The sequence below is a fragment of the Misgurnus anguillicaudatus genome, chromosome 12, assembly GCF_027580225.2.
Source record: "Misgurnus anguillicaudatus chromosome 12, ASM2758022v2, whole genome shotgun sequence".
Classification (NCBI taxonomy): Eukaryota; Metazoa; Chordata; class Actinopteri; order Cypriniformes; family Cobitidae; genus Misgurnus; species Misgurnus anguillicaudatus.
The window spans coordinates 33,609,442-33,753,620 of NC_073348.2; the positions used below are offsets into that span (position 1 = coordinate 33,609,442).

Here is a 144,179-nt window from a genome sequence, read left to right on the forward strand (position 1 = left end):
ATGCATTATGCACTGTAACTGTGGGTTCACACCAGTCGCGTTTGAGGCGTCAAATTCAATGTCAAATTCTTGTTTGCCGCTTGAACATTTTGAGTTTACTCGCTTTAATCACGCATGAAATTCTAGTCATCGAGACATTCACGCGGAAATTTGCGTCATGGGAGGGGCTTCTGCGACTCGGCTCGCTTTCTGTAATCACGTCACTACCAGAGCAAGCTCCTGATTGGTTAACGCGGTGCGTTTTTCTGCCGAAGTTCAACATTTTTCTAGACGCGCGAATGAGGCAAAATCACGTCTATCTCGAAGCGTTAAATGCCTCATTCACGCCACGAGACCTCCAGACGCGCGTCAACGCATCTTCACATTAACTTAACATTGAAATTAGGTCTGCACGAAAAATCTCATTCGATATCATGCACATCTTGTCAGTAACGCCAGTTCCTTGATTAGTAGTAAATCGCAGTCAGCTGCTTTCAGATGGAGCGGTATTAACTGCACAGAGCCGTAGTTCCCTAACAAGCTGGCCATATCGCAGGCGATACGTTCGCGATAATTAATGTGAAATTGTCCCCCGATTGTCAGTGAACTACGGCTCTGTGTAGTAAATGCTGCTCCATCTGAAAGCAGCTGATGGCGATTTACTACTAATCAAGGAACCGGCATTACTGACAAGATGCGCGTTGCAATCACATGCGATTTATTGTGCAGCCCTAATTGAAATCACTTGCGCTTGACGCCTCTACCGCAGCTGGTCTGAACGCAGCATTATGGTGCATTAACATCAGCCGCGATAGAGGTGGCAAAAACTCTGTATTTGCGCGTAGTTGAACATTTGAGTTTACTCAATTCGCGCGTGATTGCCGCTCGTGAAATTCCAGTCATTCGAGACATTCACGTGGAAATTTGCGTCATGGGAGGGGCTTCTGCGACTCCGGTGAGACTCCGCTTGCTTCATGTAATTACGTCACTACTACAGCAAGGTCCTGATTGGTTAAAGCAGCGCTGAATGCGCCATTCGCGCCGTGCGTACCGCGCTGCAGGATGCCTAATCGCGTCTTTGCATTGACTTAACATGTAAATCACTCGCGATTGCTGCCTCTACCGCGTCTGGTGTGAACCCTGTATAAGAAAAATAATTCCAAGCTGTTACTCGGGGAGTACCATTAAACAAGTTCCTAATATGTACCATTTAGGTACAGATATGTATACATTTTGTGCTAATGCTGTATGTTCCTCGGGGGGACTACTATGAGCTCTTTAGGTGCAAAGTGTGACAGCTAGGAACCAGTGTATTTATTACAAAATATTTTTCTTCCATCTGAACAAGCAGCTCATCTATCCAGCCCTTTACAGTGGCATACTCTAGATTGCTGTAGAAACTGAATCTTTATATAGAGTAACCGCTTCTAGGCCAATCCCAAATATGTCATGTTTTTTCTGTACTCTGAGTGAGAATGGTTTAAAGTGGGGCAGTCCCTGGTGGGACTCCTGACCACCAGACACTGGGTAGCAACTCACAAAGGATGCAGTTCATTAGAGAGCTACCACCCTGATGACATCATCAACTGAGACCGATTATCAGAAAAGCCGGAAATAAAGCGAATTACTGGTGTTTCATAGCAGGTACTAAAAGAAACTAAGAGACAACTTGGCATTTGTAATTTGTCCCAGATTCTCATTTCCTCATATGACTGAAGTGATCTAATTTTTCGATGTGAGAGAATCTAGGGTGCGTAAATGCCTCTGCCTACAGGCAACTATATGATTTAGCAACTATATGAAAACTAAGGGACAGTCCCACATAGGTGATGACATTCTAAAATAAAACACACAATTTTCTCTGGTTATTTATTAGCAGAAAGTATGTAAAGGGCCGAGATCTCTCCACACACACACCCATTCAAACATGGGCAAACCACTATTACAACAGGTTTAGCTGGAGCGATCACTGACTCAGACCAGCACATGGGGTCATGTGACTCATTTGATTGGCTTGACCAAAACCACCTCTTCAAACATCAGTGACTTTTCATAATGTAGTTTTGGTTTTATGCTGAGCTCGATGAGATTAACATGTTGGGTTTAGACATCACCCTGAACTATTTGAGATCATTATACTGTAGTTCAATAAATCACCAATCGTCGGGACATCATTAAAGGAACAGTTCACCCAAAAATGAACATTTAGTCATCATTTCTCATCAGTCATCATGTTGTTCTTAATCTGTATGAATTAAATTTTTTTGGATGAAAATAAGATATTTGATAAATGATGGTAAGCACACAGCTGATTGTAACCTTTGACTTCCATACTAGGAAAAACAAATAAGTGGAATTCAATGGGTACCATCAACTGTGTGCTTACCCTCATTTATCAAAACGCCTTATTCATCATTTATCACAATACGTCCATAATATTTGTTTACCTACTATGGAAGTCAATAGTTACAGCAACTGTGTGCTTACCATCATTTATCAAAATATCTTCTTTTGGGTTCATCAAAATAAAAAAAAACTCATATATGTTTAGAACAACATTAGGGTGACTAAATGAAGACAGAATTTTCATTTTTGGGTGAACTATCCCTTTAAATCAGCATACATAACATTTGGTTTAAACAAATTCACAAATTTGTGCTGAGAAAAATATTATTTAAATTATATTCCGATCCTCATTTTCTTAATAGTAGGTTTCTTTATACAAAGTTTAATAAATTATATGTTTATTAGATGGCACAGTTTGTGTCCAACATAACATCATGACTCTATAAGTTAATTTAACAAAGTTGATTTTTAATTATATGCTCAGATTATAGGGCTGCATAATTATTAATCGTGACTTATTGTTTGCAGAATGAAAGTTTTTGCTTACATCATATATGTGTGTATACTGTGTAAAATAATTATGTATTTATAACATGCATGAATAATTTTAAGAAAAAATATATATATATATATATTATAAATTTATATACACCTGTAAATACATCTTAAATATCTACATGCGTGTGTATTTATATAATTATTATACACAGTACACACAAATATTTGATAGCCTGGCTAACACCAGACCAGTCTCATAGAGAATGAGACGTGGTCTGGGAACCACATATTCATTTTCTCATATTTCAGGCGTGATTTAACGAATGCCCAGAGCCGTTTATTGGGCGCTACGAATTTCTATCAAATGCGTCTGTATGTAGCTCATAGCCAATCGGTGTGTCGCATAGACATCATCATCGTCTTGCTGCCCCTCCCGTTCTGTGATTGGTTCCCTATTTCAGGCAAAAATTTGGGCCATGGTTTCCATGCTAGACTTGCAGCGTGAATAAATTTGCACGCAAGGCAGCATGGGGAAACCCAGGCTACATATTTGATGTAAACAAATTTTTTTATTTTGCAAACCTATCAAATTAACTCTAATAAAAATCATTGTGACGTTCTACGTGCTTGCAAATCATACAAAATGTATGAGACCATGTCAGATGAAGTCTTGAAATATCATAGGAATCATGATGACAGACAATAACATGAACAAACACAGCTGTCATTAAACCAAATCATCTGACCTTCAACAGCTCCAATATTACTTATCAAAAGATCAATCAATGCTTTACAACACAGGTACGGTGCTCATATTAGGACATCTTTGCTTATATTCTAAACAGGGACGTTCACTCAGCTGTGCCTGTATGCAAACCAAAATGTGTAAAACTATAACCAGGGATTATAGCAAAGAAAACAGACCAGTTTTAAAGCCGGTGTAGTCTACAACAAAAAAAATTACTATTCTAGGAGATGCTCCTATTCTGCACAACAGTATTGAAATTTGCTATCTAGTTATTCTCTCTTTAGTTCAGCTCAGTTTTGGCTTTACCATCTTCCATAAAGGGACTTTACACAGACACAGATGCATTATGGGTACAATCCAAGCCCCAAGCCATCTCAGTGAAACTCTGCACTGATGACATCATCAACAGCAGCCTTTTTAGTTTCAACAGGAACGCAATATATTACACTCAATTCACAGAATACCTCAAGGCTGTAACCGATCTTCCACCTGAAAGTTGCTGATCCAATCAAAAACATGCAGAATGTACCCATAAACTGTATCTGGTTACCTTAGAGCGTTTGTTCAGTCAGACTAACAAACAATAGTCAACTGTAAAGGTCATGACATGGCTTCGACCTCATTGTGTTGTGTGACACATGCTTCAGGTACAAACTTGTTTCGTTACATTTATGCATTCTGCAGACATCCAGTGTTATCTGCATATTAGGATCAAACCCAAAACCTTTTGCAATGCTAATGCTACAAGAACACTCACCTCGCAAACTTCCCGGTACGGACTTCTGGAGTTCCTCAACCAACAGCGGCTTAGCTCACTTAACTCCACGATCGGTTGAACCTTCAGACGTACCGTCTCTCCAGACTGCCTGATCATCTCCACAATCTCATCTCTGTTTTTATTTTCCACATTCTGTCCATTGATCTCTACGAGACGGTCACCTGGCACCAACCCCAAAGTGGGGTCCTTTTTCCCAGTTCCAGGCTCGGCAAAGTGGACCACCCTTCGATACAGCGACCCATCGGGCTGCTGGTCCACCACAGTGGTGCGGCGAAGAGAAAAGCCGAAATCGCCCGTGTTGCGGCGTTGAAGCTCCAACTCTCTGGGTGTGGGCACCTGTCGGGCCGCCAAAGCGGGCAGGCGAAGGTCTGCTGGGAATGTTTTCTCCACTATCTCAGGAATCTGGATCTTTTTAGTAGGAGGAGTTGGGTTGTATGTATTTAGGAGCTGTGTATTAAATACTTTGACCTCAACGTGAGGTGAAGGATTGGCTGAGTTTTGAGGTGACGGTGCAGGAGATCCTGATGGACTTGCGTCTTTGCTCTTTTGGGTGAAAGAAAGACGCTTTAGGATTTGGCCGACCTGGGAATTTTGCTTCGTTGGGGTTCCGCGCCTGGCCAAATTTTCTGTGATGGATGATGGTTGCCTGTCTTGCTCCAACTTAATGTCATTGGTGGAACTTGCGGCACTCATGTTACCCTGACTGACCTTCCCAAAGTCACCATCTGTCAGGGTGAGCTCTGCGCTTTTGACTACTACGATTGGAATAGGGCTGGATATCTCCATCTTTCCTTTTGATTCCCGTTTAGAACTACTACGATGTAAGTTGAAGAAACCTCTCCTTACACTTATTTCCTCTAAATTTTTCAGCTCATCCTGAGACATGCGTTCTTTCTTATCCTTCTTCTTCTCCTTTTTCGCTCCATCCTTGTCTTTGTCTTTTTTTGTCTTTTTTAAATTAAACATGGTTTGGCCCAGATGAAGAATCCACAAATTAAATGTTGTTATTATCACACCATACAGATGCAGATCAATGCTGGTTTTCAGTCATTCCCAGCACCAATTTCATAGCACCAAGAATACACCAAGAGTCCACCTATAAATAAAAAACCTGACTGTTTAATAAAATGTTACATTTAATAAAATTATGAAAATACATATACATAATAAAATATTTATATTAATAACCATAAGCATAAATTATCATTTTCCAATGTATGCAAATCATTTGTACATGACATGTTTTTATAGGCTATACACTAAAAAAGTGATAGGTTAAAAAACCAAGCATTTTGGGTTCAAACAACCCCAGCATAGGTTAAATGACAACCCAATGGGCTCGGTTTGTCTTATTTTGACCCAATGCTGGGTTAAAACTTACCCATCATTTTTTGTGTAAATATTTTGAACTTCACATATAAACATCTGCTTTACTAATAAAACAAAATCAATTAGATCACCTAATCATCCTAATATTTGTTTTTGTGTGATTCTGAGGGAGTTTTGTTTGGCTTAGTAAACAATATTTAATTAATCAAATACTATCAACGTAAACGTGACGAAAGACACCTGCGTGACGTCACACGCTCTCATTGGCTGTTCTTACATTTACTAGCAGGTATACAAAGTATGACAGTCGCAAAGCTGTTTCTAAGAACAATAATCAAATTTAATACAACCATGACAACATACTGTTACATAAAAACAGTGTTATCAACGTTTGTCTTAAGTCGTTTTATTGATTATTTAAACACGAGCGAATACAATAAGTCACTTCCTGAAACTCATCTCAAAACAAATTCCGAAACGCGCTGCGTCTTCCTCTTTCAATAAAATCAAACTCTCTTTTGGGAACAGAAAGCGAATTTAACACTGTATTTGTACATCTGTGGTGCAAGTCAGTTGACCTCACCTGTAAAACCTCATCTGTCATTGGAGTGTCACTTCATATTAAAACTACATGCAAAACTGACGTAGCTTTCATTTTAAATCTCTAAGTAACTCATACAAATACATGTCAATAATATTTTATCCCAAATAATGCATTAAATAGGCCATACATATCTGTCATTTATCATGTCTTTGATCTTGTTTAAAATGCATGGCATCATTTGGCTTTGAATGTTCTGCTGAGTGTAATGCGCTTCTCTAAGCTTCTTTATTCCGCATTCACGCGACAGACCGACTGTTTACATAAACAAAGAAATAAAAACAACTGCTGGTAAAGAGAAATAAACTTACCCTTGAAACAGTGCTGGCATAGTGTGGAGATGTCCGATGCGCACTGAACTGCCGCACCGGTCCGATGGAAACGCTTCTGGAGCAGTGGGGCGCGCATATCGGCTGAGTCGAGCGCGCCCGCGCACTGACCCCTGCTGGATATGATCATTGCGCTTCCGCAAGACTTTGGGAAATAAGAATACTTTTTGTTGACATACTACAAGCCAAAGTCCGTTAAATTTATTTTTAAATAGGTACAACAGCTTTGAACAAAATGTTATTCTGCAAGCTCAACAAAATAAACAGAAAAAATGTAGGTAAAAAAACATCAACCATTAAATATGAACTAGACTAAACAAAAAGAAAAGCAGCATAAAATGTTAAATTTGTAAAAACGTACATTTTAAGTGAAAAAGTAGGCTAATAAATAAACTAAAAATGCATTATCGTTAAATTGTTTTAATAAAATATTCAAAATCAATTACAAGAGAAACTGAATTATGTGCATTAGTCACATTGAATAAATGAGAACAAATATAAAAGTCCAAACATTTTTTAAACATATTTTTTTGAAGGGGCTCTGTTGGGTTCCGTGTCATTTCCTAGTGCATAGCGCCCTCTTCTGGACAACAAACTTGCGTTTGTCGTGTTTTGCAAAAATCTTTTTAAAAATCCTACGTGTTTTGTCTGTGATGTTTTATTAATAAACAACAATTCAACAAAACATCTTAAAACGTCTTTAAAATATTTAAGATTTTTTAAAAATGTTTTCTTAAACGTAAGATTATAAAAATGGTGGAATAAAATTGTTCTTTTAAGACGTTAGATTATAAATCCACATACCACACCTTGCTTTCAGTCAGCAAACAATGCAGGCCATTGTTTAAGGTAGCAGAATAACCAAACATAAACTCTTCAAAAAGATGGGCAGAATGGCAACAGACTTATTCTGTAATCTTAAAAACACAGTTGGACAAAAGTGTCTTCGTAATTTCTTGACACTATGGGGGTCTTGGAATAGCCCATGTGGGTTTTATGCTATTCATTTCACATTCAAGAACCAGCACATTACTTTCACCTATCTGCCTACATGGGATATGAGAGTGTGTTTATACATACACAAACAAGGAGAAAGATAGATAGAGAGATAAAGGCCTTGAACAAAAGTACATTGCTTTTAGACTGCATGTATGTGTTATGATTGTAATAGAAGAAAAGTCTTAGAACTTGTACTATCTGTAAAAATAAATAAAAAACTCAAAACCATTGAATCTGTTATTAAACCAATACTAAAGGAAAACATGGTGATAAGGTAACAAAAGGTTCAGTTTGGTAGCCAGGAAACAACAAGCCCATTTTAGATCTAAACATCATCCAAGCAAGACTATTTAATCGCTCTTCCTGGGAGGGAACTCTGCCGACAATAAATCTTTTTTTTTATAGTTAATTTAGTCCACGATTCTTAAGTAGTCGACACTGTCTCTGAGACTTTATACAAATACTCGTGTGTCTAATAGTAAACTTTATATTAAGCTGATAATCTCGTGAGCAAAACTATCCTATGCAGCGTTGCTTTTTCTCGCTGGGATTCCGCAATACGCTGGTTTGAGCGTCATACAGCGATTACTATTCAGATACGTAATTAAAGATAACTGTTCGTACTGATATGAATGATGATGTACATTTAAAAGCGCGTCCCTACAGATATTATATATTCAAGCATAATAATCACGCAAATAAATCCCGCAGTTGCTCTCGTCTCGTGTTGCAAGAGTAATCATGATGAGTCTCGCGACAGTTCCGCGCTATTCATCAACTTCACTCCTGTTTTTCGAGCGTCCCGAGAGTCTAGCAATCACGAAACGACAAATAGGGGTGTTTTGAAAACAAACAAACTCGAGAATTAACGACACACATAGCAGTATTATTTATAAACTGCACCACTTAAAAAAGCAGCGTATCTTAGTTTGTATACAAACTTTTTTTCATATAGCACTAAGCGGAGTTTTAGTCAGTAAATCACGCCGACCGCTAGCGCCCTCCCCCTTCTTGCGCGTGGTGCGGTCCGCGGGGTAGCGGAAGTCTCGCTCTGCCATGTTGAGCGCTTTGTTTCTGTAAGTGAGACGCGATGATGGAGCAGAGCTGGAGCTCTTTCTTATTCCAGGTGAGAAATTCTCTCTCATATTCACACACCCGGTGTCCCGCGCGCGCACTCCACGTGTCGCTCAGCTCGTGCTGGCGGCGTGTCTACTTTAGACTTCTTTATGAACACAGATAGTTGAAATTGAGCAGTTGGGGCAAAACAATAGTAGATGAGTTCCTGGCGCCCAGCTGCGCTCCCTCCGGCATGTAACGTTACTAAACCTCTATTTGTGTGTTTACCGCTCTATCGCTTCTTGTGTAAATCTAGCCCCATATCAAGCTATCTCTCGGTCGCTTTATCTATTGCATCAACGTTAACTCTTTATCTCAATCGATCCCTCTAGATTTTAATTTACCCCTCTTTTTCTCCCTCTCTGTAGATCTCTGTCCCTATTTGTCTATCATATGTTACTCCATGTCTACCTTTTCGTCATCTGTTTATCCCCCCTCTTCCTCAGTACACCAGCCCCTCCTATGTGTTTTCTTACTTTAAATGTTTCTATCTATCTATCGTTTTTGGGAGTTTGGGAAAAGATCAAGTCTGGTATAGTGATTCAAGCCCTGAGGATTAGTTCACATGTAAAGTAAATTCATGAGGTATTTGTGGGGGCTTCTCACTTAATCACCTACATCCTCCAGGATTTACAATGTGCGCTTTAACTTTTGCTAAACTATTTGTTCTGGTTTCTCTGTGATTTTCTTGAGTTCACTCGAGTTTGTTAAAGATAATATTTATATGTTAAAGGGATAGTTCACAAAAAATAAAAATTCTGTCATCATTTGCTCACCTATATGTTGTTACAAACCTGTATATTTTGTTTTGCTAAACACAAAGGAAGGTATTCGTAATCAAGCAGGAAACAGAAGCACCGTTGACTTCCATAGTAGGAAAAATACTGCTATGGAAGTCAATGGTGCTCGGAAATTGTTTTGGTTGCAAACATTGCTCAAAATATCTTCCTTTGTATGCAGCAGAACAAGAAATTAATACAGGTTTGTAAGAACATGATGATGAGTAAATAATGACAAAATTAAAATTTTGGGGTTAACTTTCCCTTTAAGTTCGCTTATGTTTTACAGAGACAGTTTTTAGTATCAGTGACCACTGTGTTCTTGTTTGTTTGTACAAGCTTTAGTTACTCATATTGGTGTATACATTTTTGCTTGAGTTGATTTTCTGAATAGTTATCTCACAACTATTTGTTTTTTGTTTCTGCAACTCCGTAATAAACTGTAATCATACTTCAATATATGAAAATATCCAGAGAAATATACAGTTTATTTAGTGCTGCCTCACGATTAGTCGCGACTAATCGTTTGCAGAATAAAAGTTTTTGTTTACATTATATATGTGTGTGTACTGTGTATTATAATTATGTATATATAAATACACACACATACATGTATAATTTTAAGAAAAAAAATATTTATATAATAAATATTTATATTTTTATATAATATAAATTATATATAATATAAACATGTATATACACATGCAAGTGTTTCTTAATTAACAACATCAGGGCTCCAGACTAACTTTTTTTACTAGGAGCACAGTGGCCCCAACTGAAAATTTTAGGGGCGCAACCAGAAAATTTAGGGGCACTCACTGTAAATCAACATGCTAACCAAATATTCACATTTCTACTAATTTCCACTGTAATACTAATAAATACTTTAATGATAGATGCAGAAAGTAGTGTGCTGTTTCAAATGCAGTGTCACATCACAAAAAAAAGTGGTCAAATTTACTGGTCGCACATGTGCGACTTAATGTAAAATTCAGTGGCACACTCTCAAATTTTGGTGGCAGTCTGGAGCCCTGAACATGCATGTTTGTGTGTGTATATTCAAACATAATTATTATACACAGTACACTCACACATATTATGTAAACAAAACCTTTTATCCTGGAAATGATTAGTCGCGACTAATCGTCAGGCAGCACTGGTTTTAATGAGATAAGTTCAGGTCTACAAACCTAGTCTTGATTTGTACGATTTTAGATTTTCAGAAATTTCTAAGCATTATTGGATACGTTACATAGTATATAATGAATTATTTTGCCTATAAAATATTTTTCAATCAAGTTACTTTACATTCAGTCCTTAAAAGTGAAAAGGAGACAAGTTTGATCCTTTAAATATGACACATGCAATCCCACACTTTTCCTACACCTATTCTTTAGTAGGGTTGCACTGATATAAAATCTGGTTGCCGATAGTAATATTTGTTTATTTAGATTGATGTCTACCGATGCTGATAGTTTTGCTCTTTACTCCTTGTTTCAATAATTCCACACTCCATGATTTCTGATTCGTTTTTCTGATTCGTTATTTGGATATAATCTGCCCCGATCATCGTTTTTTTTAACAATCAGCCGATTCTTAAAATTGTTTTATCTGCCAATACAGATTATAGGCCGATATATCGGTGCGTCCCTATTCTATAGTTCTCTGTTATTTTCTGTACCTCTCTCAGCTCTTGTGAATGTACAGTACAGTTTTGTGAATGTAGTGATGTACAAGTTCTTGTGAACATGCAGTTACTCTTGTGAATATTTAGTGCAGTAGTTTACTTTTATATCCAGCCAAGATCTTTGTGATTCATTGTGCTCGGAGCATATGATGTGGCCCTTTAAACTCTTCAGTCAAACTTTCATAAGCAGGTTGAGCGAGTGAGGGACATTCTGTGGTCCTTACTCACTTTGAGGGGTTTATGTAGACCAGAGATGGTGTAAGTTCCCGTAATCCTTTTATCACAGAGCTCAGGGCAAGTTTATGACTCACTGACTCATGAAAAATGTCCTCCGTTTGTTCACATCAAACGAACGGCAGACCGTCTGAATTTTTCTGTTTTCTCAGAGGGCCTGTCCATAAATTTGTTTTTGGAACAGACTTGGATTTTAATTCCCATTTCCTTCTCGTGTAAGAAGGAACTTTTTATGAAGAATGAAAGTGGTGACGTCTTGACTGTCTGAGACAGTCATTTGGCGGTGACTGGAAATGTTTTCTAGGAGATGCTTGCATGGCAGGATGAAGTCTGTATGGATTCGCAAAACTACATATTTATTTAAAAACGCTTGTTTTACTTTTTTCTGTAGTGGAAATGGGTTTAAAGACGAAGCTTTTCTGGTTTTAGCATGTAAACTTATTTTTGCTAAAATACAAGACAAATCCAGATAATCTGGTCTACTTCACTAATGAACAACTCGTCTATAATGACCCATCTCTCCAAGTCAGAGTTAGGAATGCATAACGATTAATCGTGATTAATCTATAGCAAAAAAGTTTTTGTTTACGTATGTGTGTGAACTGTGAATAATAATAATAATGTATATTAATATGCACACATGCATGTATAATTTAAAAAAGTATATATATATATATATACAAAAAACAAATGTATATACAAAAACTTTTATTTTGCTATAGATTAATCGCGATTAATCGTTATGCATTCCTAGTCAGAGTACATGGAGAAAATGTTTGAAGTGCAGGAGAGATTATGTGCTAGGTTTTGTCCTTTAAGATCTAATAGTTGTAAACGTCTGGGTTGTGTGCTGTTGCAAGCTGTTGTCCTTGCGCCCCGTTTCTTTTGTCGTGTTTTTTAATACTGTCGTCTTTGCTGTTTCTTTTCAAATTCAAATTTAAGAAAGATTTAGTAGAAGATGAATTACCATGTGTTTCAGCATTCAGCTCGAGCCCGGCGCAGATCTCCATTGTGCAACCGCTGGCTTTTCAAAAACTCCTTATTCTCTCGCCGCACTCGATTTCTGTGTTATTTACGTTACACTGACCTCAGCCATCAGAGCCGATTTGTATCAAAATTGAGTGGCGTGAAAATGTGGCAGGACTACAGTAATTCAGTGAGACACATTTGCAAGTTGCAAACACTAACAAACTCACACTACTGTGGTCTAGTCTAGATTCACAACTCCAGACTTAGCCATAGACGTACACAGAAACGTGATGACTGGGATGATATTGGAAATAAACCAGCAGGTGTATGCGTGGAGATATGCGGTGCTCCTTATGAATAGAGGAACCAAATCAGACGAGACTCTCGCACAAAGACTCCCCGCGGCTCTGCGAGGGCATCCCTGCTCCGTCACAATAGAGCAGATGAAATAAGGAGCGTTCATTTTTCTTTTCCTGTGTCCGCCTGCATGGCGGTCAGACCCGCGAGATGGATGGATGACGCTGAATGCGAGAGGTCAGGTATTTAACCTCGTCCTCTGTGTGATTGCATGAGAGCGTGCGCATCTTAATTGCAGCGCCCTTGTTTTTTTCTTTTGCGACTGCTGGAGAGAAAAACAGCATCATTACTTTTTAATTATTGAAATTTGCGCAATTACATATTGACTTTGCAAAAGAAACCCAGTATATTAGAGTATCAAAAAAGTGAAAGAGCATTTTGGACAGTTTGTTCGTTTTTAACAATATGTTTTTAATTAAGTTTAACTGTGTTCCTGTAGCTCTAATCATTGCGTTAGCATCGCAAAGGTCATGGGTTAGATTCCTAGAAATAGGGTTGTGCTGATAGACGATAGTATCGTGTATCAACGATCATCAGACATATCGCCAATAGCGGGCTTTTATGACGATAGCTGGCGATGGTTATTATTATCATCATAATTTCACATTAACATTCGCATTGCGTGCTTTTCCTCGCATAAGAGGGTTTGTGGGTTTCGCTTTGCGAGAGAGAGTTTGTAACACGCACGGATTCCTTCTCGCATGCACCTGGATTTAATGTGCGCGTCTTGGACTCCTGCTCGGACCTGAATGCGTGCGGCATGGACTCTTTCTGCAATGTCCTCGCACATGAGCTTGTAATACGCGCGGCTCTGACATTTCCTTGCACTAGAGAGGTTTTTAGCGCGCAGAGGGTTAAAGCCAGCAAGTGTGTTGTTCCCGCTCCCTGGTACGCAGGAGCGCCTGGACTTTAGTGATGCGCTTGGATTAATGGCATTGGTTTTAAAAAGGTTGCGTTGCGTTCATGACAGTGTTGCCCTTGCTTATTTTTTGTCCACCAATAAAGTGTCATAAATGAGTAAAAAATGAACAAATAAATAAATGAGTAAACTACCCCCCCCCCATACTATCGTGTATCGCGATCTCACATGCTGATGATAGGACGGTCTCAAAATAGGGGAACATCGCCCAACACTACCTAGAAACAAATTTTTTTAATGATAAAATGTACACTGTAAAAAATACAGTAAAAAATACAATACTTGTAAATCCGAGTTGATTCAACAAAAAATGTTAAGGCAGCAAAGTATTTTTTACAGTGTATAGATACCATAATCTATCACATGCATAAAGTTAAATGCTAACAATTTTAACACCAATGTCTAAATGACAACATTTTTGGCACACAAATATATTGTTTGGCCACATATAATGCCAAAAAAATCCAATAAGCTTAGTGGTTGGGTGTGTAGTCAACCATCCCATCCTTTCATTCTGGTGCGTGTGACATGTCTTGATGTTTTAGTGGGGCACAGGAAGATATGCACCTCTAGGGTCAAGCCCTAATAACACTGCCTTGACCTCTCGTCGACTTCGTTCCGGATTGAAATCTATGTAGGATTCTTGCTCATTAGTTGTGTGTAGTGGTTGAAGGTTTTACAGAGCTGGTCTGGGGTTTGTGGGGGCTGTGCGTGTTTTGGATGCTCCATTGAACACCAATAGTCTGTGAATAGTTTGCTGCACTTGTTGGTTCTCTTAAGGGGCTCGGACGCAAGCGGACGAGTGTTTCTGGCAGTGTTGGGAAGTCTGTTTTGTTCAAGCAGATTTGTGATCACTGTATACTCGGTCTCCTTTAATTTTGTCTTGACACGATGCCATGTTTGTTTTAGTAGGATGTAAAAGGCCTGTTCACTCCAACAATGACAGATATATTAGCTTCCACACCAGTGTATGATAAAGTTTGTTTTAAGCGTGTCCGCTGCATTTTCATTTTTCGTACGCGTGACCCCTTTAAATTTAAATGGATTTTGATTTTTGATTGCGAACGATATGTGACCCTGTCTGTGAAATTGAAATCAAAGCTAAGTCTCATAATCTATTTATAAGATTAGGAGGAGCCAAGTTTGATTTCAATCATTGATTTCACATTGATTTTAATCTTTGACATGGTTAAGAAGATATCAAGGTTATATTTTCACAGACTGGGTCACATATTTTAAACTTTATAGTTATCATCCTTGGTGTAAACTGGCCTCAGGTCTTAGAGCATTCGCTCTGTTGGTGCAGGTGGTACTGCTGGAGGGTAGCTGTGCAAACAAATTCCTAACACTTCTTTGGATGTAAGAGAGAACCGAACCAGCCGTCCAGCCTCCCAATATCTTTGGTAAACAAACAAACAAACACCAACATCTATTTCTAAGAGCTTGTTTACATCTGGTAATAAATGTGGCAAAGAATGCATTAAGTACATTTGTTAAATTGTTGTCTGATATCTACATACGGGTATGTGACAAAAATTATCCAGAGTTTTACATGTCTAAAACCCTAGGATTTGCCTTTAGAATTAAATGGTCTATTATTACCTTATTTATAAGACTTCTGAATAATAATGTTGAGCTCTGCTCTGATTGGCTTCACAGAGCAGTTTAGTTTAGTAGCTCTGTGTTTGTCTGTGTAAACAGACCTGATGTTTGAGCTTGTATCAGCTGAAGATACAAGTGGTAAGTTAATGGGGGTTTTTTTTCAGTATGGACCTGCAAAACGTAACTGTAACGTCCATTGTAGAACTTTAGGCTAACGTTAGCAGTAGTGTTGGGCGATATGCCCTATTTTAAAGGAATAGTCTACTCATTTTCAATATTAAACTATGTTATTACCTTAACTGAGAAGAGTTGATACATCCCTCTATCATCTGTGTGCGTGCACGTAAGCGCTGGAACGCGCTGCGACACTTCGATAGCATTTAGCTTAGCCCCATTCATTCAATGGTACCAATTAGGGTTGCCGCGGTGACAGAATTTTCCCACCGGTTAATCGGCGCGTCACAAACCCGGTAATCCCGGTTTCACCGTGTGGGAGGGGCTTATAAATGCGCATGCAGACGTGCACATTTTACTTTCACTTTTGAATTACGCAACTGTTTAAATGCAGTGCCTGCGTACGCTGCGTTAAATCGCGTATGAATTTGCGTGCAATGCGAGCGCAACAGCTGGTTTAATTAAGTGCTTGAGTCAATGTGTGCAGGTAATTCTCACAGAACCCGCCAGTCCCAAGCAGAGCAACCGGCTACTTCGCCATATAGCGCTGCTTGAATGATGGGTTTATTATTTTTCTTGATGAAAAACACAAGAACAAAACGATCTCGGTTATATTAAACATCATATATGTATATTATAACAACAACGAGTAAGCACGCGGCTTCTGTCATCATCTAGTCAGTCAGCTTGCCTCGCACACTCTGACAGGAATAAATGAAATCTGACACCTGCGGCTCTGTGACGTGACGCGCGTTCAGCTCCGCTGTCAGCATACACACTCAGTTGTAAGCGTTTGCTCTCTCTAACGAAACTAAATGATTTAATTACACGAAAATATCAAAACGACGGTGAAAGACGGTGTCGCGGTGGGCAAGTGATCTAACCGGTTAGAGGCTGAAGCACCGGTTATCACCGTTTCACCGACCATCGCGGCAGGCCTGGTACCAGTCAGAGGTGGAGTTAGAGGTGACCAAACACTAGGGATGCTCCGATCAATGCCGATCTCCACTAATAATACGTGGCCGATCACTATTCTGAATCGGACAGCCGATCTTATTACAGCTATTTCCTGTACTACGGCTTTCGATCAGTAAGTCCTTATCGATCAAAAATCACTGTTAGTTTGAGTCGTTTATAACATGCATTTGAAAAAGCAACACTCATCAAACATAATTATTAAACATATGCTTTATTATCATGAAAATACCTGAAAAGGTTTGAAGAACAGCAATATAAATATATCCTTCAGCCATTTCATGGAGCTACGTGTCATCACAGTTGCGTGTGTATTGTTCTTCGTCTACAGCGCATTTTGAGTTTCTGCACGTGAGCGCCCCCTGGCTTTTGGATGTAGCGACATTTCACCGTAATTCATTGAGAAACATAGCAAGCATTATCGGCCGATCGATTGGAGCATCCCTACCAAACACATCAACGTTTTTCCTATTTAAGACGAGTAGTTATACGAGCAAGTTTGGTGGTACAAAATAAAACATAGCGCTTTTCTAAGCGGATTTAAAAGAGGAACTATATTGTATGGCGTAATAGCACTTTTGGGAGTACTTCGGCGCAGTAACACCCTCCATCTCCCATTATGAGAGGGAGAAGGGGAGCGGACTTTTCAGGTGAGTCGAAGTACTCCCAAAAGTGCTATTACGCCATAAAATATAGTTACTCTTTTAAATCCGCTTAGAAAAGCGCTACGTTTTATTTTGTACCACCAAACTTGCTTGTATAACTACTCGTCTTAAATAGGAAAAACGTTGATGTGTTTGGTCACTTCTAACTTTATCTCTGATTGGTACCATTGAATGAATGGGGCTAAGCTAAATGCTATCGAAGTGTCGCAGCGCGCTCCAGCGCTTACGTGCACGCACACAGATGATAGAGGGATGTATCAACAATTCTTAGTTAAGGTAATTACATAGTTTAATATTGAAAATGAGTAGACTATTCCTTTAAGATCGTACTATTGTCAGCATGTGAGATCGCGATACACGATAGTATCGGGAGGCGGGGCAGTATATATTTATTATTTTTAAGTCACTTGATTGGTGGATAAAAAAGAAGCAAAGGCAACACTGTCATGACTGCAACCTTCTTAAAACTGATGCCATTAATCCGAGCGCGTCATTAAAATCCTGCGTGCCAGAAAGCAGGAAAAACACACTCGCTAATTTTAACTCACTAACAAATGCAAGGAAATGTCAGAGCTTCACGTATTACAAGCGCATGTGCAAATCATGCGCAATACAAGTTCAGGTGCTAGAAGGATTGCATGCCGTGCATTCAGGTCCAAGGCGCGCGCAAGTTCAGATGCGTCCGAAAAGGAATCTTCGCGTGTTACAATCTCTCTCTTGTGCAAGGTGAAGCCCACAAACCCTCTCATGCGAGAAAAAGCATGCAATGCGCATGTTAATGTGAAACTATGATGATGATGATAAATAATAACCATCGCCAACTAGCGTCATAAAAGCCCGCTATTGGCCATGTGTCTGGCGATCGTCGATACACCATGCTATCTTCTGTCGGCACAACCCTAGTTAGCATATAGCATGCTGTAATGATTAATCACGTTTTACATTAAAAATGCCTGTCTGAAATTGATTATGAATCGCAAGGCTGCGATTTTGTGTTTCATGCACAGCTTTGCATGTATTACAGCGTTTTGGTCAAGAAGTCCTTATCAATCAAAAATCATTATGAGTCGAAGTCGTTTATAACGTAAAACAACACTCGTTAAACAAAATGCACAAATGGAGTTTCTGCATGAGAGCGCCCTCTGGGTTTTGGATGTGTGCCGGGTTTTCTTGTAATTCATTCAAATTAATTTATTGCGAAAACACACATTTGCACGATTAATCATCACAGCTGTATGCTGTATCCACAGATCGGTATTGGCCGATAACAGCATTAAATGACTCGATCGGTACTCGCTAAAATTGCTGATCTCATGAACCGATCTTTCTGTTTACTTTTGTCATCATACGGCTCCTAAATGTGGTTGCAATTAAAGACCATTTTTACGCAGTGCGAGCATTTTTATAACCCGTTGCTCATGGGAGCATCCCTAGTCACAGCCCTAGCATTAACTAGCATATAGAGCTAAGTCAGAAGTCACAACTTTGTTTTTTAGCATTGTATGTGTAATTTAATGTTGGGCTGTATATCTTGACTGTAACGTCACAATCAGTGTAATGTTGAAATTGACCTGTTTTCCGAACTTTTGCATGCACAAGGTTTACATAAGGAGGAGGAAACAATCGTGTTTGAGGCTCACAATATGTCATTACCACATACAGAGCCATGTCTTTTTTTCATCTATGTCTATAGGTAATACAGTTTTCGACACCTTCAAGATACATTTGGTCAACCGTGTCAAAAAGACACGGTCCTATTCACACCTAGTTTTTATCTTCTCTTTGTCCACTTTTAACCGCTTCTGTCCTGATTACTTTGCTGGGATGGACTATGGGCGAGTCGTTAAAACATAAGTGGGAGAAATTACGGATTTATTGACATGCACTTCTGCTATGTCATAGTACCGCTATTTGTGTTTTTAGTAAACATGCTGCATTTTGTATATGCTTGTTTAGATATTATAAAACCAGCTGTTAACAGGGCCTAAGACTGTGTGAGGCAATTGTACAATTACACTATGACATAAGCATCTGCTGAGACCCTCAGACAGGTGCATTCAGTTTCCGTTTCAGAAATGCAGTTCGCCACATTCTTGACCCACACTGTAAAATGCTCGTATGACAAATACATAAAATGTTTTGCTCTAGTATGTACCGTTCTCTCTCTCTCATCTGCTTTCTGTGGAAGTCCATGTTGTCTCATTCAAAGGTTTAGATGAGCTCATTCCTGTCCTGCTGAATCATCTCTTTTCAGCTACAATTAATTTTGCAGTCACATGACGAACCCGGGCCGGAGCGTGCCGGAAGATCGGTTTACACCGGACAGATTTAGATTCTTCAGCAGCGTTTTGGAGCAAACAGACTGTGCTCTGTACTCGTATACAGTGTCAGCGTGTACTTTATCATGACTGCAGCGTAATCTCTAGATCTGTCTCATTGGTTTGGGCTCCAAATGACACTTTTAATAACTATGTGCGTCATTGTGAATCATGTTGAATGAGTTCTGAATCTAATCATTAACCCAGTGTGAAGATTTGTGGTTGGAGAGGGGAAGCCTGACTCATTTGATTTAATGAGATGGTTTTCTCTGTGTTTGAATGGAGTGCCTCTTCTTCTTGCCAGCTGTCCTGTGTGTGTGTGTGTGTGTGTGTGTGTGTGTGTGTGTGTGTGTGTGTGCGCCTGCGCGCCTGCATGTATGTAACGTGCGTGTTTGTTCATTCCTGAACTTCTGCTCATTGTTAGTCATCCCACAGGCTGGCGGAAATGCTCTTCGGGAACGTAAAACACACACATGTTTTAACACAATAACTCACATGGGTTACTATAGAGCAGTGTTGTATCACTGGTCAGAGTTGTTATTGTACATTAGTGTAAATCTCACTGCCATTGACCTGCTGTGTGTAGGGATGTCCATGAATGTCTCAATAATGTGAGGTGTGTTCGACTTCACAGCGTTGCGCGGGTCAGCAGGTTGCTGTGGTGTGAATGCGCATTGTAAGCTTTAAAATCATGCATGGTACTGATATCATACGCCGGTCTGCGCAGCTTACGACGACGTCAAAGACGCGCCCAGTCTTTACTACCACAGACGCTTGTAACGCTAACCAGATATCCACATGCCGCCACAACCACAAAAAATGAAAACAAATAAATCCGTGTAAACATCGATGCCACTTTCAAGTACTCGAGCAATCCCTAATATGATATAGGCCTGTTACGATAGCTACTCTCGGTTAATTGCCCCAGAAATAATGGTGATGGTCGATAGTATTGTCTAGTATTAAATATTAATATAAAATTGGAATGTACGAAAAAAAATCTAAATATTATAAAATATGCATTTCAATTTTAAATGGCTAAAAGTCATTCTTCAGTGTAAATCCCAGCTTACAGGGTTCATTGTTTTGGTCTAGTGTTACTCTGATCGCATATGTGAGTATGCACCATTACGCGCTGTCACGTTATAAAAGCTACACCTCAGATCTGAACACTAGATGTTATGATTATGTTTCAGATGACTTTTTATTTTAATAGCTCTTTTGTTTTTGAACAAAGTATAGACGGTTTCAGCAGTAACAACGTAAACAAGCGGCTTTCGTGGTCAGCACGTAACTTCGGTAAACTCAGCTAAGAATAAAAAACAACTAAGTACTTTAAACTTAGTTTATTTATATACCAAGCTACATAAACAACACGTATATTACCTAGGAAAGCAAAACATTTGTTATTTTCGACTAGGGCTGGGTATCGATTCAGATGTTCCAGAACGATTCGATTTCGGTTCACCAGCTATCCGATCGATTCGATATCGATTCACGTTTCGCTTGCGATACTCTGCTTGATTTTTATACTCAATTCAACTCAATGAATATAGATTATATAGAATATTATATTATATTCTAGAATATAAACTCAATTTGTGGCCTGTGAGAATCGATTTTGAATCAACCACGGAAAATAAACGATTAATCAAAAAATCGATTTTTTTTTTTTGCCCAGCCCTATTTGTGACAAGGTATTTGTTCAAGAGTTCAGTTTGGCAACTACCGTATTTTCCGGACTATGAGTCGCTCCGGAGTATAAGTCGCATCAGTCAAAAAATGCATCATGAAGAGGAAAAAAACATATATAAGTTGCACTGGACTATAAGTCGCATTTATTTAAAAAAATTATTATTCTTTTGGGGGACATTTTGTTTGTTAAGTCTTTCTCTGTTGTCTTTAAGTTTGTTTCAGTTAACAGTTTTTTTACAGGTGTAGGCTACATGAGCAACATATAGCTCTCTCATGGATGTAGACAGTAATGTGTTCCTTTGGTTCATGTTAGGCAGTATGAATTAATTTTGACATATAAGTCGCACCTGACTATAAGTCGCACCTGACTATAAGTCGCACCTGACTATAAGTCGCACCTGACTATAAGTCGCACCTGACTATAAGTCGCACCTGACTATAAGTCGCAGGTAAGGGTGTCACGATTTCGATTTTAAATCGAAATCGATCGAAATTAAGTTACAACCTCGAACTTCGAATTAAAAAATGGGATCGTCGATGCTGCCACGCCCCATGTCACGTCCGGTCGGCTTGCCAAGCGGGAAAATAAACCTCTCAGAAGTGCCTTTAAAAACATCCATCCAGCGGAACGCGATTTATATTTTAAACACGAGGGATGTATTGCTACAACTCCTTGAAATGCATATTATAAACAGGATTACTACCTAGTGATCTGCCTTCGGACAGAGCGCAGCTCTCTGCACGTGCACAAGAGAGCCGTCAAGATGCAGCGGGTTATATTTTAAACAAAAGGTATAGTTTGCCTCAGCTCGCATGAAACGCATAAAACTGAACAAATACGTAAGGATTATTACTTTAGTTTATGTTTAGACTTTGGACAGATGTGAGAGCACGTGCACGTGAGACAGAGAGAAGCGCAGCTGCTTATGACGCACCGGTTTTATTTCAGATAATAGGAGTCCAAGACGCGCGCATTAAGTCTATCTGCGTGCAAGAAGGAATTCTCTCTCTACAAGCTCTCTCGCGTAAAGTAAAGCCCACAAACCCCCATGCGAGGAAAAGCACGCAATGTGCATGTTAATGTAAAACTATAATAATAATAAAGGCATATAATTTTTTGTCTTAAAAAAAATCTTTTAAAAATCGAGAATCGAATTGAATCGTGACATCAGAATCGAAAATGTAATCGAATCGAGGATTTGGAGAATCGTGACACCCCTAGTCGCAGGACCAACCAAACTATGAAAAAAAGGAAAATACGGTAGTCAGACCATTAAAAAAAACTGAAACCAGAAATAAAGTTCAGACCAGACGCATATCGCGTCACCGCACGTGCGTCCGATGAAACGGTCTATATGTGCCGGTTCTTTTACTTTAATTTCCTCTTCTCGCGTCTCGTTCATGTCGGAGATACGGGTTGTAGCTTTAAAACCAATTCCAGTCGGATTTATTATTTTAAACTATGTATTCACAAGAAAAACACAGCTTGTATTTCACCTTGAGTAATGCTCTCTTCACCTGTCACTGTTTATGTACAGAACCTGTTATGTAAAACATAGGCGATGCAAAGTACGATGAGCACAAATCTATTTGGGGTGGTTGATTTTTATTTTTGCATGGGTTGCCACAAATGCATGAATGTATAGGAAACACTGTAGTAACACATGTTTAATTTATTAGTTGATGTATTTGTTTTAACATGATCTTTGTCATCATCTTGCAGCAGGCTAATGAAGCCCTTCACCACCAGCACCATGTGGCCCCGAACAGCCTGCTGCCTCTTCTAAACTCTGACCCACCCGACCAAAAACCTGTGATGCCCATACCACTGGACCACAAGCCTCCGGTCAGCGCCGCCGAGCTCCTCAAGGACAACGTAGCCAGCGGGACGGGCGGTGGGGGCGGGAACCCCGGTGGAGGTGGCCCGATGCCCACGATCAAAAAGGAGCACAAGAGCAAAACGCCATTCATCTGCGGCTACTGCAACAAAGCTTTCCGGGACAGCTACCACCTCCGGCGCCACGAGTCCTGCCACACCGGCATCAAGATGGTGTCCAGACCCAAAAAGACTGCGCAAGCGGCACCCACCATGGTTTCGCTCATCTCCTCGATGCCCCGCGAGACCACAGGTGACCCCTCTTACATCTCCACCATCGCTGGGATCTTTTCCACGGCGACCACTTCTACGTCCTCCGCGTCCACCATCATGTCCCCGACGTCCATGTCCAACGTGACCCAGCATAGCGTCCCTAAAAAGCCCCCCAAGCCTGTAAAAAAGAACCACGGGTGCGACATGTGCGGGAAAGCCTTCCGGGACGTTTATCACCTGAACCGCCACAAGCTGTCACACTCGGATGAAAAGCCGTTCGAGTGTCCCATATGCCAGCAGCGTTTTAAGAGAAAAGATCGTATGACGTACCACGTACGCTCGCACGACGGTGGTGTACACAAACCCTACGTCTGTTCGGTGTGCGGAAAGGGTTTCTCAAGGTACGTGAAGAATTTGCTCTTCAAAACAAACCATGAGCTCATCACTTTTAATCAATTTATTCAAAATTGCTCATAAAAACGGTAAAAGTCTCATAAAAATGGTAAAACCAAACATATAAAAAAAAAATTGAACTGGTTCTGATAATAACCAATTCTTGTTTCACAAGTCTTTAAACGTGCTAAAAATAACGCCAAGTGTTTGTGATCGTTTTTCTTTCAGCATAAAGGACTGGCTTATTGTGATGATGTCAGCGTGTTTAATACTGTCTCATAAAATATGTGTTCAAAGCTCGAGCCGAGTCCACCATCTGCTGTTCTGATGATGTTAATGTCGTCTCGTTCCTATTGGCCGCCATTGGCTGATTTATAGTTGCTGTGAATGGATCTGACTGGCTGCCTTTGTAGATCCCAGCATGCCGAGGGTCTTCGTGAACAGAGGGGGGCCTTGCTCCGCTGTTATTCCCTTCTTCCCTCTGTTTGTCCTGAGGATCAGCATTGGGGTTTCCTTTGAGTCACTCAGGGGCCGGCTGCTTTGGGACATCTTTCTGGGCTCAGTTATAGACGAAGAGCTGCGTCTGAGAGGCGTCCTGTCCTATCTGCATCCTATTTCTGCTTCTGCCAATGCGTGACTAATAATCTAAGGATTAATTTCAGTGCTAGCGACACGAGTTGGAGCAGAAAGATGAAAGAGCTGTATTTAGAGTTGTGACGGTTTCTGTAAATACCGCCTGAGCACAAAATGTAGGTAGTCGTGTCAAATTCACATTTTGTACATTTACGTACCCCTCTCCCGCTGGTCTGTTTCGTTGCTCCGAATTGTGGTATTTTTGCACTTTCATCAAAAAATTTAAATTCCACCTTTCCAGGGTAACAAAACTTTTGGCGCTTTTGAATTGGTGTGACTAGCAAACTTTTGTGAAAATATTTCCGCAAACTAAATGTAACCATTATCAACCATTAAGTTCACCTTGAACAATATAGTGATCCAATATTAAACCACTATTGTGCCATCTGGATCAGTTTGTGTTGGCAATTGGTAGAGCATTCTGTTAGCAAAGCAAAGGTCATGGGTTCGATACCCAAGAAGCACACGTACTGATAAAATTAATACACTTTAACACACTGTAATGGCACTTTTCCAATGCATAGTACCTCATGGTTTGGTTTGGGTCAGGTCGGGTCAGCTCACCTCATTTTGGCTTGATTAGCTTTTCCTTTGAGTTTAGTAACACTTCGGAGTGGGAAGGATTAAAGGCGTGTCGTTATATTTGCGCTGCCTACTGCTGTGACATCATACAAGTGAGAGCGTTTTTGGAATAAATCCTTATTCATTCATTTAATGTTATTTCTCACTTAAAATTGGCCATTACAAGTAGATGTTTACACATCGCGTTTATCACTACCTCTGTCTCGCATGACAGTTTCTGTACAAACACCAGTGGCGTTAGTCGATGTGCTCCACTGAGCCTCATTTAAGTTGCATTTAAGCATATATGACGACATGCACGTCGCGAATGTGCCGCCACAAACTGCAAGTCTGAAAAAAAACTGATATGGTGTTCCTGATTCTTTCATCGCTAAAAGGGTGTTTGGAAACTTATAGCAGAGCACAGGTGACAACATGTTTGCTCAAGACAGCGCAAGCTAGCATGAAGGTAAAGCTAATCTTTTACATTATAGCGATGACGCTGGAAGTGACGATTCTCAAAGACCAATCAGTGATCTACAGTTTTTGCCACACGTTTTGGTATCAGCTTGGGTCGCTTGGAACCCCAACTGAGGTGGTACTAATAAAAGTATCAGGTACTATGTACTGCATCCAGTGTAAAAGCCCCCAAAAGTAAACGGCCCCAAACCAAACCGTGGGGTACTATGCAATGGAAAAGCGCCACAAGTCACTTTGGATAAAAGGGTCTGCCAAATGTTAACATAAAATGTAAATGAGTATGTTGATCCTCTCACCCGCTTCTTATTGAACAAGATGGCAAGGTGTACCTGCTCGGGACAATAATAATGAATGTGTTTTTTCTGTAATGTAGCCTTTCTTGCAAATGCAACTCAAGTAGCTTTGTTACAGTGCTGACGTGTCTTCACCCATGTCATGTTCTTTAACTTTTATCTCTTCTCAGGCCAGACCATCTCAGCTGTCATGTGAAGCATGTTCATTCCTCAGAGAGACCTTTTAAATGCCAAGTAACGGTAAGAACCAGAACCTGTTTATTTGAAACCAGTTTGAGCCTTCATAGCGATTTAGATTTCGAACTGGGATGTCAAGTATAGACCTGGTGTGGGTTTGTGGTTGATGATAATTCAAAGGTGGTGGGTTCAAACCTTATTCATAAAGTACCACCATTTAGGAAAGCACCCAGAGTTTGAACTGGGATACTTCCGGGCTTTTGAAAGGTTGTGTAAGAGCACCCCTGGTGGATAGTAGCGGAAATGTGGATTGCCGGAAAAACTTGGCAGGGAAGCGGTATCTCTTAATTGACAAGTTAATATAACAGTCCAAATAAATTTTTTTTACAGTTATTGTCTAATATGTAAGGGATAATGTAGAGGCAGCCGGTAGTTATCGGGAAATAAGCCCCGAGAGTGTGATCAGGACCCGAAGCAAAGCGGAGGGTCTTGTATCACACTGAAGGTGCTTATTTTCCCGATAACTACCGGCTGCCTCTACATTATTCCGCTTATTACACGGCTACTTGTCACATAAGAAAAAAAACGGACATGAGTATGAATTTGAAACATTTTATTGGCATATTTGTTTTAAATTAACATTTTTATCCTTCCGCGAAACTTTGCGCAGATGCATAAAATTATCGTAATACCTTATTAAGATCCTCTGCTTCATACTTGTCTGTCTCCATTTTTTCTGTTTTAGCCAGTCTTTGAGAAGTTTTAATGCCCATTCTGTATTTTTTTGTATGTTGGCTTCGTAGCTGTCATGCTCTATTTTGTCAAGTTCAGTCTCAGTAAGCTCTCTGTGTCTTGTCGTTGTTCTTTCTTCTATCCGCTGTTTAAATGTTTTGTTTTTTCCATAAATGTTAAAATTAATGTCAAAATTTTCCATTCTTAATTGTGGTTGTCCAGTGTTTGTCACAAGATGGCGCCAAACAGTAATCTTTATTGGTCTTTATTGGCGCGGAGCGATTTTAATCGTACAAGTAGTACCGGCTATGCGTTATTACTTTGGAGCGGTTATTATTTGAAAAGAACGAGCCTGCAATTGTCTCAACTGACCAATCAGAATCAAGCATTCCAGAGAGCCGTGTAATAAATTAGCTTATATACATCTTATGAAAATTTTGCAGTAATACTGTGTTCAAAATATCGATACAGCAATATATCATCAAGAACTCCTAATGATGCGCGTGTCGATACAGCTGCTTTCGTATCTATTCTGACTAATCATAGCTAATTATTATGCGATATGTATTTTTTGTCTTTCTCGATGAGTTATGCATGAGAACACATTATTTTGCAAATTTTGTAACTTTTAGCACGAGTCATGAATTTCAAGTAGTGTTGCACGGAAAAGACTCTACGTCTCCTCATAAGCAATCCACAATAAAACTATTGCACGTGTTTAAAATCAACTAAGTCGCTCATTTATCTTTGGGAAGAAAGGCAAAAAAGAGCTGCAGCTGTAAAGTTTCTCTTTATTAGTTTGGTTTGAAACAACATGTTTTGCAAAAAACTGTATACAAGTTAGGTTTAGGTACTGTAGCTCTGACAGAGATAGTTTTTGTGTTTTTCCTACAAGTTCCAACAAAATCTAATAAACGAAAACTGTTGTTAATTTCTGAATAAAAATTCAATATGGACCTGTATTGTAATTCGCGTCGTATAGTGGACATGGTATCGGGATACGTATTGTGTCGTGAAGTTGTTTTTGATATACAGGCCTTATACCATGTATTGATTTCTGTTTTTTTTTACTTTATCCACCTGTCATTTCTTTATTCTACAGCTCTACTGTCTGTTCTAAAATGTATTTTCTGTAAGCGCAATTAAAAGTTAAAATTGAATATAAAAAATATCTTGTCAAATTAATCTGCTTGTGTTGATGTTTAGCATTTCTCTTTCGTCTACTGCAGGCCTGTACATCAGCCTTTGCCACCAAAGACAGACTTCGGTCACACATGATACGACACGAAGGCAAAGTCACCTGCAACGTTTGCGGAAAGATGCTGAGTGCTGCCTACATCACCAGCCACTTAAAAACACACGGCCAGAGCAACTTCAACAACACCTGTAACAAAGGTAAGTGCACTGTGATGGGGTGCCCCAGTGCCAAGTACCTTCTAGTCCGATGATGACTCTTCACCCCTTCCTCATGTAGATCTGCTACTGACATCATTAGACTAATACTCTGTTCATTCTCTCCTCTTTGCTGTCTCATTAGCTCCCAAATTCTCTGGTTTATTAGAGGTGACTCTGTCCTCAGGCTGTTCCACTTACTAGATTGTTGCAGAGCCCCACTTCAGAGTTTTTGTTTCTTTTTAAGTATTACAAATCAGTTTCCCCAGACTTACTGACCCAGAAGCACTTGCCCACTTGAGATTGTAGTCATATTTTTGTTATATCACCTTGTTTGGCTGCAGCTTTAGCACGTTAACCAACCACAGCGTCCCCAAATGTGGTCTCAACTTATCTCAGATTTCTCAAATCATGTACTTGCCCTGAATACATTTTTAAATGAATAAATGCCCTGATTGAGTTCACCTCTAAAAAAGTTAGGATCTGTTTCTGACATGTAGTTTAGTCTTGTAGCTATCACACTATCCTTCTCTTTTAAAGGGACACTCCACTTTTTTGAAAATATGCTCATTTTCCAGCTCCCCTAGAGTTAGAGTTTTATTATTTTGGAATCCATTCAGCTTATCTCGGGGTCTGGGGGTACCACTTTTAGCATAGCTTAGCATAATCCATTGAATCTGATTTGACCATTGGCATCGCGCTGATGAATGACCAAGGAGTTTCGCTGTTTTTCCTATTTGGAACTTGACTCTTCTGTGGTTGCATCGTGTACTAGGACAGACGGGAAATTAAAAGTTGCGATTTTCTAGACAGATATGGCTAGGACCTAGACAAGGACTTTGCTGCTGTAGCATGGCTGCGGGAGGCGTAGTGGTATGATGCAGCAGCCGAAAATGGTCCCCTCAGTAATTTTCAATAGCAGGGGACTATTTTCGGCGGTGCTTAGTATCATTGCGCCTTCTGCAGCTATGGTACGGCCACAAAGTTGTAGATTATTACGCCAGAATGAGAGTATGGTTCCTAGCCATGTCTGCCTAGAATATCGAAACTTTTTTTTAAAAAATTTTGTGTGTTCTTGGTGCACGATGTAGCTACAGAGGTGTCAGGTTTTAAGTGGGAGAAATTATCGAAGCTTTTTTGTCGTTTTTAAGTGCGGTGCTAAGTGGTCTAGTCGGATTCGGTGGATTATGCTAAGCTATGCTGGGAGGGGTGGCGCCAGACCCGGAGATCGGCTGAATGGATTTCAAAACTGTAAAAATCACATGTTTAACTCTAGAGGAGCTGGAAAATGAGAATATTTTCAAAAAAAGTGTAGTGTCCCTTTAACTTATTAGCTCAGTCTTTTATGTTTGTTGTATTTACAAAGCTAAACTCTCTATTTCTAAATTCTATTAATTCTTTAAATTGGCAAAAAAGGTTGAATCTGTTTATGATGACGATTCGATTTCAAAATTATAGTCATGTCTATTGCCGCATCACATAATACATCACTGCAGGCAGCTGCCTGCCCATCATAACCCTCTATCTGTTTCTAAATAGGAGACTGGCAGTGGAACCACTCAGGGCTCCGAAAAGGTAAAAATGAAACAAAACAAACCCAGGTGGAAATGTCGATACACACATGATAACACCTTTGTCTATTTCCTCTATACAGTTAGATGATACAGGGCAGTTCAATCGCATCTATATGATATCATGAACATATTTGGCCGCCCCAACAGCCGATGATTTAAACAATTCGTTTAATTTTTTTTACAAATAAATGTGACACACCAGTCTAGACACCCAGAGAGTTTGGGAGCGCAATACATGCGTATCCTTAAGACACTTGTTGACACCTCCCCTCTCTGTCTCTTTCTTTTTCCCTACACAACAGACAACAATGAAATCTGCAACTCTGCCTCGACCACACCAGTCACATCCGCAGCCCCCATCACCTCGGCAATGAACCGTTGCCACACCAGCAACCCTGTTACCATAGCAGCCCAGATGAACATCTCCACCAACACCATTAACATCACATCTCCCATCAACCTTCAGCACCCGGTCACCATCACCGGGCCCGTGAACATCGCCTCCGTCAACATCCCGTCAACTGCGCCCATGAACATCGCTCATCCCGTTGCCATCACCACGCCCATGTCCATGAACATCGGCACCCCGCTCAACATCGCCATGAGATCGATGGACAGCATGTCCTTCCTGTCTCAGGTCTTGCCGTCTTCTCCGCCCTGGTAGAACCGGGGTGTGATCTGACTCTTCTGACCAGCCTTCTGCCCTGACCTCCATTTGAATCCTGTGTGGTGTGAGGATTCACATCATATGGCCACATCGCAACACTAGAAGATTTGCCTGGGTTGATTTGCCCATTGATGGATTTTTTTGAACGTATGCCATTGCACATGGATGAGCAGCTCCATAGCCGGGCATTTCACAAGTTTTTAAAAGACAAATGCAATAATTGATGTGCATTTTTTTGTTTGTTTTTAAGTAAGCAGAGTGCCGTGGATTACTCTACGTTTTGGATGGCGTTACCTGCAAATCAGTATTTAAGGAAATTAGGGACAATTGCTTCCATTGGGAGAACGTTTTTTTTTTTTTTCGTAAATGGGTGTATTATCCAGATTTTACGCAGGTGTGTGCGTGTCTACATGTTGGACATCTGAAGAGGTACAGTTGTGTATGCCGGCTGATACTTTCTCACCAACAGTTTTGAACGGTTTTCATTTTTTAATAGTGTTTGTCAGGACACTGTTTACAACTGTTATTATTTTATTCTGTGAGTTGAGGGCATCTTTGTTCTCGTATTGTTTACGTAGTCATTGTTTCGGTGTCATAGGTTTTATTTTTCTACAGAATGGAAAAAGTCTTGCACTGAACGCGTATCCCTAATTTAAAGAGGCAGTATTATATAATGATCAAATATTTTGATATGCTGACCTGTGAAGTATACACGCATATCTGCCAAGTCTACAAGGTTTTGGTCATAGGAATTGTGCTCAAGAGCGCCCCCCTTTGTGGCTGTTATGTGCCGTTAATTAACCTTTTTGCCAAGTGTGGACTTAATAGCAGGATAGTCTAAGTAACATTACATCACAAGGGCACCTTTTGGAGCCTTACTGTGTGTTCACACCAGACGTGGTAGAGGCGGCAAAAACGTCCTATTTGCGCATAGTTGAACATTTTAAGTTTACTCGCTTTATTCGCGTGTGAATTTCTACTCATTCAAGACATCCACGCGGAAATTCGCATCATGCGACTCCGCTCGCTTCATGTAATTACGTCACTACTAGAGCAAGCTCCTGATTGAGTACTGCGGAACGATTTTCCGCAAAAGTTCAGATTTTTCAACTTGCGCGTTTCACACTCAATTCGCATCATTCGCGCGAACTAGATACATGAATGCGGCGGATTTGCGTCTGCCACGCTAAACGCCTCATTCGCGCCGCAAGACCTCCAGACACACGTAAACGCGTCTTTACATTGACTTAACATTGAAATCACTCACGCTTGACGTCTCTACCGCGGCTGGTGTGAACGCAGCATAATAGTGTAAAGGATTCACCAATACACCTTACTGGTGTAAGGGACTTTGTGCCTGACAAGCTGAGTGCGACCTACCGCTAACCTAAACAATATTGAGCCTGTAAAGCCCTGGATAAACGTTTTATCTGTACGTAAGGGTCATCGTACATGACGGCATTTTCGTCATCAGAATACGGCTGGATTTTTGTAGTATTAAGGCCTGTAGTGGTATTATAATTTGTCGCGATGCGCATGCCTTGAAGTACTGTGTATTCTTACGAGTCGAATGAAGTATACTTTGCAAGGCCGTGCATTCGACTGTGCGGGTACACCCGCGTACTCGTAAAAAAGAAATATACTTAGGCCTTAAAGCTAGCCTAGAAGTGAAGAGTTTCGTTGCAAAACGAGATAAATCCATTTTTTTACATTTTTGACAAAACATTTTTATTATTATGTTATTATTTTGTTTTATTGTGCTACTTAGCTGTATTTTTTACGTTATGAAGGTTTAAATCAAAACAAACCAACTGCAGTTGCATTGAAATTAATTGGAATGCACAACCAAAAAACGAGATTTCTGAACAATTAAAAAAACGGTGGTTATCTCGTTTTGCAACGAAACTCTTCAAGTATAGTTTTTATGAATGCACGTGGGTCTGGACGGATTTTTGTAACTACTTTGTAGGCCAGGAGATGCATTGTATTTTGTCGCAATGTGCATGCGTTGAACGTCACGTTCGAGTTCAAAAACTAGCTTTGCTAGGCTCTGTTCGCATAAAAAACTGTAAAAATCAGACTATACTTCGAAGTTAAGGCTGATCGACCTGTCAGGCACAAAGCATGCGGCAACTTTTTATAATTTAGTGTTCTGCATTGATGAGTTTTCAGTTAAGAGTGTGCAGAGTGTAGTCCAATAAAAAGGTATGTATTTCATTCTTTTTATTTTTTGAAAAACTGCGTGTGGAACCCACAACATGACTTTCGATGATTTCATATCCGTGTGTAAATATTTTATCTTTTCTTTAGTGTTTTTTGTTTGTTTGTCGAGTTAAAGTAGAAGGACATCTCAGTTGGTACGTCCTGACCAACGTCATGGTTCGTTTTTACCGTACTGATATTATCATGTAGTTTCAATCATTAACGTTGATCTGCTATATAGGAAAGTCCAGTAGTATTCTCCTGTAGCTAAAGCCCGCAGACGTAGCGTACAAATCAGTTCCTCTGCTTTAAATAATGAAGAATGTTTACAGGCCAATTCTGGAAATTTCTACACTGTGTCATTAGGTGCTCACATGCTGCTCTGTTTTGGCTAAAGAAGAGTGTAAAAATTGTGAGATGTAGGTCAAAACAAGCATATGGAGCTCATCCAAGTGATGTTAGGTACGTTACATCAGTCACTTTCTCTCATGAGAAGAGAGTGCGGTATTGAAAACACTAATTATTTGATTTAATTGTATGCAATTTTATGGGTAGATTCCCACCACAGGCTGTGACGCGTGAGGCGGTCATGGGTGTCTGTATGAATGCCGTCCATGCCCGCATTAAGACTCAGGAATTAGTTTTTCCTGATCAGACACGAATGAACCAGCGATCAGTGTGTGTTTGTGAGTTTGCATGAATCATTTCAGTCTCCCGTCATGCTGGAACGAAGCATCTTTAAATAGTTTAGTTTGTGGGAGATTGTGAATGCGTGTTGATGCATTTGTTGTTTTTGCCAAATTCAAACCAATTAATGAAATCCAATGAAGTGAACATTTTGTAATTGAATCTAATGTCGTTTTTAATTCAGTTGTTAAACTGGATGAACTTCAGAGCCCCTGTGAAAGCGGTTGAATGTATATGTTTGTACAGAACTGTTTAGCTGCAAGAGTCATAGAGTACAGATAGACACGAGTGAAGAAGAGCAGAATAACCTTTTATAAAACTTTTGTATTAGTACATTAACAATGGTAATTTTGTATATATGAAGACTAGGCTTTCTGAGTAGCAGAAAGGAAAAACATTCCTACATTTTTTTTAAATGTAAGTTTGTCAGAAATAATTATGTAAACATTTGCAATGTTTTATGTGCCTTTTATTTGGGTTGTCTAAATAAAAGTAAACTGTAAAACATGATTGCTGTGAATGTGTATGACAGATCTAGCTATTGGGGACACAATAACAAACTGTTTTGCATGTTGACTATGTATTTAAGGCACAACGGACTTGCATGGTTTTTTTACGAAGAAGGATTAGGGCCAAGCTAAAATAAAATAAAACATTAGGATATTAAAGGGACACTCCCCTTTTTTTGAAAATAGGCTCATTTTCCAGCTCCCCTAGAGTGAAACATTTGATTTTTACCGTCTTGGAATCCATTCAGCTAATCTCGGGGTCTGGCGGTACCATTTTAGCATATCTTATCATAATCCATTGAATCGGATTAGACCATTAGCATCGCGCTAAAAATAACCAAAAAGTTTTCAATATTTTTCCTATTTAAAACTTGACTCTTCTGTAGTTACATGGCTGCAGCACGCACAATGATTTTACGCAGCGCCTGAAAATAGACCCGTGCTATTGAAAGTAACCAAGGGGACTATTTTCGGGCACTGTGTAATATCACTACACCTGCTGCAGCAATGTTACGGCAGCAAAGTCCTTGATTATTACGGCAGAATGGAATTATAGTCCTATATATGCCTAGAAAATTGCAACTTTTAATTTTCCTTCGATCTTAGTTCACAACGTAACTACAGAAGAGTCAAGTTTAAAATAGGAAAAATATCAAAACTCTTTGGTTATTTTTTTGCGTGATGCTAATGGTCTATTCAGATTCAATGGATTATGCTAAGCTATGCTAAAAGTGGTACCGCCAGACCCCGAGATGAGCTGAATGGATTCCAAGATGGTGGGAATCGGGTGTTTACCTCTAGGCGAGCTGGAAAATGAGCATTTTTCAAAAAAAGTGGAATGTCCCTTTAAAGTCGTCATAATGCGAGATTTAACTAAGTCAAAATAGATAAATTATGGGTATAAAGCCATAATATTTTGAGAATAAAGTCCTAAATATTCTCACTATATTGAATTTATTCTCGTAATTTTATTTATTTTTTTCTTTTTATCGAAAAACTAAATCTCTTATAATGACTTTAATCTTGACGTTTTTATATTTTAATTTTAGCTTGGCCCTAATCCTCCTTCATAGTTTTTCGAGAAAAAAGTCAATATAAAAAGAATAAAATCGTATTTTTTTTAAGAATAAGGTCAAGACTATGAGAATAAAGTCCTAAATATTCTCGTTATATTGACTTTATTGTCGTAATTTTATTTATTTTGACATTTTCTCGAAAAACTACTAGTAAAATCTCGCATTATGACGACTTTAATCTTGAGATTATTTTATCTTCACCCTAATTCTTCTTTGTAGTTTTTGCATTATAAAGCTGATAGATAGAACTTTTATTTCAGCTGTATTTTGTTATGGACAACTTTTTGGATTGTGTTTAAACAGATCCGACCTGGTTTTAATAATGGAACAAATTAAAAACACCACAAATCTTCTCAAGACAAACACATCAGCACAACACCAAATATTACACAAAATAAAGGGTTTCTCAATGTGCATGATCCTCACCCAAAAAATCCTCTTTCTTTCATCTCTAATTCATGGCTTTCCATCTGGTCCTGTTCAAATCTCCCCTTCCCCCACCCCAGTTCTTAATCTTATGTGCTGCCTTTATTTCTTCGAGGAATCTCATATTGGTCGTTAGGACTCATTTCCATGTGCATTGGCTCCATTGGTGCGCGTTCACGGCCTCACGCTTGCCGCATCATTTGATCAGGCGTGACGCGCCCCCGGGATCCCAATACAATCAGCCCGGGGTTTAATCTCGTGTCCGTGAGCAGGTGCTCCGGGTTCAAGTTCTTTTGTTTCACCCCTCACTGTCGCCTCACAACGGGGATAAAAGACAATGAGCCCCATTGAGGGAACAATTGCGCTTTTTTCCAACTCGCCGCTGTTCACCATCTGCCCGTGTCTGTAAGTACAGACAGCTGTATTAGTTGAGGCGCGTTTCTCTTTTATTTACATTCATGAAAAACATCTAGCTACATTGTGTTGAATTATATTGATATTCGAATAAAAATAATAGACGCCCCATATTAGATGTCATGGACATTTCTGTGAGGAAAATTATTATGTACATCATTTATTTACATACTGCGTTTATATTTAAATTGTGTATAAAATATTAAAACAGTAAAAATATGTATTTACATTTTAATATTTTAAATTGTTTAAAAATATAATATGAAATAGTTTTTCTCTAAGTTGTGGAATAATTCGTTGTAAAATACTCGCTATATCTATACACAAAGTTGCGCCGTTGCTTGGCAACCGTTCACTGCCTAAAGTTACACTAATGGCGGAATTTTGACGTTACAACTTTTTATAACAGAACTACGCTCGAAGCGATTAATAAGTTATGTTTACCATAGTTATAACTTTAAAATATGCTATTATATTTGTACAATATAACGTGATAATATAACAATATGTTAAAATAAAAAGAGGTAGGCCTGTATAATGCGACCTATGTGATTATCTATACTATTATCTTTATGCACTAAAAGCCTTGGGTGACTTACTCATTCTTGACGTTTTACACATTTTAAATTAATACTACTTAATTTTTCATTTATTCTGGGCAATTATTTGCTTTTATTCAGTAAAAGTGATTCATAATAATTCTAAAAATGTTTTTTTAAATGCATCTATATTACATTTAAACAAGAAAAATGTATGTTGCCACAATGTAATTTACAAAAAAGATCATCAGAAATATTTTTGTGAATATATATATCTATATTTTATGTCATAATACTATGTTTATTCCTCTATGCTGAATGGCATAATAATAATAAGTCTATACCTACCTACACTAAACATATAGGGGCAGTTTCCCGGACAAGGATTAGCTTAATCCAGGACTAGGCCTTAGTTTAATAAGGAAATAACTAGTTTTAACAAACATGCCTTACTAAAAACATTACCTGTGTGCATTTTGAGGTAAAACAAAGGCACTGATGTATTTTAAGATATGTAAGTGCAAGTTGTTTTACAGTTTGGAGAGCTCTTAAAAGTGTTTAAGTCTAGGACTAGTCTAATCCCTGTCTGGGAAACCACCCCATAATGTGTCTATGCATATACAGTACTGTGCAAAAGTCTTAGGCCACCACCACCACCAGACTTGTTGTTTTAGAAGTTTTAATGTCCATCCATTTATTTTATAATCTATTTTATTAAGATACAAACACAAAATACAGGCGATGAGTTGGCACTAAACACATCATGAGTGTTTTTGAGCAGAATGAATTAAAACGACAAATTTCTTTAAAATTAGAAATTGGCATTACGTTTTATTTCGGTTTAAGAGATCCTGCAGTTTCCTGCTATTGCTCAAGTGGAAGGGGAGTTTACCCTAAAAACTTGACACATCAGTTAAAATTTTTATACAGTTTTTAATACTACATACATGTTTCCTGTATTTTCTGGATGTATTTCACTATAACATTGCAAAAACAACAAATCTAATTGTGGCATGGTGGCCTAAGACTTTTGCACAGTACTGTACATATGCCATAATGTTTAAATCTACTCTACAAAACATATGTCATAATAGGATAATTTTTTTTTTAAATCAAACAAGTTAAATGTAAATTAATGGATAAGTATAAACACAAAATGCTATATAATTATTTGTTTTCAGGGGGTTATAACATTATTCAAATAAGTGATGCTTTACTCATCTGTTTCCACTAGGAGGATGATAATCTACCCATAGCTCAAGAGCCCATAATGTCTCTGAGCACACAAGAATTACACCCTACTGTTACTGCTGTTGATCAATGTCACTATTTATTTACATCATGAGGGAATATAGCGTCAATGAATCTGTTAAGAGAGATGCATGCTTTTTTACTTTTAGGCATTCATTCAGAACATCTTACAGTGCATTCAAGCTATATTTTTATCAATATATGTGGTCCATGGGATCAAACCCATGACATTTAAGCTGCTAACACAATTTGAACACTACAGACAAGCGCATCCATATTTTGATGTGAGATGTTTTAAGCAGATGACATTACATATTTACTATCATCCAATGGCATAAACTGACTCTTATCCTCACAGAGGCATCCGACATGAACTGTTTCCTCCTATTTGGAAATAGTGTGTCAGTGAATAGTGTGTAGTGTTGTGATTGATTTTAGTATTGTTATTAGTTCATTGCCATTAAAGGATGCAGAACGTTTAATCATCACAGCACTCTTGTCCTCTGCTTGCTCTTTTTAACTCAGCTGAACCAGGTCATCATGAAAACAAGGCCATTATTCAAAGCCTCTGAGTTGTTCGAGTTGTTCCCCTTTTATTTGGACTAAACTCAAAATGCCTTGTATAATATAAGTGAAAATCCTCATGGTAATGTGTGGGCCATTTTATAGGCATCAAGTCTTTATATCTATACAATTACATTATAAACTGCATCATTTCAATCAATTCTGCAACTTTTTAGAAAATGTATCATTTTCTTGCTGGAAATAGCATTTTACTCTAGCGGTTTGACCCATCTCCTATATTAGAGCTAATGATAGCATAGTGTCGAGAGGTGCCAGTAAATTGTGCCGCTACTCTTATACAGAGACAGGAGGCGTGTGTTATGACATTATCACTAACCCACAGAAAGCTCCTGTAGTGATAACAGTTCTCCTTGTCAGACGCCACAGTCTGCCACAATTGGATTTCACTTTCCTCTTGGCGCCTGAATCGGCCAGAAACGGATCAGAATTTGGCACATTTATACAGTAAAGGAACATCTGATGGTTTTGGCTGGAACAACTTTGAGATTTTATTTAAAAAATGCTTATTGGTGTTTGTTATAAACGACAGGGCTGTTGTGTGTGTGCCAGCTTGATGCTTATGCATTGTGCCAATACGAGTCGAAGACAATTGTTTTTTTTTTACATAATGCACTGAAGTGTGAAAGGTTTAGTGAACCCGGTTTTGGCCTTCATCTAATTAAATTCATTCAATTTCAGTTGTGTGTTTGAAAAGGTTTACATGTACAGTGTAATTTTTTATTGGTTTAGCATTAGACTTTTGATTGATCTAACGCTGTACTTTACAAATGTGTGGTGGCTGTGTAATATATGGACAAACCAAACTGTTGGAAGTATAGGTCTCTGCAGAACAAAAAGGGGCGTTTCCCAATTTTGGGGCGTTTTCAAACTGGGATGTTTTTAACCATCCAATCAAAAAAGTACGGAAGCCCTGAAAAGCCATACATCATTATTTTTCAACACCTATTTCTGTTTGTAAACCCCCCCAAATTGGGAAACGCCTCTTTTTGTTCCGCAGAGATCTTCTTTTCAAAAATGCATTTGGGGATCGCCCACTAAATTTGAGCCAATAAGACAAAGAGGTGGAAAAACACCTATTTTAGTTTGAAAACACCCCAAAATTGGGAAACGCCTTTTTTATTCTGCAGAGACCCCGTTCCCAACTGTTGGTTTGAATTAACCTAAAAAAAGTCCATATTTGCCACAGTCATGGGTTGAAACAACCACACATTTAGGTACATATATGTACCTTTGAGGTACCAATATATACTCACCTAAAGGATTATTAGGAACACCATACTAATATTGTGTTTGACCCCCGTACGCCTTCAGAACTGCCTTAATTCAACATGGCATTGATTCAACAAGGTGCTGAAAGCATTCTTTAGAAATGTTGGCCCATATTGATAGGATAGCATCTTGCATTTGATGGAGATTTGTGTGATGCACGTCCAGGACACGAAGCTCCCATTCAACCACACCCCAAAGATGCTCTATTGGGTTGAGATCTGGTGACTGTGGGGGCTATTTTAGTACAGTGAACTCATTGTCATGTTCAAGAAACCAATTTGAAATTATTCGAGGTTTGTGACATGGTGCATTATCCTGCTGGAAGTAGCCATCAGAGGATGGGTACATGGGGCTCATAAAGGGATGGACATGGTCAGAAACAATGCTCAGGTAGGCCATGGCATTTAAACGATGCCCAATTGGCACTAAGGGGCCAATAGATAATTGCATTAATGAGAAATTGAACAGCCGTTCCTAATAATCCTTTAGGTGAGTGTATATATCTTTGAAGTACTAAAATGCACTTTTTGGTTACAAAGGTGTACTTTTTGAAAGTGTCCCACCACGATGACCGCTTTGGTACCTTATGAGTGTGCTGTAAACTAAATTGCCTATTCTTCTAAATGTTCTTAACGAATCATTTACCACTGACAGCTGGATTAAGAAACATGATGGTTGCCATGGAGACGAGAGGCAAGACTCTCATCACGCTTGCTGTCGATGATGATTGTAAATTGACATAACAACCTGTCCTATGTTGCACAGAAAGCAGCATGAGGATGATTCTCATCCCTTGCGCTCCTCTTGATGACTTCCCCGGCGTGCTGAGATCCCTTTCATAATTATCAATCACATCCTGTAGACGCTGTATGGTATTCCTGCGGTTTCATTGGCTCTGATCCATCTCAGTGGGTCAGACGGACCTCCGCTTATCAGCTCAGTGGCTGTATTAACCACGGATGACGTCAGCTCCTGTGTGTTAAGCAGAAGGGCACAGCCATCCTTCTTCAGAGGTACATCACTAAGCTGATATGGTGCGCTCGCTGACAAACTGTGCCTGAATCTGTGGCTATATTTAGCTCTGCCTGTTTGGTTTTAGGGGCAGATTAACGTGGAGAGATGAAAATGGGAGCGAGGGATATCCGTACCGCTCCGATGATGGAATTTATGGAGGAACCTGCAGCCTGTGATGGAAGCTAAAGGTTTATCTGGCTGGCTGTAGCTCGTTTCTGGTGGATCGGTTCTCTGTGGATAGACAGTAAGTGGGAAATATATACATACAGTATACGGCTACAAAACATAATACACATATATAAGGGCATGAATCTTAATGTACATTTATGGCTGCATAGAATGTATGGCACATGGCGTATTTGAGTGCAGTGTTTGGTCATGAAAGTGGCCAAGTGGGTCATATTTCATGAATGTATCTCCTTTAAAGAGTGTATATGAAATCTTGTTTTGGGAATGACCCTGATCTATTGAATTCCCAATGGGGAACAACCACTGAGTGACTCATGCTGTTGCGTGTGCGTGTCCGTTGGGATATATATATATATATATATATATATTTATTTATTTTTTTTCTTACATGAATCCTTACACACACACACACATACACACACAAACATTCCCGAAGTGAAGACAAAGCTTGCGCACCATTTTTTTTTACATTTAACATGACTTATAAATCAGTAACATGATTACATCTTTAACTATTTTAAGCACCATCTATCATAATTCTTGTATTATTATTATTATTATTATTATTATTATTATTATATGTACAGCAGTGTTATTTTGGTTTATATTTTAGTTTAATTAAAGTTTTTTAGTTTGCATGTTAATGTTAGTTTAATTTTTAATCATTTTATTATTTTTTTTACTAATATGTTATTTACATTAAATGTATGTATTTGGCAAATGCTTTTATTCATAATTTATCAATATGTATGTTTCCTGGGTTCAAACCTGGGTATGACCTTCCTGCTAATGCAATGCTGTACCACTGAGCTTTACAGGAGCATGAAGTATTTTTATTTCAGTTTCAGTATTTTTTTATTTAATAAATGTAGTGCCTCAACTTAAACTTATTTCAGTAACATTTTGATTAAATATTTAGTTCTGCATGTCATTTGATTTAATTTGTTTTTCATATTCTCATTGTTTTAATAGTTTTAGTTAATGATAATAACCCAGATGTGCAGTTCTAATGTCCCTATGTTACATAATATATTAATTGCCATATTAAAATATAATGGGTTTTTGACTTTCCAAACTTTTGGAAAGTTTACATGTTCTTGCATGTTTTTAAACAGCATATTTCCAAATATTATACATTTTATACATCATACAACTTTCATTATGTCATTATAAATCGAAATATTAATATTTATTTACACAAACATTCACCCTAAAAATTGTTGGGTTATTTTCAACTCCATGTTGGATCAAAAAGAGCCAAATCTAGCTGCTACATGGGATAAATGAACTAGAAACTGTATTTATTAAATCCAATAATGGGTTAAAATAACCCAGCATTTTGGGTTGAAACAACCCAACATAGGAAATGCCAGTAAGTTGTGTTTGTTTCTTTTTGACCCAACACTGGGTTAAAAAATAACCCAGATTTTTTATTATATATATTGATCAGCAACCCTTTAACTGAAATAACAATGGTTAACATTTTGCTATTGTGATATAGGTCAAGAGTGGGCCACTTGCCTTGAGTTTGTCATTTGCCCTGAGGGTGACTGAGGGAGTGAAAGCAAGGCATTCTGGGAAGCTCAGCCCCTGCCCTGGATGAGTCTCCGCCAGCATCAGCAGAGGAAGATTTTGTCCAATGTTGCCTCTTTATACCCCGATGCTCAACTCCAGTGAAATCATGAGTGAATAACGGGTGTGTCTGAGGTCAAGGGGTGGGGCAGTTCTGTGTGGGAGGAGTCAGGAAGGTTCTGTAAGTGATGACCAGCCTCTTTCGACGAGGTAACGCGAACGGTAAACATGGCAACAGTACGCAGGGTGGCGATGTTGCCTCGTCTGAGCTTAACAACAGTAGGCCTCCCCGTCAAGTCAGACGCCTCGAATTTACCCAAGCTATGGATGACTTTAAGACTATGTTTCCCGGCATGCAGCATGAAGTTATCGAATGTGTGTTGAGGGCCAACAATGGTGCCGTGGACTCCACAATTGACCAGCTCCTGCAGATGAGCCTGGACAGCCAGACCACCGATGACAGCTCGGATTCAGAGGATAGCACTCCTGCAGAGGTTTGTTTAGAAATCTTATAGAGATTGGTCAAAATCTGTCGAGATTTAATATATATTCCTCGTCATCTTATTGTCAAATATTATGATATGGTCTAAAGTATGCCTTTAATTTCCATTACAGATCCTGGAGAGAAGGTTAGAGCCAGACAGCTCAGATGAGGAGCCTCCACCTGTTTATCCCCCACCCTCCTATGACATGCACATCTATGATAGAAAACATCCCGCTGATGTACCATCCACCCCACCTCCCAGGCAAGCCGAATGTCTGTGTTTTCTATTTGTGGAAATGACGAATAAAAACAAGAGTCAGTTTGGTCTCTCTAAAAGAGATGTTGTGTCTGCTTAATAGGAAAAGTTCCCCTGTGTTGAAATGTTTGTTTAGTCTGGGCCTCAGTCTAGTTGCATAAACATTTTAAATAGCCACTTCGGGTAAGCAAGTAGTGAACTTTTATGTCTGGTAGTTTCATATACTTCACATCTTGCAAAACTATAAAAGACTGCTTTTACTAATTTAACTACACCTTTTTCCAAACTAGTAACAAGTGACCAGTTAGTCTGTTAAGGCAGTTGTATACAATGAAAACTAAACAATAACTACTTATTACAATAACAAAACTAGTTTCAGATGTGAGTTTTTATTTATACTCAATGTGTTGATAGGTTCGATGATCGTCCCCCTTCAGGGCATCAGCATGTTGGAGGATACAGGAACTGGAATCCACCGTTGCTAGGCAACCTCCCGGATGACTTCCTGCGGATTCTGCCTCAGCAGTCGGAGTGTCTTGAGGTAGATTTATGAGTTGTCTAAACTTAGGCTGTTCCTCTAGAACACAGCTGTGAAACTGGGTGGCCAAGCACTGTAACCAAAATTGGCTCAGATTCTTATTGGCCTGCCCTGAGCCGAACAGATTTTTTTACATTTGCCTCTATTCGAAAGTTATGATGGTACAACAAATCATGTTGACCTAAAATTATATTAGATGCTATATCTTGGCCATACTTTGATATATTGAAAAAATAAATCAGAAATTATTAAATAGAGACTGCCTACCATTCCCTATCATTGACTGTGGCTCCTCTGTTTGTCACCTTCGCTAATTAATACATCATGCTAATCAGTTACCTTGCTAGTGATGGGCTATATTTTTACGTAGCTAGCATTGTAAAGTCTAGGCTGTGTCCGAAATAACTATACCCTCATTTCATATTCCCTAGATTAGTTGCTAATTTAATCCATTTAAATGAATAAATGAAAACAATAGAGTGAATTCAGACACTAAAGGGGATCGCACACCGGCTCAGCGCCGCGCTGCGTCGAGGACAACTCGGAGGTGTCGTAAACCGGAAGTGCACATTAAATAGCGCAAGCTTCGTCAGATAGCGTCTATTTAAAAATGCAAAATATACGTTAGCAGCCAATGTTAATCTTTAATGATTTGGGACAAATATGATGTTATTTAATGTTAAACTATGTGAGTGGTGCTGTGTGGCGCGACAGGGATTTGAGCAACTTCCTGAGTCAAAGCTGTGTGGCACAGACAGGCGCCACCTGGCGGCGCTGGTGTGCATATACTCATAGAAAGCAATGTGTTCGATTTTTTTAGAACGGCGCGGCTGCATGGTCGGTGTGCGATCCCCATTAGTGCCGAAAGTGTTGCTGACGCCATCTTGTGTTGAGATGCTGGTGTTCCTACGGCATGTGCCTTACAGTAAAGAGGTAGCGGCTAGCCGTTAAGCGTACATCAACATAATTTAAAATTACAGAACAAAAACTGTATTTGTGTATTACGGGAAATTTCTGTAATTTATTGTGCCCGTTATTTCACAGTATTTTTCCGGCACCCAAGCTGCCGGAATTTTACAGGTTTTTTTTACAGATGTTTTACAGTGTTAATGTAAAATTACAGAAAAAAAATATTTTTGTATTACAGAAAATTTCTGTAATTTATTGTGCCCGTTATTTTATGGTATTTTTCCGGCACCCCAGCTGCCGGAATGTTACTGTTTTTTTGCAGATTTTTTTTACAGTGTAAATGTAAAATTACAGAAAAAAACTGCATTTTTGTATTACGGAAAATGTCTGTAATTTATTGTGCCTGGTATTTTACAGTATTTTTCCGGCACCCCAGCTGCCGGAATGTTACTGTTTTTTACAGAATTTTTTTACCGTGTTAATGTAAAATTACAGAAAAAAGTATTTTTGTATTACGGAAAATTTCTGTAATTTATTATGCCCATTATTTTATGGTATTTTTCCGGCACCCCAGCTGCCGGAATGTTACTGTTTTTTGCAGATTTTTTTACAGTGTAAATGTAAAATTACAGAAAAAACTGTATTTTTGTATTACGGAAAATTTCTGTAATTTATTGTGCCCGTTATTTTACGGTATTTTTCCGCCACCCCAGCTGCTGGAATGTTACTGCTTTTACGGTTTTTTTTTACAGTGTTAATGTAAAATTACAGAAAAAAGTATTTTTGTATTACGGAAAAGTTCTGTAATTTATTATGCCCATTATTTTATGGTATTTTTCCGGCACCCCAGCTGCTGGAGGTTTTTTACAGAATTTTTTTACAGTGTACACTCATTATTGCGGCGCATTATGGGATTAAATAGGCATACTCGATAATGTCCACTATAATTTCAGACACCACTGCACATGCCTGTACCCTTCAAATAGTGCACAATTTAAAGGTCCACTGTGTAGATTTTTAGCGGCAAGTAGCGGTGAGATTGTGAATTGCAACCAATGGCTCAGTCCACAGCTGACCCCTCCCCTTCGAAATGCATAGTGAAGCTACGGTCCCCCAGACAACGTTGTCACAAAACATGCTGTATTGAATAGTTCGTTTGTTTGTTTAAAGCGACTGTAAATTACGTCGCGATATGGCGACTTCCATGTTTGTGGACCCGCCATGTATGTAGATAAAAGCGGCTCATTCTAATGTATAAACAATATGGTTCATTATATAAGGTCTTTATACACCATTGATAATATAGTTATGTATATTATATTGCATTTCGATCAAGAGATCCTTATAAAAGTTACACAATACCTTTAAGTGTATAGGACGCAATTTCGCATACAAGCCCTAGAGTATGTCTAAGACTTTATCATATGATACGTCCCTTTAAGCTGGATAAGGGATGACCTACATAAAAGGCTTTTATGTGTCAAATCTGTAACAGTTTGCTTGGTGATTTTTATCTTTTAACAGCGATCTCAAAGCGGTCTCTCCCAGCCTTCGTCTTCCTCTTCATCCTCCCTGTCATCTCTAACGCAGCTCTCATCCAGCAGCATAGTCCCTTCGGGTGGCACTTGGTCATCTGACCAGGACCGAAAGTTGAAGCAGTACTTGGAAGATGAACGAATTGCCCTTTTCCTGCAAAATCAGGAGTTCATGAAAGAACTACAGCGTAACAGAGACTTTCTCATAGCTCTGGAGATAGGTACACACACGCACGCGCGCGCGCACGCACACACACACACACGCATACTAGACAGATGTTAATGGTTAATAACTTATCCAAATAATCACTTAGCCCCTCAGTTAAACATAATTTCTTAATGAACCACTTTGCATTTGAAGATTAAATTTGTCCACACAATTGTAGATACATCAATAACGCACTCTCACAGAGTCATATTTTCTCAATGTGAGGAAAAACGTTTCACACAATGTTTTTCTGAAATTAAAAATCATTGCAATCAAACTCCATTTTTAGTCTTACACCCCTAAAAATAAAGGTGCTACATGATGCCATAGAAGAAGAACCAATTTTGGCTGTATGGTTTCATAATGAAAATTCCTGTTTCACAAAAGATGCTTTGAAGTGGTAAAAGGTACTAGCATAAAAAATAAATGTTTCTTTCAAGAATCTTTGACTGAATGGTTCTTTGTGTAACCAAAAATTGTTCTTCAATATATTGTCAGAACAAATGGTCATAAAATAGTCCCTAGCTGTCACTGGGGTGGTACTATAGACTGTAAAAAAAAATGGATGACGTGGCGCTGCTTCCTTCCATTGTCATGAACTGAACGTAAAATGTATGCCGATGAGTGCTGACATGTTACTAGTGGTGGCCAGTGACTTTTTTTCGAGGGCGCTCAATGCGAAGTTCGCTACAACATGTATGTAACCCGTCGTGTGTGCTTCGTAATTTCAAAATATGTGTTCTGCGCGTCTAGTGATCCTGTGTGCATCACGTGTCTTGTCAAAATAAGTGCCTGCTGTAGACCGACGCTCGCACGCCCAATTCAACCATGCCCAATGAACGTCTCATTTGACTGGCTTGCTAAAATAAGGTAAGTTAAATGCAAGTTACAACTTATTTTGTCGGTGTGAAATAACACAGAAATCGAAAATGAATAGTTGGTTATATCTTCAATCTTCCCTCGAAGCTCCGACAGTCCGTTCAGAGAAGCTGTCAATCTCAATTGTCAATAATAACAACACGCCTCTTTTCTATAGCATCAAATTACTAGCTAAAATGAAACTTATCACAAAAATAAAAAATTCAGCATATATCAGCATGATAACAACTACCTTAAAGGACCAAAACCATCTTATTGGAAGTGTAATTAATTTTTTTATTTTGACCCGAGTCCCGTTCGTTTGCATGGAGATAGCGAGGTTTAGACTTGTAGTGTATCCAGCCACCAGGGGGCGACCAAAAAGCCAGCAGCTTCACTTTTCAGGATGTACGAGGCACACTCGGGTGGTACCCTTTCAAAAAGTTTACCTAAAGAGTGCATATTAGTACCTCAAAGGCACACATTTGTACCAGAAATATACACACCTAAATGGTACATACAGGACCTTTATAAAGGGTAATGCCCCAGTGACAGCTTGGGACCAGTTTTTGGGCCCCATTTTCTGAAGAACCGTTTGTAACACCTTTATTTTTAAGTCCTAACATTATTCTTTTTATTTCTCTTTATACAAAGGATTTGTAATCATATCACCCCAGTGTTATAAATCCTGTCTTTCCGTTTTTCATATTCATCTTAACATGTACATCGCACCCTGCTGCATGTGCGCTTGAAAGTGTATGAGCAGCTTTTATTTTAAGCACACTGCTCACTCAGGAGTGGCTGTCGCTGAACTTCATCTCTGTGTTTTAGATCATCAGACGTGTGAGAAAACACAGTGCGGTCACTCATCTGTTTGCGAGGAGAACTCCAATGAAGGTAGATTCCCTTCATTTTCATCTATCGACCTGCTTTTCCATAGCTTCATTTAAATCCATCTCTGCCTCCACATTGACTATACCACACATCCCATACATCATGCAGTATTACTTAAAGGGATAGTTCACCCAAAAATGGAATACCCCATGATTTACTCACTCGCAAGCCATCATTGATGATTATGATGAACACAAGCGGAGTTATACTAGAAAATGTCTTGGCTGTTCCAAGCTTTATAATGGTAGTAAATGGTGCTTCTGAAGCCCAAAAAAGTCACAGAAGTAATCCTCACGGCTTCAGGGGGTTAATAAAGGCCTTCTGGCCAAAGTTGCCATCAAATAGATCAGAAGTTTACATGGTATTTACCAGAATCTATTTAATAAATACGTGCAGTCACTCCTCTATCAAATCTTAAAGGTCCCGTTCTTTTTGTGTTTTTGAATTGTATTTACAGTGCGCAATATAACATGTGTTCATGTTTCACATGTAAAAAAATATGTTATTTTTCACACAAAACTTATACTGCACAAAGCTTTCACAGTCCTAAAAACAGGCTGAAGTCTTCCTTGTTCTATGAAGTCCCTCCTTCAGAAATACGTATCAAGTTCTGATTGTGTAGTTTGTTTAGTGTGTTGTGATTCGATAGCAGCTTAGCTTGCCGTGAGCTTAGCTGGCGACTGACGTATACCTGTGTGCGGAGTTTAGTCAAAAAACTGTTCTACTGACATCATTAAATCTGGAAGTAGAGGGCTGTAGTCCAAACCGGCCGATTGCTGTAGGCTTTGAAAGGCGAATTCTGTTAAACGGACTGTAAGTAGGATTTTAAGTGTTTTATTGATCAAAATCAATGTCTTTATTCATAAATATGTTCTCATTGGTGTCAAATGACCTCTGTCAGTGATCTGACTTTTCTTTATAAGCTTAGAATTTCTCCTTTTTACTTACATTGAACAGGGAAGTCCAAGGAGGCATCCATATCTTTCCGCCGTATTGATAAACTATAATAGCAGAGAGGGACAAAAAGCACTAACCTACCAACGCGTTTTCATTCAGAACACGTGAACCAGTAGCAATGGACAAGGAGATCAGTGATCACATAAGGCTACCATAGTTGCAACACGCATTTGGAAAGGCGAGGTGCTAGAGAGCACTGTTCGTCTGAATGCAAAATACAATTCCACCACTAGATGGGGGTAAATCCTACTTATTGCCCCTTTAAAGGTGCAGTGTGTAATTTTTAGAAGGATTTCTTGACAGAAATGCAAAATAATATACAAAACTATATTATCAGGGGTGTATAAAGACCTTTTTACAATGAACTGTTATGTTTTTATTACCTTAGAATGAGACGTTTTTATCTACATACACAGGGGGTCCCCCTACATGGAAGTCGCCATTTTGTGACACCATGTTTCTACAGAAGCCCTTAACGGACAAACGTTTACTAAGTTGTCTCCGATGATATGTTTTTCCGGTGGCGGCTACCGTAGCTTCTCTATGCGTTTTAAAAGCAAGGGGTAAGCAGTGGAATGAGCCGTTGGTTGCAATTCGCAACCTCACCACTAGATGCTGCTAAAATTTACACACTGCACCTGCAGAAAATATATCGTCTGGCAGTAAACTTTGAGCTTTATCATTTTACAGGTATTATTTAAGCTATTATAGCAACATTACACACTAACTAGGGTTTAAAAAATGGGATCAGGAAGAACGTGACCTTTAAATTATCCAACAGTGGCTTCTAATGTTTGGACTTCATTTATAACTGAGTGAAAAGCACAGTGTTTTTTCAGACTGATGCTGGATGTTGACAATACACAAACTATACATACCTGACATTGCGTTATATGCATTTGCTTGTCCTGAAAGCGTATTCGTTGTCACTCTTGTTAATAACTGAACTTGTATTGGCACTTCTGTATTCTGCGTCTATGTGAAATCACTGTGACTCTTTATTTAGGTGATAACTGCGCTTCTGGCTCTGAAGAGGTCTGCTCATCTGGCTCTGATGATGCTTTATTCATGGAGAAACTCAAGCATATGGGCAAATGTAAGACAAACACACAGCAGTAACAGTAATTCCTCAAATCAAAACATATAAGAATTCACAACAACGAATTTAATGGTCAAGAATATTTAATTGATCATGCACCCATTTCTGAGCACTGTTTTATTTCCTGCAGCTACAAGAAAGAAGCTTTTTGAGATTGCTAGATCTTTCTCTGACAAGACAAGAAAGAAGAAGAAGTCCAGAAAGAAAGCTCTGCCCAAACACCATTCATATCCTTACCATGTAACACCAACCAATGACCTCCAGAATTGACAGTCTCTACCAGAAATTCATCTTTTTGTTTTTGCCGTGTAAAGATTTTAATTGGATGACCCCAATACAATGTGGGATGTTACGTGAGATGTGGACTGAGTCGTTGGTTGCAATGCAAAGTCTTACCCCTAGATGCCGCTAAAAACTACACATGTGGCAGATGCTTTAAAGGAAAACCCCATTATTTTTCTATATTTTACTATGTTCTTACCTCAACTTAGACAAATTAATACATTCCTTTCTTTTATCAATGCGTGCACTTAATCTTTGTACAGCGTGTCGTTAATGTGTTAGCATTTAGTCTAGCCCCATTTATTATTTAGGATCCAAACAGGGATGAATTTAAAAGCCACCAAACACTTCCATGTTGTCCCTATTTAAAGACTGTTACACGAGTAGTTACATGAGTAAGTATGGTGGTGGCACAAAATAAAACGTGGCGATTTTTAAGCGGACATCATTGGCGGATGATGTTACTGATCGCTGAGGTCGAAGTGCTGCAAACTAATATAGTTCTCATTTTTATCCACTTAAAAAATCGCCACGTTTTATTTTGTGCCACCACCATACTTACTCATGTGACTACTCATGTAACAGCCTTTAAATAGGGAAAACATTCATCCCTGTTTGGATCCTAAGGAATGAATGGGGCTAGGCTAAATGCTGGCACATTCACGACGCGCTGAGCAAGGATTAAGTGCACGCATTGAATAAGGATAGGCATGTGTGGGTTTGTCTAAGTTGAGGTAGGAGCATAGTAAAATGTTGAAAAACGGTGGTGTTTTCCTTTTATCCGAAGCGACTTTTACAATTTGCATTGTAGCAAAGCAGATTCAGCATAAATACAATGTACATGTAAATATATAAAAGAGGTTTATAAAACATGTAAGGTACGAGAGGCTGTGTTGTATGATGGAATAAGTCACGGATAAAGGGTGTTGTTTGGCACGAAGCAAAGCAGGCAATGCAACCCCTTCAGCCGTGACTTATTCATGATACAGCACTAGCCTCAAGTACTTTTATTGCTTTATTAAAGGCGGGGTGCATGATCTCTAACAGTTGTTGACATTTGAAATCACCTAAACAAACACGTCTTTACCCCAATAGAATCTGGACCTTCATTTGATAGACCCGCGTCAGACATACGCACACATACGCAACCCAGGCAACGATGTCAGTTAGTAGACACACCCCTTACAGCTGATTGGCTACAAGTGTGTTTTGGTACTCAGCCCGACTCCCTTCTCCAAAGTGTTTTTCAAAAATCATGGACCCTGCCTTTAAACGGTTACCATACAATATTAAAACAAAAAATAGGTATCAACGCAACTATCATAAAGTAAAATCACTAATAACCTTCCTTCCGCTGGTAAAAATAGTCCCCGACTGATGTTAATGTTGCTAAGGGTGGTTGCTAAGGGCACTGTGCAGTGATACACAGAGTCATTGGGCACAGCGGTCATTGCAGGGTTCTGGCTAGAGGGGAGACAGCTACGTCCAAATCTTGTGAGATGTTGGGTTTAGGGTTAGGATGAAAAACTAGATAGGATACAGCTACGGCCTAAATCTTGTGAAATGTTAGGTTTGGGGGTAGGATTAGGATGAAAACTGCGCTCATCCGGCGAGATTTGGCGGTAGCTGTATCCTTTCTAGCCACAACATCATAGCTTATATATTGTAAATAAAACACAGAATCAAGGACTGGAACTAACCGTTGTATAAATGCATTCAAGGGACATTTTATCCATGACATTTTCCATTTGTTCTGCATTTGGTTTGGTCCTTGACTGTCTCTCACTCTGGGCTCTGCAACCTCAAACGTTAATCTGCTGGAAGATCTAGAAGGACCTCCATCAGGTAAATATTCACTTTAGCCCTCAGCAGATTTATGGGATGTAATTGTGTGAATAAATGCAATATTTATGCAATCATGTAAAGTCCATATGTGTTTGCAAGCAGAGAATGATAGCCAACGCAAAAGGCTATCAGGAAGAGAGGAAGGGGAGGGGTCAAATAAGGCAGTGACATCATGGTAAGTCACCTTATTTGTAATTTGTACATTATCCATTACATAGGCATTTAAATATATGTTTTTGGTGCTGTTCTTTTACCTTGACCAATTTTTTTCATTTCAGATCCTGGATCTCTTTGCCCATTTCAACAGCCCTGAAAATGAAAGCATCATCAAGATGAAGATTTCACCCATTAGTGTCATGCAATGCTTAAATCAACTGAGCCATTACTGTATGTAATATTATCATTCAACAGTCTCTCGTTCAATGTCTGACTGCCATGCCGTGGGATTCAGGACTCAAAAAAACCATAAGCACAAAACCTCATCGCTCAGCTAGAGAAGATCCATGTTTATCTCAGGATTATGACCATAGTTTTAGTAATTGCTCCACTTATACACAAAAAAAAACTTCCAACCCCACAATCTTATTTAATAGGTAATATTACATTGAAATCAGCTGTTGATTAAAGTAGCTATCAAATTTAGTTGGTGTAAGTTTTCAACCCACCCAGAATGTAAAATCATCCTCAACATGTTTTAGATTTCATTTTAGAAGTCATTAATGAAGGAAAACTCATCAGAATGGATTTGAAGTAGGATTGTTTAGCCAGCTTTTATTTGCTGACTGTTTTCTGGTGGTTGTTTGTATTTACACTGGGACAGTAAATTTATCTGATGTTTATCAGCTCTTCCTAATTTTTCTTTCGTGATGTGGATTTTCAAGAGGATCACTCTGTTTATTTGTAAATAAATTAGGCTATTACGAAATGTTTGCCTGTGTAACACAAAATTAAAATCCTGCCATTATTTACTCATACTTATTTTGTTTTAAACATACAATATGATGATATTTCCCATGAAATGCAAAAGGAGACATTTTATAAGAATGAAGAAGAGACAAATGAGTATTTTTGAAGAATTTTTATACTTAAAATCACACAACTTGGCAAAATTGAAGTGGGTAACAATTCAGTCAATTCTGTTTACAGTACTTGCAGTAGCTCAACTCTCCAGTAGATGGAGCTAGACACCAGCGCTCCTAAAGGTAATCATTGGTTAATCCCATTATTTCAAACATAATCTTTCATCACTAGGTGACTTTATTATTATTCTGACCCCAGATAGTTCACCCAAAAATAAGAATACTCACCCTCCTGTTGTTTTAAACCTGTATGATTTTATTCTGTTGAAAACAAAAAGATATTTTGATATTTGATGGTAAGCACGCAGTTAACGGTACCCATTGACTTCCATAATAGGAAAAACAAATATTATGGAAGTCAATGGTTCCCAACAACTATGTGCTTACCATCATTTATCAAAATATATATATTTTTTAAAGAAACTCATACAAAACAACATTGATGTGAGTAAACATGCCAGATTTTTTATTTTTGGGTGAACTGTCCCTTTAAATAGCCTACCTGTGGGGCATTGAAAGACAGGCCACATGATTTAGTTTTCACTGGTGTCTACAGATTAGGATTATTTATAGCCCTGTCTGTCTACCTCAAACCCCCATAATGCACCTCTTTCAGATCCTGAGACCTGGGTCTCAGAGATAATCCCTACCTGATCTCATAATAACAGAAATAGGACAACACCCATTATAGCTCCTGCCACTCATACACAAACCATCTGAAATATGACTAAAAATACATTCAGGGACTCACCGAAGGCCCGTGTAACATGGATGATCTCTGCCATCGGATTCCTCACAGTCTAATTTAATCGGCTGTATCCTGGGAAAGGATTCCTCGAGCCGACCAATAGAATTTCAGGATGAGATTTTTGTGTCTGTAGTAGCTACTTTGCCAGGTTTGTTTTGGCTCTGTGCTCGGAAACTTTGTCGAATAAATTACTTGGATAAATAGACAACTGCACGAGTTATTCAGATAGCTTCAAGTTTTAACTGAATAGTTTAAGCTTAGGAAGTAATCACAGTATAGGATTGGTTTATGGATACAAGATACACCATCCTATGCTGATTCACCTGTATGCATGGAAATGACAATTTTTATGAGGTTACTGTTGTCAACATGATGGAGCAGCTATACATCTGACAGGTAAGATTGGCTGCAGAAATGACAAATGAGTTGACATTAGTTTGATTTGTCATATATATATTTAGATAAATACATTTTTTATTACTATTTGCTAAAAACTAAAGGAAATTAAAACTGGGCATTTTCTATATGCGTATTTAAATTATAACATTTAAAAAGGCCGGAAAGTATTAGTCTAAAGACATGATGTCAACTAAAGTCCTGTTCTGGTTACTCTTGATATTTTTTTTATATTGTGGTACTACTTAATATCATGTTCATGTTTTAACATAATCCTCCTCCATGCAACATCATTAAAGATGTTTCGAAACAATTTGCTGTTGCAAAATAGAAATGTTATGCATTGTGTATGTGTGAGTTTTATTACTGACCCAAATCTAATTTGTCACTCAGATATAAAAGAGTAGATAGCAACACATGTGTGGTGGAGCTGGTGACAAGTTTGTCTGTTTTTGCATACATTTAACACCTATTTTGTATTATACTTGAGGAGGATGTTAAGTGTTATACAGCACACAGATGGAGAGAGAGGGAGAGGGAGAGAGAGAGAGAGAGAGAGAGAGAGAGAGAGAGAGAGAGAGAGAGAGAGAGAGAGAGAGAGAGAGATGCAGGACAGATGGAGTGACAGAGAGAGTGACATGGAGTACAGATGGATGAGGTGGTGAGGTCTGGAGAATGACTCAGCAGTCAGATTGAAGGTTTGATGTGAAGGAACATCACACCCTCAATAAGATGAGAAATCCATCAAATACACCCCCCAACCCTTTCGCAATGCTTTCACTGTTTTTATAATTCAATACATGCGATTATTACATTGTCTACAGTGCATTAAAGTTACTTGTAAAATGAAAAAAGTGACTTCTATGTGAGGAAAACTTTAAAACAAAAAAGTTTCCAGCTTTGCAGACTATCTGTCTGTCTCTGTGTGTCTGCACCGGCCTACACGCGTCTGGGCGTGAACTCCATTTCCCAGCGCGCACCGCGTCGCGCGATGTTTCCCACAGCTGACAGACAGCGCGCGGACGCTCGCAGCTGAACGCGCAGCTCGCACGACGCGCTCGCCCGCGCTCGGATTTGGGATTACCCGCAACCACAAACCGTCATTTCTCCGGAGGAGTTCATACGAACGGGAGCTGTGCCGTCTGATGGCACGCATCTGTAGCGCGCGTGGATCGTTTAATCGCTCGTAGTGTGTCGATCATCCACTGGAGCCCGATGCAGTGGGATGGATGGTGTTAGACTGGGATTGATGATGATGGTGGAGGAGAGTGATGAACAGAGGGACCGCGGCGGCGGCGGCGCGCTTCACCAGTGCGAGCTCATTCAGAACATGATCGACATATCCATCTCCAGTTTGCAAGGGCTGCGGACCAAATGCGCCGCGTCCAACGATCTCACACAGCAAGAGATCCGCACTTTAGAGGTAATAGGGCAGATACAGGGGCCGAAGTGCACCGTCATGAAAGGATCTCTCTCTCTCTCTCTCTCTCTCTCTCTCTCTCTCTCTCTCTCTCTCTTTATCCGTTTCTTCCTATTTTTGCACTGCAGCTGTTTATTGTGGTGCATTAGGAGCGCACCGAGCAGGGAATGAGACTCTCTTATTAAAGATTCCCATATGAAAAATACTGTAGTATACTTTAGTATTTCTTTTAGTAAATTGTAGTATATTATACTAATTACTATAGTTAATGTATACTATAGCATTCTGTACTAACTAGTGAATTAAACTGTAGTAAATACTGTAGCATACTAAAGTAAAGTTAAAAATAGTATCTAGAAATTTGACTATACTATAATAAATACTTAAAATATAATATTTTCAACTGGTTTACTGTAGTATCTATATTCTATAGTCACTTCAGTTATTATACATTATTATGATCTGTCCTTTAAACAGGACCCTTTACAAAAATGAACCATGGTTTAACTATGGTAAGTGTAGTTTTTTATCTGTATTAAATACTGTTGTATACTTCCATATGACTATGGTAAGGCTTAAATACACTAGTATCGAGGATTTTACTAAAGTTTACTGTGGTAAATACTAAATCATACCATAGTATATTTGTTTTACCATAATATCGACAGTTTACTGTAGTATTTACTGCTATAGTGACAACAGTTATGATGTATAATTATGGCATACATCATAATCTCTTTAAACAGCACACCTTTCGAAAATTAACCATGTTTTTACTATACTAATCACAGTTTTTTGGGTTTTTGTAGTAAAACCATAGTGACCACAAATTTACCATGATCTCATTATAATAACCTGGTAATACAACTGGTAATCAATCCACCAAAAATTGTTAGTTACTACACTTTTACTACAGTATAAAAAGTACTACTGTAGTAACAAGTTTTCATACAGGGTACATTGGTGATGCCATTTTTTGGACACCATATCAAATATAAAATATTGTTATTTTGAAGTACATGGGGTTCCATATAAATACCATGGTGTATAAGTATGTAAACAATACATTGTGTTACATAAAACCACTATGGTATTTATTTATATCCAATACCATTCCTGGTACCATGCTACGTCCACAGTAGTTTTTATAAGTACTGTTCTATCTCACTTTTTTCATGATGGTCGGAGCCAATATGTAGTTACTGTATTGGGTTCCTGTAGCTCAATTGGCAAATTATCGTTATAAATGTTGTGGGTTCAAACCCCAGAGCACACTCATACTGATAAAATGTATACCTTGAATGCACTGTAAGTTGCTATAGGTAAGCATCTACCAAATGCATAACATTTTTAAAGGCGACCTATCATGAAAATCTGACTTTTTCCATGTTTGCTATAATTGGGTCCCCAGTACCTCTATCAACCTAGAAAATGTGTAAAAGATCAACCCAGTAACTTAGTTTTGGTAAACCATATTCTGCAAGCATGTGGAAAAAATAGGTATTTGATATTTGGCTCCTCTTGTGATGTCAGAAGGGGATTATTATAATAATTATAATAATACCACCCCCATTAATCTGCACTATACAACCATGGCACTGCCATTTAGTGCAGAAAGAGAAATAATTGACAGCACAATTGAGTTTCAATTTCAACAAGCCACCATCATGGGGATCAGTGTTTGCTTCAGCTCATTTGCATATTTTTGCTCGCACCTACAAAGTGGCAATTTAAACATGCTGTAATAAATTATCTATATGATAGTTTGAAATAAAACTTCACATGTACTCTGGGGACACCAAAGATTCATTGTACATCTTATAAAAGTCTCATAATATAAATATCAACTACAGTTTTACTGTAATACTAGTAATTGTAGTAGAAATTGGGGGCAGGTTCTGTGAAAAATTTTGCGTAAAGATGCTGCGCAAAGCCCATCTGAGCGCAGCTTTCCTGCAGTATCTCTACTGTCTGATTTTGGCCTTCAATAGACTATTGGTCTGTGTGATGTATTGACATTTAGGTGTCAATATTGATGTGTGCTCCACCAAGAAAGTCCATTTTGTTACCTGCAGGGGTAATTAATGAGAAATCAATACAATCATGTGGTTTATGGTGTCTTGGCCTGTGCAAACAGCCCCAGTGGGCCTGTAGTCTGAGCTTTAGGACTAGGCGATGATGTGACCGTTTCGGATAAGGCAAACAGTGGTCTGAAGATGCTTTACCCCCCCCCCCCCCAACATATTACAATTTTAATGTTGGGGTTTTATTCTGGTTTGTTGCTGCTTTTTGGTCTATGAGAAGATCTCCGCTCACCAGATCGAATCTACTTCACAGATCTACATATTTTAAGCAGCTCTCATGAGCACCGTTTAGTGTGACAGATGGAGCCCATCAATAGTCGGGCATCATAACAGGTCCTGGGTGCTTGTTAATTCTTGCGCAGATAAACAGTGTTGAAGTGGTCACATTTAAATCCCAAGCACTTCAGAGCAATCAAGAGAGGCTTGAACTCGCATTAGGTTCTCACTGAAAACTGTTTAGGACGTCACTTCGCATGTTTGGTTTTTTTAACAGCTCGCAGCTCCGGTTGAGAGATAATTATTCTCCGGCTGAATTATTGCATGTGGGTTAGCAGTGTAAAGGGTAATGGGTAGTGATGGGGACGAGGTCGCCTATGTCAAGTCCGAGTCAAGACAGAGTCTTTGAAGGGTCGAGACCGAGTTGAGACCGAGTCCGTTGGTTTTCAAATACAGTTGAGTCCAAGTCAAGACCGAGTCTTTGAGGAAGCAAGTCTGAGTCGAGACCAAGTCCTTTAGGAGTCGAAACCGAGTCGAGACCAAGACCATAAAAAATGTCTGTTTTCATATTCATGATTTAATATCACCCCAGTTAATAATCAACAGTTAGATTGGGAATTGTTTAGAGGAGCAGTCTTAACATCTTAATATGGACTATGCTTTTACTATCATTAAAAAAATTCTTATCACATGCATCATCTTCTCCCTATTTTTCTAGAGATAAATAAACGGCTCTGATGGCGGTATCTTTGCATTGCACCATGGGATGTCATTTTCAAATATTGCCTGTCAAAATTGCATTTTATTATAATTGTTGTTAAAATGTGTTGGTCTTGAGGACTTGGTCTGAAATTACGAGTCCATCTCCTCCCACTGTGGTCCGAGACCGAGTCTTTCAAGGAACAAGTCCAGGACGAGTCAGAGAAAGCAGAAATCGGTCTCGAGTACTACATCACTAGTCATGGGTTAAGTAAAGTGAAATGACTAGAGACGACTTGGTAATCATTCTCAATCGATTGAAGATGAGTGTTTATTAAAAATAAGAGTTTTTCATGATGTCAGCAACAGAAAAGTCTTTTTCAAGATGCTTTTTTCCGTATTTTTCCTATTCTAAAATGAATTCAATCTAGTCGGCCCCAATATTATTTTTTTAGGACTTTACAATGTTGGTCTCACACCAAAATTGTTTCCCCATCTGCTGTGGGATTGCTTGAGACGTCTCTTCGTATCATTTCATTATGAAGATTTTGATGAACTGTGATGTTTTATTCTGCCGTCTCAGGAACGCCGTGACCTACTTACATATGGAGATCTTCAATCTTTGTTTGGATAGACGAGTACGTTGATGGTTAAAAGCTACAGACGTTCTGCAGTTCAGCCCAATAAAGCGGTCATACGTTGTGGACCTGACGTCTGGATGCCCACCCCGGCGCTGATGTCTGGGAGAATTTTGTGTCGTGTGCTGTCGTGGCTGTGGCTATATTTAGATGTCTTCCTCGCTACACGTTTTCGGGGTTGGTTGTTAAATAAGAAAATAATGACGTGAAGAGCGTGAGTGTGGGGGGAGGGGGCCGGGACAGCATCGGCCAATCGGGTTGCAGCTTTTTGAGGGCTCCCAATAGACTGGGGTTGAGGGATGCATAGATTCAGCCAAGCAGAGCAGGTGAAAGATGTTTGATCATTACTCGCGGCTGTCTCACTGCTGTGCTCTTTTATAGACGTTCATCTGAGCTGCATCACTAAGACCTGACGCATGTGGATGATTGGATTAGATTATAATAGCATTTCTTATTGCTACTAATAATGAATAAAATCATGTGAATTTCCTCTAAACACCAGACCGGTTTCTGTAAATCAGTTGGTATAGCACTACAAAAGGTCATGGGTTCGAGCCCATACATGGGTTGAGCATACTGATAAAGCTTAAATGTACTTTAAGTCACTTTGGATCAAATCAGACTCTGCCTACAGTGTGTCAGTACAGATGCTGTTGGCCAGGTCAAGATGGACGGGCGGTCCGGAGGCATAAACTCCCATCCTGCTTTCATTTGTGGCTCGCATGGCAGTAAATAATACGGTGATATGATTAGGATGCTAGCTTTGTTAGAAAACCATACCCATTATATCAAGACGCATGTCGATAAGCGTACTCAACTGTATGCGGCATCATAAGGGTCAATTTTTAAAATAAAGATTTATTCATCATCCGAAAGCTAAATAAATAAGCCTTCCATTGATGAGGTTTGTTAGGATAGGACAATATTTGGCAGAGATACAACGATTTGAAAATCTGGAAACCGAGGGTGCAAAAAATTAAAATATTGGAAAAAAAATCGAATTTAAAGGGACATTCCACTTGTTTTTGAAAATATGCTCATTTTCCAGCTCTCCTAGAGTTAAACTTGATTCTTACCCTTTTGAAATCCATTCAGCTGATCTCTGGGTCTGGCGCTAGCACTTTTAGCATAGCTTAGCACAATCCATTGAATCTGAATTAGACCATTAGCATCGCGCTAAAAAATAACCAAAGAGTTTTATTATTTTCATGGTGATATTACACACTGCCCAAAAATAGTACCCTGCCGTTGAAAGTAACCAAGGGGACTATTTTTGGGCAGTGTGTAATATCATTGCTCCTCCTGCAGCCATGTTACAGCAGCAAAGTCACTGATTATTTCGCGAGTTTGAGAGTATAGTCCTCACCATATCTGTCTAGAAAATTGCAAGTACGCGATGTAACTACAGAAGAGTCAAGTTTTAAATAGAAAAATATCCAAATTCTTTGGTTATTTTTTGCACGATGCTAATGGTCTAATCGGATTCAATGGATTGTGCTAAGCTATGCTAAAAGTGGTAGCGCCAGACCCGGAGATCAGCTGAATGGATTCCAAAAGGGTAAGAATCAAATGTTTAACTCTATGGGAGCTGAAAAATTAGCATGTTTTCAAAAAAAAGTGGAGTGTCCCTTTAAAGTTCAAAGTCCAAATGAAGTAATGAAAAGGTTTGTTTTAGCGCTCTCTACCGGCTTATCATTGTAATGACTTTTTGACTGAATTGGGAAATCCTAAGGTTTTACTTAAAAACCAAACTGGAATGGGAAATCTCCAAAGAGCCGGAAGAAACGAGTGCAAGTTTGTAGGTAAGTTTCTGAAAAAAATTCGTGATTTTGCTTCATCCATTCACAAAAATAAAGTTTTAATATATTTACAGTAGGAAATTTACTAAATTTCTTCATGGAACATGATCTTGACATAATATCCTAATGATTTTTAGTTTAAACGAAAAATCGATAATTTTGACCCATGCAATGTATTTTTGGATTTTTATACAAATATAGCCATGCGACTTATGGCTATTTTTGTGGTCACATATAACATCAAAATACAGATCAGACTGCTTGTTATGCTTTCGAATTGCTCTCGCGACACAGTGATGTCAGACGTCAATTGGTCTGCGCAGCAACACATGAAATTAAGAGCAAGGGGGCCTCCTGTTGGTTCGGGGGTATTGCATATGCACATTATAACAATGCTTAGCATTAAGGTAATCCTGTTTTTTTATCATTGAAGAGCGCAATGGTCCGATTCACGATTTTTATATATCATTTGGTGTGTAAGTGTGTATTAGTACATGTTAACAATATGCAAAAGGTACAAACCCCAAAGTAAACGATGACGCAAGTTATCGTCTCCAACTTAAATCTCTTTTCTTGGACTACAACAAAGACACGGATTGTAGGCAACAGTTTATTTCCTGGGATTGGTGATGTAGACAAGACCGACATTATCATAATTCTTCTGGGTTCGGACTCACAGCCTGTAAGTTAACTCCTGTTAGCCTTGCATTGTGCGCAAATCTTTCAAACATGGTAAGGAGCGTCACATTTCCGGCTGACGTCAGAGGTATTCAGGCAATAAAATAGGTGCTCTTTAAGAAAAATCATCATTCTCAGTTACAAATTTGACTGGTAAATGATAAAAATGATCCCGCCCTTTTGTATTTATTGCATTGCATATTATATGTTCAGGGATGACAGATTGACATGCTATTTATGACTGGTTGTAACTTTTAATACTTTGCTGTAAAAGTGGCTCTCCTATTGACTTTGTCCTTTGGGCGTCACCCCATAAAAATTGTGGAGAGCACTGCCATAGAAGAACCATTTTTGGTTCCCCAAAGAACCATTGAAAGTCAAAGGCCTTTAAAAGAACCATTTCTTTGCTTTCATACCTTTTCCCACTATCATTTTGTGAAACTTTAAATGTTGAACCATACAGCCAAAAAATTTTCTTCTATCATGTTTCACTTTTGTTATCAAGAATGCAGAATATAATAAGAAAAACGATTACACCATCATTGGTATCACCCAGTCAAGGACTTTGATTGCTAGACTGGGAATGTGCGAACAGGTTTAGACGCCGTATGTCCATCTCTCTTTCTGAAGTAAAATCCCACTCCATGCTCATTAATACCCCTGTATCTAATGAGATTAGCAAACACTTTGAAGGCAGACCGTGTCAGCATGCACACAGACATGCAGACTTCACGTGACTCGAGGCTTTACGCGTGTAAACGTTTGTAAATCGGTATGAGGATTAGCTGATGGGTTTTGTTGTGATGGGGTTTGTTCGAGGTCATAGATGTCCTGCAGGTAGTTGTGGACTACGTGCAGCTCGTATGTTGAGCTGATGGGATTGAAGTTAAGTACATTACACCGGGCCGCCAGGAGAAACTACATGTAGACATGCTGAGTATCGTAGTTCTTATACTTCCTGTATCTCAATTTGGATTCAATCCCAGGAAACAAACATACTAATTATTATGTAAAGCTTTTTGTATGGTTGCTTTGGAGAAATACATCTGCCATATGCATACAAACTTAAAAAATGGCATTTTTCTGCTGATCTGTCTGTTGTCTTGGAGCTGCTGGGAGTGTTTCTGCTCTTTGGCTGTCAATCACACCTGCTGACCTCACTGAGCTGTTGCCATGGCAGCATCATCTCCATGTTTACTCTCATCTGCTGTCTGGCAGGTGTGACGCCCCCCTCAAAATACCATCAGTGTTGCCATAATGATTAAATCATTGTAGATGGGTCTTTCAGATGACTTGACTTGTGAAACAGCCGTCTTTATTAATGCACACACAATGACCGAGGTGATTTTGTCTTGTTGTGCAGATGTGTTTGTTCGTGTTGTGTCACCGTAAGAACAGGTTGCCCTAGATCGTTTTTAAATGCAATCTTTTTTTAGATACCATGTCATCTCTTACGAAAAAGTACTCGTAAGAGATAACTTGGTACAGTGATGGTTTAATATATTTTATGTACCATGGTATGCCTACTCCAAGGTACTTAAAGCAACACCAAAGAGTTGTTTTTACTTTATAATAACGTTTCCAAAAAAGTTTCAGTCGTTCATCCACTCGAAACAGGGTGATCGCCACTTTCACATTCGCTTTGCAGCCCTCTATCGGTCAAAACCGCACTAAAGAAGTTTCCAACCGTCGGGTCGCGGTCCTGTAGTTCGAGTGAAAACTACAAAACTTGCGTTACGGCAGACCTACAATCCAATCAGAGCCAGCTATGCTGCAGTATTTACGACTGTGGTAATGGACAATTATGCTTCTAACCTGTAGGGGGAGCAAAGAGCAAAAACTCTTTAGTGTTGCTTTAAAAGAATACAAAACATTTACACAAGACTTTTTTAAAGATGTCAAATAAATCTTTGGTGATCCCAGAGTACGTATGTGAAGTTTAAGCTCAAAATACCATATAGGTAATTTATTATAACATGTTAAAATTGCCACTGTGTAGGTGTGAGCAAAAATGTGCCGTTTTGGGTGTGTCTTTTAAATGCAAATGAGCTGATATCTGCACTAGATGGCAGTGCTGTGGTTGGATGGTGCAAATTAAGGGGCGGTATTATTCCCTTCTGACATCACAAGGGGAGACAAATTTCAATGATCTATTTTTTCACATGCTTGCAAAGAATGGTTTACCAAAACTAAGTTACTGGGTTGATCTTTTTCACATTTTCTAGGTTGATTCAAACACGGGGGATCCAATTATAGCACTTAAACATGGAAACAGTCATATCATTTGTATGATATGTCCCCTTTAAGTCAGCTCAAGCATGTATTTTAGTCCGGGACTAGGGTAAACCCTGTTTGGGAAACTGCCCCATAATCATCCTACATAAAAGACATTTTGGGAAACTATAACCTTGATATCTTTATTTTTGACTGAGTAAAGTCATGTTAAAGATTAAAATCAATGACTAAAATCTTAATCACATATTTTTACAGACAGGGTCACATTATGTGAGTTATGTGATGATACAGGAAACTTAGGATGGAATCAGGTGTTTAAAGAGTAACTAAACCCTAAACCAACTTTTTTTAGTTAATGATCTGTAAGAATGATGCTTTATTAGTGCTGTTCATTGATTTTAGTAAGTTTTTTGACATTTGGATATAAAGTGTTTCAATACTATAATATATGGTGTAAAAACGTCTGGGTGCTGCCCTCTTCAGGTTGAACGGTGGCTACTGCAGTTGAATTTTCCTATTGGATGTTGGGTCCAAAAAATAACTTGTGATGTAAGCAGGTTCAAGCTCACCACGCCCTTGTTACGATCTCACCACACACTTGGAGCTTAGTTCATCCCCTCTATCTCGTTGGGATCTGCCCACTTTTCTTGCATTTTTCAAATATTGCCAGTGGGTGGAGTCAGGCTCTGACCAGGGGTTTAGTTACGCTTTAAACCTAACAGTCTGTCTTTAGGTTTTGGGTCGCTGCCTGTAACCCCTGAGGATGTTTTTGATGCAGAAGTCTACAGTAGATTGTGACTACAGATAGTTGTGCCATCATGCCTTGTAAAGATGTCTAGTTTTCACCATGTTTGTCTGTGGGAAAATCCCACTCTGAAAAAACCTTACTGACGACCCAGCAGTGTAGTTGCTAGGAAACCTGACGTCACAGCTTCACCAGTGTATTGTTATCAGTGATGTGCGTGTGGAGCCAGCAACAGCAGAACCCGCTCCAGTCAAGAGCAGAACAGAACCCAGAATAATAGTCAAGACAATGCAATATTGTTATGTTGGTATTGCATGAAAGTGGATTTATTGTGGCAATACATGCCTACTTTTGATTGGCAGAAAAACCATCTACTACCATGCTAACCGGTCGAACGTTGGCCTCATGAACAACACTTACTTTCTTGAAAGATCTACTAATCAAATACTGCTTGCACAAGCACAGTATTGTGAAAAATTTGTTAAGATGGAGTGTTAATGTGTTTTGCCTCTGCAGGCTTGCAGTGCGGCTTTAACTTTTACACCAAGAGCAGAGAATCATCCTGTTAATCTTTGTCTTGCTTTGGAAGAGCACCAAAATCAATGTTCGCAGAGACGAACCAACAAAAGAACATGAAAGTGGGAGTTTCGGTGCTGTTTATAGAGCCGTGAGACTGAAAAAACAGAAATCATGTCTGTGCTGTTATCATTGTGCTGGACACATAGAACAGTAAAAGCACTGTGAAGTATTTTAGAGTTTATGTTGAGTAATTGGGTCATAGTCTTCTTTTATTGTATTATACTGCCCTACAAAGCCAAAGCGCAGTAACTATGCATTTGGTCAAAATTGAGTTAATGGTTGAAATGGGCTTTGTGAGATCTGTTGTGTCTTGTGACAAAGTCTCCTGGTTCAATTTTGTCCCATTTTAGAGAAACGTGTGTGCCAAAATTGCAGTAACATGTTTGACTGGCTGGTGTAAAAAACTTTAAGGGCATTCTTTTCGGTTTCAGTGTTTGCGTAGTTACTGCACTTATCCTTTGTAGGGCAGTATAGCTTTAATAGCTAGAGAAACATCCGAAACCACTGTGAAAAAAGCAGGTAAGATTAACTTAAAGGACTAGTTCACCAAAATATGAAAATCCTCTCATAATTTACTCATCCTCATACCATTCCAGATGTATGATTTTCTTTCTTTAGCTGAACTCAGATGAATAACTTTATATTAAAATGCGAACGTTATCTTCTTACTTGAGGGTCAAGATGGCAAAGCTCAAAAAGCACATAAATTCATCATTATGGGTTAATATACAGTATCTCTTATGAAGTGAAACGCTATGTGAGAAAAAAGTAATGTAGAGCTGCTTTGCATTTATGACACATTTAGTGCATTTACATGCACAGTCTTATGCCAATTATGCTTAATAAACTGATAACACGTGGGGTCATGTAAACGCGTAAAATCGGTTTTCTTTAATTGGGGAATGCCCATAAACGGCGTAAGCAAAAACCGATCGGCACAGCAGGTAGTTTTTTGCTCATTACCCCGATTTCACGTGGCATGTAGACACCTTAACCGGCTTTCTCACGGTTTTGTCCATGTACGCATGTCTCCGCGTGTAAATGATAAACGGCAGACGCGGAAGTAAATGCAAAGTAATGCATAAAGGTCTCTGCTCTACTAATGCAGTTGGCAGAGAATCTGCGAAAAAAACTGATGTTACATGTTCTGGAGACACGGAAAGAGATAAAACAATAGCTTAAGACAGATATGCCGTCGGGTTTTTGATCGACTATTACCTGCGAGAACCCCGACAATTCTCCAAGTCCCATGTAAACGCAGTTGTCTGCATAACCGGTTTATTGATTTGCATGTAAAACAGTTTTTTTATAATAAGCAGATGTTTGATAGTTATCCGCTTATTCTGTGCATGTAAACTTACCCATTGGCTTGGCTTTTGAGTTTACTTGATGACTTTTGACTTGACTTGGTTTAGCTAGGCATTTAACTTGACACTTGACTTGGTTTTTGTCTTGGCTTTTGATTTGACTTGACGACTTGTGACTTGACGACTTGTGACTTGACTTTGGACTTGAATTGGCATTTAACTTGACTTTTGACTTGACGACTTATGACTTGACTTGATTGGACACTTGATTGGACTTAGCTTTTAACTTGACTTGACTTGACTTGTTTTTTGTCTTGGCTTTTGATTTGACTTGACGACTTGTGACTTGACTTTGGACTTGACTTGGCCTTGTTTTTCACGTCATGCAGTACATGTATAATAAAGGCCAAATAGATTGTCAAGAGTTAAGAGAGTAGGCCAATTTGTTTTTCGTAAATTTCAATAAAAAATGTAATACTTCATATTTCGTTAAATCATACAGTGAATGTGTGAAAAAGTAAAACTGAGATGACAGAATAACTGTGGCGTCGTCTCCCTCTAGATGCCGTTTTAAAGATTAAAAGTACTTTAATATAACTGATCAACCCAAATAACGCCAAAATATAACTGGTTGCTTACCAGCATTAAAACCTCATAAAAAAGACCTTTATAAGTTTTTCCTTTGTGCATCTGCAGCGTCCGCTCCGTGGATGCAGCCAATATAACGCCGCAACCCTCGGTGGCTTTTCTGAACTGACTGACTGCACACTTGACTTTCACTAAAATATCCAAGTTTTTCATCAACAGTATCTGCGTGAAACATTCTAAACATTGAAGATCATCTGCCGACTCGACTGTTTCATCACATCCTCTATACATGGAGAGTCTGCTTTATTAAAGGCTTTTCCTTCGCTCCGCGTGAGCTAAACGTTTCCGCTTTTTGCTTTTTTACTCGCATATAATTCTAAATATTTTCGACAAAGGAAAACACAGGATATAATGTAAGTTATTATAGATAGCATTTAAGCTTGTTCTGAAATGATGACAAATCTTTGTGACTAAATATGACCTCTCCAGCTTAATTTAGCCAAAATAATGATACATTCGTTTTCATACTTTATATATACACGTTAATTTATCTACTAATATATTATTAAAAATGCCCTAAATTATTATGCTTTGCCTTCTGTATTGCATTCGTTTTGTACATTTACAGGTGCAATTTTAATTTCTTTAAGACACTGCTGTGTTCTGTATTGACTGATGCTCTGTTAATTTGCGCTTAACAAGCCTAAATTATGTTCTTCAATTTATTTTTGTTTTCTCAAAAATATATTTAGCTGTAGTATAGCTTGTGTTAATCTTTTTTTTATAAGGGGAAATACATGTAGCCTACCCTTCATCTATGAGTTGACCTCATTGTTCTGGATTTAAAAAATAATTTTATTTTAGTAAATGAAGGCGGTAAAACCGCATATCGCGCTGGTGAGCCACGCAAAATCACCGCAAGGGAAATTCCTTCACCGCGACAGCCCTATTTTGACTTGACGACTTATGACTTGACTTGATTGGACACTTGATTGGACTTGGCTTTTAACTTGACTTGACTTGTTTTTTGTCTTGGCTTTTGATTTGACTTGACGACTTGTGACTTGACTTTGGACTTGACTTTGGACTTGAATTGGCATTTAACTTGACTTTTGACTTGACGACTTATGACTTGACTTGATTGGACACTTGATTGGACTTGGCTTTTAACTTGACTTAACTTGTTTTTTGTCTTGGCTTTTGATTTGACTTGACGACTTGTGACTTGATGACTTGACTTTTGACTTGACGACTTATGAGTTGACTTGATTGGACCTTGATTGGACTTGGCTTTTAACTTGACGACTTTAGACTTGACACTTGACATGACTGGACTTGGCTTTTGACTTGACTTGAGAATTTATTGCTGTTTATTGAGCCGTGAGAAATGTTTATAGAGAAATTCTGTTTCTTCAGTCTCACGTAATTTGAAAAAGTGTGCTGTGATGAGCACATAGCAGCAATTTTTATCATGTTTGTGGTCTCTCAAATTTTGAAACTATGATAAGATTTAAAAAAAATATTTTGGTGTGGCCCTAGCTTTAGGGGTCGTGTTGAAATGGTGAATTAAATCGTGTTATAGCTGATTAAAGGAAGTCATAGGGGTGGTTCACATTTCGTGTCTAAAACCGTGCAGAAAACGCGAACGTTGGTTGGTTCTCAGGTCACATGACCTGCGGTGTGCTTGCAGCATTCTGAAAAGTTAAAATGTTTTTAACTCGATGCAGTGCGGATGCACCTGGAAAAAACTTGCGTGTCGTTTCCGTAATGAGAGCGCATACTGCGCGCCTACATTTGAAATAATGACCTTGAGTGTGCAAAAGACGCAATATGTGAACCGCCCCATAAACATCTGGGATGGCATGAGAGAATTTTCGTATTTGTAAGTTCTACTGGCCACTATATCAATATACAGAATCTATACATGAGTATCTGTTTAGTTGCTCTCTTTGGTTTAGTGAAGTGGTTCAAGTGAAATGTGCAGTTGTGAATGTGAGCAACAGACGAGACCTCATCCTATTGAATGGCTATAAACCTTTCTGTAAATGCTGAATTCTGAGTGCTTTTAAAAGAAAAGCCAGACCTAGAGCACTTGACACAAATTTTCATCATGACTGCAGTAGATAAAAGCTTTTCAGTGGCAGTTGAGCTTTATTGATTGGAGTGCTTGTTGTCCTCTGTGTAATTAGCATTTAGCTGTTAGCAACTGAGATTTAATTGGTTGTTTATCACCCCTGACCCACTGCTAGGTGTTTTCCACAGGCGTCCTCCCACACGGGTGACCTCTGATCCCGTCTGCTGTCTGCTATGAGACACGCGTCTGCAGATCTGGAGGCTTTTGTTAGCTTCTGCCGTGGCAGCGTTCTCAAGGTCTTATTCTTTATTATTGAAGTGTGTGCAAGTGAGAGAGAGACAGTGTGTGCGCTGATGGTACTTGAGATGATGTTTGTTGAAGGGCTTCCACCTGTTCAGGTATTTTTCACTCAGTTTGAATCGTAACGGAGATAAAGAGAGAAAACCTTCAGCCAGAAATTCTCTGAATTAAAGATCTGATTACTACTACAGTGCAAAAAAACTGCAAATGTCTCCATATACTTTAAGCGCATAGGGATTAAGGATGTAAGGATCAATATTGGAATTAGTTTATATACAATAGGCAGGGATTGTTTTTGTTATAATGAATATAGGGAAATAATTTTGTGTAAACAGAGGTCAGTATTAGTATGTAGGGATTTATTTTAGTATATAGGAGGTGGGTTTTAGTATGTAGGTGGTTAGCTTTATGCATGAAAGGATCAGTTTTAGTATGTAGAGGGTCAGTATAAGTATATAAAGATCAGCTTTAGTACATAAGAGGTTAGTCTTAGTATGTAAGGGGCCAAATTTAGGTATGTAAGGATCAGCTTTAATTTGTGGGAAATAGTATTATTATGTACAAGATCCGTTTTTAGTATGCAGTTGGTCAGTTTTTTGTAGGTAAAGATCAGTTGTAGCATGAGGGGATCAGTTTTTGTATGCAGGGGGTTAGTTGTCCGTATTAGTTTGTAAGGCATCAGTATTAGTATGTAGGGATCCTTTTTAGTATTTAGGAGGTGGGTTTTAGTATGTAGGTGGTTAGCTTTATGCATGAAAGGATACATTTTATTATGTAGAGGGTCAGTATAAGTATATAGAGATCAGCTTTAGTACATAAGAGGTTAGTCTTAGTATGTAAGAGGCCAAATTTAGGTATGTAAGGATCAGCTTTAATATGTGGGAATTAGTATTAGTATGCATAAGATCAGTTTTTAGCATGGGCGAGGCTAGCCCCTTTTTAGGGGTGCTTCAGCACCCCTAAAAAAGAGCTCAGCACCCCTAAAACTTGGGGCAAGAAATTTAATTATTCTAAAATGTTCGTTCGTCTTTGGCCAGGTTAAATAATGTCCAAAACATACTCCGTAGTTTGTGGTTTAAAATATATAATAAGGTAGAAAATGAAAACCTCCCCGCTTAGCAAATGGTGTCATCCTCTTCTACTCTGTACCTGCATCGCTTAGCCCGTCCGTCATTCAGCGTGAAACACACGCAGAGTGAGAATCAGATAGTGTTGTAATGCAACTTTTTTTATCAAAAATTACAAAATGTTTACGTTATGTTTATAAAGAGCTAATACATCACGAATCAATCTTTCAAGCCGTGTTTTTGTATTATAATGAATCACCATGATACACGTATATTAAGTTTTTATTTTCGTTTTTTTTTATTCCGTCGGTTACCCGCGCGCTGCGGAGTAGCACAGTAGCTGGGTTAATCTTCCATAGATTTAAACGGAGAGAAGTAGCGCCGGTTACAATGTTCTTCCGCAAGACGCATGCAGTGCGTCTCAGTGGGTAGTTGCATACGTGTGTCTCCGTTGTTAAAGTTTATTGTATGATTTATCGTTAATTTGAGACTTATTTTAACAATCGGGAGTCATGTAAACATGACATCACGGACGTCTTTTCTGGTCAGTCGTCATGAAAACATGGCGTTTGGAACAGAGTGAAAACAAACTACATATCACTGTATACCACCAGTAGGCTACGGGTAAGTTATGTATGAAATCACTAACTGTCTGACTATCAAACTAGACAATAAATATTTTTTTAGTTTGTCACATGTAGACTAATATGAAGGTGATAACGTCTTTAACCCTTAGTGCAGGAGTCACGAGTGTTTTGTTTTAGACATAATAGTAAAGGTAACGTAATGGTTCAATTAAAGGACTGTTAAAAGAAAAGCTGCAAATTAACAAACTATTAATAAACCTACCATATGTTGTAGGCATAAAAGTTATAAATTAGGAGATTTGTCATTTTGACAAAGGCAAACGATACACTGTATATTCACATAAAGCCATACCCACACTGCTGGTGTAGCCCACCTTTTGTCCTGAGACTTTAATATGGCATTAATGGCAAAAATGTGCTAGCTCACCATTAATTAGAAATAAAAAGGTTGGCAAAAAAATGCATCTGAAAACTCACCAGATTGATGCTTTAAAATATGTAATTTTAAAAAAATTCTAAGGGGGAGCATGCTCCCGGACCCTAGGGGTAATATTCTTCTCATCTTTTTCACCCCTGACCCATTTTCATGCCTGAAAGGTCTCCAAAAAATCTTTATTTTGGAGTTAGTTGAACCAATGTTAAAATGAAAGCTATTTTACAATATACATATTATTGGTTTCTGTAGGAAAAAAGAGCGGGTGGTGGCAGCGGAGCTCATTGGGTGCTCAGCACCCCTAAAGCTCTAACCCTAGAATCGCCTCTGGTTTTTAGTATGCAGGTTGTCAGTTTTTTGTATGTAAAGATCAGTTGTAGCATGAGGGGATCAGTTTTTGTATGCAGGGGGTTAGTTGTCCGTATTAGTTTGTAGGGCGTCAGTATTAGTATGTAGGGATCCTTTTTAGTATTTAGAAGGTGGGTTTTAGTATGTATGGGGTTAGCTTTCTGCATGAAAGGATTCGTTTTAATATGTAGAGGGTCAGTATAAGTATATAGAGATCGGCTTTAGTACATAAAAGGTTAGTCTTAGTATGTAAGAGGCCGAATTTAGGCATGTAAGGATCAACTTTAATATGTGGAAATCAGTATTAGTATGTATAAGATCAGCTGTAGTATGAGGTGATCAGTTTTTGAGGGCATGGGGTTATTTTTGGTTTTTAGTTATTTTTATTAGTTTGTAGGGGGTCAATATGAGTATGTAGAGATTCTTTTTAGTATATAGGAGGTGGGTTTAGTATGTAAGGGGTTCACTTTCTGTATGAAAGGACCTGTTTAAATATGCAGGGATTAGTTTTGGTACATAGAGGGTTGGATTTTAGTACAAAAGGATCAGTTTTGTTATGTAGATGGTCAGTATAAGTATATAGAGATCGGCTTTAGTACATAAGAGGTTAGTCTTAGTATGTAAGGGGCCAAATTTAGGCATGTAAGGATCAGCTTTAATTTGTGGGAATTAGTATTATTATGTACAAGATCCGTTTTTAGTATGCAGTTGGTCAGTTTTTTGTATGTAAAGATCAGTTGTAGCATGAGCGGATCAGTTTTTGTATGCAGGGGGTTAGTTGTCCGTATTAGTTTGTAGGGCGTCGGTATTAGTATGTAAGGATCCTTTTTAGTATAAAGGAGGCATAGGATTTTTGTACAAAATGATCAGTTTTAGTTTGTAGATGGTTAGTATAAGTAGAGATCGGCTTTAGTGTATAAGAGGTCGTCTACGTATGCAAGCATCAGTTTTAATATGGAGGGATCAGTATTAGTATATAGGTGGTCAGTAGGATTTTTTATTATGTGAGAATGAGTTATAGTATGTAGGTAGAGAGGCTGGTTTTTAGTATGAATGGATCAGTATTAGTATGTATGAGTACATAGATATCTATTTTAGTATGTACAAGAAGAGTTTTTAGTATGCAGGGGGTTGTTATTTAGTGTATAATAATTAGTTGTATACCCGGGGGGGTTGGTTGTAAGTACATAGGGGGTTACAATTTGGTATGTAAGAATGAATTTTTAAATGTAGGAATCAATTTTATTAAGTAAGGGGTCAGTTATTAGTATGAAACGATCATGTGGGGGGGGGGGTCAATTTTAGTGTGTAGGGGTGTCAGATTTTAATATGTAAAGTCAGTTTTCGTATGTACGTAGGGGTCAGTTTTAGGGTGTAGTATATAGGGGGACAGATTAAGTATGTAGGCATCGGGGTTAGTATGTTTTAGTGTATAGGGATCAGCTGTAGTATTTAGGGTGGCTGTTTATGTATGTAGGGGTCACTGTTAGTATGTAGGGTGTCAGTTTTAATGTGTAAGTATCAGTTTTAGAAATTAAAGGTCAATATGGTGAATAATTGTATAAGCAGGGGTTGTCTTAAGAAAGTGGGGAGCATTTTAAATATTTAGGGATTACTTTGCAGAATTTAGTAGGCATGAATTTGAGTATAGAGATTGGTTTAACTGTGGATTTATGTTTGAGTATTTTGGAGTCTCTTTAAATATGGAGCCATTCGTTTCAGTTTGAGCAAGCATTTTGAATATTTATAGTAGCGTACGAGATCAATTTGTGTTTGTATATGGGTCAAAGACGAAAAGGGGGTTTAAAGCATAAAAAAAATAAAAGTGTAAAAGAGCTTTAAATTTTGTCTTTTTCACATACATTAGAATATGTCCTGTTTAACTTTATGTTTTTCTGAGCAAAAAATAATTACTACCATACATTTTTACTGGAATTTTACAGAAGACACCAACTAAAATGTCATTCAGTGTAACAATATTTTTATGCAAAAAAATATTATCAGACATTTTTAGAAAAACTATTATTTGATGACACATTACAAGACTCTATTTATAGATCACAGTGCAGACACAAAATACTAACTATTTGTCATTTTAAAGCATTTTACTTCGCCAATATCCTTTAAACCATTAGGTTTTACCCATTTGTCAGCAAGAAGTTTTTGTAAGGAAGTGAAAATCAATTCAAATCAAATAAATTTTTTTGTAGGATCACACATTATTTTACATATTTTAATAAGTACAGCTCAGAATAAGTATATTGTTTCATTTCTACATAAATATATCTGTTACACCGAATGACCATGGTTTGTTACACTGAATGACATTTTGACAAAAGTGTCATTGTTTCCATTATTGCAATGTTTTGAATATTATTCTGTATCATTTTATTCCTAAACAAATCACAGAAGTAGTTGCTGAAATTAATAATCATTTTATTCCACAATACATATCATATTCGTAAAAATTAACTGAACAGGTGGTAATACTGTATAATAAGATCCAGAACTGCCCTTATACGTTTAGCTTCTGCCCTGTGTTTTCTTTGATTTTCCCGCCATTACTTTCGCCTCTTCTCAGCTGCAGCATCTGATAAATTCCTGATTGACGGGTGATCAGGATTTGCAGCCAAGGCAGCTTGCTTTCTTCTCTGGTTGCTGAAATACAGATTCCATGTAATTATTGACATAAAATTATTGACATAGATCTATATAAAACGTGTTATTAATTAAAAATACTTTCTGTTTGGCAACATAAATGACATGTTATCAGGATTTGTATTATGGGCGGAGAATCCCCTCAGTGGCCTCTCCTTAAAGGGATAGTTCAACCAAAAATGAAAATTCCGTCATCACCCACTCACTCTCGTGTTGTTTCAAACCCGCATAAATGGAAGGAAGACACTTTGAGAAATGCCTGCAACCAAACCTTTCGTGGACCCCATACTATGATACTAAAAATAATACTATGGAAGTAAATGGGGTCCACGAACGGGTTGGCCACAAACATTACTCAAAACACCCTCCTTTGTGTTTATCAGAACAAAAAAATTCATACAGGTTTTTACCAACACGAGAGTGAGCGAATAACGACCAAACCCTCATTTTGGGTGAACCATCCCTTTAACTTGTGGTATAGGTAGGGTGGAATCTCTATCTAAAAACAGCAGTAAACTATTATTCTGTAGGGCTAGGCTTGGACACAAATTTCACGATTTGATTCAATTTCAAATCAATTTGAAATTGATTAACATCATCTGAAAACAGCATAGACTGAAAGATCGATTATTGTGATTTACAAATCACTATAGTTTCTTCAAAATTAGAATTGATTAAAATCGAGAAATCTATCTTTTTAAACCCAGCCCTATTATTTTTACATTGCACTCCTCAATACCTTTCTCGTCTCCTTGCTAAATGCATTACCCTAGCTACTGGGTCTGCATTAACTTTCTGCCAGTGCCTAGAAACTTTCTCTTTGTTTGTGGGCATCTAAAAGAAATCAGTACCAAAACGACAAAAATACATTAAAACATTAATATTGATAAAGTTTGATATATTTTTTGTGCTAAACATCCCTCATTTATCTGAAATATAAATAAAATGCTAAAAATGTTATCTAAACAGTGACACTATCATTCAGTGTAATGGATGACACTGTGGTGTAACATACAATTTGCATTACACCGAATGACAAAACATTACCCTGAATGACGAAACTTTTACTTAAGCTAATATTAGTAGTTAACAACTAGATACCTATATCAAACAGTGAACTTGACCAGAAAGGTTTATCATCATTATTCACAACATCTACTTTTTTTTCAAAAAGTGTTTTTTTGCATTTCACTGAATGACAGTCATTTTTGTAACTCAAGATACCACACTATGAAAAGGTGAAATTATCAAATAATTAAGGGCAATAAACTTACCTTGCTGAATCACCACATGGTCTTCAGGGGGTCTTTTGATGATGTCACAGACTGCTTGATGAGTATTGTTTGTGTATTTAATTTCAAAATGGTTTCCTGATCCCGTTACACTGAATGACCTCTGACAAACTGCATATTCGGGACAAAAGTCCCCTAGTTGTTTCAATATTTAACGAAAAAAATAACACATAGTCCTATTAATATAAAACAGCCAACACTTATGTGAACATGCCAAGGAAGCAATTTTTTTTTTTTACATGGTATTTTATACGTTTATTTAAAAATGTATTAGTAAAATCATAGTCCGGACCATTACGCTGAATGACGATTTTACACTTTGGAGCATTATTAAACTCATATTTGGTCATTGTATTTTCACAAAAGTTATTTGAAACATAAAAGTAGACATTTTACTTTCATTTATAGGTGTTTTTTGTATGTAAAATCACTTTTGTAAATTATATTTGATGCGGACACCAAAATGGTGACGTCTCGTCTTTGACCCATATATCATACAATCAGTTTATTTATGCAATATATATGACAGGATATCCTTATGTCCTTTATGTATCGGCTTTATGACAATGAGGATTTAAGGATGAAGTGGCCTGACTGTCGCGTGTATAAACGTGCTATTCTCATTAAAGCAGTGATGGCGGCCGTCAGCAGTGATATGGGTGGGTGGCAGGGGGATGTGTGAAAGGATGAATCGTTTTTATGGCCGTCGGCCTCATGGTAACGGCCTCCTTGTGCGTCAGTGAGCTTCTGACCTGAACTGTCGCAGCAGGTGAGCCCTTTTCCCCTCCTTCCCCCTCCCTCTTTCTCTCCTCCCTTGTTTCTCTCCCTGCGTCATTGGTGCTCGTGTTCTGCTTAGGTGTCTGTGCAGCCCCCTCCTTGTTAAAAACTGGCGAGATGCAGACAAGAAGAAGTAATAGGTGAGCCCTGCTAAAATAAGAAAGGCTTAGTCCTGCGTAAATTTAATGCTGGCTGTTGCTGATTCGGTGCTGGTGCACAGCTGGCAAAACCTGCAGCATGGTCTTGGTTGACCAAGGGGGAGGTTAAGCTAGTTAAGAAGCTTTACTAGAGACACCTGCATAGCAAGCAAAATGGTGGTCGACCACCTCCTGAGCGTGTTGCTGAATCCGAGTCAGCATTTCAGATAAAAGTTTGTGTTTTGTTAAGGATTCGGGAATGCTCCCTACTGTGTTTATTATCCCTATTGCTCGAAATGGGAAAGTCATGCAGTCGTAGGAGAGATCAGGCCATGCAAATGCATGCATCGTGGCGGGCGGACCGCTGCCTTAGCCTCCGTGTGAACTCCGTGCGTCTTGCCGAGCCGTGATGTCAGAATGCTGCCGTCGTCAGCGCGATGCGCCGATGACACCCGGTTGCCATGCCAGCAGTATAGTCGCCCCCATGAGGAGGTCTGCAGCTCCCTTCCATATAATAACAGTTATTTATAGCTGACAGCCCTGTTTGCTGAAGGGGAGCACAAAGGGAGAGAGAGAAAAGGAAATCCAGTCAGATTTTGAACTGCGTGCGCTCTGATGTTCTGATATTATTCAGACTCGCATGTGCTGCGATTTATCCGCGACTGAAGCTGAAATCTGTCATTTCATGCACAACTTCTTACTGATGCAATGCAAAGCTTTGGATCGGTGCTCATGCATATATTTTTTACTTTTTTGTCCAGAAAATGTGAATCGTCCATTCTTGTAGCTCAACTGAGCATCGTCTTAGCAGACAAAGGTCGTGGGTTCGAACACATCACCCGTTCGGATAAAAGTGTCTGGCAAATAAGCAACATTCATCCTTTAAGATTTGTGTCATCATCATCATTTGCCCTCCAGTTAAATGTGAATCCAATTTGCGTGCCTTCATGTTTATTTCTTTGTTCTTTTGTTGTTGGGTTTTATCAGATCTGTTCAAACAGCTGTGATTTGTCCCTCAGTTAAATATATAAAACCGCAGAGGCAATAAAGGCCACGATCAGGCCACGCCCCCTTCTGACCGGCCCCTCCCTCATCTGCTTTGTCCTCTGCTGCCCCCTGCAGGTCAAGCTCATGAAGTACATCTGTAAACAACTGCAGTGCAAGCAGAAGGTGCCAGACACAGAGCGGCCGGCGGCCCTGGACAGCTACCCACGATTGGTAGACTGGTTACGCACCATCAACATCAGACCTGAGCTTATAGAGGTAACGTGGGTGTGTTTTTGGAAAAGAGGGACTGTTTTACTTGAATGTCACTCACTGGTTTTCTTGAAAATATATGCAGAATTGAACCAAACACTGATTATGTTTGTATGTGATGCAAGAATTGCACATACTTAACTGCCCAAATGTTTGGATTTATGAAATGATGGCCAGGTTATTTGAACTAGACAAAATAATTTTTGATGACGTTTTATGACAATATTGGCAAAAAGCCCAGACGTTAAAAGTCTGTAGTCCCGTGTAGTAACTTGTTAGCCCCTTTAAAGACACATAAAAGCTTTAAAAAGTCATGTGTGGGGGTATTACAGATGTGTACTTATGTTGTAGAATAAAACATAAAAATATATTGGGCTTATGTTAACCTAAGATCTTATAATAAAACCTTATTGTTTTAGATGCAGCTTGCCTGAAATTTAGTGTTGAGCATGTGGCTGCAGTAAGGTGAGGAGTGAAAAAAGACCACAAATGTCAGCAGAGTTCGCAGATTTTATCGCGGATAAAATAGATGCAACTGAAATGCCAATATATGCATTCACATGAAGATGTTTATAAGGAGATTCAACGAAGGTGAACTGTTTATTACTGGAAAAGGCTACTTAATAAATGTTGAGATGTATAAATTTAAGTCTAGTGGTAATACAAATTATTTCCTGTTGTGTGAAATATAAACAGCTCACAGTACAAATAAATCAGCACTAATACAAAAGTTATTAAAATAACAAGTCAATAACAAGTTGAAAAAATAGTTTTAGAAGTAAGAAGTCATCAGCTGACATCCCCGGGCCAATGAGCATTAACTCTTTCCCCGCCATTAATAGGTTAACTCGTCAATTAAGAGAAAATGCTTCCCTGCCAATGATGAGTTTTTCCGGCAATCTGTATTTCTGCTATTATCCACCAGGTGGTGCTCTTAGCCAACTTATAAAACCTAGATGTATTCCCTTGGGGCAAACAGTTCAAACTTTGTGTATGTTTTGATCATCGCTCTGAATCTGATCTCTATCAAAAGTCCTTCACAAAAATGCCCAAAATTTCAAGAGTTTCGTTGCAAAACGAGATAATCACCGTTTTTTTAATTGTTCAGAAATCTTGGTTTTTGGTTGTGCATTCCATTTAATATAAATTTAACTGCAGTTGGTTTGTTTTGATTTAAACCTTCATAACTTAAAAAATACAGCTAAGTAGCAGTATAAAACAAAATAATAACATGATAACATAATAATAAACATGTTTTGGCAAAAATGTTAAAAAATGGATTTATCTCGTTTTGCAACGAAACCCTTCATTTGTTATTTTTGAAGGAACCCATATTTGAAAGGTGATAAAAAGAGAACAAATAAAAGTAGGATGAAACCTTTTTTTGAAAGCAGATGGTCTGTTCTTTTATGAGATATATTGTATGTTTATATATTTAAAGAAGAACATTTTCTGGAAGGCATTAAACTTTTGTGAAAATTATAAAAATGCTGGCGCTGGCTGGCAACTTTTTTTTAAAAAACACTGGCGGGGAAAGAGTTAAGCTGTGTCGTCTTTTTCCATCGTGCTTTTCATCAACGCAGTCTGTGGAAAGCAACTGCGCCCGACTGCAGAATACGACGAGCCGGCCTCGCCATCGCAAGAGTTTTTTGGCACACGTCATCGTGACATCAGAGCAAGTCGGATGTAACTTCTAACCGGCATGCATCTCGCAGCGATCACCGTTGATTGTTTCTGCGCAGAACCAAACAACTCAAACAAGCCTATTGACTAAGTGCTAAAATGCTAACCCACTTCCGGAGTTATTTTATGTTTTTCGATAGTGTTGTTGATACTATTGATCCTCTTACAGACACAATTATGATGATTACTGCTTTTATCTTACCTAATGTAGTATCAGCAATAACCTGCTCGCACTGAATGATGCGTCTTATTTGATAACTTTAAATTTCCATGTTGCCAGATATTAGTACGAAAAACAAGCAAAAATAATTGGCCTTACCTCTTTCACCGCCAGCGTTTTTTAAAAAAGTTGCCAGCCAGCGCCAGCGTTTTTCATGATTTTCACCCCAAAGTTTAATGCCTTCCAGAAAATGTTATTCTTTAAATATATAAACATACAATATACCAAATGAAAGAACAGACCCTCTGCTTTCAAACAAAAAAAAAAACGTTTCATCCTACCTTCTGTGGTTCTTTTGTAATCAGCTTTTGAATATGGGTAGGTTTCTGCAAAAACACCACATTTGAGCAAAAAGCAGAGATAATTCCATTTTTGTGACGGACTTTTCATAGAGATCCCATTCAGAGCGATCTTTAAAACAAACACGGACATGCAGCCGCTTGCCATAGGGCAATACTTCCGGGTTTAAAAAGTTGCGGAAGGGCGCCACCTGGTGGATAATAGCGGTACTGCGGAAAGACGGAAAATCTGGCGGGGAAGCGTTTTCTCTTAATTGACGAGATATCTCGTCAATGGCGGTGAAAGAGTTAAAAAACAAAGTTCATCCAAACCTTGTATTTCAGAAATAAATCAGATAAATCGCTAATACTAACCTACACCTAACAATCACTTTATAGATAATGTCAAAGTGTCACATTAATTGCTTTATTTGATAACTTTCAGTTTCCATGTTGCCAGATATTAGTACGAAAAACAAGCAAAAATAATTGGCCTTAAAAAACAAAGTTCGTCCAAACCTTGTATTTCAGAAATAAATCAGATAAATCGCTAATACTAACCTACACCTAACAATCACTTTATAGATAATGTCAAAGTGTCACATTAATTGCTTTATTTGGTAACTTTCAGTTTCCATGTTGCCACATATTAGTACGAAAAACAAGCAAAAAGCCTTAAAAAACAAAGTTCGTCCAAACCTTGTATTTCAGAAATAAATTAGTGAAATCGCTAATACTAACCTACACCAAACAATTATAGATAATGTCAAAGTGTCACATTTATTGCTAAAACACTACGTCTAAAGAGGATTTTTAACAATGGGATCTGGCAACACTGCAAATTCTGTACCCACGCTGTCGCAGCTTAAGCCAATCTTCGTCATTTTACACTAAACTATACAGTAAACTGTCCAAACTTAATTATATATGCGGCTTCGTTTTGAAAAACTAATTAGTCATTCAGAGAACTTCAAATGAAATTTTTTTATATGAAAAAATTACAGATTTTTCATAGCTGGCTACGGCCATGTTTGGACATAGACAATTTTGCTGGCAATGTTATAAACAGAACATAAAATAATATTGAATATTATAAATGTAATATAATTGAATATAATAAACACTGTCAATCTTTCCATAAAAGTGTCTTGACCCTTTGAATTTTAATCTTTTGTTTTTACATGGCCAAGATATTTCTTGGAAACTACTAAAGTTGTTACATGTGTGTGTATGTGTGTGAGACAGTACTTTGTGTATTAGTTTTGTGTTTGTATGCTTTGCAGTTTAATATCCCTGAGAAGAGCAGAGGAATTAGAAAATTGGCAGTTCGGCCACATTCCCAACAGACCCTAGATACACCAACTCTAATCATACAATATGCTGAGTCAGCCTCTCTCTCTCTCTATCTCTCTCTTGCTCGCTCTCTCTCTCTCTCCTCTGTGGTCACATACGTAGTGGAAGTTCGGTCTTTATAATATATAGAGTTGTTTATTAAAAGAACAATGCCTCTCTGGGGTGTCAGCCATCCTCCTGTTTTATTCATTAAATAGAGGAAAAAAATGCACAATAAAATCACAAACCAAACAGATGACATAAGCCTCTTTCACACAGTAATTTCGGTAACTACCTTGAATTTGCCAGAATGACTTTACCAGTAAATGTGCTGTTCACACACGCTGTGATGTCTTTTTACCAGAAAGATAACATTCACACATCAGTACCAAAATAACGGTAAACTCAGGTGGAAAGCGGAAGTTACCTCAAAATGTTATATTTGTAAACTATGCAGGTTATGATTACATTATATCCACAATCTGTATTTTGTCGTTTTCACTTCTGTGGCAAACACTGACAGTCGCGTGCTGCTCGCGACCAAACATTATATTAGGTGACTTCAAACGGAACTGAAAACTAAACTGGGTCTCCCCAACATGTTAGGCTATGGTGCTCACATGGGTGATGCAACTTCGAATCTGTCTCATGGCAGTTCCCTGTTCTTATCTGTTGTCTGTTATTTTCTTTTTTACATCTCCACGATCCCATAATGTATATAACAGCAGAAAATAAGGCAAACAACCCAGATTCGGTTTTACAAAAGAAATAAACTCGGAATTTAGCCATAAGAGCCTGATCGATCCAAACAAACTGAGGTCAGATTCAACCCGTGAAGCAAAATGTGACGTTTGTGAGATTCACATGAAATGATGATCCCGTGAGAGATGCTTATATCTCTGCCGCCTCAGGAGCTCAGTGTATCAGTCAGGTTTGCACTGAGGAAATCAGATTAATTAGTTTAATAGATCACGTGTCTTGAGAATTTGGAGGGGGCAGTGAGAGAGAGAGAGAGAGAGAGAGAGAGAGAGAGAGAGCTTACTTGATGATGATCTGATGAAACCTTATAACCCCTTAAAAACAGCTGAATAACCTATGTGACAGTGTAAAACAAATCAGCATTTTTGATAACTTAAGGAGTGTTTTTCAAAAAAAAAAAAAAAAGTTTAACTTGCCGTGTCGCTGCAATACAGTTTGTAAACATGATATTAACATTTCTGTTGTCATTTTTTAAGTACTACTTCTTTTAGCATTAATCATTAATCAAAACCAAAAAATCTAAACTTTCTTTATCTCTGTAATGATGTTTCTGCTTTTATGAAAATTTAATATTCATATTTGCTTATAGTGGTTGCCAAACTGGGGGGTGCAAAATGGTGCCAGGGGGACTCAGTTTATGAATTTTTAAAGGGGACAGAGAATGAAAAAGCATTTTTACCTTGTCTTTGTTGAATAATGGTAGTCTACCCGCATTCACAAACATACAAAAAGTGCTAAACATGCTGAACATCTCAGTCTCATAGAAATTCCTCTTTTAGAAATGTCATCCAGAAAACGGCCCAATCTGAAAAACTGATGCTTATGACATCACAGGCATCTAACTGCCCCTCCACTTTAAATTAATTGGCTACATTTTTTGAGTGGCAGCAAAGTCTGCCAATCAATAATGAGATTGCAAGTTAAGCCAGTAGGGGGAGCCAAATAGGTGCAAAACCACTTGTTTAAAATCCTCCACCCTAATAGAGCTATCTGAGGGAGGTTTTTAGGAAGCTTTTAAGGCATTACAGACCCAAACAAGATTTTTTTTGTCTACATGTCACATCACAGAACAAGGATAAATACCCCATTCAATCATTCTATGTCACCTTTAAGTTAAGGCATTTACCAAAAAGATAAAGAAAGTCATGAGTGAAAACCGAAAAAGAATTTATTCTTTATTTATTAGGTTTGTTTGTTGTGGTTCTTTGTTCATTTTTCAAATGTTGAATTAAAGTGTTATAATGTTAAATACACCGTAAAAATTTCTGTAGTAATTACAGTATTACTTGGTATTACTGGCAACTAGCTGCCACACTGTAAAAAATAAAAAGTTGACTTAACTTAAATTTTCAAGGCAACTTGCTGTACAGCTTTTTTGAGTTTACTCAACTCTTGGATGATGTAGTTCACCTAACTCAATTTACTGAGTAATGTCAACTTACACCAAAAAAGTTGAACCAACTTAAATTGATTAGGTAATAAGCAAATTTCTATGTTTACTCAACTAGTAGTGATGTCCAGTTCGTGAACGAATCGTTCTTTTGAACTGGTTCTTTTCAGTGAACGACTTGAATCAGTACACCTAATCGGACTGAATCGTTTAAAAAGTTTGTGTCTCGAGACAGTAATGATCCACAAGTTACTCACTTTCAGATGTATTCGACAGTCATTCCGATTCTAATTAAGAGAGAGTAATCCATATCTTAACTCGTAGAAGCTCTCCCCAACAGTATCACTGACTGAACCGACACATGGTGAATTTTTTGATACCGAGCATGCGCAACAAACATACTGGTATTCCAGAGTCACCGATAAAATGAATACCTGAATCAAGAACGGTTTCTATCGGACGCGTCCGACTTGATGAGCCGTTAATACTGCGCATGTGTTACTGAAAAGCACGATACAGCGACTCTCGAGTCAGGAACAGGTTGCTGCATTTATGGAGTCACCAGTTCACTGATTTGAGAACAGTTTCTATCAGACGCGTCCGAAGAACTAAAGAACTGTGGATACTGAGCAGCATGCGTGAGCCAAACAGTATGGACATCAGTGAGTTGCTGTGCTAATCCTGTAGCCTACATGAACTTAGATGATTGACAGACATAAAGTAAGTTTATTTAATTTTACCATAAAACTTACGCGAAATATGCATGGTACAGCTAATTATATTAAACACAGTTTTGACTAAAATGTATTTGTTAGGTTTGTGTGTGCAGATTATATTTTAAGTTGTTATGAGCTTGGTCATGATTTCTGTTAAAAGTTTTTGAATGTGCTTTAGTTGGACAACTAAATAATAATAAATCAACCATACACGACTTTACTTTTTTTATGTATTTTACGAATTTTTTATGTATTTTACCCACCTGGATGATAGAATTAGATGCGAATGACGTCATTACGTAAAGTACGTTTAAGAACTGGTGAATCGGATTTTTGAACCAGTTCTTTGAAACGAACTGTCCGAAAGAACTGATTCACAAAAAAGAGTCGGACTTCCCATCACTATCAACTAGTGGCTAAGTTGGGTAAAGAGTAATTTAGTATATCCAAATTTAACTAATCTACATGTTTTGGACTGTGGGAGTGTACACAGAAAGGTCTCATAAACAAAGTCTTTGTCTGACTTAAACCAGAGACCTTTTTGCTGTGACACAACAATGATGCGCACTAACTCATTGTGCTGCCCTCTACACTGAACACACACTTCTCACTCATGGTAACAATGAACAAACATAATTCTTTAAAAATTACTCTAAATACAACATATAACTAACATTAACAACATAACAACATAATTAAATCCAGCAAACATTAAAACAGTCATCTTTTTTAGTAAATATTAACCAAAGAAGTGAACATGCCGCAATGCATGGTCGGAATGGTTCCCAGCATTGTTTTTTTTTTTTAATTGCTTGTTCAGATTACTCAGTTTGGCAAGTTGGGTGAACGAATTGGACAAAAACTTATAAGTCCAGTCAACAAAATAATATTTGTTAGCTGAATGATTATGCTCTTTTCATTCAGTGAACACAAAATAATCAATTGACGCCCTTCAACAAAGAAATCTTTGTTCAAGTTACTTTATGCTCTTTGTTGAATGAACATTTTAAAGTTGGATTTTTTACAGTGCAGTAACTTACTGGCAATTTACAATTTACAATTATGTTATTTACTAGCAACAGTTTGTTCAAAGTTAAATGAACATGAAACATTTTCAGTTTTTATCTTCTACAGTAAGTTACCGGCAACCAGTTGCATAATTACAGCAATTTTTTTTACGTGTAATAGTGTATTTTTTCTAACAAAAAAAATCATAAAAATAAGACTTTTATAAAAACAATTGATACAAAAATTGCATACCAACACACAAACCATTCACAATTGCTAAATTGGGCTAAAAAATAAGTCTCCCAGTGATACTAAATAAAGAGGCGGAGTCGGAGCTGTAAAAGCCGGCTCTTCTAAAGGACAATTTACACTGGTCAGTTTTAATTCACAGACAATTTAATTCTGTAAGTTTGAGATTGTTTTATGTCACGAAAAAGATGCACCCTACACAAAAAACACCCAACAAAAATTTGAGAACCACTAGCTTTTAATATATCTATAACATGTAAAGCATTCTGCCATACAGTACAGAGAATTTCTGTTGTTTTAAAGGTCTCTCTCTCTCTCTCTCTCTCTCTCTCTCTCGCTCTCTCGCTCTCTCTCGCTCTCTCTCGCTCTCCAGGCAGTGAGCAAGAAGCTGTCATTGGATGCTCTGCTGCAGATGCCCAGCAGTCAGGTGCAGGAAACCATGAGAAGGCTGGGCTCGAGTTCAGGGGAGTGTACCCGACTATGTGCTGCTCTTAACTGTTTGAAGAGTGCCTCTGAGTCCGGTGAATAAACTTGTCTTGTATTTGTGTGTGTCAAACATAAACAGACAAATTTATATGCATTTTTATATCCTATAACCATTTTTGGAGACCCCCTTTTCCATAGTCTCCATGGTTAGATCACAGTCACTTATTACCTGTGAGATTTGTAAACCCGTCTTGTTAAATCTCATAAAAGTGTGCTTGTCAACTACAGGGGAGTTTAAAGAGGAAAGCCATTGCTGGTTCTCCGAACCCACGAGGCGAGACAGTGGCGGTTTGACTCCGGTGGATCAGATGCCGTTACTAGGAACTTCCCTACGTTCCCACAGTCCATCACCTTTGGTCCGCCCCCCAACCACCCCCTCCACCCCTCTTGCCACCTGCCTGTATCCCCGCTACATCCTATCACCCAGTGAACCTCATATTTCTCACGGTTACGCTGAGAGTCTGACCGACCCCAGTCCTTATTATACCTCTCGACCCGTTCGACTCCACGGACACACCTCGACTCCGCCCATAACCCCGCCCTCGAGGAGAAGGCACCGCCTTAAGCCTCCGTGCACACCCCCTCCTCCCTCGCGCAAAGTTTTGCACCTCCTTCCCAATATCACGATGACCCGCAGCAAGAGTCACGAGAGCCAGCTCGGACACCGCATCGAAGACACGCCCACAAACAAGTACGTCATGAGAAAAACAATGTTATGTGTACATGTATGAGTGCTAAATATGATTTTGAGAGTCGTGGCTTTTTTGAGTGACTAATAACAATCTGTTATGATGTAATGATTACTAACACAATGCTGGCACCACAGAATTACGACATGCTTCCTGCCTGCTGTTTTATTATATTTGTGCAATGTTATGAATGCCGATATGCTAATGACTAGAAGTGTCCAATATAAATCAGGATAAACTGGTAAAATGGCACAAACTGCCAAAATGTATCACAATTAACATTTATTTTACATCACATTACCTCTAAATGCAATAAAAATTCTCTTGTGTGGAAAAAATAGGTAATTGAAATTTGGCTCCCCTTGTGATGTCAGAAGGGGATCTTATTATAATAATACCACCCCTTAATCTGCACTATCCAACCATGGCATTAAGTGGAGAAAGAGAGAGAGAGCGAAATAATAATAGACAGCACAATTGAGTTTCAATTTCAACAAACTACCATCATGGCGATCAGTGTTTGCATTTCATCAGCTCATTTGCATTTAAAAGGAAACACCCAAAAATGGCACAAAAGTGGCGTAACATTTTTTAACATGCTATAATAAATTATCTGATGGTATTTTGAGCTAAAACTTTACATATGTACTCTGGGGACACCAAAGATTTATTTGACATCTTAAAAAAATCTTGGGCTATGTCCCCTTTAACTCTTTCCCTGCCAGCGTTTTTTTTTTTTAAAGTTGCCAGCCATTTTTCATGATTTTCACAAAAGTTTAATCCCTTCCAGAAAATGTTCTTCTTTAAATATTTAAATATACAATATATCAAATGAAAGAACAGACCCTCTGCTTTCAAAAAAGAATGTTTCATCCTACCTTCATTAGTTCTCTTTTATCCCCTCTTAAATATGGATAGGTTTCTTCAAAAACATCCAATTTTGAGCAAAAAGCTATAATTCCATTTTTATGAAGGACTTTTGATAGACATCTGATTCAGAGCGATCCTCAAAACATACACGGACATACAGCCGTTTGCCCTAGGGCGATACTTTCGGGTTTTATAAGTTGCCTGGTGGATAATACCGGTATTGCGGAAAGCCGCAAATACTTGTCATTGGTAGGGAAGCGTTTTCTCTTAATTCAGTCCCCGCCAGCCTTTTTTAAAGTTGGCCGTCGGCATTTTTTGTGATTTTTACAAAAGTTTTCACAAAGAAAAAATTTTCTTCTAAAAATATATAAACATACAAATAAATCAAATGAAAGAACAGGTCTTCTGCATTCAAACAAACAATAAACAAACAAACAAAACGGGAAAAAAAAACATTCATCCTATCTATATTTTTTCTCTGCTTATAAACTCTTTTTTTATATAAAAAAATTGCAAAAAGCTGAAATAATTGAAATCAGATGCAGAACGATTATCAGCACATACACAGAGTTTAAAATGAGTAAATATTTTTTTCTTCAGTTTCTTTTTATAAAATGGATAAGTGCGATCTAGCGGATAATCGCTGTATTACAGATTGCTATATAAATTCATCAGGAACACTTTTTTTCATGCAAATTTCTCAATTGACGAGATAACTTGACAATGGCGGAGAAACAGTTAAAAACAATAAGTGGGCGTTTTTGCCTGCGACCGTCGTATGTTTTCAATTGCTTACAATGGAAACGCCACACTTTTTAAAAAATGCCAGCAGCTGGTGTTTTTTCCATGTTCAGTTCTGAGCGCCCAGAGTAAAAAAAAAATGCATTCATGTTATTTTTACTCAGCTGTCAAATCACAGTGTAGAAGGGGCGGGACAAATACCACAACAACCAACCTGCACTTCGTACAACGATTAACAAATCAGAAGTATCACAGCAACCAAAGTGCTTAGCTGAAGAAACGCTGGCAAGCACCCACGGTTGGCATCCACCTGGTGCTATCAGCCGCGTTTGAACGCTTTGATGTATATGCTCCCTAACTCATAACAAAATCACAAAAAATTCAATTAAAATTAACATGAAAATAAAAAATACTAAAATTCACAACAATCAGTCCCAAAAAAACACACAAATGTCAATAACATATAAATCATCTTGATGGGATTTATTGATGCCACAATATATGAAGGTTACACCGATGGTCTCTTGTTGCCCTCAGGTGTGTAAAGAAGAACAAGCTGTTTATCAACGTTCAGATTAATGGAAACGGATGTGAAGACCCCTCGACGCGTTCGCCCACCCTCTCCATCCGGACCCCCTTGGCGACACCCACGACGGCCCCGTACACCCTGCCGGGCACCCCAACCCTTCAGGAGGAGTACAGCGGCCTGAGAAGTGAGTTCAAGAATTACAACATTTCACACATACACAGAGTTTCTGACTGAACAGAAGATCTATAGCCGAAATAGAGCAGACTGTATAAAGTGGCTGCTGTATTCGGATCAGACGGGTCAACGAGTTATTTTGAAGAGGAAGCGCTCACCTGCACTTAACATTGACACAGTCATCACTGCCGCTTTTCTGGAAACCGAACGAATGAGTCACACATGTGTATCAGACTCTTGCAATGATGTGTCTTTGTACATGGGCCACATCTAACAATTTTAAACCACTAGACTGAACTTCTCAACAGAATGTAACACTTCTGAAGATACAATCTTATACGCTTTAAACGTCTTAAATTTTCCCATAGAGTCATCATCATTAGTGGGGTTTCCATCCAAACGTGAAACGAATCTTTTCAAAATTCGCAAAAAAAGAAAAACATGCAAATTTGGTGCGTTTCCTACCGAGCCCCTAAGGTGACATTGGAGTAAGAAAAATCTAAGGTTTGGTTTCATGTGCTAACGTGAAACTTTCATGTGCTCACGTGAAATCTTCATATGCAGAATTTTTTTTAAAGAATTAAAAAAGAAATTAAATAAAGTTTAGTTTCGCGCACGTGAAACTATCGCGTGTGCACATGAAACAATCGCGTTTAGTTTCACCGGCGCACGCGATACTTTCACGTGAGCACGCGATAGTTTCACGTGTGTATGCGATAGTTGCATGTGCACGCGTGAAACTAAACTTTATTGAATTTTTTTATTATTTATTTTTTTCAAGCTCAGCCCCCCATGCCCCCTTAGGGGTTCCGTAGTAGTTGTTTAAGCCTTTTAAATGGGGATCCCATCCTCTCTGTGCTATGTTTTGTATCTCTCTAGATAATGTGAGCGTCCACCGCAATTCACCTCAGGCGTTGCGAAGAGACATCGGTCTGGCTGTCACTCACAGGTAACCACGCCTATCCATCTTTAGCAATTACCAAAACTAGATTTGCATTTTCTGCATTAAAGAGATAGTTCACCCAAAAATGAAAATTCTGTCATCATTTTCTCATCCTTATGTTGTTCTAAACCTGTATGAATTTCTTTTATCTGATAAACACAAAAAAGATATTTTGATAAATGACACAGCTGATTGTAACCATTGACTTCCATAGTAGGAAAAACAAATACGATTGAATTAAATGGATAACGTCAACTGTGTGCTTACTATCATTTATCAAAATATTTTCTTTGTCATGTATCAAGATACTTTCATAATATTTTTCTTTTCTACTATGGAAGTCAATGGCTACGGCACCTTTAAGAGAAAGTGTGTTAACTTTGGTTATGTGTAGACAAAATGTTGAATTCTCCCTCATTTGTAAGTCGCTTCAGATAAAAGCATCTGCCAAATGAGCAAATGTAAATTGCCTTGATGTTGCCATGACAACCAAATTCAGCGATTGCATTCTGTAGGCTGTGCATGAAAATGTACACATATCATTACATCATATTTTGCTGTGTACTGATGCACAATGATGTAATCACTGTGTTTGACATACATAAAATGTATGGGGGCGGCGGGTAGCACTGTTGCCTCCCAGAAGGAAGGTCCTTGATTCGAACACCGGCTATGTCAGGCGGCCTTAATGTGTGGCGTTTGCATGTTCTCCCTCCGTCAGCGTGGGTTTACTCCGAATATCAAATGGCCAGCTTGTGTATGGATTAATTTGTTTGGATCAACTTTGAATGTTGGTAACAAACAAACTGTACTATAATTTAAGTTATATGTTTTAAAGAAACAAGCTGACTTTTTGGGACTTTAGCTTATTCGCCGTATCCCCCAGAGTCCCTCCATACATACCCCTTTCATCTCCGTGCATGCCGTAACTCTGTCTGACGCACACACTGCTAGCCTAGCTTAGCACAAAGACTGGAAGTAAATGGCTCTAGCTAGCATACTGCTCCCAATAATGACAAAATAATGCTCCAAAATCTCTCCGCCCAAGTAGCGGTGCTTTGCCTTTTAAGAATATAGTTCCCAGTATGTATACGTTTAAAAGATGTCTGTCTCTTATATGATCTTGTTTTTTGTACACGCTGTGACTATACAAATCACAACATATATTGGAAAATGTTGGCGTTATTTTTTGGGAGCAGAATGCTATCTGGAGCCATTTACTTTCAGTCTTTGTGCTAAGCTAGGCTAGCTGTGGGTGCATCAGACAGATCTTATCTAACTCTGGGGGATATGGTAAATAGGCTTAAGTCCCAAAAAGTCTGTGTGTTCCTTTAATGCTGCGTTCACACCAGCCGCGGTAGAGGCGTGAAGCGCGAGTGATTTCAATGTTAAGTCAATGTGAAGATGCATTGTCGCGCGTCTGGAGGTCTCACGGCGCGAATGAGGCATTTAGCGCGGCGTGTTAGACGCGATTCCGCGCAAATTGAGCGTTGACGCGTTCAACTTTGGCGAAAAAACGCGCCGCGTTAACCAATCAGGAGCTTGCTCTAGTAGTGATGTGATTACAGGAAGCGAGTGGAGTCCCAGAAGCTTGTACCATGATGCGAATTTCACGCGCAATGAAGCGAGTAAACTCAAAATGTTCAAGCGGCAAACTAGATGCAGTAGACGCGAATTTGACGCCTCAAACGCGGGTGGTGTGAACCCACGGTAAGAGTGATACCCAGTGTACCTAAAACATTACCATATCTCCAAAAGCTACAAAAGTAGTATAGAGAATAAGCAAGCTGTGTAATAATCGTAATATTAATTTGTACCAACATGTAAACTCTAGACATTAAGGTTTGTATGTTCACAGGTTCTCTACAAAATCTTGGCTGTCTCAGACGTGTCAGGTGTGTCAGAAGAACATGATCTTCGGAGTGAAGTGCAAACACTGCAGGTGAGTTATTATCACAGTGACTCGCGTGACCACGTTCACTAATTCGGACTCTTTCCATCTCATAATATTCCTCCATGCTTTACTTCTTCAGGTTAAAGTGTCACAACAAATGCACAAAAGAAGCTCCATCCTGCAGGATCTCCTTCCTTCCCAGTAAGTTCATCTCTGATTTGACAAACTCAAATTTCCAAAAAAACAGGGTTTAAATGGTTTTTTGTGTGCCTTGCAGTCACAAAGATTCGCAGGACAGAATCTGTACCATCTGATATCAACAATCCTGTGGACCGTCCACCTGAAGCCCCGCAGTTTGGGACGCTGCCAAAGGCAATAACAAAGAAGGTATGTATGTATAAGCTAAATGGCATACGAGCATCCTTTTGTTATGTACAGTACGTACAGTATGTCAAATTTCTGTATTGGTAGAAAATCTACTGTACTGCCTTTGCTTAAAAGGTGCAATGTGGGACTAGAAGGATTCTCTGACAGAAATGCAATATATTATCAGATATACTGTACTGTTTTTTTAGTACCTTAGAATGAGACGTTTTTATCTACATACACCGCAGGTTCCCTAAGTAGGACAAATGGGACCCTAAGTAGCCCTAAACAGACAAAAGAATAAGAAAGAAAGCACGTTTTGTTACTATGTTGTCTCAGACGATGACGTGTTTGTCCTGTGGCGGCTACTATAGCTTCACTATGTGTTTCGAAAGGAGGGGTGAGCTGTGGACTGAGCCATTGGTTGCAAATCAAAGTCTCACCACTAGATGCCGCTTAAAAGATTAGTCCATTTTCTTAAAAAAAGATCCAGATAATTTACCCACCACCATGTCATCCAAAATTTTGATGTCTTTCTTTGTTCAGTCGAGAAGAAATTATGTTCCAGTTTTTTTCTCATTTTAATGGACTTTAATGGACCCCAACACTTAACAGTTTTAATGCAGTGTAAAATTGCAGATTCAAAGGACTCTAAACGATCACAAACGAGGCATAAGGGTCTTATCTAGCGAAACGATCGTCATTTTTGGCAAGAAAAATAAAAAATATGCACTTTTAAACCACAACTTCTCGTCTTCATCTGGTTGTGTAACGTGTAAGCGCAACCTCACGTAATAAGTTAAGAGGTCACAGACGGTATGCGAAACTACGCCCCAGTGTTTACAAGTGTGGAGAAAGAGGACCGTTCCAACGTTGTTGTATGTTGAATGATACTAATTAATGTCTTTGTGTCAGTTTATTGTTTAAAATGGTCTGCAAATATGCGTTTCAAATGTAACACGTGACCTTTCGATGTCATTACACACTTACGTGAGGTCGCGCTGGCGCGTCACACAGAGAAGTTGTGGTTTAAAAGTGCATATTTTTTATTTTTCTTGCCAAAAATGACAATCGTCTTACTAGATAAGACCCTTATGCCTCTTCGGGATCGTTTAGAGTCCTTTAAAACTGCAATTTTAAACTGCATTAAAACTTTAAGTGTTGGGGTCCATTAAAATCCATTAAAATTAGAAAAATCCTGGAATGTTTTCCTCAAAAAACATAATTTCTTCTCGACTGAACAAAGAAACACATCAACATTTTGGATGATATGGTGGTGAGTAAATTATCTGGATTTTTTTTTGGAAAATTGACTATCCTTTAAAGTCCCACATTGCACCTTTATCTTGGACGTTCCTCGATGAATTGCACATGAAACATGAGTAGATAAAAATTTTTTAGCATTGCATAGCATTTACCATTTCACATACTGTAGTACAGTAAATACAGTATTTACGGCACACTATCCGTAGCTGATATCTTAATAAATGATCTTCGAAGAAATTGCTACATGCTGTTCTGCACCACCAAACTGGTCTGTTTCTGTCAGGATCAGCCGCCTGTGCTGAATCAACTGGATTCCAGCAGTAATCCGTCCTCCACAACATCCTCTACGCCTTCTTCTCCTGCCCCCTTCCATCAGAGCAACCCCCCTAGCGTAACCCCGCCCCCAAACCCCTCCCCTAAGGGTCACCGTGACAACCGTTTCCACTTTCCAGGTGAGCACCTGAACAAAGACAATGATATAAACCTAGAGCCATCAGTTTAATGATTAACTCCTGTACACATGCACTCACCTGGGCAAAAATAAATGAGCTCTAACTGTTGTTTCCTGCCTTTCAAAATATGTTATCTTTTAAGACAGCATAGTTGGATGATCTGGATGAGTCTTCATGTTGAGAGTTTGGAAAAGAGCTATAGACTTTTCCTCTAGCTTTATATTTGTTTGTAACAGTCTAACTTTAAAGGGATAGTTCACCCAAAAAATTTAAAATATTGTGTTTCCAAACAGATCTGGGGCACCATTAACTTCCATGGTAGGAAAAAATAATACTATGGTATTATGAATAGTTAATAGTACAAAACATTTTTAAAATTTTTTACAGGTTTGGAACTAGATGAGGTTGAGACTGAGAGTAAATAATCAGTTTTTTTATTTTTGAGTGAACTATCCCTTTAAGAGTCTAACATAAATCACATATGTAAGCAAAGCATCTTTGTAAAATCACCACTAACCGCAGACTGTCTCTCTCTCTGTCCACTTCCTGTCTCTTTCACTTCCTGTCGTCCTTTATCATATCAAAGCTGCCTGTTATTTTCAGCACAGACAGCAGTTTATCTTCCCTGGTGAGTTAAAAAGCACAAGTTGTTTTGCGTGACTTTTTTGCTGAGCCATTATCTAATATAACTTTCAGAAATCCTTCCTTCTTATTTGACAAAAATGTCTTGATTTGTGACATCCCATATGAAAATTAACCATGGTTTATTGTAGTTAAAGTGTACACTGCAAAAAAAGGATTTTCAAGAAAAAAAAAATCTTAGTATTTGTCTTGTTTTCATTAAAAATATGTAAAAAAATAAAGATGCTTTTTCTTGATGAGCAAAACGACGAAAGAAAATAAGTCTAGTTTTTAGATCAAAAATATCAAATTTAAGTGATTTTGTGCATAAAACAAGCAAAAAATCTGCCAATGGGGTAAGCAAAAAAATCTTGAACATTTTTCTTAAAGGTGCAGTGTGTAATTTCTAGAAGGATCTTTTGACAGAAATGCAAAATAATATACAAAACTATATTATCAGGGGTGTATAAAGACCTTTCATAATAACCCGTTATATGTTTATTACCTTAGAACGAGACCTTTTTATCTACATACACAGAGGGTCCCCTTACATGGAAGTCGCCATTTTGTGCTGCCATTTTTCTACAAAAGCCCTTACAGGACAATTTTTTTACTAAGTTGTCTCCGACGATGACATGTTTATCCAGTGGCGGCTACCGTAGTTTCTGTATGTGTTTCAAAAGCGAGGGGTGAGCTGTGGACTAAGCCTTTGGTTGCAATTCGCAACCTCACCACTAGATGCCACTAAAATTTACATACTGCACCTTTAAATACTAAATTGGCAGATTTTTTGCTTGATTTATGCACAAAGTCACTTAAATTTGATATTTTTGCTCTAGAAACTAGACTTATTTTCTTGGGTCATTTTGCTCATCAAGAGAAAGCATCTTAATTTAAAACTTTTTAGATATTTTTACTTAAAACAAGAGAAAAATACTAAGAATTTTTTTCTTGAAAATCATTTTTTGCAGTGTAAATTCAAGACAAATTTGCTTACCCGATTGGCAGATTTTTTGCTTGATTTATGCACAAAGTCACTTAAATTTTATATTTTTGGTCTAAAAACTAGACTTATTTTTTTGGGTCATTTTGTTCATCAAGAAAAAGCATCTTCATTTAAGAATTTTTAGATATTTTTACTTAAAACAAGACAAAAATACTAAGAATTTTTTTCTTGAAAATAATTTTTTGCAGTGTGGTAACCCTATTTTTTTGCATTTTGATTAGCATTTTGTAAAACAGTGATTAAACCACAGATGTTGGATATAACAAGATTGAACACCGCTATAGATGTCCGTACGTCACGTGACCCATTATGTTTACGCCACCATACTGGCAGCCAGGAGCGAATATAAAATGAATGGCGCCAGTGCACTTTAAAGGAAAACACCACCTCAACTTATTGAATTAATACATACAACCCCTGTTTGGATCCTTAGGAATGAATGGGGCTAGGCTAAATGCTAACAAGTGCACGCATTGAATAAAGATAGGTATGTATTAATTCATCTAAGTTGAGGTATGAACATAGTAAAATATTGAAAAACAGTGCTGTTTTCCTTTAACTTAAAAATATAGATATGTACATAATAGATGAAACATAACAAATTCCTGTAATGCCTTTTAACGTTTATCAGCCTAGTTACTTTCCAATTTTAAACTCTTTCATTTCATTTCAGGGTTATTATTAAACATAAAACCCGAGTTTGAGAAACAAAAGTTATGGTACAGTTGATTCTCCATTCTAGTAGATAGGACTTTAGTCTTGCATGAATGAAATACCTGCCCAGCAGCATGCAAACATGACCGTTTAGTGAATTAAATGAAACAGTAAATAATATTACTGTTACTACTTATTTACTTAAGCTTTATTTATTGTACATGCATTATTTTGGTGACGTGACGGCCCCTGCTTGATGTAAAATCTGGGTTTCAAAGCAAAACTTTGTGTTTTAGTAAGGTGATGTGCCCCCTGGTGGTGATTTTCAACACTGCATATACTGTAAACCTGAATAATAAAAATATCAGTAATCCTTTATTTTATTTTTTACACAGATGTTTGCAATACCAGTGTACTTCATTCAGATGTGCTACCAGATACGGTGTAAGTAATATTCTGTTCATATAGCAAAATTAAAAACAACGCCAGTTGACCAATTTGCTTTTCACAACGTAATCAACTTTATACTAAAAATAGCAAACAAACGAGACACATAACAAAAACAGAAATGTAGATAAAATCACATCATTAATACGCATGACACAATGTCAATTTGAAAATTCAGATTCAGCACACACTGCTAATCTCATATCAAAGTGAATTTGTTGGTCCTTTTCTTCACAGTAATGAGATCGATGCTTCAGAAGAGGAGATGCACGCAGAACAAGATGAGGAAGAAGATCGTGAGGTGAGAAATACATTTTACACATTTGGTTTACAAAGGATACAATTTTATTTTAGCGTCGTATACATACTGCATTTCTAGCATTGTTTGTGGCTGATTCCTCTCTATCAGGAGCTGGAAGAGGAAGAAGAGGAAATCGAGGCAGAAGAGGAAGATGATGAAGCTGTGGATGAGGAAGACGAAGAGGTCGAGGAAGAAGAGGATATGGAGGAACTGCTTGCTGGCTCCGAGGGAGAATGCGAAGGCGACGAGCTGGACGACCTGCCCAGCACGCATGGAGGAACGCACTGGAGAGGTCCGATCTCTCGTAAGGCCAGTCAGACCAGCGTCTATCTGCAGGAGTGGGACATTCCATTCGAACAGCTGGACCTGGGGGAGCTCATCGGCAAGGGCCGATGGGGTCGGGTTCATCACGGTCGCTGGCACGGAGAGGTGGCTATTCGGCTCCTGGAGATCGATGGCAACAACCAGGACCACTTGAAGCTTTTTAAGAAGGAGGTGATGAACTACAGACAGACGCGTCACGAAAACGTCGTCCTGTTTATGGGAGCGTGCATGGCCCCTCCTCATCTCGCCATTATTACCAGGTATCTCAAAATATATTGGTTCTGTAGTTGATGTGGGTTTACAGTATTAATCAAAACTTCATATATACATATAAATTTCCTGTAAAGGTCCACTATGTAAATTTGTAGCGGCATCTAGTGGTGAGACTGTGAATTGCAACCAACGGGGTAGTCCACAGCTCACCCCTTGCTTTCGTAATATGTAGTGAAGCTACGGTAGCTGCCACAGTACAAACAATTCACCGTTTGAGACAACGTAGTGACAAAACGCGCTCTGTAGGACAGTTTGTTCATTTAGGGCTACTGTAGAAACATGGAGGCGCAAAATGAGGACTTCCATGTAAGGGGACCCGCGGTGTATTTAGACAAAAACGTCTCATTCTAAGGTAATAAAAAAAAACAGTACAGTTAATTTTGTAAGGTCTTTATACACCACTGATAATTTTGTTATGATTATTATATTGCATTTTTGTCAAGAGATTCTTCTAAAAGTTACACAATGCACCTTTAAAGCTGTAATTTTTACCTCTCTGTCGCCATCTCTGTTTGAAATACAAAATTGCAGGCTACTTTACATACTTGCCAGTGATGCGCGGGTTGATCCAAAATGAGCGGTCACCCGCGGTTACGAGTCATCCAAAAATATTTTTCATGATATTCGGGTTACGGTCGGTCGGGTCGGTTGAAATAAAGATGCCAATTTACTATTTAAAAAATGCGGGCCAGGACCCGCGCATCACTGATACTTGCATATTGAAAAACAGACAATTCCAGTGAAATCCAACCCGGCGGCTTAACCTATAAATCACTATTATAAGCTTACCTTTGTGAATTATGTTAAGGTATCAAAACTTAAAAACTGTATCCTTTAACTTCCCAACAGCTTCTGCAAAGGCCGGACGTTGTATTCGGTTGTCAGAGACACAAAAAACACACTGGACATCAATAAGACTCGACAAATCGCACAGGAAATCGTGAAGGTGACTCTGTTTTTTTTTTATATATATACAATTTATGTGGTTGCCAAAAATTAAAGCTGTTATTCTGTTCCTTAGGGAATGGGCTACCTTCATGCTAAGGGAATCGTCCACAAGGATCTTAAATCGAAAAATGTCTTTCACGACACAAACAAAGTTATCATCACCGATTTTGGTCTTTTTGGAATCTCCGGTGTGGTTCAGGAGGGCCGGTAAGTCGGCGCATCATTAACGGTAATGTACGGTTTTGCTTCACGTCACCGTATTGACCCCAGGTGCCTTTTTAGACGGGAAAACGAGTTGAAACTTCCTCACGGTTGGATCTGCTACCTGGCTCCGGAAATCGTGCGCAAGATGAGTCCGGGAAACAACGAGGACAGACTTCCGTTTTCTAACGCTGCTGATGTTTATGCTTTCGGGTAGGAAATATAACTTCTGCGTTTACGAACCCCCACAGAACCGAAAGGAGCGGCGCTCACCTGATGTCTTTTGCTGCTTGCTTTTAGCACCATCTGGTATGAGCTGCAGGCCAGAGACTGGCCCATCACCAGTCAACCTGTTGAGGCCACCATCTGGCAGGTGGGCAGTGGAGAGGGCATCAGAAGGGTCCTGGCTGAGATGAATTTAGGAAAGGAGGTCACGGTGAGGGCTGCATTTAATCCCATTTATTATATGTCTGTAAGCTACCGTATATGGTGGGGTGATTTTGTGCATAAAACAAGCAAAAAAAATCTGCCAATGGGATAAGTACATTTTTCTTGAATTTTGTGTTTAAGAAAAATTTTAAAGATTTTTTTGCTTACCCCATTTTTGCTTGTTTTATGCTTAAAATTACTTAAATTTTATATATTTTTGGCCTAAAAACTAGAGTTATTTTCTTGGGTCATTTTGCTTATTAAGAAAAAGCATCTTAATTTAAGAATTTCTAGATATTTTTACTGAAAACAAGACAAAAATACTAAGAAAATGTTTTCTCGAAAATAATTTTTTGCAGTCTACAGGAGGAACAGCACTGCAAAAATGACTTTCTTACTTAGTATTTTTGTCCTGTTTTCAGTAGAAATATTTTAAAAAATTAAATCAAGATTTTTAGTATTTAGTATTTTCTTGATGAGCAAAATGATTTAAGAAAATAAGTCTAGTTTTAGACAACCAATATACAATTTAAGTGAATTTGTGCTTAAAAAAAGCAAAAATATCTGCCAATGGTGTGAGAAAAAAAATCTTGAAATAAGTTACGTTTTGTCTTAAACACTCAATTCAAGAAAAAGTTTCTCAACCCATTGGCAGATATTTTTGCTTGTTTTAAGCACAAATTCACTTAAATTTTATGGGGTTTTTGTCTAAAAACTAGACTAATTTCAAGTCATTTTGCTCATCAAGAAAATACAAGAATTTTTTATATTTCGACAAAAAAAAGAAGAAAAATATACTAAGTAAGAAAGTCATTTTTTGCAGTGAGTAATGTATGGTATAGTATGTGGAAAATTATGTTTTTTTTACCTTAACCCGCATATTGCATTACACCAAATACACAAAAGAATGTTTTTCAGCAACCCCTTTAAAATGTAATGCTTAAATATAGTGTTAATTAGTGTTTTTATTTATATAGATTCGGTTTTTTTATAAGTGCCATAATTGGGTCCCAGTGCTTCTATCAACCTAGAAAATGTGGAAAAAGATCAACCCAGTAACTTAGTTTTAGTAAACCATTCTCTGCAAGCATGTGAAAAAATAAGTAATTGAAATTTGGCTCCCCTTGTGATGTCAGAAGGGGATCTTATTATATTAATTCTGCCCCTTTATCTGCATTATCCAACCATGGCACTGCAATTTAGGGCAGAGATCTGCTCATTTGCATTTTAAAGGACACACCCATAAAAGGTACATTTTTGCTCACACCTACAACGTGGCAATTTTAACATGCTATAATAAATAATCTTTATGTTATTATGATAAAACTTCACATACGTACCCTGGAGACACCAAAGATTTATTTTAAATCTTAAAAAAGTCTCCTTTAAATATGCAGTGAATTGTGGGATTGCCTTGTTTCCAAATTAAACCACGGTCACACAATGGGGCGGATTTCCAGACAGGGATTAGACTAGTCCTAGAATTAATATAACAGCTCTCCAAACTGAAAACAACTTGCACTGACATCTTAAAACACATCAGTGCCCTTTGTTTAGCCTCAAAATGCACGCCAGTAATGTTTGTATTTGTTAAAACTAGTTATATTTCCTTCTTAAACAAGGCCTAGTCCTGGTTTAAGATATCCCTGTCTGGGAAACTGTCCCTAGATGTTTTAAAAAATAGGTCTTCATAGGTCATAGGTCTGCATATAACTTTTCCATGCTGAAAGCCTAGTGTGAATAGGGCAGTATACAGGATAAAGATACCATTAAAATGCATAAAAACATTGTAAAAATTTGCAGATGTTAACTATAGGCTTTCTCTTCGTCCCACAGGAGATTCTGTCCGCCTGCTGGTCGTACGACTCTCGTAATCGACCCACGTTCACCCAGCTGGCAGACATGCTGGAGAAGCTGCCCAAGCTGAACCGACGACTGTCTCACCCTGGACACTTCTGGAAGTCTGCAGAGTACGTATCCTAGTCTGGGACACAGTTTTAAGAGAGGATATACAGTACAGGTGACGAAACGGACGAAAGTGGAAACAACCGTAGAGATGACCTCGAAAGTTATTGCCGTGTATCAGTTTTCTAATATTGCTTGTCCAGTTGTTTCTTCACCAGGTGTGGTTTCCACCATCTTGTTCTTTATGGGCATTACCTGTCTGATGTTCTCATGGGCATCTCTGGCAACAATTTTTTTTTTACTTTTTTATCATTTTTTGCTAGATGTATTTCAAAATTACTTTGCTTTGGTTCAACCAAAAATGAAAATTCTTTCATAATTTACTGTTTTAGACCTGTAAGAATTTCTTTTTTCTGCTGAACACAAAAGAAGAATTTTGATAAATGATGGTAAGCACACAGCTGCTGGAAAACCATTGACTTCCATAGTACAAAAAAACAAATACTATGGAAATATTGTGATAAACGATGATAAAAATATTTTAATAAAATATGTGTGCTTACCATCATTTATCAAAACATCTTCTTTTGTGTTCATCAGAAAAATGAAATTCATACAGGAGTTTAAATTTTTGGGTGAACTATCCCTTTAACTTATCTGTTAATCTTTTAAAACATTCACTGCTTATTGCAATAGGTTTCTTCTTAAAGGGACACTCCACTTTTTTGGAAGGTGTGCTCATTTTCCAGCTGCCCTAGAGTTGAACATTTTGATTTTTGCCATTTTGAAATCCATTCAGCCAGTCTCAAGGTCTGGCGGTACCACTTTTGGCATGGCTTGGCATAGTCCATTGGGTCGGATTGGACCATTGGCATTGCGCTAAAAAGGTAGCCAGAGAGTTTTGATGTTTTTCCTATTTGAGGCTTCGCTCTTCTGTGGTTACATCGTGTACTAGGAACGACGGAAAGTGGATGGTTGTGATTTTCTAGGCAGATATGGCTAGGAAATATACTCTCATTCTGGCATAGTGGTCAAGGACTGCTGCTGTGGCATGGCTGCGGGAGGCGCAATGATATTACGCAGCAAATACTAGTCCCCTTAGTAACTTTATACTAGTCCCCTTTAGTAATTTAATACTGATACGCAGAAAGTAGTCCCCTTAGTAACTTTCAATAGCAGGTGACTATTTTCGGGCACTGCGTAATATCATTGCGCCTTCTGCAGCCATGTTGCGGCAGCAAAGTACTTGATTATTACGCCGGATAGTTCCTAGTCATATCTGGCTAGAAAATCAAAACTTTTGGTTTTTTGTCAGTCTTGGTATACGGTGTAACTGCGGAGGAGTCAAGTTTTGGATGGGAAAAATATCAAAACTTTTTGGTTATTTTTGAGCGCAATGCTGGTGGTCTGGTCCGGGTCAATGGATTGTGCTAGGCTGTGCTAGGGGTGCTAGCACCGGACACGGAGATCGGCTGAATGGATTCCAAGTGTGGTGGAGGTCGGGTGTTTAGCTCTGGGGGAGCTGGACAATTAGCATATTTAAAAAAAAAAGTGGAGTGTCCCTTCTTATTAGCAACCTAATCTGCTTTTATCTCTTTCTCTATCGTTTCTCTGTGTAGGTTGTAGCTGTGTGCCTGCAACAATGTGCAATGCAAAACCCTCAAACCCTGGCTCTGCCTTGCATGCCTGCTGAACGCCTGACCTCTCCTGGACTCACAAAACTAACCATCGTCTGCTCTTCCGTCTCTAACTCTTAACTTTCGGTTCGGTGGGTTTTGGTGGTGGGCGGCTATCGAGGAGTCGAGTGAAATGAAAGGCTTTGCCTTTTTATTCCCTGTTCATTTTCTTGCGTGAAGTGCACAACTGGTTTTTCTCTTCCTCTCCTGCTCTGGTTTGTGACGTCATGTGACACGTTTCCTGTTGGATTTATTGAAGATTTACACCAAGCACCTCTGCTTTCCTTCAGTCTCTTTCTCTCTCTCACTCTCTTTCGTGGTCTTGGTGCCTCTTAGTCCTGTGTGATGTGGGATTCTGTCTCTGATTGGACCGTCTGGTTCATGCTTTAGTTCACACCTTTAGTTCTCACACTTCCTCCACAGTGTCTGACACAAATAATAATTCTGTTTTTAAGAGAGAAATATTTGTTTCCTAACCAGGCGTTAACCAAACTATCGGTCAACTCATGCAGCCTAGTTTATTTGATGTTTTATGTCGAGCAATGAGATATCACGGTGGTCGTAACATCACAGAAACCATGTAATCGCCGAAACATCCCGTTCCTTATTGCTTGACGTGGTGACAACTGATAAGATAGATAAAAATGTAAATTCAGATTTACTGTACTACTTTATTGTGTTATGCCTGGTTTAGGATGTGTTGTGAGGGTCTGTCCAGTGTATTTTTATTAAATGTAAAAACTGACAGCTTTCCGAACCTGATGAGATTTAAATGGGATATAACGTTCACCTTTGCCCTCTTTAAGTTATTATATCTGGCATGGATGAGCCAAAGAGAAGCGTGTATGTCTTCTCACCTGAACGATGGATGGGTCTTGAAGTTGAACAGTGGTTCATAATGAATTGTGTATACATGCGTTTGTGTGTAACATGCGTGTTTGTAACGTTGTGAATGTGAAAGGGTGCGTGTTTGTTTGTTTGTTCTGTATAAGACTGGATTTTGTGGTTTGGAAATGTGAATGACATGTAAAATATTTATGTATAAATATGGTTTATTTATTGTACAGTCAATGAACAGAATTCTTTAATATTTAAATGGACATTTTATATTAATATAAATATATATATATACTGTACATCATGACATTTTTGAATATGTATTGCTGTCCTATCCCAGATGTAAATATTCTTTATATTTTTTAATGTAAAATAACAAAAACAAACCTGTAAAGCAAACTTTTTCTAAAATGGGTCGATACATGTCATATTTTTGTATTGCATGTGGCTACTGTACACAGTGTCTGTTTTCATCCTTGAAAGACAATAAAACCAAGCTTGTCACGTGAATTATATTAGTACGTTTTATAAAAACACAAATATTTGGGTTGTAGAAACTTGGAACCTCGGAAGTAATGACATGTAAAGTATAGTATATATTTCATTGTAATTTATCATTTACAGACGTCTAAATTAAATATTTTAAAAAGTACACTGCAAAAAAATTATTTTTTAAGAAAAACAATTCTTAGTATTTTTGTCTTGATTTCAGTAAAAATTCTTAAATTAAGATGCTTTTTCTTGATGAGCAAAACGACCCAAGAAAGTAAGTCTAGTTTTTAGACCAAAAATATCAAATTTAAATGATTTTATGCATAAAACAAGCAAAAAAATCTGACAATGGGGTAAGGAAAAAAATCTTGAACATTTGTCTTAAAACACTAAATTCAAGAAAAACATTGACAGATTTTTTTGCTTGCTTTATGCACAAAATCAATTAAATTTGATATTTTTGGTCTAAAACTAGACTTATTTTCTTTGGTCGTTTTGCTCATCAAGAAAAAGCATCTTAATTTAAGAATTTTTTGATTTTTTTACTGAAAACAAGACAAAAATACTAAGAAAGTTTTTCTTGAAAATCATTTTTTGCAGTCTGGATATTAATCTCCATATCTTTCATCATAAAAATCTAAATATCTCATCATGGTTATGACTATACAAAACTCTAGGGGGCACTGTCTTACTGCAACAAAATTCCTCTATGGCAGTGGATTTCAGCTTTTTTGGTATCAAAGCCTCATTGTCAACCACAATATTTGAAGAAAATGTTAGTGCTTTACCTAACTGGGAAATGTACATTCGACATTAAAATAACCAAACACCAGGACATATCTTTTTAGTTGTTTTAGCTCATTTTAATTATTAAAGGGTACATATCATAAAAATCTGACTTTTTCCATGTTTAAGTGCTATAATTGGGTCCCCAGTGCTTGTATCAACCTAGAAAATCTGAAAAAGATCAACCCAGTAACTTAGTTTTGGTAAACCATTCACTGCAAGCATGTTAAAAATAGGTCACTGAAATATGGCTCCCCTTGTGATGTCAGAAAGGGATAAAACCGCCCCTAAATCTGCACTATCCAACCACGGCACTGCAATTTAGTGCAGATATCAACTCATTTGCATTTAAAAGGACACACCCAAAACGGCACATTTTTACTTGCACCAACAAAGTGTAAATTTTAACATGTTATAATAAATTATCTATATAATATTTTGGGCTCAAATTTTACATGTGCTCTGGGGACACCAAAGATTTATTTGACATCTTAAAAAAGTCTTGTGAAATGTCCCTTTTAAGTCATCTTGAAGCTCAAGTGTGTAGTGGATCATGGCCCCTGGTTGACAAAAATAGATGGGTTCAGGTATACCAACGCATGGGCAATATGGGCAGTAATACTGGGTCTGATATAAATCCGTCACCATGTGTAGGGTCACGTCCCTGCTGTTTCATAAAGGAATTAAAAGGTTTTTGTCAATCCTGTGACTAAAGAAGATTCGTCTTTAAAGGTTGTTGAATAATTTGTAAATGTGAATCAGAATATTCAGCTGATATGAGTCCTGTCCATCAGTAAATGAGAACATCTGTAAACCCAACAGCTTGTTGACAGCATAGTCACATAACATACCAACACTGTTCACTGCTGAGATCCTTATAATGATTTGCTTTGTGTCTGAGAAAGAGCTTCACATTTTTCTGTGCCTGAGATCATTCAATGTTCAGCATGCTGTTTAAGTTTAACTCATACAGCACTTTACATTGTCTGCAACAAGCTCTTCTTTATTCTGCTCTCTCTCTCTCTCTCTCTCTCTCTCTCTCTCTCTCTCTCTCTCTCTCTCTCCAGATTCATGAATCTGTTTCCTTTACAGCATGTGACTGGAATATGGCTGCATGGAAGACCGGTTTTACCACAAGGGTCCACATGAGATCATATGTTCTGTTACTATTAAAATACCTTTTCACCTGTTATATCTTAAAACTCAGTCTTGTGAAATATTTTTATTAACAAATATTTATTAATAATCCGAAAATAACTGTATAACCGGTATAAATACTGTATTCCACCTGGAATGCATAACCCAAGTGTATAAAACTTTTTTTGTGTCTTTTTAAATTTTCTTATGCCAGGTTTGAATGTAGATGTGTCATAAGCATTCAGCTGATTTTTATCACAAATCTTTTTAAGGTGATGCAAGACTGATCACTGATCATGAACATTATTCCTTAAATAGTATAGTATAGTATAGTATAGTATAGTATAGTATATAAAAATGTATTACACTCACCTAAAGGATTATTAGGAACACCATACTAATACTGTGTTTGACCCCCTTTCACATTCAGAACTGCCTTAATTCTATGTGGCATTGATTCAACAAGGTGCTGAAAGCATTCTTTAGAAATGTTGGCCCATATTGATAGGATAGCATCTTGCAGTTGATGAAGATTTGTGGGATGCACATCCAGGGCACGAAGCTCCCGTTCCACCACATCCCAAAGATGCTCTATTGGGTTGAGATCTGGTGACTGTGGGGGCCATTTTAGTACAGTAAACTCATTATCATGTTCAAGAAACCAATTTGAAATGATTTGAGCTTTGTGACATGATGCATTATCCTGCTGGAAGGTGCTATCAGAGGATGAGTACATGGTGGTCATAAAGGGATGGACAGGGTCAGAAACAATTCTCAGGTAGGCCGTGGAATTGAAACGATGCCCAATTGGCACTAAGGGGCCTAAAGTGTGACAAGAAAACATCCCCCACATCATTACACCACCATCACCAGCCTGCACAGTGGTAACAAGGCATGATGGATCCATGTTCTCTTTCTGTTTACTCCAAATTCTGACTCTACCATCTGAATGTCTCAACAGAAATCAAGACTCATCAGACCAGCCAACATTTTTCCAGTCTTTAACTGTCCAATTTTGGTGAGCTTGTGCAAATTGTAGCCTCTTTTTCCTATTTGCAGTGAAGATGAGTAGTACCCGGTGTGGTCTTCTGCTGTTGTAGCCCACCCGCCTTAAGACTGTGCGTGTTGTGGCTTCACAAATGCTTTGCTGCATACCTAGGTTGTAACAAGTGGTTATTTCAGTCAAAGTTGCTCTTCTATCAGCTTGAATCAGTCGGCCCATTCTCCACTGACCTCTAGCATCAACAAGGCAATTTTTGCCCACAGGACTGCCGCATACTGGATGTTTTTCCCTTTCCACACCATTCTATGTAAACCCTAGAAATGGTTGTGCGTAAAAATCCCAGTAACCGAGCAGATTGTGAAATACTCAGACCGGCCAGTCTGGCACCAACAACCATGCCACGCTTAAAATTGCTTAAATCACCTTTCTTTCCCATTCTGACATTCAGTTTGGAGTTCAGAAGATTGTCTTGACCAGGACCACACCCCTAAATGCATTGAACCAACTGCCATGTGATTGGTTGATTAGATAATTGCATTAATATGAAATTGAACAGGTGTTCCTAATAATCCTTTAGGTGAGTGTATATTTTGGATTATAGCCTAAAATAATTTTCTGGAATGAGTGATTGTTAGGGCAAAAAAATAAAATATTTTAATAAAATAAACAGTAGAAATATATTTAATAAAATAAACAGTAGAATATGTGTATAATAAAATAAACAGAAGGAATATGTATTTTAAGAATATTTTTGTGTGAGTTTAACTACAGACCAACATTAAGAAATACTGTAGTATAATACAGTATTTACTACTGTTAACTAATAAAATTCATAGATACTATATATTTTTTCTTAATATTAAAATACAGCATTTACAGTTTATAAGGTTGCAAAGGGGCATAGGAACTTAATATGGGGAATTTGGAAATTGAAAACTTAACAGAAATTTATGGGAATTATTTGAAAATTTAGGGAGATTTTTATAAAGTATATCAGATACAAACATAAATAAACATTTTGACATGCATGCAAGGTAATAACATTTTTTAAAATTACGTTTTGACTGATTTAATTGTAAGTAGAAGAATGGAAGAATGTACATGCAGGGGGTGTGGCCTCAATGGTCCTGTAATTTAAAAAATATATATAAAATCTCTCTCTCTCTCTGTCTCTCTCTCTCACACACACACACACACACACACACACACACACACACACACACACACACACACACACACACACACACACACACACACACACACACACACACACACACACTCCCCCTTTCAGCGCGCGCGCATGCGCAGTCGTGCCGTCATCTCTCATCTGCACCGCTGTTCTGCTGCTGCTGCTTCGTTGGATCGGAGGATTCAAACTTCCGGCACTGTCATGGCGGCATGCTGCTGTTTCTGACACCGAGCAGAGCGAACACAAAGCCGCCCCTCGATCGGCCCTCAGCGCGGCACGGATCAGGGACCGCAGGGGTCGCAGACGGCGGGAAAGGCGTCCTCCTCTCCTCCTCTTCCTCACTATCATCATCATCATCATCCGCGGCGGAGGTGCAGGCGTGAGCGGCCATGGCGGCGCAGAAGCCCGTGGAGTGGGTCCAGGCCGTCATCACCCGTTTCGACGAACAGGTCAGAAGCTCATGTAAACATCTATGAACGTCTGCACAGATGCGTTCCGACCTGCGGAGTCACGCAGCCGCTGCACGCAGTTCCGAGCTTTTCCGAGCGGCAGCTGCGCATCCACATATGATTCGGATGCTGCTGTCATGTTTAGGTTAAATGCACGAGAAAGTGGCCTTGTTTATCAGATGGTCCTACCTGGATCAGTATACTTATCGACTTATCATTATCCTGACCCTAAACGAAGAATGACCCCTAAAATCAGAGGGTCATGATTTGGAGGATCAAAATCAATCATACATCAACACTAATCTTATAGTCATACACTGCATCCCACCTTACTTAAACTATGTCATAAAACAAGCATGTACTGTTTTTGTTTTGGCGAAGTATTTAGTGTGTAGCATTTGCAAGTATTGGGACAAACTTAAAAGCATATTTTACTAAAAAAAATAATAATAATCTGTCATCATTTACTCACCCTCATGTTGTTTCTTTATTATGTTATATTTTGATAAATGATGGTAACCAGACAGTTGATGGTAACTATTGACTTTCATAGTAGGATAAACAAATACTATTGAAGTCAATGGGTGCCATCATTTATCAAAATATTTATTTTGTGTTCAATTATACCGGTTTAGAACCACGTCAGGGTGAGTAAATGATGACAGATCACTATCCCTTTAATTGTTACGTCCGAAATCATAAATACAAATGCAATCATAAAACAGGCTTGATGATGGCAGTAGCCAAATTTCTAAATAAAACTAAGTTTAGTTAGGACAAAAATAGTCAGCCTTCAGTTTACGTAACGATTCAAGACAGATACGCTACGCTGCCTTGCGTCTTGTCAAGGACATTTTTGTTCTAGAGAGCATTTGATTGGTCAAAATGAGTGCGTGCAGAATGAGTCAATATTTTATGAGCAGTTTGCCATTTTTTTACATTTATGTCACCAATCACAGTGCTGATTTGGTACCACAAGCATGGCTAATTTTGATAGGCTATCAAAAGATACTTATTTTGCAGGATATGATGACAGACATTTGACATATCAACGTTGGGGCTATGATGGGTTTGAAAGAAAGTAAATGATGTTGACACAGGAACTTGTAAATCACATTAACCAAACTATTGAGAGACTAAACCAGACCAACACGGTTGCACTAATTACACAGCTTCCCTTTTTTAAAGAGTTGCATCATTAGGTTAATATCTCAAAATATATACACATATAGGAAATACTTTGCAAATGAATGAACAGCATTTTGATTATGCAACACTGACACCTTACCTTTTCAAAGTGGATCCCACCGACCGGTTTAAACCTGCAGTTGTCTTTATGAAACAGGTTATATGTTACAAATTAAACTCATTGTTTACCTCAGACAAGTGAATGCTGCATCTCTGTGTGAATGGTCAACCTGGTGCGCGGTGGCTTTTTTATCCTCAATTGTTTGGCCTCTTTATAAAAAGTTGTGCAGAAATGTGTCTGTCAGAGTTTAAACTGTAAAGGTCCGGAAAAATTTGACTAAAATTTTACTAGACAGCTAAAGAAACATTGACAGAAATATCATGTGATCAGAGGAAGAGAATGATGTCATTTTGATTTAATGGGCTTCTGTGTTACTGTAGCTCACTTGGTAGTGCATTGTATCAGCAGTGCAAAGGTCATTGGTTTGACCCCAAGTAATATAGATACTTATTAAAAGTTCATAAGAGTTGTTCACACAAAAATCTAAATTTTGTCATAAGTTACTTACCATTTATATAATTTAAACTGTTTTTGAGCACCAGTATTGTATTTTTTCCTACTATGGAAGTCAATGGTGCTCCGGCTTCCTGTTTGATTACAAATATATTAGCAGAACAAATTTTTTTTTGAGTACGAGTAAATGATGACAGCATTTTCAATTTGGGATGAGCTATCCTTTAAGGCCTTGTTTAACTGGTCTTAGTAAGGGCACAGGCCCTTTTCTGCCCCTCATGGTTGTGAAAGGTATTACAACAACAAATAAACTGAAACAAAACCGTTCTTCCTACGTTGTGTCATTAGACTCTGGGCAAAATCCTGTGGTTGTTGCACAAGATTTGGCTTTTCCAGTATATGCAAACTGTAAGCCAACTGCCTGGGCAAGTACAGGTGGAGGGGGGTTTAGTTGTGAGGTCCGGTTGTGTTGGCCGGGTTGGGATCATTGCACATTGATTGCAGCTCAGCAGGGATTAGGGGGGTTTCATGATGCTAAGCCTCACCTAAGATTTGGATAATCCTAAAATGGGATTTTGTATTGCCAGTTGACTTAAGCAATTTACAAGTTGTTTAATACTAGAACTGCTATTTACTTTGTACAGTACTGTTTTATAGTCATTTTTAGGACTGCATTAAACTTAAGGTTGTTTTATGTGTCTGTTAGCTATTTGTTCTTACTGAAATATATTAGTAGACTTCTTAAAGGGATAGTTCACCCATAAATGAAAATTCTGTCAACAAACTTTTTAGACAAGATGATCTGGCTCACCATTGACTTCCATAATAGGAAAAAATAATACTATGGAAATCAGTAGTGCCCATAGAGTTTTTTTTTTTTAAATATCTTCTTTTTTTGTTCAGCAGATCAAAGAAATGTATACAGGCTTGTAACAACATGAGAAAATGATGACAAATTTTTCTTTTTTTGGTGAACTATCCCTTTAAGATAAGACATTCAAATGTCACAAGCATACTATTTGGTTTAATCATTTGTATGTTATTAATTTTTGTTTAATATTGAAATGATTGGCATCACCCTGGCTACCGTGTGTTATTAGATTTGAGGGGATCGTATTTTGGAATAACATATCTTGGAATATTGCGACTAGCCAATCAGAATCAAGCATTTTAGAGTGCCAATTAATAAGTAGCCTTGAAACTGGAAACAGAAGCTTCTGATGAATTCCCAGGATGGAGTCTAAGTTGTATGTTTGTTTGCTTTCAGCTTCCTGTTAAAGTTGTAGTTCAGAACACTCACACGAAAATCAGCACGGAGCACAATAAGGAATGTCTCATCAACATCTCAAGATACAAATTCTCACTGGTCATCAGTGGACTTACCAACATACTGAAAAACGTCAATAACATGGTGAGTAGGATCACAGGAGCCAATTTATGTTTCTGCAATCAAACTTTTCAAACATTTGACTTATTATAGGATTTTTACTATTCTCATCGCTCATTTTGCATGACTCGCAAAGAGCTGTATTCAAGGTCATGCGGTGGCGTGCAGGCTTTTCAGCTCATGACATTAAAATTGTAATCCAAGAACAGATGGAGCTGTCTGCTCACGCATCACTTTTGCGTTACGGTTCACATGTTGAATGTGTTGTGTACTTCAATGTCATACACCAATTGGTCGTCGCGATTCTCTCAGACCAATCAGTGATCTTCAGTGTTTTCACGTTTTAGTATCAGCTCAGCTCGATTGTGGCGCTTTTCCATTGCATAATACACCACGGTTTAGTTTAGTTTGGGTCGGGTCAGCTCACTTCACTTTGGTTAGCTTTTCCATCATCGAGTTTGGTATCACTTCGTAGTGGGAGGGATTATAGGCGTGTCGTTATATTTGCGCTGCCTACTGCTGTGACATCATACAAGTGAGAGCGTCCTTGTACATTCCCATACATTTATTTATTTCTCAGTCCGCCACAAAATTAAAATTGGCCACCACAAATAGATGTTTGCACATCGCGTTTATCACTAATGTTACCTCTATGTCACATGACAGTTTCGGTTTAAACACCCGTGGCGTCAATCGATGCACTCCTCTGAACCTCATTCAAGTTGCATTTAAGCATATAATGCTGACGTACTCGTCGCGAATGTTCCACCACAAACTGCAAGTCTGGAAAAAACTGTTATGGTGTTCCTGATTCTCAACCTGTGGATGTTTTTCATCGCTAAAAGGGAGTTTGGGAACTTATAGCAGAGCACAGATGACAACATGTTTGCTCGACACAGCGCAAGCTAGCACTAAAGGTAAAGCTAATCTTTTACATTATAGCGATGACGCTTAAGTGACGATTTTCTCAGACCAATCAGTGATCTACTGTGTTTTCGCGTCACGTTTGGTATCAGCTCGGGTCGCTTGGAACCCCAACTGAGGTGGTACGAAAAAAAGTATCGGGTACTATGTACTGCACCCAATGGAAAAGCTCCCAAAAGTAAGCTGACCCGACCCAAACTAAACCAAACTGTGGGGTACTATGCAATGGAAAAGCGCCATTGGAACCCCAACCAAGGTGGTACTACTGAACCCAGTGGAAACGCCTCCAAAAGTAAGCCGACCCGACCCAAACGACTGGGTACTATTATGCAATGGAAAAGCGCCATTAATGGATCAGTAAAGACCTCTACACTAAATTATACTGACCTGTCTCATGCATTTCCAAGGGGTTGGCGCCTGTGCTGTCGATGTGTGAAAGATTTTTAGGTTGATTTTCTGGACTGGAAACATCAACAATCTGATGTTTAAAATACAGCCAAGGAGCAGGATTATGAACCGATGAGATTTTGCTGTGGGTGGGGCTGGGATAAAAGCTAGATCAAGGTGGACAACGTGTTTTTGCTTGTTACGTTTTGCCTTTACTTGCTTAAAATGTATTAACTGATAGATATAGCTTCAGTATGACTGTCTGTAAAGTCCACCATGAAAGTTTGTTCTGGACTCTGTGTGTTCCTCTGTCTTTCTCTCTGTCTTAGTTTGCTGTCTGTCTCTCTTACAGAGAATATTTGGCGAGACTGCGGAGAAGAATCTCTACCTGTCCCAGTTAATCATCATGGACACACTGGAGAAGTGTCTGGCAGGGGTGAGAGAGAGACAGATTCTTTTTTCTTTTTTCTTTCTTTCCTCCTTTCAATACTTCTCAAGCCATTATTTGTACAATAATAATCTATGCAAACGACATTTTAGGTTAACTTAAATCTGAGACATGTACTGGTATAGTTAGCTCTCCAACAGTCAAACATAATTTCAAGCTTGCTCTGAAGATTAGAAATCGCAGATTTATCAATAATTAATAAAAAACTATCCAATTGAACCATTAGATGTTTAACTCTTGATAAACCACATATTTAGTTCTGTATATCTCTTTCTCCAGCAACCAAAAGACAGCATGCGTCTAGATGAGACGATGCTCGTGAAGCAGCTGCTGCCTGAGATCTGTCATTTCATCCACACGTACCGCGAGGGAAACCAGCACGCGGCCGAGTTGCGCCACTCGGCCTGTGGGGTTCTGTTCTCTCTGAGCTGCAGTAACTACAACGCCGTCTTCAGCCGCATCTCCACCAGGTACACACACTCATAACAAGACAAGGAAGGATTGAATGGATAAATTACTAATGGGATGATGTCACTTCCTCTGGTGCAGTAGTCTTCTGTTTATAACAATTATCGAACAAAACAGGGTTACGAAGTTGTGTAAATGCGTTCAGAAACATAAGTGAGTGCTAATGTCCTGAAATCCTGTTTTTATTTAGTTTCTGATTGCTGATGAATGCTGATTGGTCGATAGGCATAGTGATGATTAAAGGATTACTCCACTTATATAAAAAAATCCTGATATTTACTCACCCCCTTGTCATCCAAGATGTTTATGTCTTTCTTTGTTCAGTGGGAAGAAAATAAATTTTTTGAGGAAAACATTCCAGGATTTTTTCCATGTAGTCGACTTTAGTGGACCTAAACAGTTTAACCTCAACATTTAAACTGTAAACTGTTGACGTCAACTAAAATCCTGGAATGTTTTTATTTTCGACTGAACAAAGAAAGACACAAACATCTTGGATGAGATATAAATAAATAAATTATCAGCTTTTTTTTTAAGAAAGTGGAGTATTACATAAAGCACAGCTATGACACAGCATCTATAGCTTATGGTTTACTTATAGCTTATGGTTTACAATAATATGTTACTGTTTTATGTCTCTTCTCACGGAGGGATAGTTTTGAATGATTTTAGTGTTCAAGTGAAAAAAGACATTTGAATAAACATTTCTGTCCTTAAAGGGATAGTTCACCCAAAAATGAAAATCTTGTCATTAATTACTCACCTTCATGTCGTTCGAAACTCGTAAGATATCCGTTCATCTTCAGAACACAGTTTAAGATGTTTTAGATTTAGTCCAAGAGCTTGCTGACCCTTCATTGAAAATGTATGTACGGTATACTGTCCATGTCCAGAAAAGTAATAAAAACATCATCAAAGTAGTCCATGTGACATCAGTGGGTCAGTTAGAATGCTGTTTTTTTTTGTGTGTTTTTTGTGCGCCCGGGCTTCGTTTACAGTCTGAGGGAGACGCACGCTGTAAATAAAAAAAAATACTTTGCAAACATGTCTGAGGATAACACGTCATCCGCGTCACTGCAGTCACGTGACTTTAGTCTCGTGTACGTGGTTCACAACAGTCGTACAATAAAGTCGTAATTTTTGTTATTTTTGGACCAAAATGTATTTTCGATGCTTCAACACATTCTAAAGGCCCGGGTATACTTTTTTCCGCGTCCGCGTCCGGCTCGCGCGCGCACGCGTCCGCGCAGCTTTCCGAGTATAGTCCCCGCGGCTACACGCGGATGGCCGCGTTCGACACTATACGCAATTCAAATGATTTCTTATTCAAATTATTAGTCTAACAGGCTGTCAGGGCAGCACTGATTTGGCGACATTTACAGTACATTAAAACATTAGGATAGGTGAAGAAAAGTTACTGATCCACCATTGCAAACACAGTTTAGAACAAACAACAAGACAACAAAGAACAGGAATCAAACAAACATGCTCCACAGCTTTCTGTTCTTGGAAGAAGTAAAAGTTAAAGAAGAAAAACGATAGTGTGTGCGCAAATGCTGTCTATTTCCTTTGTATAATTGTTTATAGTGGAGTGTCCTGTCTAAATATTTTCACGCGCATGCGCTGTCGTACGCGGACTGTACGCGCACTGTCTCAAATTTTGGGCTGCACGCGGACGGTCCGCGCGGCCGGCCGCGGACCCTCCTGATGACGAAAATGACGTCATGCGGACGGCGCGCATACGCGGACGTCCCTAGTATACTTTCGGCTTAACTGACCCACTGATGTCACATGAACTACTTTGATGATGTTTTTATTACCTTTATGGACATGGACAGTACCATCCGTATATTTTCAATGAAGGGTCATAAAGCTCTCGGACTAAATCTAAAACATGTTAAACTGTGTTCCGAAGATGAACGGAGGTCTTACGAGTTTGGAACGACATGAGGGTGACTCATTAATGACATTATTTTTATTTTTGGGTGAACTATCCCTTTAATAATTTTATTATGTTTTAAAGGACAGGTTCGGTATTTTGCACTTGAGGCCCTGTTTTCAGATTGTTTGTGATGAGATGGAACGGTTTTGACTGAAGTTTCGACATATGTGGCTGCCCCGAGAATTTTCGGGTGTTTGTATTTCACCTCCCACCTCTACAATGGGTTTATAGGTGCACTGGAACAATCCTTCCTAAAATGCATTAAACTTTCGTTTACAAAGACGTGAAACTCACCGAGTGGTCAGGGGTGTTCACTGATATGCTCACACAAAATTCGCTGCAAAATACGCATTCCAACAGGTTTTTTCTTGGTTTGTGCCAACTCCATTGACTTGTATTAGATGTGCTGTAGGGCTGCACGATTTGGGTAATTTTTCCCATAGCGGTTATTGATGTTAAAATTGCGATGTGCGATTGCGATTATACTAAATGGTATCATGAGTCAACTTGATGGGTTTAAGGAAAATCCACACACAGTTTAGCTAAAATTTGTATTTGTAAAACTAGAAATGTTTTCGTATTGCCACGTGATGTAGCAACTGCTCAGTGTCAGTAATCCTAAATCCAAAATACCGCCATACAACAGACATAGTTTTTTTTAGCTACCAGATCACTGTCAACCTCCTCTTCATCCATCTTCGCTCTGGTATAATTTACGACGCACACCACACACGTGCATGCCACACGTGCAATGCCTTTTTTGTTAATTTTTCTTTCTTTTTTTAAACAGCAAGGAAAATCATCAAACTGTTATCAGAAAGTTTGTGTTAACAAGTCCACACATTTATTTATTTAATATAATTGCAACATTTTGCTGTCATGTAATTGCACAGGCTGACATCGCGATTGCGATGCGATTAATTGTGCAGCACTAATGTGCTGTGAGGTACGGTATTACTCCGCGCCGGGAACTTTGTTTCTATTCTTGCAATTGGCAATGGCGGATTAGCGCCACCACCTGGGCTGGAGTGTCTATTATTCAAGCTCTCAGCGGAAGAATGTAAGGGTGTGAGACGTTTGGAAAAATAGGTCCACAAGCTAACAACGAATGCTAAAACAGCTGTTGGAAAGCATCTTTTGCAGCGATTTTTGTGTGAGCATATAAGTGAACACCCCTGACCACTCTGTGAGTTTCACGGCTTTGTAAATGAAAGTTTAATGCATTTTAGAAAGAATTGTTCCAGTGCACCTATAAACCCATTGTAGAGGTGGGAGGTGAAACACAAACACCCGAAAATTCTCGGGGCAGCCGCATATGTCGAAATTTCAGTCAAAACCGTTCTATTTCATCATAAACAATCTGAAAACAGGGCTTTAAGTGTAAAATACAGAACTTGTCCTTTAATTAAACTAATAGCAACGCTAATATGATTTCCCTGCAGGTTACAGGAATTGACCGTCTGCCCTGAAGATAATGTAGACGTGCATGACATCGAGCTCGTTCAGTACATAAATGTGGACTGTTGTAAACTTAAACGTCTCCTGCAAGGTATCAGTATACTCTCCTCGTACAGATCTGATGCTTATAAATCAGTGCATAAAGCCATGTGTGTCATTTCTTGGACTATTTGTGATACCAAATGTATTTTAGTAATAATAATAGCTGTTCCCAAACCCTTCTCCCATTTCCACTAGTTGGACAAACGATAACGCCAAGCCTGCTCCATTGGTTAAATAGTTTCAATAGTGGCACAGTTTTTACACTCATCATACTACTGCACATTAACTGGGGGAAGATAATGTATTTAAACATTACAAAAAAACCCACTTTAGCTTCAAATCACTGAAACAGTGCAAGGGTTTAATAAACAAAAGCAAAATGTAAAGTTGAGTGATTGTGATCTTCTTGTGTTTTTCTGCTGCAGAAACTGTGTTTAAATTTAAAGCCTTGAAGAAGCTGGCGCAGCTGAGCATCATCTATAATCTAGAGAAGGTACTTGTGGGAAACTATGAAAAGTGAAATAAGCAAGAAACACTTTTTGTATTGTTTGTGCTGAATCCTTGTGCCCACGTGTATCTTTTGATTGAATTTACAGGCGTTTTGGAACTGGGTAGAGAATTATCCCGATGAATTCACCATGTTATACCAGAGGCCACAGCAGGACATGGCCGGTATGTTCATTTCTAACCCCTCTGTAATGTATCAGAATGTGATTATGGCTTCGGTGAGATTATACATGTTAGATCTGTGTGTTGTAGAGTGTGCAGAGAAGCTGTTTGATCTGGTTGATAGTTTTGCTGAGAGTCCAAAGAGGAAGGCGGCTGTGTGGCCTCTGCAGATCATCCTCCTCATCCTCTGTCCTGACATCACGCAAGACATTTCCAGAGAAACTTCAGATGACTCCAAAGACAACAAGGCACTCACCTACACACACACACAAATATTTAGACAAATACTTGTGAGGATTCCTGATTGACTTTCAAGCTACAATGAAATGTTGATTGTCTCCTTACGTTGCCCAGAATGGCACTGGTAAATTCATTGACTTTATCCTACGTATAGATCAGAGTTGGCCCTAAAGTTGGCCCGCAATAACTTTTAATTTGGCCCGTCATACTATGTGAGATAAGGAAAAAGGATAAACATTTTTTTAAATGTAAAATTTTTTGTTTTATTTGTACATTACAAAAATTTAAATTGTAATTAAATTCAAGGAATTAAACTGAATATTTTTTTTCTGTACATGCATACTTGAGGGTTAAAGCATGCATTACGAAACGTAACGTACTCGGGAAGTATAGACGAGGTGGAGAGGACAAGGCAGTGGCACACAGACAAAAGGAAATTTAAAAACAATTGGCAAAATGTTTTTTTAACAGTTTCTTTGAAAATAAAACTGCATTAGTAACAGTTATGCATAAACAGAGTAATGTTTGCTTTTTTTTTTTTTAATATTAGAAAATTATAAATTAGGAGAATCAGGGCAACTTTAACTGTAATATAACATAGCAACATTTACTTTCAACCCACAGCACTCAGTCAGGTTTCATTTTTGGCCCTTTGGCAGGAAAAAGTTTGGGCACCTCTGGTATAGATAAAGTAACCTGCAATTTAATGTTTCTAACAGTGATGGCGCCACATAGGCAAACGTTACAAATTATAGCTTTAAAATATTTTTTTATTGTTTGAAATGAATGCATATGCATAATATATGACCCCGGACCACAAAACCAGTCATAAGTCGCACAGGTATATTTGTAGCAAAGCCAACAATACATTGTATGGGTGAAAATTATACTTTTTTATATGCCAAAATCATTAGGATATTAAGTAAAGATCATGTTACATGAAGATATTTCCTACCGTAAATATGTCATAAATGTATTTTATTATTAATAATATGTGTTGCTAAGGACTTCATTTGTATGACTTTAAAGACGATTTTCTCAGTATTTTGATTATTTTTGCACCCTCAGATGTTTAAATAGTTGTGTCTCAGCCAAATATTGTCCTATTCTAACATACCATAAATAAATGGGATGCTTTTTTATTTTCAGATGATGTATAAATCTAAAAATCTAAAATAAAAAAATTAATGGCCCTTATGACAGTTTTTTTGGTGCAGTCACATGCTTTATTGTGAATGCACTGAAATTCTGCCGAATTCAAAAATGCAAATAGTGTCAAATATATTTTATATAGTTTTTTTACTGCAATAGCCATTACTTTTTGTTACACATAGGCTATATCAGGACTTATAATTGCCCACATTTAATATGCAATGCAGAGCTTTTTCTTTCTCCGCCATTGACGAGTTAACCTTAATTAAAAGAAAACGCTTCTCTGCCAATGACGAGTTTTTCCAGCAATCCGTATTTCGGCTATTATCCACCAGGATGCGCTCTTACCCAGCTTATTAAACCCGAAGTATTCCCTTAGGGCAAATGGTTCAAACTCTGTGTATGTTTTGAGGATCGCTCTGAGTTTGATCTCTATTAAAAGTCCTTCACAAAAATGAAATTATCTCAGCTTTTTGCTCAAAATTGACTGGTGATAAAAAGAGAACAAATGAAGGTAGGATAAAATGTTTTTGAAAGCAGAGGGTCTGTTCTTTCATTTGATATATTTAAAGAAGATTTTCTGAAAGGCATTAAACTTTTGTTAAAAATCATAAAAATGCATCCGCTAACTGGCGGGGAAAGAGTTGAAGGAATAGTCTACTCATTTTCAATATTAAAATATGTTATAACCTTAACTAAGAATTGTTGATACATCCCTCTATCATCTGTGTGCGTGCACGTAAGCGCTATATTTTATGGCGTAATAGCACTTTTGGGAGTACTTGGACTCGGCGCAGTAACACCCTCCCTCTCCCATTATGAGAGTGAGAAGGGGAGCGGACTTTTCAGGCGAGTCGAAGTACTCCCAAAAGTGCTATTACGCCATAAAATATAGTTCCTATTTTAAATCCGCTTAGAAAAGCGCTACGTTTTATTTTGTACCACCAAACTTGCTCGTATAACTACTCTTCTTAAATAGGAAAAACCTTGATGTGTTTGGTCAATTCTAACTTTATCTCTAAATGGTACCATTGAATGAATGGGGTTAAGCTAAATGCTATTGAAGCGTCGCAGCGCGCTCCAGCGCTTACGTGCACGCACACAGATGATAAAGGGATGTATCAACAATTCTTAGTTAAGGTAATAACATATTTTAATATTGAAAATGAGTAGACTATTCCTTTAATAATGAAATCTCAACAGTTGTACAGAAGTATACACTACAGTTAGGATAAATAGGCTGTATTATGTTTGTTCCTGCAGAAGCTCTTCCTGGAGAATCTACGGAAAGCTTTGACTGGTCACAGTGGGAGCAAACAGCTTACAGAGAGCGCAGCCATCGCCTGTGTCAAACTGTGTAAAGCATCCACGTACATCAGCTGGGAAGATCATTCTGTCATATTCGTGCTGGTGCAGTCCATCGTGGTGGAGCTGAAGGTATGAAAAAATATAACTCTGGGCTCATTTACACAACACTGTTTTCATTTAAAAATGTAAAACTTGGCAGACTATATTTTTTCCGCACTAAAAATGACTGCACAATTTTTACATTTATACCGCTATCATCTTAGTGTAAACTATAAAAATGGTGATGTTATGTACATGTATTACAACAGATGTCATGGGACATCGCCAACTACTGGCCTGACATGCGCATGAAAAAAATAGGTCATTGAAATTTGGCTCCCCTTGTGATGTCAAAAGGGGATAATACCGCCCCTTAATCTGCACTATCCAACCACAGCACTGCCATTTAGTGCAGAGATCAGCTCATTTGCAGCTTTTGAGCTAGAAATTTACATACATATTCTGGGGACACCAATTTTTTTGACATCTTAAAGCAACACTAAAGACTTATTGCTCTTTGCTCCCCATACGGGTTAAAAGCGTAATTGTTCATTACCACTGTCGTAAATACTGCAGCATAGCTGGCTCTGATTGGATTGTAGGTCTGCCGTAAATCAAGTTTTTGTACTTTTCACTCGAACTACAGGACCACTACCCGATGGTTGGAAACTTCTTTAGTGCGGTTTTGGCCGATAGAGGGCTGCAAAGCGAATGTGAAAGTGCAGTTCACCCTGTTTTGAGTGGATGAACCACTGAAACTGTTTTGGAAACGTTATGTTAAGGTAAAAAAAACTCTTTGGTGTTGCTTTCAAATAGTCTTGTGAAATGTCCCCTTTAAACTGCAATCCATCAACTGGGTGCTAGAGACACCAAAAGGGAGTCAATTCCATAGACCATAAATGTTAAAATGTTCAATTTTACAGCAGAAAATTTTTTTTACAACTTGGTCCAAAAAGTGTTTTTGGTCTATATAGCAACTTTTGCCCTTTATGACAACTGTAAGGGAGGTGAATTTTTTTGTAACTCATCCGTTTTAATTATATTAAGCCTTAAAGTTCTGCATAATTAAGGGCGTGGCCACTTGAGTGACAGGGAGATTGCTGCTGCGGTCACTTCTGTCGCACTAGGTGGGTGTGGTTTCAGGACCAGGCCCCTCAGCTCCACCCACATTCTCCTCTTTGCCCATTTTTGGGTATTTGGAAGTGATGCATGGTGAGGCACTGCCAAGGTAGTGATGACTGGCTCCGCCCACTTTGGGCTTTAAAAATGCTCTTCAGAAACCTACATGTGACGTCACAGACACTACGCCCATGTTTTATACAGTCTATGGTTTGGACAGGTATCATTTTGACACAAACGCTTCACGTTTCACAAACGCGAAAGAAACTTACTAGATTTTAGTAAGATGTTTTATGTGAATGTACCCAAAAAGAGGTAGAATGAAATCTGGATCTACATCGCTAATATGAACGGCAATTTCACACGTCAAAAAAAGCTATCTACTCCACCACAATGCAACAATGCTTTTAAATGAGTTTCACTTCTAACCAAATTGACTCTCATACAATTTATGGCACCGTGACTTGCAGAAGTTCAACTCATGTTTTTTTTTTTTTTTTTTTTTTTTTTTTTTTTTTTTGTAATTCAGTGTTTATTGGTTTTGACAAAGCATATAGAACATTTCGCAGAGTAGAAAGTAGAAATAGAAAGTATTAGACCATTATTATTATCCCTGGCCCTCCCCCCTTCCCTCACCCATCCCTTTGCACTCAGGACTTGAAAGACACAATATAGGATATAAACAACAAAGATCTGTAAGTACATATTTATACACATAAAATGGAATTTAAAACAATATTAATGAAAGTACTACGTAAAAAAAAAAAAAAAAAATTAAACACAATTATACAAATAATATTAATACATTTTATGTGCAGATTATGTATCTAGAATCTCTTTGATTATAGATATCCAATTCTCCCATCTAGACAAAGATACAGGTTTAGCGTGGTGAAACCGTGCAGATGATAATTCCAGATATAGTATGTCTAGTAAAGAATGCAGCCAATGCTTAGATGAAAGGTCGTGAGGTGGTTTCCAGCGTTGAACAAGTAGCTTTTTTGCCGCAGTCAAAGCAGATAGCCAAAACTTTCGCGGATTCTCACTTAGAGGGAATTGAGAGTTGTCATTCAACAGTAAGATAACAGGATCTTTAGGAAAACGAATCCTAGTAACTTTGTATACTACGTCAAGCACCATGTCCCAGAATTGTTGTACGTCAGGACAGTCCCAAAGCATATGCATCAAAGTGTCCAGGCAGCCAGGTCCACAAAAATTGCAAAAAAGTTCAACTCATGTTGTTTTATCTCCCTACAGGGATTGCTGTTTAATCCGACAAAGCCGTTTTCCAGAGGCGCCGGGAGCCAGAGCGCAGACGTGGATTTGATGATCGACTGTTTCGTGTCTTGTTTCAGAATCAACCCGCACAACAATCAGCAATTTAAGGTGTTTATCTCTTCCCACAAAGATTGCATCGTCTGTACGGCGTACACACTTTCTTTCACACTTTCTTTATCTCTGTACGTTCCCAGGTGTGTTTGGCTTCGTCCTCGCCTCCCACTTTCCATTTGGTGCTGGTGAATTCACTGCACAGAATCATCACCAATGTAAGAGCCGATGGTGTCCTTACTTTACCTCAGACAAATAGTGTGTCTTATTCACTCTCATGGTGTCTAAATGTCCTCTGTGTGTCTTTCATCATGTTGTAGTCCCCTCTGGACTGGTGGCCGAAGATCGATACGGTGTACTGTTACTCGGGTGAGCTGCGTCTCATGTTTGCAGAGACTCTGGGGCGAGTCGTCCAGGGATGCAGCAGTCACGCCCCTCTCCGCTTGACACCGGTAAGACGCCCATAATATCCATTTTGTGAATATATCAACACTTTTTTTAGATCTTTTAGTCTTACTTTCTTTCCTCTCTTTTGTTTTGTCAGAGTTTGACGTTTAAGGAGAAAATGAGCAGTTTGAAGTTTAAAGAGAAAGCCACCGATCTGGACATCAGGAGTCACAAGTATCTCCTGCTGGCTTTAGTGAAGCTCATTCACGCAGATCCCAAACTGATGTTATATGTAAGTGAGAAGGTTCAGCTTTCTTTTGCTTGATCAGGGCTCTCACATTTCGTCTTTTTTGTGTATTCAAGAAATGTGTTTGAATCAGAATTCAGGTAAAACAAGTCTGGAGGTCCACAGCAGTACGGCGGAGCTCATCACAGGCCTGATGCAGCTTGTGCCTCTCTCTAACATGGGAGAAATTTCCCAGGAGGCCATGGAGGTAAGACCATTGAAAGCTGTTTACTGTTATGTTGTAATGGTGTGTGCACACCAAAAGAGGTGGTCACACTAAACTTTTCACTCCATTGATCATTGAATCTTGTGCAAAGATATTTGTTGCATACCAAAGTTCAAGTCTGATGACCGCTGACCTGCAAATTCATATGACGGAGATATGTGACCAGTAGAAAACCATCTCTACTAAAAAGAAAATATTTGCATGCTCAAAGTCTAGTGTGACCGCCCTTTTTCTCGCTCTAGGTTACTAGAGAGATTACTTGATTTTTTTTGCATCATATGCGCGAAGGAAAAAAATGCTTTCCTCCATTTTCTGATACAACCGACACGTCAAACCGCACGTGTCAATAAGCCCTCCGCTGTTTGGCTTACATGACAGCATATCACACAAATTTCACGCTTGAGATAAAATAATTTTATAAAGTTATTAAGTATCGCATTCTTGCAACCATTGTCTCGCCCAATTGTATGTAATTTACTCACGCAAATATTTACCGGTTTCAAATTGGGCAATTGTGTCGCCCAATTCACGTAATTTCGCGTCGGTTGGAGTGAATTCATGTTTATTCGCGTTTGGCAATAAATTTGTATGTAATTTCCTCACACAAATAATTAGCATTTTGAAATTGGGCAATTATGTTACCCAATTTGTGTCAGTTTGCGTCACCTGTCATGAATTTATGTCTGTTTGTGTCTTTGCATTGAATTTGTATGTAATTTACTCTCACAGATGATTTGTGTTTTCAAATTGGGCAGTCGCGTCTCCCAGTTCGTGTCATTTCGCATCGCCTGGAGCGAATTCATGTCCATTCGTGTCTTTGCATTGAGTTTGTATGTAATTTACTCACGCAAATAATTAGCATTTTCTACAAAGTTTTTTTTATTGATATTTATATTATAAATCACATTTAAAAATCCCCCAACCCTCACCATCAAGTAGCTAGCGTAGCGTTCATATTGTCAATTAATTCAGATAATTAGCATTTTCAAATTGGGCAATCGCGGCGCTCCATTCGTGTTATTTTGCATCTCCCGGCATGACTTTGTCTATTTGTGTCTTTGCATTGAAGTAATTTATGTATTTGTATGTAATTTACTCACGCAAATAATTAGCATTTTCAAATTGGGCATCATTATTGCCCAATTTGAAAATGCTAATTATTTGCGTGAGTAAATTACATACAAATACATAAATTACGTCAGTTGGCATCGCCTGGCACAAATTCATGTCTATTTGCATCTTTGCATGGAATTTGTATGTAATTTACTCACGCAAATAATTCCCGTTTTCAAATTGAGCAATCATGTCGCCCAATTCAAGTCATTTTGCTTCACCTGGCATGATGTCATGTTTTTTCCCATCTTTGCATTAAATTTGTATGTTCTTTACTCACGCAAATAATTAGCATTTTCAAATTGGGCAATTGTGTCGCCCAATTCGTGTCAGTTTGCATCGCCCGGGGTAAATTCATGTCTATTCGGATCTTTGTATTGAATTTGTATGTAATTTACTCACGCAAATAATTCACGTTTTCAAATTGAGCAATCATGTCGCCCAATTCGCATCATTATGCATCTCCTGGCGTGATTTCTTGTTTATTTGCGTCTTTGCATTAAATTTGTATGTTATTTACTCGCGCAAATAATTAGCATTTTCAAATTGGGCTATCATGATGCCCAATTCGCGTCAGTTGGCATCGCCTGGCACAAATTCATGTCTTCTTGCATCTTTGCATGGAATTTGTATGTAATTTACTCACGCAAATAATTCACGTTTTCAAATTAAGCAATCATGTCGCCCAATTCAAGTCATTTTGCTTCGCCTGTACGATTTCATGTTTATTCGCATCTTTGCATTAAATTTGTATGTTATTTACTAGCGCGAATAATTAGCATTTTAAAATTGGGCAATCATGATGCCCAATTCACGTCAGTTGGCATCGCCTGGCACAAATTCATGTCTATTTGCATCTTGCCATTAAATTTGTATGTAATTTACTCACGCAAATAATTCACATTTTCAAATTAAGCAATCATGTCGCCCAATTCGCATCATTATGCTTCGCCTGTACGATTTCATGTTTATTCGCATCTTTGCATTAAATTTGTATGTTATTTACTTGCGCAAATAATTAGCATTTTCAAATTGGGCAATCATGATGCCCAATTTGCGTCAGTTGGCATCGCCTGGCACAAATTCATGTCTATTTGCATCTTGTAATTAAATTTGTATGTAATTTACTCACCCAAATAATTCACGTTTTCAAATTGAGCAATCATGTCGCCCAATTCGCTTCATTATGCATCTCCTGGCGTGATTTCTTGTTTATTTGCGTCTTTGAATTAAATTTGTATGTTATTTACTCGCGCAAATAATTCGCATTTTCAAATTGGGCAATCATGATGCCCAATTCGCGTCAGTTGGCATCGCCTGGCACAAATTCATGTCTACTTGCATCTTTGCATGGAATTTGTATGTAATTTACTCACGCAAATAATTCACGGTTTCAAATTAAGCAATCATGTCGCCCAATTCAAGTCATTTTGCTTCGCCTGGTGTGATTTCATGTTTATTCGCGTCTTTGCATTACATTTGTATGTTATTTACTTGTGCAAATAATTAGCATTTTCAAATTTGGCAATCATGATGCCCAATTCGCGTCAGTTGGCATCGCCTGGCACAAATTCATGTCTACTTGCATCTTTGCATGGAATTTGTATGTAATTTACTCACGCAAATAATTCACGTTTTCAAATTAAGCAATCATGTCGCCCAATTCAAGTCATTTTGCTTCGCCTGTACGATTTCATGTTTATTCGTATCTTTGCATTAAATTTGTATGTTATTTACTAGCGCGAATAATTAGCATTTTAAAATTGGGCAATCATGATGCCCAATTCACGTCAGTTGGCATCGCCTGGCACAAATTCATGTCTATTTGCATCTTGCCATTAAATTTGTATGTAATTTACTCACGCAAATAATTCACATTTTCAAATTAAGCAATCATGTCGCCCAATTCGCATCATTATGCTTCGCCTGTACGATTTCATGTTTATTCGCATCTTTGCATTAAATTTGTATGTTATTTACTTGCGCAAATAATTAGCATTTTCAAATTGGGCAATCATGATGCCCAATTTGCGTCAGTTGGCATCGCCTGGCACAAATTCATGTCTATTTGCATCTTGTAATTAAATTTGTATGTAATTTACTCACCCAAATAATTCACGTTTTCAAATTGAGCAATCATGTCGCCCAATTCGCTTCATTATGCATCTCCTGGCGTGATTTCTTGTTTATTTGCGTCTTTGAATTAAATTTGTATGTTATTTACTCGCGCAAATAATTCGCATTTTCAAATTGGGCAATCATGATGCCCAATTCGCGTCAGTTGGCATCGCCTGGCACAAATTCATGTCTACTTGCATCTTTGCATGGAATTTGTATGTAATTTACTCACGCAAATAATTCACGTTTTCAAATTAAGCAATCATGTCGCCCAATTCAAGTCATTTTGCTTCGCCTGGTGTGATTTCATGTTTATTCGCGTCTTTGCATTACATTTGTATGTTATTTACTTGTGCAAATAATTAGCATTTTCAAATTGGGCAATCATGATGCCCATTTTGCGTCAGTTGGCATCGCCTGGCACAAATTTATGTCTATTTGCATCTTTGCATGGAATTTGTATGTAATTTACTCACGCAAATAATTCACGTTTTCAAATTGAGCATCGTGTCGCCCAATTCAAGTCATTTTGCTTTGCCTGGCCTGATTTCATGTTTATTCCCATCTTTGCATTAAATTTGTATGTTCTTTACTCATACAAATAATTAGCATTTTCTAATTGGGCAATTGTGTCACCCAATTCGCGTCAGTTTGCATCGCCTGGCGTGAATTCATGCCTATTCGCATCTTGCCATTAAATGTGTATGTAATTTACTCACACAAATAATTCACATTTTCAAATTAAGCAATCATGTCGCCCAATTCGCATCATTATGCTTCGCCTGTACGATTTCATGTTTATTTGCGTCTTTGCATTAAATTTGTATGTTATTTACTTGCGAGAATAATTAGCATTTTCAAATTGGGCAATCATGAAGCCCAATTCGCGTCAGTTGGCATCGCCTGGCACAAATTCATGTCTATTTGCATCTTGCCATTAAATTTGTATGTAATTTACTCACACAAATAATTCACGTTTTCAAATTGAGCAATCATGTCGCCCAATTCAAGTCATTTTGCTTCGCCTGGACGATTTTATGTTTATTCGCATCTTTGCATTAAATTTGTATGTTATTGTTATTTACTTGTGCAAATAATTAGCATTTTCAAATTGTGTAATCATGATGCCCAGTTCGCGTCAGTTGGCATCGCCTGGCACAAATTCATGTCTATTTGCATCTTGTCATTAAATTTGTATGTAATTTACTCACGCAAATAATTCACGTTTTCAAATTAAGCAATCATGTCGCCCAATTCGCATCATTATGCATCGCCCTGGCGTGATTTCATGTTTATTCGCGTCTTTGTATTACATTTGTATGATATTTACTCGCGCAAATAATTAGCATTTTCAAATTGGGCAATCATGATGCCCAATTCGCGTCAGTTGGCATCGCCTGGCACAAATTCATGTCTACTTGCATCTTTGCATGGAATTTGTATGTAATTTACTCGCGCAAAAATTCACGTTTTCAAATTAAGCAATCATGTTGCCCAATTCAAGTCATTTTGCTTCGCCTGGCGGGATTTCATGTTTATTCGCGTCTTTGCATTACATTTGTATGATATTTACTCGCGCAAATAATAAGCATTTTCAAATTGGGCAATCATGATGCCCAATTCGCGTCAGTTGGCATCGCCTGGCACAAATTCATGTCTATTTGCATCTTTGCATGGAATTTGTATGTTATTTACTCACACAAATAATTCACGTTTTCAAATTGAGCAATCATGTCGCCCAATTCAAGTCATTTTGCTTCGCCTGGCTTTGCATTGAATTTCTATGCAATTTACTTACGCAAATATTTACAGTTTTCAAATTGGGCAATCATGTCGCCCAATTGGCGTCAGTTTGCGTCACCCGGCATTAATTTATGTCTCTTCATGCCTTTGCATTTAATTATGTAATTTACTTACGCAAATAATTACAGTTTTTAGGTGTACTATGCACACACTTTAATGGTTACATCATCATTTGGCTCTCAAGTCGGCGGGCCTGTGCTGATTTTGGGTTGGTTTATTGATCAGGATCTGTTTTTCAGGCTCTCTTGGTCCTTCATCAGCCTGACAGCATTGAGCTGTGGAACCCAGATGCTCCCATGGAAACATTTTGGGACATCAGGTAACTCGTCAGACTCAAAACCCACAGGAAGCTGAAGTTCTGTTTGGCTCATTGTTTGTTGTTGGTTCAGTTCTCAGGTCCTGTTCTTCATCTGCAAGAAGCTGTATGGCCATCAGTTGATCAACAGCACAGAGATTCTCAAGTGGCTGCGAGAGATTCTCATCTGCAGGAACAAATTTCTCCTTAGGAACAAGGTGAGATGCCACTATCATTTATTTCTTGTGTAGGATTATGGGTATGATATAAGCTTGACCTTGCTTTCCCAAAGTGAATAAGAAACCGAAGGTAATTTGTGACCCAATGAAATGACGCAAAATTACTTTAAAGGCGTTTCCACAGACTGGGTCACATTTTATATCTTTCGGCATTCTGGTGTTTTTATTTTTTGAAGCCTTTTGTCTTTTGTTCCCCACAGGAACGTGCCACAGCGGGCAGCAACATCGCTATCTGCAGGCAGGCACAGACCAAGCTGGAGGTTTGTCTCTACATGTTCCTGTGGAGTCCAGACATGGAGGCGGTTTTGGTGGCCATGTCTTGTTTCCGTTACCTGTGTGAGGAGGCGGAGATCCGCTGTAGTGCAGAAGACATCCCTGTTCAGTCACTCCTGGCCAATTACAACACCTTCATGGAGTTTGCGTCTATCAGTAACATGATGATTACAGGTTTGTCTGATGAACCAGTCAGTATGTTATTTAAAAAAAAATATTGTCAGGGAGGTTTTTTTTGTACCACAGGACGAACTTCCCTGTTTAAACAGAAGCCTTATACACGCTGCATGACCGTTTGGTTTGCCACTAGAGGGCAGTACATAGCTTTTCTATTTGATGTGTTACCCACAAATACTTGTCCTCTTTTATTCCCCCAGGCCGTTCGGCTCTGCAAAAAAGAGTGATGGCTTTGCTTCGGAGGATTGAACTGCCCACCCCTGGAAACACAGAGGTCAGAGGTCACGCATTCACCCACACCTGCTGCCATTGAAAAGGCATAAGGTGTGTTCAATTCATGTGGTGCCAGGCATATGACATCAAAGAGCGATTGAAGCGTAGACCGCTCTTATCATATGCCATCAAAGTGCGGTGCCACATGAAGTCGAACACACCAAACACTCATTAAAAACATCTCACTTCCTGTCTTCATTCAGAATAGAGAAGAGCCGATTTGCATTGGTTTGATTTGGTGCTAAGTCATATTTATCGGAACTGCTTTGCATTTGGTACTGGCACCTTATGCAAATTCTTGATTTGTTTTCCGTACGTGATTGGATTGTATAGTTCACTGAAGCATTAAAACTTAATCCACAGTTTGTTGACTAATTTAAGGCGAGTGATTTTAACTGCTTCTGTGCTCTTTACAGGCATGGGAGGACACACATGCTAAGTGGGAGCATGCAACCAAATTAATTTTAAGCCACCCGAAAACCAAACTGGAAGACAGTCAGGTTAGAAACAACCGTAACCTTTACTTTCAGATGGTCGAACAGTGAAACAACCACAATACACATAATGTAAAGATCATTCTGTGAAAATATATAACCTTATAAGCATTTTTGTCATGTAGATAAACTCTGTGTCTGGACTTTCAGGAATGGGTCAACATGACGGGCTTCTTGTGTGCGCTGGGCGGTGTGTGCTTGCAGAGGAACATGTCCGTTCTCTCCACTTACAGTCCTCCTATGGGCACCTTGAACGATCGCAAGGGCTCCATGGTGTCCATGGCCTCGTGCGAAGGGAACCCGGAGACGCCCCTGAGCAGGTTTCTGGACCGCCTGCTGTCGCTGATGGTGTGCAGTCACGAGAAGGGCCATCAGATCCGCACTAACATTAAAGACCTGGTGGGGCTGGAGCTCAGTCCGGCTTTGTACCCGATGCTCTTCAACAAACTCAAAAACAGCATCGGCAGATTCTTCGATGCACAGGGGCCGGTAATTCAACACACTTTTTTTCATTTTTATATAGGATTAAAGACTTGGGTCTTGTTTTTGTCAATTTAATTGTAAGTTTTGTATAGCCTTAGAGGTCACCTAATATGGCAATTTTTTTAAATGTAATATTAGTCTTTGGTGGCACCAGAATGTGCATATTAAGTTTTAGGTCCAAATGCCCTATAGATAATTTATTATACTACACTCACCTAAAGGATTATTAGCAACACCTGTTTAATTTTTCATTAATGCAATTATCTAATCAACCGATCACATGGCAGTTGCTTCAATGCATTTAGGGGTGTGGCCCTGGTCAAGTCTCCTGAACTCCAAACTGACTGTCAGAATGGGAAAGAAAGGTGATTTAAGCATTTTTGAGCGTGGCATGGTTGTTGGTGCCAGACGAGTATTTCACAATCTGCTCAGTTACTGTGATTTTCACGCACAACCATTTCTAGGGTTTACAAAGAATGTTGTGAAAAGGGAAAAACATCCAGTATGCGGCAGTCCTGTTTATGCTAGAGGTCAGAGGAGAATGGGTCGACTGATTCAAGCTGATAGAAGAGCAACTTTGACTGAAATAACCACTCGTTACAACTGAGGTATGCAGCAAAGCATTTGTGAAGCCACAACACGCACACAACCTTGAGGCGGATGAGCTACAATAGAAGAAGACCCCACCGGGTACCACTCATCTCCACTACAAATAGAAAAAAGAGGCTACAATTTGCAGGAGCTCACCAAAATTATAAAAATGTTGCCAGGTCTGTTGAGTCTCGATTTCTGTTGAGACATTCAGATGGTAGAGTCAGAATTTGTAGTAAACAGAATGAGAACATGGATCCATCATGCCTTGTTACCAATGTGCAGGCTGGTGGTGGTGGTGTAATGGTGGGGGGCATGTTTTCTTGGCACACTTTAGGCCCCTTAGTGCCAATTGGGCATCGTTTAAATGCCACGGCCTGCCTGAGCATTGTTTCTGACCATATCCATCACTTAATGACCACCATGTACTCATCCTCTGATGGGTACTTCCTGCAGGATAATACACCATGTCACAAAGCTCGAATCATTTCAAATTAGTTTCTTGAACATGACAATGAGTTCACTGTACTTAAATGGCCACCACAGTCACCAGATCTCAACCCAATAGATCATCTTTGGGATGTGGTGGAACGGGAGCTTCGTGTCCTGGATGTACATCCCACAAATCTCCATCAACTGCAAGATGCTATCCTATCAATAAGGGCCAACATTTCTAAAGAATGTGTTTAGCACCTTGTTGAATCAATGCCATGTAGAATTAAGGCAGTTCTGAAGGCGAAAGAGGGTCAAACACAGTATTAGTATGGTGTTCCTAATAATCCTTTAGGTGAGTGAATATTTAAAAGGCCCATAAAAATTGAATTTCTCATATTATGGGACCTTAAATGTTGCTATCATGAATCTTAAATCTGTTCCTGAATGTCTTCAGGTGCCAATTAATGATACCAACACACAGTTCGTAGAGCAGACCATCACAATCATGAAGAACCTTCTAGATAACCACACAGAAGGCAGTGCAGAGCACCTGGGTCAAGTCAGCATCGAGACCATGATGCTCAACCTGGTCAGGTACTTGTTGGTTTTTGTTTTCTCATGATCAGTAACGCTTCCAAATGCAATAATGGGCGCTTGCAAAAAATGTGCTTGCAAATGTTTACATGCAACCATTTTAACTCCTTCAGACCCTGCGTCCACTGGAATGGACATCACATGTTTTGTGGTTCAAACCAATAAAAATGCTGATCAACCAATCAAAATAAGCCAGAGTGATTAAACACCTGAAAAATCTGGTCTGAAGGGTTTAACTTAAAAAACAAAAAAAACTTTTTTATTTGTTTTGGCCATTCAAATTTTACGTCAACAGCATTTTGGTGGCATGAAAATGCAAACTTTTGCAAGTTTCTGAATAGGGCAGTGCGAATATATTGAAGAAAATCGATTTAAATTACTTAAAAATTATATAACCAACATATGAAGAGCTCAGATGCCACAGCCACTTCAAATCCGCTTAATCCCGACCTTAGGAAAAGTGAACGGCCATGTTTTACTAGCTGCATTTATTTTAAAGGGGGATATTACATAATACTTTTTTAAGATATGTCAAATAAATCATTGGTGTCCCCAGAGTACATATGTGAAGTTCTAGCTCAAAATACCATACAGGTTTTTTTTTAGGTGTGAGCAAAAATTAGCTGTTTTGGGTGTGTCCTTTTAAATGCAAATTAGTTGATTTCTACACTAAAAGACAGTGCCGTGGTTGGAAATTGCAGATTAAGGGGCGGTATTATCCCCTTCTGACATCACAAGGGGAGCCAAATTTCAATGACCTACTTTTGCACACGCTTGCATAAAATGGTTTACCAAAACTAAGTTACTGGGTTGATCTTTTTCACATTTTCTAGGTTGATAGAAACATTTAAACATGGAAAAAATCTAAAATTTATGTCCCTTTTAAAGATTTGCGCAAAACTTTTACGTTATTTTTGTCCTCCAAAAACTGAAGTCGTTTTCATTAAACCGGTGTTATGCAAAAAAACGTACTATTGTTGTCTCACGATAAGTCATTCCAAAAAAACATGGCGACAAGTGTGTTCGACGTCCTACTGCGCCATTCATATCGACATGCGTATGACATCAAAATACAGCGAGAGCGACTCAAAAGCAACAGAACAGTTTTCACTTTACCCAAGTGCAAAAAATTATTTTCGATTATATATGGGATTTTATGTGCAATTGTCGGTTTCTCATTGCACGCATTTTCAATTCGCTATTTCAGTTTGCGAATTTGAAGGGTAATGGAAAAGCAGCTACTGTTGAATAAAACAATTCAGACATTTTAACAATGTTAACAAACAAACAAAGATAAATATACCTACAATACGCAATTGCACACATACCCATATCCCAACAAACATCCACATTCCAGATACTGCATCGACCTAATACTTTGACCATACGTTACTTTTTGAAGTATTAAAATTAAATTTATTTTAAACCATTGCGATATTTTAATGGATTGCGCACACCTAAATGATGCCATTATCGCCTTTGTGTAAACCTCTGTATAAACCTATATTACGAGTTCAGACACGGTGTGACATCGCCAGCTACTGGTCGGACATGCATAATATCATGTTTTGAGTAGTTTTTGTGGATGCATATGAACAGGAATCTGTTTCACGACGTTGTTGTATGTACGTGAAAAAGCGCAAAGTAGCTTTTCCTATTTTCCAACTAATACCTAAAACACACAATTCACACCTTCAATAGCATTACAAACAATGTGCAACAAGAGACATGCATGTTTTAAAAGACAAATTCTGAAAGTCGTGAACATTTCCAACAGAAATCATATTAAATTATATATCGTTTTTCTTTCTCAACAAATGGTTCGTGTTGGTATGTTGGCAGGTATGTGCGGATCTTGGGCAACATGGTCCTCGCCATTCAGATTAAAACCAAACTGTGCCAGCTGGTGGAAGTCATGATGAAACGTAGAGATGACCTGTCTTTCTGCCAGGAGATGAAGTTCAGGTGAGAGGAAACTCGCGGTCATGTTGTTTATTTGACAGTCAGATTAGCCTCTGTTGACCTCATGAGATGTCTTGGATCTGTGTGTGTCTTAGGAACAAGATGGTGGAGTATTTGACAGACTGGGTGATGGGAACGTCTAACCAAGCGGCTGATGATGACGTCAAGTGTCTTACCAGGTAAAACCCTTTTGAAACCTCGGACCATTTATGGAAACAAACCTGGAGACTTCTTTGAAGTGGTGGTGATTCAGAAAGACTGTCAAGTTGTAGGAACACTCAGTACCTTCTTTGTTTATTAATTTACCGATTGCTTCTGGCACTTGGCTGCAGAGTTCATACTCACTTCTAATGCAAATAGCTTGGCCAATCATAACACAGGATGGGATGATTTCCATCTTGAATGTCTTCATTAAGATGTAGACTGGTTCGCACTGCTTTAACAAACACGTGCATGTGGGCCACTGTTTTTTAAAGACTGTAAAGCATTGTGTTTAGGGTTTCAATCCCAGGGAACACATATACTGATAAAAAAAGTATCTTAAAGCTCTCGATAAAAGTCGCTTTCTGCCAAATAAACAAATGTTTAATTGACAGGGATCTGGACCAGGCCAGCATGGAGGCGGTGGTGTCTCTGTTGGCCGGACTCCCCCTGCAACCAGAGGAGGGTGATGGTGTGGAGCTGATGGAGGCCAAATCTCAGCTGTTTCTCAAGTAATGCCCTAATATCCCATATCAAATGTCATATTAACGGGATAGTTCACCCAAAAATGTCTTAATTTTCTCATCCTCATGTTGTTAAAACTTTTTTTGATGAACACAAAAGAAGATATGAGGAGTTTGGTTCCAAAACGCAATTAATCCATTTTGACTAATTTTGGAAAAACGTGTTTTCTTTACCAAGAAAGTGACAAGATGAAAAACACTATTTTCTGTTACCAACTTTTACATAGCATCTTTTGTGTGTATTCAACCCGCCGCCATTGGTGTTTACAATGCGTGAAATGGTGCACTGTGATTGGTTGAGCGGATTTATTGCATTCTGCAGAAAAGGAGGACTGGCGTTTATAGCGTTTTGGAAAAAAGGAGAAATGATGACAGAATAACACGGCGGATATCGGATTTTGCGTAAAATTAAGAATTTACTTTTAATACTGACCTGATACAATACTGATTTTGGCGATTAACCACTTTTTTTAAAAAAGGCGTTTATCGCGTTTTGGAACCAAACTCTTCATATTTTAAATAGTGATGGTGAGCACACAGCTGTGGGTAACCATTGACTTCCATAGTAGGATAAACAAATACTATAGTAGCATTGTGATAAATGATAAAGAAGGTATTTTGATCAATGATGGTAAGCACACAGATGGTATCTATTCAATTAAATGTTAATTGTTTTTCATACTATTGAAGTCAATGGTTACCAACAGCTGTGTGCTTACCATCATTTATCAAAATATCTTCTTTTGCGTTAATCAGAAAAAATAAATTAATTCAGGTTTAGAACAACATGAGGATGCGTAAATGATGACATTCATGATTTTCATTTTGGGGTGAACTATCCCTTAAACCCATAATTTGGTTATTAGTCATCACTATGCCCCCTGTTGGCCTCTGCAGGTACTTCACTCTCTTCATGAACCTGCTAAACGACTGCAGTGAAGTGGAGGACGAGGGTCAGCAGGTGACCGGGCGAAAGCGAGGGATGTCTAGACGTCTGGCATCATTACGGCACTGTACCGTTCTGGCCATGTCCAACCTTCTCAATGCCAATGTGGACAGCGGCCTAATGCATTCCATCGGTGAGTATTAAGGCGATTTATGCAAACCTTTTAAACTAACAGCTTATTTTTATTAACCAGTAAACCAAAACCAATGCACACACAAACCATTAAACCAACACCTGCGGTGTACACAGACCAGAAAATATGTAACATATTCATGTTCATACAAATCAATGAGTTTACATTCACAAACCACTAAACAAACTTCACAAGTATACACAGGTAAAATCACAAACCACTAAACAAAAGACTTTGGGCACGTAGCCTCTAAACAAACACCTTTGCATTTATGAACCTTTAAATAAACACATTTACACAAACAAGGAACCCTGTGAATCTCGACACAATACAGGAAGTTGTGCTTGGTGTGTGCTAGCAACACAGTCATGGGAATGCATTTAAAGGAATAGTCAATTTCTTAAAAGAAAAATCCAGATAATTTACTCACCACCATGTCATCCAAAATGTTGATGTCTTTCTTTGTTCAGTCGAGAAGAAATTATGTTTTTTGAGGAAAACATTGCAGGATTTTTCTCATTTTAATGGACTTTAATGGAAACCAACACTTAACTCAACACGTAACAGTTTTTTCAACGGAGTTTCAAAGGACTATAAATAACACACTCGTAAACACTGGGGCGGAGTTTCGCGTTCGTCCTCTGTGACCTCTTGACGTGATGACGTATTGCGTGAGGTCATGCTGACGCTTTCAGGACCGGAGGAATATGAGAAGTTGTCGTTTAAAAGTGCATATCTTTTATTTTTCTTGTAAAAAATGACAATCGTTTCGCTAGATAAGACCCTAATGCCTCATTTGGGATCGTTTAGAGTCCTTTGAAACTCCGTTGAAAACACGTTACGTGTTGAGTTAAGTGTTGGTGCCCCTTAAAGTCCATTAAAATGAGAAAAATCCTGCAATGTTTTCCTCAAAAAACATAATTTCTTCTGGACAAAGAAAGACATCAACATTTTGGATGACATGGTGGTGAGTAAATTATCTGGATTTTTCTTTTAAGAAAATGGACTATTCCTTTAAGTGTAAAATGTATGGCATATATGCTCTGTAAGTTGCATTGGATAAAAGCATCTGCCTATTGCATCTATGTAAATGTAATGAATAAATAACTTTTTAGGTTTTGTACATACATAAAAACCTCAAAGTAAAACCTGATATGTTTGGCAGTAATGAATTAAAGTAGCCCAATTCCACAAGAAACCTGGCAACTTCTATGCCAGGGAACACAAATACTGATAAAATATATACTTTGTAATGCGTTGGATAAAAATGTAATGTTATGTAATTGTAATGTAATCTTCTGCTGTGCTCTGGCAGGGCTGGGGTATCATAAGGACCTGCAGACCCGAGCCACTTTTATGGAGGTCCTCACCAAGATCTTACAGCAGGGGACTGAGTTTGACACGCTGGCTGAAACCGCATTGGCCGATCGTTTTGAGAGGCTTGTCGAACTCGTCACAATGATGGGGGATCAGGGCGAGTTACCCATCGCCATGGCACTGGCCAATGTGGTGCCCTGTTCCCAGTGGGTGGGTACATTTATACAAATTTTGTTTCAAAACGCGATAAACGCCATTTAAACTAAATTTAGTTATCGTCAAAATAAGTATTGTATCAGGTTAGTATTAAAAAGTCAGCTCTTAATTTAACGCAAAATCCAATATCCGCCATGCTATTTTGTCATCTTTTCTCAAAATGTGATAAACGCCGGTCCTCCTTCTCTGCATAATGCAATAAATCCGCTCAACCAATCACAGCGCACCATTCCACGCACTGTAAACAACAATGGCGGCGCTTTGAATACACACTGAATCCTAGTTTTCCTCATCTATTTTGTACTTCATGATCAACAAACAAACAAAATAATACTTTTGATGGCATTGATAAACCTGTGATGGTTTTCTGTGGCGGATAAGAAACGTAAGCCATCAAAATCTAGTAATTTACGCGAGAGGCACTCGGGTGAAGGAAAAATGCTGGCTGTTGCTTGTTCTACTGACAGCATCCAGCTTCTCTTATGAAAAACGTTACATTATTTTACTCGAAGTAAACGAAAAAGGACCAAAATATTTTAGAGCTGATCGCTGTCAAAAAAGTTCAGCGACGACGTCCCAAGAATGACAGTGTTCTTAATATGACAAAGTAAGTGTTTTGATTAATGCCATTAATGTTTAATCTAAGTGAATATAAAATGGAAAAGATGAGTGCACATTTATATATTGATTCAATAGATTTATAACATTGTAAAAAAAAAACTTGTCATGGATTTATAGCATTTTGTGGAAAAAATAATCAGTTTTATAATAAATCTTTGAAAATCAAATTATGGATTTGAATTTTTTATGTTATTATTACCTAAAGATGCTATGTGAAAGTATGTAACAGAAAATAGTGTTTTTCATCTTGTCACTTTCTTGGTATAGAAAACATGTTTTTATCCAAATTAGTCAAAATGGATTTTTTGCGTTTTGGAACCAAACTCCTCATATATTGTTAAAAGATTTAATTCAGCCCTAAAGTAACAAAACTAAGTGTTTGTGACATTAATGATCTGTAATCGACCCTTGTGGGTTTTTTTCAGGATGAGCTGGCTCGTGTCCTGGTGAGTCTCTTTGATTCGAGACATCTGTTATATCAGCTCCTGTGGAACATGTTCTCTAAAGAGGTGGAGTTGGCGGATTCCATGCAGACTTTATTCCGGGGAAACAGCCTGGCCAGTAAAATCATGACTTTCTGTTTCAAGGTATCTTTCTGCACTGGCTGAAGTTAAATACACAATCACGTAAACAGGCAAATGATCAGAACAAGCTTGAATTTGTTAAGCATTACAAGTGGAAACCTCTCCCTACAGGTGTATGGTGCTACGTATCTCCAGAAGTTATTGGAGCCTTTGCTCAGGGGCGTCATCACGGGATCCGAATGGCAGATGATAAGCTTTGAGGTGGATCCTACGAGGTACTTATCCAATTGACCCTGAAAATGTCACCTGTCCTGAAACACAGATTGTAGAGTCTGTGAAATGGTTATGGGCTTGTTAAAGGGATATTTCACCCAAAAATGAAAAAAATAGTCATAAATGACCCTCATGTCGTTGCAAAGTCGTAAGACCTCCGTTCATCCTCGAAACAGTTTAAGATGTTTTAGATTTAGTCCGAGAGCTTGTTGACCCTTCATTGAAAATGTATGTATGGTATACTGTCCATGTCCAGAAAGGTAATAAAAACATCATCAAAGTAGTCCATGTGACATCAGTGGGTCAGTTAGAATGTATTGAAGCATCGAAAATACATTTTGGTCCAAAAATTACAACTTTATTCAGCATTGTCTTCTCTTCCGGTTTGGTTACAATGCAACTTCAAAGGGCTCTAAACGATCCCAACCGAAGCATAAGGGACATATCTAACTAACCGATTGTCATTTTTGCCAAAGAAATAAAAAGATGTACTTTAAACCACAACTTTTCTTCTCGCACTAACTGTGTGACACGCCAGCGCGACCTCACGTAATATGTAATCACGTCGAAAGGTACTCTTTCTCCACATTTGTAAACACTGGAGCGATAGTTTCACATATGTCATGCGTGACCTTTCAATATGATTGCGTAATATGTAAGGTCATGCTGGTGCATCACATGGCTGGTGCAAAACAAGAAGTTGTGGTTTAAAAGTACATAATTTTTATTTTCTTTTGGCAAAAATGACCGGGTGATTCTCACGAAAACTTGGTTTTAAAAATGTCAAGCATGAAAATGTAAAAATTGCTTAAATTTACTTTTTTTCCCACCACACATTGAAAAACAAAGTCTGGAGTAAATGGGAACATTAATTTAAAAACTTTTACTTATCATTTAACACTTTTTGTAACATAATTAAAAAAACTAGTCCTAAAAAATCTCATTACCGCAACAGTCAGAAAACATCAACACTGGCATATTTTCAAAATGACATGACAAACCTGAAAGAACATAATTTGGAGATTCTGCACATGCATTTAAAATCAAAGTATTATGCTTCTATTAATTAAATTAACATTTAATAAGCATCTGTTGCGGTAATGATAATCAAAATGTCGTGTAAGCATTCTGACAAGACAATATTTCAAATTAACTGTAAAAAAATGATCTTACCTGGTAGCCATCTTGAAGTAACTGGTCCATGTGCTTGGTCACTCAAAATCAAACTTTATTAAAATTCTGTATGTGTGCTTAAACTGTTCTCAAAAAGTGTTGCGGAGGATGAGAACATCAGGCATGGACACATCATTTTCCTAATTTTTCTTCATTATTATTATACATGAATATTCAGTAAATATTTTTTCTGTCATCTAAAGTAGTCTAGCAAAACATCCAGTTATTTTTTTCTTAATATTTTTGTGTTAATTTGATTAAATTACAACATAACGCATGTTCATACACAGCTGGACACATTGTGGTAATGAGATTTTCAGCAGAAAATTAGATAAAATTTCCAATTATAAATTCTTATGTTGAAATCACACATTGTGCAAGGTAGAACACAGTATTGTGTTAATTCTGATGCTTTTTAATGTTACTATATTACACATTTTAAAGCTAAAATCATTAGTGCCGTGGTGTTTCAATGGTTTCGTGAGAATCACCCGTCCATTGTTTCCCTAGATAAGGCCCTTATATCTCGGTTGGGATTGTTTAGAGCCCTTGAAGCTGCTTTGAATAAAATGTTCCCTCAAATGTGTGATATGAATAAATCGTGCTCATAAACGTCTTGTTTAAATAATATCCTCTATTGAAATAAGAGAATCCTTAAGTGAAGCATTTGTGAAGAGGCTTTGTAGTGTATCACCATTATTCTGTAACATAAGGATAAATGACTTCTGATTCAGAGGACTTGTTCAGTGAAAGTGTGGCCTGCTAGTAAATTATCTTCTATTTTCAGCATAAATCTAAATGGGATTTATATTGAGAGCAAACTAACTATTATGCGTTCTTTGAAAAAGTCACAATGTTCTGTATATAATGTACAATATCTCATTTTCGAAAACAAGACGAAAGTGATTTTGAACCGCGTATGAGATGTTCATCTTCGGCTTGCAGATGATTGAGTTATTTCTGCAGGCTGGAAACCGGTGAGAACCTGGAGGAGAACCAGCGCAATCTGCTACGGATGGCAGATCGCTTCTTTCAAGCCATAATCGGTTCGTCCGGCGAATTTCCTCCTCAGCTTCGCAGCGTCTGCCATTGCCTCTTTCAGGTGAGTTGGATTGAACCTGCACAGGTGCACTTTAGATTTCATTCGGTCTGTTCCTGTTTACACGTGTCCACGTTTTCTGTGGAAATGTTCATATGTTATGTCAAATATGCAGTTTATGATACTTAGGAAATATATCTTTAGAATTGGTTTATGTCAAACACCCTAGACCACAAAATCAGTCTTCGAGGATTAATCCATTTTCTTAAAAAAAAATCCAGATAATTTACTCACCACCATGTCATTCAAAATGTTCATGTCTTTCTTTGTTCAGTCGAGAAGAAATTATGTTTTTTGAGGAAAATATCCCAGGATTTTTCTCATTTTAATGGACTTCAATGGACCCCAACACTTAACAGTTTTAATGCAGTTTAAAATTGCAGTTTCAAAGGACTCTAAACGATCTCAAATGTGGCATAAGGGTCTTATCTAGCGAGAATAAAACATATGCACTTTTAAACCACAACTTCTTGTCTTCCTGTGTGACGAGCCAGTGCGACCTCACGTAATTGCGTAATGACGTTGACAGGTCATGTGTTACATATATGAAACGCACATTTGCAGACCATTTTAAGCAATAAACTGACACAAAAACATTAATTATTATCATTTGACATACAACAACGTTGGAGCGGTCCTCTTTCTTCACACTTGTAAACACTGGGGCGTAGTTTCAATACGTCATCGGAGGAAGATGAGAAGTTGTGGTTTAAAAGTGCATATTTTTTATTTTTCTTGCCAAAAATGACAATCGTTTCACTAGAAAAGACCCTTATGCCACATTTGAGATCGTTTAAAGTCCTTTGAAACTGCAATTTTAAACTGCATTAAAACTGTTAAGTGTTGGGGTCCATTAAAGTCCATTAAAATGAGAAAAATCCTGGAATGTTTTCCTAAAAAAAACATAATTTCTTCTCGACTGAACAAAGAAAGACATCAACATTTTGGATGAAATGGTGGTGAGTAAATTATCTGGATTTTTTTAAGAAAATTGACTAATCCTTTAAGTCGCACGGCTATATTTGTAGCAATAACCAACAATACATTGTCTGATTTTTTTATGCCAAAAATCATTAGTATATCAAGTAAAGATTATGTTCCGTGATGATATTTTGTATATTTCCTACCTTAAATATATATAAAAAATATTTATCATTAGTGATATGTATTAATTTGCACAACTTTAAATGCGATTTTATCAATATTTTTATTTTTTTGCAGCCTCTGATTTAAAGGTGTAGTGTGTAAATTTTATAAGGATCTCTTGACAGAAATGCAATATAAAATACATAACTATATTATCGGTGGTGTATAAAGACCTTTCATAATGAACTGTTATGTTTTTATTACCTTAGAATGGGACGTTTTTATCTACATACACAGAGGGTCCCCTTACATGGAAGTCGCCATTTTGTTTCTACAAAAGCCCTTAACGGACAAACTTATTTTACTAAGTTGTCTCCAACGATGATATGGTTGTCGTGGCGGCTACCGTAACTTCTCTATCCGTTTCAGTGAACGGTGGACTGAAACGTTTGTTGCAATTTGGAACCTCACCACTAGATGTACTAAAATTTACACACTGCACCTTTAAATACTGTAGTTGTATATCGGCCAAAAATTGTCCTATTCTAACAAACATACATCATACATCAATGGAAAGCTTATTTATTCAGCTTTCAGATGATGTATTAAAAAAATTACGCATATGACGTTTTTGGGTCCAGTCACTATGTGCGTTGAGAATTCCTCTGTGGAATTTTGAATTTTCCGACTTTCTGTAGAATTGTGCATATTCCTGATTAAATCAGTTGCTTGAGTTTAGCTTGTGTCGTGACATGTTTGTGATCATTTCTGTCCTGTAGGCCACTTGTCATTCTCTCCTGTCTAAAGCGTCTGTCAAAGACAGAAAGGAAGTGAGAAAAGCAGTAAGTGTGTAAATGACGGACAAATCTGCTTCCTGTCCCGAACGCTTCATTAATCTGAGACTTATTTCTCAGTACTGTCATTACATTAAATCACACTAATTTTCTGACTTCCGGCAAGCTAAAGCTTTTCACTGAAAACCCTTTTAACATCGGCACCTGGAAAACAGCAAAGCCTTGACTTCCTCTTTGCATGAGCTCTCAGTTTAGAGAGCTGCTGGTTTTATAACTAAGGGCTGGTGCATTGAAGGCATTGAATGTAGTGGTGTATTGTGGGTAATGCAGTTTTATATAGGACTAGAATGGTTTCACGC

General features: G+C 38.3%; 4 protein-coding genes and 2 long non-coding RNA genes across 12 annotated transcripts in view; 4 read left to right on the forward strand and 2 right to left on the reverse strand.

The window, feature by feature from the left end:
- Positions 1-8,554: 8,554 nt before the first annotated feature.
- On the forward strand, positions 8,555-33,487 carry vezf1a (vascular endothelial zinc finger 1a). Of its 3 annotated transcripts, none has more exons than XM_055207959.2 (6): positions 8,555-8,733; positions 22,821-23,587; positions 25,717-25,786; positions 27,685-27,850; positions 29,387-29,422; positions 29,724-33,487. In XM_055207959.2, exons 1-6 carry the CDS (start codon positions 8,698-8,700, stop codon positions 30,083-30,085), a joined length of 1,437 nt encoding a protein of 478 aa, XP_055063934.1. In that variant the 5' UTR covers positions 8,555-8,697; the 3' UTR covers positions 30,086-33,487. The 3 variants fall into 3 exon arrangements, with proteins under 3 accessions (XP_055063934.1, XP_055063935.1, XP_073730559.1); XM_073874458.1 differs by lacking the exon at positions 8,555-8,733 and adding an exon at positions 12,903-12,926; XM_055207960.2 differs by lacking the exon at positions 29,387-29,422 and having other exon boundaries at positions 8,557-8,733.
- Positions 33,488-35,075: 1,588 nt separating this feature from the next.
- LOC129446710 (uncharacterized) lies at positions 35,076-35,742 on the reverse strand. Its single transcript, XR_008645263.2, has 2 exons — positions 35,631-35,742; positions 35,076-35,391 (listed from the first exon to the last, which is right to left on the reverse strand). It is a non-coding gene; the product is annotated as an uncharacterized lncRNA (long non-coding RNA).
- cuedc1a (CUE domain containing 1a) lies at positions 35,254-52,611 on the forward strand. Of its 2 annotated transcripts, XM_073874459.1 has the most exons (13): positions 35,261-35,393; positions 39,812-40,059; positions 40,146-40,304; positions 41,751-42,315; positions 42,437-42,567; positions 42,976-43,102; positions 45,533-45,764; positions 47,441-47,506; positions 49,467-49,556; positions 49,690-49,824; positions 51,615-51,686; positions 51,786-51,861; positions 51,965-52,611. In XM_073874459.1, coding segments are annotated over exons 4-13 (1,236 nt in total). In that variant the 5' UTR covers positions 35,261-35,393; positions 39,812-40,059; positions 40,146-40,304; positions 41,751-42,009; the 3' UTR covers positions 51,966-52,611. The 2 variants fall into 2 exon arrangements, with proteins under 2 accessions (XP_055063917.2, XP_073730560.1); XM_055207942.2 differs by lacking the exons at positions 51,615-51,686; positions 51,786-51,861; positions 51,965-52,611 and having other exon boundaries at positions 35,254-35,393; positions 39,909-40,059; positions 49,690-50,005.
- Positions 52,612-53,885: 1,274 nt separating this feature from the next.
- ksr1a (kinase suppressor of ras 1a) lies at positions 53,886-104,004 on the forward strand. 4 transcript variants are annotated; one of them, XM_055207937.2, is made up of 20 exons: positions 54,856-55,332; positions 77,693-77,833; positions 85,836-85,983; positions 86,177-86,639; positions 88,786-88,961; positions 89,831-89,900; positions 91,753-91,836; positions 91,928-91,989; positions 92,066-92,175; positions 93,704-93,872; positions 94,459-94,500; positions 96,549-96,597; positions 96,838-96,901; positions 97,010-97,485; positions 98,348-98,444; positions 98,520-98,653; positions 98,729-98,860; positions 98,948-99,083; positions 100,913-101,046; positions 102,601-104,004. In XM_055207937.2, the coding sequence occupies exons 1-20, from the start codon at positions 55,135-55,137 to the stop codon at positions 102,605-102,607; spliced, it is 2,892 nt and encodes a 963-aa protein (XP_055063912.2). In that variant the 5' UTR covers positions 54,856-55,134; the 3' UTR covers positions 102,608-104,004. The 4 variants fall into 4 exon arrangements, with proteins under 4 accessions (XP_055063914.2, XP_055063911.2, XP_055063913.2 ...); XM_055207939.2 differs by lacking the exons at positions 54,856-55,332; positions 102,601-104,004 and adding an exon at positions 53,886-53,909 and having other exon boundaries at positions 100,913-101,804; XM_055207936.2 differs by lacking the exon at positions 102,601-104,004 and having other exon boundaries at positions 54,854-55,332; positions 100,913-101,804.
- Positions 73,697-76,046, reverse strand: LOC129419211 (uncharacterized). The gene is made up of 2 exons (XR_012372630.1): positions 75,639-76,046; positions 73,697-74,364 (listed from the first exon to the last, which is right to left on the reverse strand). It is a non-coding gene; the product is annotated as an uncharacterized lncRNA (long non-coding RNA).
- A 4,235-nt stretch (positions 104,005-108,239) lies between the features above and the next one.
- nf1b (neurofibromin 1b) overlaps positions 108,240-144,179 on the forward strand; it is an 85,820-nt gene continuing 49,880 nt past the window's right edge. The window contains exons 1-30 of the mRNA XM_055207929.2: positions 108,240-108,550; positions 111,520-111,663; positions 113,303-113,386; positions 113,678-113,868; positions 117,251-117,357; positions 117,734-117,801; positions 117,905-117,980; positions 118,068-118,225; positions 120,633-120,806; positions 123,093-123,221; positions 123,308-123,382; positions 123,485-123,616; positions 123,709-123,843; positions 123,932-124,045; positions 129,337-129,416; positions 129,487-129,610; positions 129,832-130,078; positions 130,282-130,355; positions 130,771-130,854; positions 130,999-131,337; positions 132,812-132,951; positions 134,794-134,916; positions 135,009-135,092; positions 135,510-135,626; positions 136,536-136,717; positions 138,033-138,244; positions 139,297-139,458; positions 139,567-139,670; positions 141,808-141,943; positions 143,806-143,868. Of these exons, the coding sequence (XP_055063904.2) occupies positions 108,491-108,550; positions 111,520-111,663; positions 113,303-113,386; positions 113,678-113,868; positions 117,251-117,357; positions 117,734-117,801; positions 117,905-117,980; positions 118,068-118,225; positions 120,633-120,806; positions 123,093-123,221; positions 123,308-123,382; positions 123,485-123,616; positions 123,709-123,843; positions 123,932-124,045; positions 129,337-129,416; positions 129,487-129,610; positions 129,832-130,078; positions 130,282-130,355; positions 130,771-130,854; positions 130,999-131,337; positions 132,812-132,951; positions 134,794-134,916; positions 135,009-135,092; positions 135,510-135,626; positions 136,536-136,717; positions 138,033-138,244; positions 139,297-139,458; positions 139,567-139,670; positions 141,808-141,943; positions 143,806-143,868 (3,918 nt within the window). The 5' untranslated portion in view covers positions 108,240-108,490. The remainder of the gene's footprint in view (positions 108,551-111,519; positions 111,664-113,302; positions 113,387-113,677; positions 113,869-117,250; positions 117,358-117,733; positions 117,802-117,904; positions 117,981-118,067; positions 118,226-120,632; positions 120,807-123,092; positions 123,222-123,307; positions 123,383-123,484; positions 123,617-123,708; positions 123,844-123,931; positions 124,046-129,336; positions 129,417-129,486; positions 129,611-129,831; positions 130,079-130,281; positions 130,356-130,770; positions 130,855-130,998; positions 131,338-132,811; positions 132,952-134,793; positions 134,917-135,008; positions 135,093-135,509; positions 135,627-136,535; positions 136,718-138,032; positions 138,245-139,296; positions 139,459-139,566; positions 139,671-141,807; positions 141,944-143,805; positions 143,869-144,179) is intronic.

Excerpts from the sequence above, each read along its gene's own strand:
- ksr1a (XM_055207936.2), top strand. The coding sequence starts at position 55,135 with ATGGATGGTGTTAGACTGGGATTGATGATGATGGTGGAGGAGAGTGAT. Across the intron at positions 77,834-85,835 it reads TCAGACCTGAGCTTATAGAG|GCAGTGAGCAAGAAGCTGTC; the intron begins GTAACGTGGGTG and ends CTCGCTCTCCAG. Across the intron at positions 92,176-93,703 it reads CAAAGGCAATAACAAAGAAG|GATCAGCCGCCTGTGCTGAA; the intron begins GTATGTATGTAT and ends TGTTTCTGTCAG.
- cuedc1a (XM_073874459.1), top strand. The coding sequence starts at position 42,010 with ATGACCAGCCTCTTTCGACGAGGTAACGCGAACGGTAAACATGGCAAC. Across the intron at positions 43,103-45,532 it reads AGCAGTCGGAGTGTCTTGAG|CGATCTCAAAGCGGTCTCTC; the intron begins GTAGATTTATGA and ends ATCTTTTAACAG. Across the intron at positions 49,825-51,614 it reads ACCAACCAATGACCTCCAGA|GACTGTCTCTCACTCTGGGC; the intron begins ATTGACAGTCTC and ends GGTTTGGTCCTT.
- vezf1a (XM_055207959.2), top strand. The coding sequence starts at position 8,698 with ATGATGGAGCAGAGCTGGAGCTCTTTCTTATTCCAG. Across the intron at positions 8,734-22,820 it reads GGAGCTCTTTCTTATTCCAG|CAGGCTAATGAAGCCCTTCA; the intron begins GTGAGAAATTCT and ends ATCATCTTGCAG. Across the intron at positions 29,423-29,723 it reads CCACTCAGGGCTCCGAAAAG|ACAACAATGAAATCTGCAAC; the intron begins GTAAAAATGAAA and ends CCTACACAACAG.